The sequence below is a fragment of the Pristis pectinata genome, chromosome 4 (genome assembly GCF_009764475.1).
Source record: "Pristis pectinata isolate sPriPec2 chromosome 4, sPriPec2.1.pri, whole genome shotgun sequence".
NCBI lineage: Eukaryota > Metazoa > Chordata > Chondrichthyes > Rhinopristiformes > Pristidae > Pristis > Pristis pectinata.
In genome coordinates this window covers 81,599,747-81,743,925 of record NC_067408.1, presented here as the reverse complement: position 1 = coordinate 81,743,925, position 144,179 = coordinate 81,599,747, and the positions used below count along the sequence as shown (strand labels likewise).

Here is a 144,179-nt window from a genome sequence, read left to right as displayed (position 1 = left end):
TGGAATCCAATAGGAGAGGGCAGTGGACCGTGGAATAAAAGAAAGGAGGTGGGGAATAGACGGGCAGGTCATAAGGGCGGGGGAAGGGATGGGCAGGTCATGAGGGTGGGAGAAAGGGAAAGAGGAGGGGGAGGGGGCCACGGGAATGAGGGAAGACAAAGAAGGGGGGATAAAAAAGAGGGGGGGGGGGGTTACCGGAAGTTAGAGAAATCGGTGTTGAGGCTGTCAGGTTGGAGACTACCAAGGCAAAATATGAGGACAGAGCAAAGGTGTTTGACGAAGCGGTCACCCGATCTGCATTGGGTCTCACTGATGTAGAGGAGGCCAAACTGGAGGTATCAGATGCAACAAATGATACCCTCGGATTCATAGGTGAAGTGCTGCCTCATCTGGAAGGACTGCCTTGAATAGTGGTGAGGGAGGAGGTTTAGGAACAGGTATAGCACTTAGTGCGGTTGCAGGGATAAGTGCTGGGAGGACCATCTGTGGGGAGAAATGAGTGGACAAGGGAGTTGTGGAGAGAGCGATCCCTATGGAAAGTGGAAGGGGGGGAGAAGAAGATGTGCCTAGTGGTGGGATCCTGTTGGAGGTGGTGGAAGTTGCGGAGAATGATGTGTTGGATGCGGAGGCTCGTGGGGTGGTAGGTGAGGACGAGGGGAACCCTGTCCCTGTTATGTCGGGGGGGGAGGTGGGGGTGAGGGTAGACATGCGGGAAATGGAGGAGATGCAGGTGAGAGCAGCATTGATGGTGGTGGAAGGGAAACCCTGTTTACTGAAAAAGGAGGACACCTCATCAGGAGAACAGATGCGGTGGAGGCAGAGGAACTGGGAGAAGGGGATGGCATCCTTACAAGTGACAGGGTGGGAAGAGGTGTAGTCAAGGTAACTGTGGGAGTGAGTGGGTTTGTAAAAAATGTCTGCGGTTAATGCGTCTCCAGAGATGGAGACAGAGAGATCCAGAAAGGGGAGAGAGGTGTCAGAGATGGGTCAGTAAATTTGAGGGCAGGATAGAAGTTGGAGACAAAGTTGATGAAATTGACGAGCTCAGCATGGGTGCAGGAAGCAGCACCAATGTAGTTGTCAGTGTAGTGGCCCTGACTGATGAAGGCTGGTGTGCCAAACGCCTTCTTCACCGCCCTATCTACCTGTGACACCACTTTCAGCAAACTATGCACTTGCACTCCTAGGTCCCTCTGTTCCATGACACTCTCCAGGGCCCTACCCTGATTTGATCTCCCAAAATGCAATACCTCACATTTATCTGGATTGAAAGCCATTTAGTAATCCTCTGCCCACAAACCTAGCTGATAAAGATCCCCCTGTAATTTTTCATAACCTTCTACACTATCTACAACACCACCTATTTTAGTATCATCCGCAAACTTACTAACCATGCTTTGTACATTCACATCCAAATCGTTATATAAATTACAAACAACGAAGGTCCCAGCACCAACCCCTGTGGCACACCACTAGACACAGACCTTCAGTCTGAGGAACAACCCTCAACTATCACCCTCCACTTCCTACCACTGAGCCAATTATGAATCCAATCCGCTATCTCCCCTGGATCCCATGCAATCTAACCTTCCAGACTAGCTGACCATGAGGGACCTTGTCAAAGGCCTTGATAAAGTCCATATAGACAACATCCCTACCCTCATCTACCCTCTTGGTTACCTCCTCGAAGACTCCAAGAGATTTGTTAGCCATGACTTCCTGTGCACAAAGCCATGCTGACTGTCCTGAATCAAATGCTGTCTCTCCAAATGTTGCTAGATCCTGTCCCTTAGAATCCTCTCCAGCAATTTACCCAGCACCAATGTCAGACTCACTGGCCTGTAGCTTCCTGGCTTCTTTTTGCTACCCTTTTTAAACAATGGTACCACATTAGTTACCTCCAGTCCTCCAGAACCTCACCTGTGGCCAGATATGAACAAAAAATCTCTGCAAGGGCCTCCACAATTTCTTCTTTAACTTTCCAGAAGGTCCAGGAATGCACCAGGTCAGGCCCCGGGGATTTATCCACCTTAGTGCCCTTTATGGCCTCCAAATACCTCCTTCCTGTTAATCCATATGTGGTCCAAGACAACATCACTCATTTCCCCCATTCCCTTAACTTCCGTTATTTTCTCCACAGTAAAAACTGGAGTGAAAAATTTGTTAAAAATCTCACCCGTTTCCTTTGGTTCCACACACAGACTCATCTTTAAAGGGACCTATTTTCTCCCTAGCCACCCTTTTACTCTTAATATACCGATAGAATCTCTTGGGATTTTGCTTCACCTTGCCTGCCAATTCCTTCTCCTATTCTCTTTTTACCCTCCTAACTTCTCTCTCAAGTGAACTCCTACACTTCTTGTAGTCATCAAGAGATTCACCAGAGATTCCAACATATTGTTGGCCACTGACATCTTCATAATCTCTTAGGCCTTGTAGGCCTCTGTGTTCATATCTCTCAACACCCTGAAATAAATACCATCTATTTATTTCTTCAGCTATTTCACTTGTTAACTCGCATACGGAAGTTAGAATTATGGTGCTCATTCTCTTCCTGCGTTTAAATTACTTTGTTTGATATTTGGCCAATAAACAAAAATACAGGTTTGGCCTGTGATTTGAGGTAAAGAGAATTTTAAAATTATTCTCCACTGCTTTTAAGGCAAGCCTACACTACTTCATTAATATGTTCTCACATTATATTTTCTAAGATGCAAATTATCTAAATCTGGCAATCCAACAAATAAGACTGTGCAGTTTGGAAACAACTTTGTCAAGCAGAACGCCTACAACAGGAGAAGTGGACAAATGTGTTCATATATCTTCAAAAACAAAATAGAGTATATTTGAAATTTGAAATTTCATGCTTAATGAAAGATGGCAAAGTTTTTTTTCAAAAAATAGGCTTTTGCATTATACATTATTACTTCTGTGACCGTGTTGACAGATAAATAAATAGCAGTTATTTGGGCACATCAGACCTTCATAGTAAATAAGTATTCCACATCAAATAGTGCTGTAAAGTCCTCCACATAGCTACAACAGTTTCTAAACTACAAATTTATGCAGATGATTTTTAAATGGGCATGTTATTTTTGTATTCATTCCCTTTTGTTCTGTAAATAAAACTGTGCTGGCAGGTTGATGTTTTATGCATGAAGCTATTATGTGTGTCAGAGAGGCGCTGAACCCATCCTTCGAGAGAATTATGATGAAGTTTTCGTGAAACTCATGGCATGTCCTAGTGTAACCCTTTTGTTAGGATAATGAGGTAGCTATGTGAAGAAAATCTTAAAATACAATCAGCTTAAGAAGTCCAAATAATTTACTTTTCAAGTTCAAACTTCAGGGATGAAAAATATGTGATTTAGTGATAGTAGTTTATCAGTTATTTAATCTAGCAATAACATCCTGCTCCATCTTTAATCTCTGGATATTCTGAGAAGTAATTTTAGATATTTTTTAGATGTTCTATGCTTTTTTGGAATAATGTGCAGAAGATGCTTTGTATTTTGGTCACATTAGCTGAGAGAACCCTTGTGACCAATCTGAAGTATTAGCTGGACTATACTGTGTGTTCACTGATGAAACTTATTTTCCCTATCAGTCATTGTGATCGGTACTGGGAATTGAAACATTTTCCTTTATTTTCAGAATTATACATGTGAATTAGGCGCAGAGAAAAACTGCCAAAATAACATCTATTAACTTGAATTTTAATTAAGAACTTTTTATAAAAACATCTCTGCACCATTGTGACATTATATTTTTCATAACATTTGCCGATGGACTTTCTGTCTAAAGCTTACCAACTTAATAACAATTAATCACTAATTTTCTACTGTGAACTCATGAGGCTAAAATTTCTGCAATTCTGCTGACAGCAGCTGTCGAATGAAAGTGGGGCAGTGGAGGGCAAGGTAACTAGCTCACTCACGTTGATCCTCACTGGGGAGTTCCTTCTGAAAATCTTATATTAGTTATGGGGCCATGTAATACAGAGTATTTCTCATTAATGATGGCTTAGCTAAGCAATGCTGTACATTAGCAATCCTTGTTGAGGCTCACTTAGGCAGTGGAGAATTTCTATTTGGCAAATTTAAGGGGAACTTTTCAGACAAAAATCAAGCATAGAGCCATCAATCGCAGAAGGCAAAACATTTTCTTTTCTCAGCTAGGTCGGCTGGCTTCTGTATAAGTCAAAGCCTCAAAATTGATAGAAGCAGTTTGTGTAACCAGAAGGAGCAGAAGACCCAGATGTTGTGAAGTTTGAACTTCCAGATTTCCACTAAGTGAGTAGCAGCAGGGAAGACCACAGGAGCAGATGGGCTTCGGTTGCCAACTCTGAAGAAGGCAGTGTCTGTTTCCAGGGGAAAGTAGTAAGGATAAGGGATAGGGAAGTGCTCCTGCTCTTCTTTGCCTGCAGGTAATGCTGTAAAAATACCTACCTCCTGTCTGATGTACTCTGTAGCTCACTTCATCTGCTTGGCTTCACTGTTAAACCTGCCAAGCCTCATTATGATATTTAAATTGCCAACTCACCTCTTGTGAGTGGGTTGCTTGCTTGCTCCCAGCCCTGTCTCCATTAATACAGCAAATTGACTGGGGTAGGGGTCACACATGAGTTTCTTAGAATCTCCCAGGCATTGGCCCATCCATTTGTGTGGGTGGGTGAGATAAAGTTTATTCCCACATTCACTCTTCTCACTTCTTTATGTTCCCTCACCCTCAAATCTCCTGAAACCTAACCTAAAACAGGAGACCTGGTGCGAGGAAAACTATCACAATGAGCCCTGCGGCAAGATTTAAGGTTATTTGATTTGGGACAAAAAGTCACCGAGCTGTACGGGCGCAATCCCACCTTGGAGCACAATTCCCACCAGTTCAGAAAAACCAACCCACAGTCACCAGGAGCTGTACTGAGACTCCCGGTTCTCATTTAACTTTGCTGCTGTATTATTTATACAAAGAGGAGACTGCTTCTGATATTTTGGAACAGGTTCAAAGGAAAGTCGTGGAAGTGACAGATAATGATTACATTATCACCTTCCACTCCTGAAACACTATAAGAGACTACATTGAAGAACAAGTCACTGGCAACATTTGGTTGTCTCTTTATGGTTTATCTATGGTCTAATGCAAGCTATATTGAATGTTTTCAGATTGTTGTCCCTTTAACTAGCAAAACCAACTAATAGACACAATTTTTGACATTGCTTCTTAGAATCAGCATTGCTTACTGGTCATCATTAAAGCAACTGTCTTCCGGAGCTTAATGATTAATTAAGTCTTCCTTATCACCTTATGCAGCAGTACTTCAGAATAACAAGAGCACAGGGTTAATCCGAAATCTCCAACATTTTAGGAAAAAGACTCCAATTGCACCAGTTATTATTTGACCTCTCAACCTGAGCCTCGCCACAGTTGATTATGAAAAATCATTGCTGGGATTTCAGTCTGTTTGTTGACTCACGTTACTGATCATTACAATGCAGAATAAGACTGCTTGAGCTCAAATTGCCAGCTTTGCTTGAAGGCACTTCTAATTCCTATTTTTATAGGCTTTCTTGGATTTTGAAGAAAAACATCCTGCACAAAAGTATAAGTAAAATGAGGTCAGCTACAAATCCATAAGGAAATGAAGCTTTGATTTTCTATTAATAGTACATCAACAGACTGCAGTCATTTTAATACTCAGTCATTACAAGCTGTGTCACACAAAATTGGCAGGAAATAACTATCCTTCATGTGGATATAACCACATGATTTATCACAAAACTCATAATTTTCAAAGCATGGAACCACTGTGGAAGCAGCAATTGAAATTTAATACGAAGAATGTCTTAACCAGGTGTAACTGCTGTCAAAAGTGATGGCGTGCCCAGGTAGTCCATTCACGACATGAAGATGGAAGAGGGGTTGAAAATACTTCTGCTAATATTATGTGTACTTCATATGATAACATAAAAATCATCTTGATTTTCTAATGGAAGCATTTTTTTAATTTAAAGAATGATAGTATTTGGTCAGAAGAATTTGCACATTGAGCATTCACATGATTATATTACACCAGGAATTTCAAACCATCCATTAATATGTTTGAACTGATGCAGGATGCGCTATTACCTTTGTTGGCTCCTCAATGCTGCATATGTATCATAAATGTTAAATGTTAAATATATTTGAGCCACCCATTGCTAAAGATCATCTGCCTCGAATTTCCTCGTAGCCCGAAGAGGCATGTGAAATGGTCACTGCGCAAAGAACTTACAACCAATTTGATCATGAGCTGACTGCTTAGAAATTCAGTGGCACATGAAGTGCAATGCTCCAGGCAATACTGAATTATACACAATGAGGGAAGACAGAAATCAGGCACTGGGCGATCAATGATTGAAGGGTTCAGGTCAGCTGCTCTATCAGTGGGGTTGTGGATGTGGTCAGGTCAGGAAGTAGATGGGGATCGCTACCATGTGGGAAGTTGGGCGGTATGGTGGGTGGGAATTATGATGACACAGGTCAAAAAATTAACCTAATACTGCGGTGGTTTCAGCAAATTCACAAGTTAGCTTGGACTTTAGTTGTGCTTTATTTGTACCTGTGGTGCATCTCACAGTTGTACCAGAACTTAAATAAACAGATATGATTATGCTTGTTCAGTCATGCTGTACTATTGTTAAAATGTAAATGAAGTGGGCACAGAAAACTAAATACCTGACAATGTTTAAGAAGACCTTTTCTGTTGACCAGTCCTGAGTGTTGCTTTTCTTTCTTTTAAGGTCCAAAGTGTTCACAAAGAATTGCATTACCTCCATTGAAAACTATGATTGACACAAAGTATTAACTGCATCATTGAAGGGGTGTTCAAACCTTCTTCATCTTCTTCTTAGGTAATCCTTCAGGATCAAGCGTCACTTACTTTAACTCTTGTTTTATGTGGTCTGAGGTGGCTAATGAGGACAATCTGGGAACCACAATTACTTCCACAAATGGGTCAGGTGGTGGCTCGGGGAGGAGTGGGGGACGGATGGTGGGGGGGGGGGGGGGTATTTTGTGAGGTGATGCTCTTGTGCAGGACTTCTGTGTGCTCCTGGTGCATGGTCTCAAGATTCTCAATGCAATCCCAAATGCTCCTTCTCCACTTTGAGTGGTGAATGGCCAGCAATTCCAAGGAGTCAGTGAGGATACTCTATTTCTTCAAGGAGAGTTTGAGCACATCCTTGAATCGTTTCCTCTCTTTGCCTGATAGTCTCTTCCCATGACAGAGCACGACAGAGCTGTCAGTGCAGTTCATAAAACCCTGTTGTGTTTTTACCTGATTCATACTTGTTGGCTTGTTCTGTCTGAATTTGAGAGCAGAGCAGAGAGCTATTCTTAATGCACTCGCTTTACTGTTGGGCAAAACCTATATGCACATTAAAATCAATGTTCGTAGCTTGAAGCACATGCAAATTAATGAGAACATTGATTTGAGCTTTATTTGCAGTTCACTTGGAGTATTTCTAATCATCCCATGAAAAGAAAATGCTTGGAGACATCCAGCACATTTTGCCATAAAAATCATTTGCTTGCATTAAAATGGATGCATATGGTCTCTCAGTTATGTTGGAGTACCTCTCACCCATTTTTATAGACATGTATCATACCCATAAAGTACAGGCTACAATTAAAATTCATATAATTTTGTGCAGTTGCCATCTAAGGTGAGTACAAATCATAACCTTCAGCTTGTTAGCTCTGTACATTTAGTTCAGACAGCCTTCCTAGGCTATTGGTATGCCGATGTTTGTTTCTGCTTTTCACTGTCTCAGCTGCTCGGCCCAGTTTGGAAACTGTAACCATTTGCAGAAATAATGACAAATATTCATCTCATTCCTTTTGAGTTGTTCCTTGCTTTAAATATTAAATGCTTTTGTTACTGGCAGAACATGTACAATAAAATGAATAGTTTGTCACTCAGATTAAATTTTCACTTTATTTTTCTGCAGCAATCTCTTTTATAATCACACATCATGTGCATTTAATATGCTTTGTTGCTATGAATCTTTGACATCACAGTCATAACTAAAATAATTTATTGACTAAATAAAATTGTTTTCATCATAATACATAATGCAATGTATTATGATAACCGAAAATAATATACGTTTTTGGAAATAAAGCAGTGTAAATCTGACTGCCAAAAATTTAAAAAAATGCAGATGTTGGAAATCTGAAATAAGAACAGAGATAAATGGAAATACTCAGAAGATTGGGAATCACATATAAAGAAAGAAACAGAGTTAATGTTTCAGATTGATGAGTTTACATCAGAAATGAAGAAGTTTAAAAATTAAACATGTATTAAGATGCAAAGCAGGGGGAAGGATGGAGAGAACAAAGTGAATGTCTACGGTCGAGTAGAGATCAGGAGAGACTGAATGCACAAGTGGTGGTGGTGTCAGCTGAGAGAGGGTGGCAAAGAATTGATAATTGCAGATAAACTCCCTGAAGGAGATGTAAATAGCAGGATTGCAGATACTGAAAATCTAAAATAAACACACAAGTTATGGAAACACTCACCAGGTCAGGCAGCATCCTTAGCAGTAAAACAGACATAATGTTTCAGGTGGATGAATTTTCTGGTGATTCTGATCGAAGGTCATTGACCCACAATGTTGATGATGTTTCCCCCTCCACAAATGCTACCTAAATTTGACCATCTGTGATTCTAGTGACAAGAATAAATACAAAATTATATTTCCAACATGTGCATGTACAAATAACAAAGTCAAACTTTGTTTCATGTTACCAGGAAATCAGCACCAAATGTTCTTTAGTAACAGAATTGTTCTTTTCTGTTTGGAGGTAGTTTGATTTTAGTGTTTATAATTGGACAGCTTATGAAAATGGTCAGGGAGTTGAATGAAATTGGTGCCAAGGGAACAGAGTTTGTTGTAGGAACTGAAGATAATATAGTCATGTGCAGACTTTTATGGCACCGTCTACAAATGGAATGATCTGTTGCAAATGCACACTGAAACCCTGCGTGCACAGGCAATCCTGTCAGACGGCCTGCATGCAAGATGGACTCAGGCATCAGACCTGTAAGCTCAGAAGAAGCCGACACAAAATAGCTCATGAATGAAACTACTTTGACGTCCACTGACAATGTGGTTTGCAATTATTGCAGGTGGCATATTTCAATGAGTTCACTGAAGCATGTTCCTCAATGAAGCACAGACAATTCAGACACACAAGCTTGCTTCAGTTCAGATAAGCAAATTGCTCCCTCTAGTCTATGACCCAACGACATGAATATTGATTTCTCCAGCTTCAGGTAACACTGTTCCCCCTCCATCCCTTTACTCTCTCCTCCTGATCTACTTAGTTCCTCCTTCACTCACCCCACCCCACCCTCCCCAGTCCCCTATCCCCTGCTTCTTTCCCCTCCTCCACCCACTCCATCTGCCCATTCCCCCCCCCCCCCACTACATACCTCTCACTGGGTCCCCTCCACTTACTGTTCCCATCTGCCCACCCCACCACTAGAGTTTGGTTCCATGCTCCACCTTTGTCTCCTATCAGATTCCATCAGCAACCCTTTGTTGCCTCCACCTATCACCTCCCAGCCTTTGTCACTATTCCCTCTCTTCCGTCCTCCATCTGTCTATCACCCCTCCTCACTTGGATCCATCTATTGCTTGCCAGCTCTTGCTCCACCCCTTCCCCTCACCTCTTTAAACTATCTTTCAGATGAAGGGTCTCGACCCGAAATGTTGACTGTCCATTTCCCTCCATAGATGCTGCCTGACTTGCTAAGTTCCTCCAGTGGTTTGTTTTTTTGTATTGGTAGGAAATACACCTCATCTGATCCAAACCTGACACATATACTCAGGTCCCATCAGGCTGGGATTACCTAGACAGACTCTAATTCAAAGATAAGCAGCAAGAGCACTCAACTCCAAAATGACAACCCTGCCATCAAACTGGCAATGCATGTAAATACAGATACAATTTTTTTCATTTGCCTTCTTCTGGCAGTCATTTGCTAAGCTTAGTAGTTGAACTTAGCAGTGGTCATTAATTCTTGAGAGGGGAACTGTTTTGTTTGTGTCCTCTCATCACTCCTTGTGGCCATTTCCAACACTGAGGGCACAGTTATTCAAGCCTTCATGATAAGAATTAAATGTAATGCCTTCAATGCCCAACTATACTGTCAGAAAAGTCCCTTAGACTAAGATTAGTGAGACATCTCTGATCAAGGAATGCTAATGTGAACTTCTCTATTGCTTCATCTGAACTGAGAAATTCGTTGTTTGATAGCTCAATATTGCCTCTAAACTCATTCCATTTGAATCAAATTTTTATTGTGTTTTATTGCATGTTACATAATATGGTTCAAAAGTGACAAGTGTTTTGGTTAAATTCTGCAAAATAATGTGTTATAGATATTGGGGATTTGCATTGTTCGAAAGGTTAATCAATAATCCAGTTAGCCTTATGCATTTGAGCAACAGTTTTCCATCATGTGCTAACACAGCAAATGTACTTCAGAAAAAGTTCTGAGAAAAACACATTTTTTAATTTAGCTGCATCATTTGACTCTGACAGTCTTTTGTATTGTAATGCAGCATTCAAGAGACAGACAGAGTGGTCTCAAATATCATTAAACATCCAGTGAAAAGAATTTACAACATGAAGCAGGTTGCATTCTGCTGTTTTAAGAGGCTTATCCTACATTACTTCATCTTATTTTGCCAAACAGCCAAAGACTAACTGAGAGTTGAGTCTAATCCCTCTGCTCTGACATCTCACCCCATGAGACATATCACTTTGGGGCTGCAAGACAGGCCTTCAACCAACTTCCAACAGAAAGGAATTGGATGTTTATGGGTAAACCAATTGCCAGACTGAGTAGTTACAGTGAGTACTTACGTTCTTCCAAACCCTGTCAGGTTTTCACAACATCTAATGTTTATCATTTGCTGGCAGCCACTGGAGAACCCTGTGTCTGTCCAACACATCACTAATTTTCATTATAAAGAGATCCTAACACAGGCAGCTGAAACTTTATTAGTATATTTAAGAGCCCTATTATCTATGTTAGCATCTTAGTGGACTCCATTGGTTGCAAGAAAGATTTAAGATATTTATTTATTAGTCACAAGTACATCGAAACACACAGTGAAATGCGTCTTTTTGCATTATTGAGAATGTGCTGGGGGCAGCCCACGAGTGTCGCCATTCTTCCGGTGCCAACGTAGCATGGGTGCAGGTTTAAACACAGCCATTTTTCTAACCCTGTCCCACTGTTCATCCAAGAAACTATGTCATTGCCTCAAAACAAGATATCTTGGAATCTCTATTAACAAAACAGGGATTTAATCAGGCATCTTAAATCAAGCAGCATAAGTAAATGGATTGAATTACATAATGCAAATGTTAAAATCCCATTTAATATGTTTGGATTTTGAGTTATATTAATTCAGCTCTTTTTTCATTCAATCGTAAAAAGATTAATCTTTTGTTTTGCACTTTATTGCAAAAAATCTTTTAACCAACTCATGGAGAGCAGAGAAGATTCCTCAACACCTGATTGATCAAAAAATGTAAATTGACCTTTGGAAGCAATTACTGTTTTAACTGCAATGACGCATGTTGTAAGCTTTATAGAATAAACAAATATATATACATTACAGAATCAATGATGAAATAGTGAAGATAGTTGTATATATCTCTTATATATAATGCACATGAAAATCATTAATGGTTCACATCTGTTTAGGCAAATTTGATATAAAACAAATAGTCACATAAACAAATGCCATTAGTACTTCTCTGATTTTTTTGTAATTGTCATTTTTTTCCATCCTTTTCTAACTTAGCATGTGGCCTTGGTTGATTTATTCTGTGCATTTCTCGCCTTCCTTATTTGTAAGGCCCATGTATTTGCTTGGCTCCTGTACTGGTGGATTGATAGCGATCAGGAAATGATCAAGAGGAAGTTTGGCAGAAAACTCCATTAACTGATGATACACATGCTTCACTAACCTGTCTATTTAACCATTGATTATTTTCATAATTTATCTAACTTTTGTCAGACTTTAGCTGAAGCATCACAGCTTTACACAATTACCTAGAAATTTGATTTCACCCTTTTTTGGAGCACTAAGTATGTGTTGCATAAATCCTGGCAGAAGGTGGCTCCAGCTGTTTCCCTCAGGTGTGAAAATCCCCACTCATTCGAGCAATGCATAAATAAATTACAGCCTTAGAAAACGTGAGCCTACATTGACATTGTTAACCTAACAAGTCATGGTAGGATGCAACATCTCTGAAGATTCTGAGGGGCTTGGCTCACTACAAATAGGCATGAGTTTGCCCATTTCCTTACCATTCCTGACCCAACCTGTGTGACCAGTCTTTGCCATGTCAAGATCTCCAGTAATGGGTTGTGGTGCTGGTGTTACCACTGAGGCACACATGAGCATCTCAGCAGCTAAATACTGGAAACAAAAATGCTCACTGTTAGTTTAAGCACAGTCTGTGGGGCTTGGGTGATGTTTGACAATCCTAAAGTGAATTCTAAAGCTGCCTGGTCAAGTTTTCAATGTCAGTGAATTGTCCCTTTAAATAGACACAATTACAACAAAGTAACCCAATGTGCTCCTCTTTGTACAGTGACTGTTCAAAGAAGGTCATAGATTGCATGAAAAAGGGAGGAAACATGCAGTACACAAATAGTGATGTTGTTAGATGTGTGCCTGATACAAGAAAAGTGTCAAATGCACTGAAGTGACTACAGTTGCCCAGTCCAATTTTGTAATGAGCACAACTTCACTGGAAAGATTTGCTGGAACAATTCAACCAAGTAAAATAGTTTTTCTTGTAATTTGCACATGCAAATAAATGCCAATGGATCCAATTTCTAGGCATACATCTTTCAGTTGGAATAGTAAAGTGATCCATATAGTTGTGAGTGAAGATACGTATTCTACTATATCACGAGTCACTGTTCTAATGGCTTGCTACCTCAGGTCAGACCTAATGAGAGTATTGTTATTGGACGCTTATAATGAATAAACGCTGAAGGAACATGTTTTGACCCATTATCTGTGGAAAACAGATCTGGGCAGCTAATACTTGAAACAGGATTTGTATATGTATTCAATTATTGTAAACAAATCAATTGTAGGCAATGTCTCAGAACTAACACATTGTGAGATAGATAAGAGAGTAATAATAACAAGTCATACTTTTTTTTTGAAAATGTTTGACATGGAAAATATCCTGAATTAGTGAATAAAATTTACAGAATACAGTGACTGGGACAAATTGGTCAAGATAGGCAGTAAATTAGATGAATGCAAAAGAACTGAAATGTTAATTTTGAGGAAATGTGATTGTTAAGTGATATTCAGCAACTGGAAGGTGCATTTTAGGATGTAAGAAAGATAGAAAGTGCTGGGGAGCAAAGATCTCAAGAGGAGATGGTTATCAGAAAAGCAAAGCTAAATTGGTTGTTAATCAGCTTGACACAGTCACAGAGATCAGAGGCAGGCACAGTAGTGTAGTGGATAGTGTAACGCTATTACAGTGCCAGCGAGCTGGGTTCAATTCCGGCCGCAGTCTGTAAGGAGTTTGTATGTTCTCCCCGTGTCTGCATGGGTTTCCTCCGGGTGCCCTGGTTTCCTCCCACATTCCAAAGATGTACAGATTAGGAAGTTGTGGGCATGCTATGTTGGCGCCGGAGGTATGGCGACACTTGCGGGCTGCCCCCAGAACACTCTACGCAAAAGATGCATTTCACTGTGTGTTTCGATGTACATGTGACTAATAAAGAAATCTTAAATCTTATCTTAAATCTTAATTTAATACGATTGAAAAGTAGGGAAGCATGAAACAAAACGAAAGGACTAATGCACTCCATGAGGATGAGATGCATTATAAACATTTTAAACAGCACTCTTCGGCACTTATTTGTACTTTTTTGTACAGGCATTGGAGTTTGGAAATAGGGAAATTTTGTTACAATTGTACAGGATGTTGCTGAGAAAACATCTGCAGTACAGTGGGCAGTTCTGGTCCCTTTACCTAAGAAAGGATATAGTAGCATTGGAGACAGTCCACAGGAGGTTCACCAGGCTAATTCATGAGATGAGAGGATTGTCCTATCAAAAGAGGCTGATCAGGTTGGGTCTATATTCTTTGGAGTTTAGAAGAATGAGGGGTGATTTGAATAAAACTTAAGGTCCTAAGGAGGCATGATAGGGTAGATATTGAAATGTTCTCACTGGTGGGTGAGTTTCAAATGAGACGGCATAGTTTCAAATTAAGGGGATGGTCATTTAACAGGAACATAGAAATTTCTTCTCACAGGGCAAAGTAAATTTCTGGAACTGTCTGCCCTAGAGAGTTCTGGAGACTAGATCATTAGATATATTTAAAATGGAGATAGATAATTTTTTGAAAGATCAGGGAATTGAGGACTAACGTGATCTGGCACAGAGGAGGAGCTGAGGCCTGGGGTAGATCAGCCATGATCATGTTGGATGGTGGGTCCTGTGCAAGAGGACATGTGGCCTAATCCTGCTCCTATTTTCTTATATTCTTGTGTTCTTGTTCCACTAGGCCTATGATGGGAAGTACTACACAGGCATGAAACAATGGAGTTTAGTTTCACATTAAGCCTGGAATGTCATTTTGTTGGCATGGCTCTAATCATTTTGAGAACATCAGGAGGTTTTGTCTAAATACGTTTAAAGGACCGATTAAACTTATAGTTGGTATAATTGACACCTTCACCTACCAAACTGTGTATAAACCAGGGGTCAAAGTGGATGATTTCCAGAGCTTCTGGTAAGAAGTGCAACAAATACACTTGTTGATTTGCTTGCTAAGTTTGGGATGTGATTCTAATATGTCAAGAGAAAGCTAGCTTGTGCTGTGTGTAAAGAAGGTCAGAATGAGAGAAGGAGCTAACAGTAAGAGTGTAGCTGAAGCCCATTTCTGGAGTCAGTATGATGAGATTTGCTGTTTTCCATACCATGAGGAGATTCACTGAATTAAGTTGCAATGAAGTAACATTTACTGTGTCACTATAAATTCACCTAACCACAGTAGAATAAATCAACTCTATGATTTGTTTCTAGTCTCATCTAACTAAAGTGGCAATTTGGTTCATGTTTCAGAAGGCTGGAGAAGTGCACCTTAAGGTAAATATGAGATTTCATTCTATCCAGTTCATATAACAGCAGATTTCATTGTTATGGCCACGGGCATAGCTATCATATGACTTGATATGGGGCAATAAAGGTTTGCTTATGGGAGAGACTAAAGATGCTGAACATCAGAGGATATTTACAGAAGCACTGAAAGGGCTAAATTCAATGTCTTCTGAAGGGATTGCAATGCAGGATTAACCTGTACTGTTGCATCTAATCTGTGGTGTAAGAGAGGCTTACCATTTGCTATGTGTTTTTTCATGCAATCTGTAAGAAACAATTTCACCCCTGTAATTCTATGGAGTATTTTTTTAACTTGCTGCACAGTGTAACGCTGGTTTGCAGATTAGCCATCATTATAGGATCTTCCCAATATTCGTATCTAAGGTACTTGCAACTCCAATAGCTCATTGTCAAGTAGCATGTTGAAAATGTAGCTTTTGGTTCCAGATGTAAAATCTTGAGATAATGATGAAATTCTGGGAGGACACTTGATGTGTGGAATGCATGACTTAGAAACTGAATTGCATAATGTATTGTTTCTGTGTGAAACACAATACAATTTTGTAAAGCGCTCCTGGGCTGCACTTTAATACTTTGTGGAGAAATGGCAGCGGTTAGTGCACAACCTTAATTCCCCATTGGTAGCTGAACTAGTGCAGTCTGTGTGATGAAGTTACTCCTGCAGCGCTGCTGAGTATCAATGATGTCAAAAAAGTGACACATTTTCAAGTCTGGATGGTATGTGACTTGGAGAGGGTTTTGTAAGTGTACCTGCAGCCCTTATTCTCCTTAGTGACAGAGGACATAGGCTTTTGAGGTGCTATGTAAGTAATCTAGGCAAGATGCTGCAACTCATTTTGTAGATAGTACACAGTGCAGCCATAGTGCCCCACTGTGCAGGGAGTAAATGATTAGGTGAAGGATTTGCCTCTGTCACGTAAGCCAGACTTGGACCATTAGCTTCTCCTTTGCACTGTCTCCAACACATAATTATGAGATTTAGATAGAATCTATAAGGTTGATCCATCCAGGGCATGAAGGAATGTCAGCATGACTTTCTTTGACTTATAATTCTTGTGCTTTGGTTCAACACTATATTGATTTCATTGAATGTTGCTCTGCACTCGTTGGACACATTGAGAATCATGTATACCAAACCTTTTAGCCTCTTACATTGTCCCCATTCATTCACATCATTAGTAGGTGTCATCCATTTCTGAAATGTGGTTCTTTACCTTAGACCCTCACGCTTGCTTGTGGCATTTCATAATTAGATAGTACATTTATATATCTTATAAAAGGCATTGCATTTTGATCAAATATTTTAAAACAATAAAGGTTAGAATCATAAATCTATTTCTGTAATCAAACCAGAGCTGTTTTGAAATATAGTTTGTGATCTTTTGTGCAATCACACTGTCCATTAACAAAAGGATGCACTGATTTAAATATCTTACATAGGAATATGCTCCATATTATTTATATTTAAATTTTCCACAGGATCCATTCTTTTTTTGCAAGTATACATGTTTCTTACTGAATACAATGCCTGTGGTATAATACCCTAACTCCTGTTCTTAATCATTAGTAAAATGAATAACCATGTGACATAATGTGTACGTTTTGAACATAAAAAGAGAAAACACTTGAAATGCAAAGTTTATGAGCTCTGACTGTACATGTTGGATTCCAACTAAATGAAAACTCTTCATGGTTCATGGCTTCCTATCAAAGTGAAAACAAATTATAGCAGTAAAACTATTAGATAATCATTTAAAGGGGTCAATTTCTTTATATTTGAAAATGCAAATGAAACAAAGTACATTTACTCTAATGGGAACTTTAAGACCTAATCCTATGTGATTTCTTTTGGCTGAATTCAACAAAAATCTAGATTGGTTCATTTTTGCATGTTACCATAATGGACAGATTGAATTAGGGATACATTTTCTTATGCTGACCTACCTAGTGATGCAATAATTTTAACCATCACAGATTGAAATTACATGACAGATTATTGTCCTCTTGTGGTATCTTTTCAATCACATAAAACACCTGCACCCTAGACTGAAGAAATAAATACCTGCCATATGGTGCCATGTAATTTAAATCGCTCTGCTCATTTAACCGTCAACCACTTGAAGATGGTGAAATCAAAGATACACTCTGACCTATTGAGGAGATTTAGGTTTATTTTTCAGTTTTGCAAGTATCAATCTTTTAACTAGCTTTCACTCTGAGGCATATATATATAAGTATATACATACCTTGCACTGCACAGTGTTATTCACAGAAGAGTCAGTCTTTTTTTGATTCAAGCATCAACAGCTGGTGGAAGAAAAGCAAGGATTGTAGCTTGCCTCTGATCATGAGCACTAAATGGATACAAGAGTGTTGGCTGCTATTTATACTCCCGTCCCAACGCTCAGTTTATTGGAGTCAGAAGCAATGAAAGCAATGGAACAAAATGTCAGGGACAGATACAATGGAAAGACATTCACACAAACTTTTAACACTAACGACTAAGATGAGTTTCTACTCAAGAGACTGAGTTATTCAGCCATGCAGCACTTACTTATAGGCACTAAACAGTCTCTGAAGCCTTTAATACAGTGCTCAGATCTACATCCACTGTAGGTCCAAAGTGAGGTGGCTGCCTTCTTGGAATTAGTTCTTTTTGCCAGTCTTGCAGCCCACTAGTAGATAAATGCTACTGAGTAGGCTTATAGAATTGCTAAGGTGACATTGTCAGCTGTGGAAGGAGCTGATCTTAACTCTGACAATGGCCCAATGTGCTTACTGGTAGCTCCCCAAAGGGAACTGGCAGCACTCATATCGTGAAAGGCTGAGGTCCGAGATCCACTAGTGCTCAGATGCTGGTGGATGCCAGACTCTCCTTTCAGCCCATCAGTGGAGCAATGATACATTGAACAGAAGATCCAGAGACACAAGACATTCTGCAGATGCTGGATGTATCTGGAGCAATACACAAAAAGTGTTGGAGGAACTCAGCAGGTCAGGCAGCATCCATGGAAGGAAATAAACAGTCAGTGTTTTGGGCCGAGACCCTTCATCAGGACTGGAAAGGAAGAGGGCAGAAGCCAGAATAAGAAGGTGGGGGGAGGGGGAGGAGCACACGCAGGCAGGGTATAGGCGAGTTCAGGTGATAGGCGCGTCCAGGTGATAGGGGGAAGGTAGGTGGGTGGTGGAGGGGGAGAAGATGTAATAAGCTGAGAGGTGATAGGTAGAAGAGGCCGAGGGCTGAAGAAGGAGGAATCCAGTAGGAGAGGGCAGTGGACCATGAAATAAAGGATGGGGGAGGGGAGGAGAGGAAATGGTCAGGTCATCAAGGCAGGGGAAGGGAGCCATGGGAATAAGGGAAGACAAAGGAGTTGGGGGGGGAGAAAAAAGAAAAAGAAGGGGGGGTTACCGGAAGTTAGAGAAATCGATGTTAAGGCCATCAGGTTGGACAGTCCCAAGGCGGAATATGAGGTATTGTTCCTTCAAACTGCGCCTGGCCTCAACGTGGCAATAGAAGGGATCCAGAGGATCCAGGTGCTTAGCGCCAGAAATGGCTGGTATGCAAACAGCGACCCCATTCATTTGAACTGAACTAGATTACAGACCATGAGAATAAATTTTCAGTGCTTTATTTATTTTATTTTAATGTTTTTTTTATTCTAGAATTGTTTTTTTTAACTTTTTATGTTTTTTAGACCTATTTGAACAGCTTTTAAATATCCTTAACCTTCATAGACTTTAAAAAAACTCTCAAAACCCCTGTGGTAGCTGGCAAGATGTCAACAGGTGTCAGGGTGATCAACAGGGGGCAAGGCCTCAGGAGATAATGCCCGACACCTACTCACCACTCAGAGACTGCTCTGACATTTGTGTACAGCAGGTCAGCTTGTACAGCCCTCTGCCTTTGAAGAAAGTATGTTTGGCAGGGCAGGGGCCAGGCAGTTAGCCAAGTGCAAAACAAATTGGCCCACTTTGGCAGATAAGGCTCCCCAAGCGTTTAACAGAAACTGTGAATTAGCCCTTGTGTGACTGAGCAGGGTGCAGTATTAAAATAGGTGATAGAGCTGGGATGTCTGGCATTTCCGCATTTCTAACCTCCTCCAGCTTCTTGTTTGTGAAGTCTGTTAACAAAATCAGTCAGTCCCTGTGTTTGGGGGTGGGGTGGGAGAAGAGCCCAAAGCACAAGAGGCAGAGTTTCCCCAGAGTGGCTGCAGATCAATTGGCCAGAAGGAGGGTGGGGCGTTCTCTGCTGCCTGGCTTGTCAGCGGGCTCAGGCTAGACTCCATGATGGCCATTCACGCTGACTGCACCAGACCTGTTCCAGCTTCTTTGTACTGAACAGTTTTCTCCCAGTTATCAGTGGGAATGCTGAACTTGTTGGGAATTTTTGCAAGCTTGACCTTGTTGCTTCATCCGAGACCTTGCCTTCATCTGCATGGCATCTGGTCCTTGAGATGGCCATAGGGCACAGCCCTTTGCAGTTAATCTTGAGGGCTGTGCTCCCCATAACCCAGCTGGTGAAGCCTGCAAGCATCCAGCATGGTCTGTGTTAACTGTAGGTCCTGCATATAAAAGAATCAATCCTCAAACAGGCTCATCTCATGCAATGCCCATTCTTATCATATATTTATCCTGTTGTGCTCTGCCTTCTCCTGCCAGTAGGGAAGCATTGACTGCTTTCCACTTAATATGCAGTGTATTGTGAATGGAATTGATGGCATTGTGCATGGTTTGGTGGCTATTTATCTCAGTATTATAATCTGTATCAGTTCATAAAGGGACAGATACATTTGAACTATCTTGTACTTTCACATAACTTTTTCTCCTTTGCAGCATGGTTCCTTTGAAGTATTGCAGTCATTAAAAGTTTGGATCACCACAGAACTATGTTCCTCAGCACATTTTTTAGTCACCTCATGGAAATTGTGACATCCACAAATAAGAGCATGAGGGAAGTTTCTTAAATGAGTGCAGTAACAACACTCAGAATGCTCAGCACCATCCAGGACAAAGCAGACCTGCTTGATTGACACCAAACACCACCCTAAACATTCATTCCCTCCACCACTGGCGCACTATAGCTGCCTGTGTGTACTGTGTACAAAATGCACTGCAGTTACTCGTCTAGGCTACTCTGACAGCACTTTCCAAACCTGCAACCCCTACCACCAAGAGGTACAGGGGTACCAGGCATATGGGAACACCACCACCAGAATGTTTCTTTCCAAATTATACATGTACTGACTTGGAAATACAGTACTGTTCATTCATTCTCGGATCTTCCTACCCTACAGCATTGTGAATGTACTTTCACCAGAAGGAATGCTGCAATTCCATCAGGTTGGCTCATCACCACCCACTCAAAGGCAACGAGGGAATGGGCATTAAATGCTGGTCTTGCCAGCAACTCCCACATCACCAACATATTAATAAATTAAACCTCTCTGCTTCCTGCAGCAATTAGTCAGTGTTCTTGTTATGAAAACTGAGGGATCTGATTCTTTTTGAAAACTGGTAATAAGCTTCTGGTGAAATATAAAAAAAATGAGGATGACAAGAAAAAGTTACTAGAGCACAAATTGGTTATGAGACTATGGGGGAGGAAAGTGATATAACAACAATTTTGAATGTATTATTTTGCAAGTTTTCTCTATTTAAAATGAAGCCACGCACTTACTAGTAGTTGAAGAGATGTGAGGTGCATCTGACTTCACAGGGAAATCAGATGCACCTCAAAAGAGAAAGATTGTTAATGAAATGCTTATTAAAAAATATGTGGTGCTTCGAGTTCATAGAGGCAAGCTCAAAAAGAATATAAACAGAAAAAGTAATTCAGGATTGAAATAGGCATGGTGCAATGCATTTCTTACTAAAGAAAGGGATGGACCAGAAGATTAGGAAATAGTTAGTTATTCCAATTGTTAAAATGATCAGATACGTAACTCCATGAATCAGAGGATGATTAGTTTGATATCTATTGTGAGAAAAGATGCAAGTCAATATCAAAGCAGCTGTATATACATTATAAACAAAAGTTAAAGCAATAATTGGAGACATAAGGGACTCCAGATGCTGGAGCACTAACAATCTGCTCGAAGCACTCAGTGGGTAGCCAGTATAAGGAGGAGAGGAGGAGTGGTGAGACAGGGGTAATTAGGTGATTGGTGGACCCAGGAGGGGTGAAGGATGACAGGCAGGTAGAGCCAGGGAGGGGTGGAGTTGGGAGACTCCCAACTGTGACTGTGTGGGTTTTCTCTGAATTTTCCAGTTTCTTCCCATGTCCTAAAGATCTGTAGGTTGGTGGATTAATTGACCACTGTAAATTGTCCCAATTGTGTGGTGAGTGGTAGACCTGGGAAAGTTGACAGGAATACAGGGAGAGTAAAACAAATGATAAGATATCTTTATTAGTCACATGTACATTGAAACACACAGTGAAATGCATCTTTTGCTTAGAGTGTTCTGGGGGCAGCCCGCAAGTGTCGCCACGCTTCTGGCGCCAACATAGCATGCCCACAGCTTCCTAACCTGTATGTCTTTGGAATGTGGGAGGAAACTGGAGCACCCGGAGGAAACCCACGTAAACACAGGGAGAACGTACAAACTCCTTACAGGCAACAGCCAGAACTGAACCTGTGTCGCTGGTGCTGTAATAGCATTATGCTAACCGCTATACTACCGTGATATTAGTGTAAATGGATGTTTGATAGTCAACACAGATCTGGTGGGCCAAAGAGCCTGTTTCTATGCTGTCTGACCCTGTGATTCTTTAATACTCAACCCTCTTTACAAATTAGCACTGTCATTGCAGACCTACATTCGTTTTCCATAAGACATTAATATTGTTAACTAGCTTTAAACTGGACTTATATTTGTTGCTCTGTGACAGCCATACAGGAAAATTTAATTTAGTTGACACCCTTGACCTCCATCTGCCCACTACCTCAATGATCCAGCATTTTTTTTGAAGGTTTATTACTGGAGGATACCAGTGGACATACCCCAACATTTACACGATGACTGGTGGCCCAGGTAATTTCAGGGTTAGTATTTATAAATGACCATGATAAAGTCATTTACATCTTATGTGTGGAATGAGCCAGCTTGATAAGGTGCAAAGAAATCTGAAGTTGATAAATGTATATTATTAACAAGCCACCAAAAGCATTTTCAAAATGAACAGCATATCTGAAGATAAAGTGCAAAAGTGGATTAAATGTAGTAAGTTTCATTATAGTCAAGGGCAGCCATTGCAGTGGATTGTAAGATGTTGCTTGGTACAGAAAGCATCATGAAGTATTTAAATACAAATAAAATTGACAACCTTTAAATTATTATTAATAGTGAAAAGAAGTCAAACTAGATCCTGGATCATTGGTATCATGAAAGGATTTGTCCAGATTCAAGTCTGACCACTATTCAAGAAGCCAACTACCCCTCCCTTTAGCTGACTGGACCAAGGGGAACAGATTTAAAATTTGGAACAAAGGATGTAAGGTGGATGTGAGAAAATCTTTATGCAGGAAGTGGTTATGATCTGCCTGGAGGGTTTGTCGGAAAGGGAATCAAGTGCTGTCTTTAAAAGAGAATTGGATAGGCAGTTGAGAGAGATGAATTTGCAAAGCTATGGGGAAAGAATGGGTGAATAGGACTGAATGAGAATGGGGTTGTTCCCCATTAAACAGCAGACTAAAAGGTCTTCTGTCCTGTTGGCGTTGTTCTATGGTTCTTAATTTTAATGTAACTCTTGCATATGAGAAAAGAGAGCAAGGTACCAGGACTGCAACCTAAAGCACTGAGGTGGCAAATCGACAAATGGAGAACCACTTCACCAGCTTTTTTCTTTGCTGTATGAAAATAAAAAAAAGATTACTCAGTGTCAGGGCCTGAAGGTAAATTCAAATGGTGAATTTTCTGGAGGTCAAATGGCGGGTGAAATACTTGCCAAGGATGCTTTGAATGTTTTGGTGCAGAAAATGAAAGTGAGTGGATATCAAGACCAGTGCACAATGTTAAAGAATTTTAAATTATACCTCCCATAAAACACCAACTAATTGTGAAGAGAATCATTAGATCATCAAATTAACTTGTAAATTTCAACTTCTTGCAATTATAAGTGTCTGTGAGCTGAATGGACAACACTACTGCAGTCAGGCATGAATATTACCTGCATGTGACAGCCTTCACCTTAGTGATAGTCAGGCTAGGTCAGGCTGTCATTGTCAAGGATTGCCTGGGAACAACATTAGTCATTGATGAAGACAATGTCAGTGGCTGTTAGAGGTCAATATTAGCAGTTTGGAGAAGACCAAAGATAACAGCTCTCATGGGGTTAATGTCAAGTGACACAGGAATATACACGATAAAGGTTACCACCATACTTGAACTTGGCCACAGCTGCAAAATGTGGTAGGCCAAGCACTCATCTCAGCAAGTTCATCTTCATTTTAAATAATGGAATCCCCAGAGGATATCAAAATTCTGTTCACTCAGTTTTTAGATTTAATTCAGGTAGCAAGGCACTCATTTTGTTTCACTCAGCAGCCAGCCTAACATCCTTTAGTATTGCTTTTCCTTAGTTAAGTGGGAGTTGGGCCACTTAGGAAGTGCAAAACTGTCATGATAGAAATCAGTCTCTGGCTCCTTCCCAGCATTAAGTTCAACCATGAAAAGGAGAAATATTTTACACAGTGAAAGCAAGGTATTTCGCTTGAAAGGTTTTCACCATTAATGCACTCAAAATGTGGTTTATTAGTGCTGCCAAAACAAAAGAAGTATCTCAGTACAGATAGCCAGCTGCACTTACAGAAGTGCTGTCAAAACTGTCACTGAATATTTCTGAAGGTTTTTGCAACAATGCATCTAAATTCCTGGTACTGTGCTCTTTACATTAACTTCCATAGCTATCTCCTTCCGTCGATGTTTCATGGTTTGCATGAAGGTATTCCTAGCTCCCTGTGGATTGAGAAAATATCTCCTCCTCTCAAGCTTGTTGATCAAGACCTCCCATGATCAACAAAAAAGACCCCGCATTCTCATGTGTTGTGCTGTCTCTCAGAACAAGCTGCAATGAGTCTGTACCATATTCTACCACTGTCACAGCACATTGCATCTCTCCTTTAAAAGGTGCAGAGCAGGTTAAAGCAGTTTAACCTGCAGAACCATTCATGAAGTCAGCTTTCTGGTAAAGTGTTAAGGCAATCAATCAAGTGGTTAACATTGACTGATTGCTAAAGTGATGATAATGGCCAGAGAGCATGAAATTCATTTCCAGCTATTCTGGGTCATGCATCACAATCTCAATGCAGTCCAATTTAGCTCAGAGACTTTGGGGTGGGGCAGTGGATAATAACAAACCTCAGGCCAGAGTATAAATTCGAAACTTCAGTCTTTAATTATGATATAAAAGATGTATCAGATAGTTTTGTTAAAGCACTTTTGACGATACTGACCATAAAGCTAGATTTTGAAATTCCAATGAAACTACTGGAATTTAAAACCCTGACATCTATCCCTTACTGCAGCCACAGTAAGTCCTTCTGTCTGGTCACTGGAAATGCAACGGAAATTAGAGCCCATCTATATTTGGCAGAAATCAACTCAAAATCAATAAAATGTTAGACAGGCACATTGCAATTTTGTGTTCAATTAATTCAGAACAATTAAATCCATACACATAAATTAATATAAGTATTTTTATGATATATCAATTCCTCACTTTGTCATTTTAAGTGATGTTATATTGAAACAAATCCTATTATATAATGATAAAGATAAGCCAGCCAGAACTTTTGAATTCTCTTTGTGTATAATGTAAAAAAGAACCAACAAATTTTCAAATTCAGTTGAAAATAGCTTTTGAAAATCCAGTTAATTTTTAAAACTTTTTGTAATTTTACATTTGATTGCAATGATAAGGCAATTAACATCATAAGACTGCTGACAAGAATTCTTTACTAACCTCTTAAATAAGGGTATACTAACAAATTTTAAGTTCACATCATTCTGAACATAGAAAGTGTTGAATAATTTGTTCCCTTTCTATAATGTTTAATGCAGCTGTTCCTTCATTAGTAATTGGTCTACATCAAAGCTTTTGCCTTATATATTATGAAGTGATCCAACTCAATACATTTCATGCTGTGCTTGAGAAATTCTGTGAAACAAAAAAAAATTGAATCTTATCTGCTTCTGGGTCTTTTCACTTACACTGCTCACGGCATAAGATTTAATTTCTTTCCTTTTTATTTCTCCCTTCCAATGTCTTTTTCTCCCTTTCCTCACCTTAAGAAAGAAGAAATACACTTGAATGAAGTTTTGTATGGACAACATATTCTCTCTGGTAGTTTATCCAAGTGGCAATCCTTTATATCTACATATCAATAGTTGCTTCGCTACTCAATTTGGATGGAAGCTGTCACAGTTGAGTGCAAAGCCATCCGAACCCAATTTCCAAGAACAGTCCCGAGATGGTGTCTGGTGATAGAACCGAAGAGATAGTTTTCTCTGTTACCTCAGAATCTGATGCAGATCAGCACTCCAACCTTCTGTGTGACTCAGATCAACTAATTTACAGCACTTAGGGATTGAACCAATAATCCCTGATGCCTGTGGTTCAGTGATCTCCAACACATTTGGGAGAAGAACGTCAATGTTTTTTTCCGAGTAAAGTTCTCATACAGAAATCTTCACGATAACCCAAACAGTGTTTATTTCCCAAGATATCCAAGAATCTTTTTAAGACTTTTTCCAAGACTCTTGGTACCTCTTCACATCATACCCACTTGTACTCAGCATCTGAATAAATTCTTAGATTTCTGGACCTACTCTGTAAAGTCTCTGTCAACACTACATTTTTAATGTCTGCTATGTGGTATGCAGATGTTGTGCAGGCAGACTTTAAAAAAAAATCATTCCTGGGATATGGATGTGGCTGGCTCAGCCAGCATTTATTGTCCATCACTCATTGGCCTTGAACTGAATGCCTTGCTAAGCCAGTTAAGACATAGCAGGGCAGTTAAAAGTCAGTCAGTCCAGAGTCACACATAGTCCAAACTGGGTAAAGCCAGCAGACTCCTTTGCCTAAAGGACAGTAGTGAATTAGATGGGTTTTTACAAGAGTTACGTACTTTCGGAGTTGTCATTACTGATACTAGTTTATTTAATTTAATGCAGGCTTAATTGATTAAACTGTCATTGCCTTTGTGAGTTTCAAAATCACTTCTCCAGATCAATAATCTAGACCTCTGGATACTAATTTAATTACTTGACCACCATGCCATTAAAAATTGGTCTCAAACTTAACCTCATTTGTCTTGGAAAGTGCCTTTTCACTTAGTGGTGCCTCACAAACAGATTTAAAAAAAACTTACGGGGTGCACAATAGCGTGTTGTTACGCTCCATGGTCAGAAGTATTCTTGTAATACCAATTTATCTCCATTTAAGTCTTAATTATCCTACAAATCTTCCATTTTTGCCTCATTCAGGTAAATCTAAAGCTCCACTGAATTTCAGGATGGATTTCATCACTGTAAATACTGGAAATATGACATGTAAACTATAAATACTGGAAATATTCAGCAGGCCAGCCAGCATCTGTAGTGAGAAAAACAGCATTAACATTTTAGGTCATCAGAACTGACTTAATGTCAGTTCCTTTTCACAGTTTTGTTGGTCTTCTCCACTCATTGTGTGCATCTTGAGTCCAAAACAAACTAAGTGTCTTTCAGAATGAGCCAGAACTTTCAATGTATTTCGATATTGTAAAATAGCTGGCTGTTCCTGGGACTGTCACATGTGAAGAGATTAAGCAGACAAAGCCTATATTCGCTTGAGACTGAGCAGTGAGATGTACTGAATTCTTTGTTTGACAGGGTTGACGCATAATTTATGGTTCCTAGGTATTTAGAACCAATGGTCAGAGTCTGAAAATAAGGAGTCAGGGCAGAGTTTGAAAAGAAATTCCTTCACCCAAATGGTGGTGATCCTGGTATTTACAACTCAGGAGGGCTGTGGAGACTCAGTTCCTGAGTATATTAATTAGAGATTAAAATAGTTTTAAGTATTAAGGGAATTAAGGGATATGGGGTTAGTGAAGGAAAGCATGTTCAGGTAAGAGAACAGCTATGATCTTACTGAATGGCGGAGGAGGCATAAAGCCTTGAATGACCTCCTCCCACTTCTGTTTCTTATGTTCTTATGTAATTCCTTAGCCATTATTGGTGTCCATAATTTCAACTGCTTCAATGTCCTCTCAAATACTCTTCATCTTTATGAATCAGCATATTCGTACTGCACTTATGCCGTGACTAAAAAGAAATAAGCTCCAAGTGGTGTGATAAATATTTCCCCTTCATAACTATTTTACCCCTTTCTTGTGCACCTTTGAAGTCTTTGTGATGATGTCTAAAGTTCCAGACAGATTCATAATTTGAAGTGACAAACTTGTAAAATCTTCAAAACTATTAATGTAGTCAAGCAGAATTTACAAAATTGTTTTATTCAGAAACTATCATTCTTCAGAAGGTCACTAAAAATGTGAATATTCAGAAGGATTTGGGGGTCCTTGGCACGAATCATGGCCAGTTAAAATGCTGGGTAGGAAGGAATTGTAAATGTTAGTTTGCTTCACAAGAGAGATACTGTATAAACGCAATTATTTAGGGCTATGGTGATACTCTGCCTCTGGACTACTGGGTGTAGTTTTGGACTTGCCTTAAATGGGATACAACAGAAGTTGATTCCTGGGATGAGAGTTGTTTTTTAAGGGTATATAGCCCTTTACTCTGTAGATTCTAACAGAATAAAAATTGTTTTCATTCAAATAATATTATGACAGTTATAGGTAGTAAGTGAGAGACTGTTCCTTCTAACTGAACAATTTAGAGCAATCAGCAAAGGATAACAGGTCAGGCGAACAGAACAAGTGGTAATTTCTTCATGCAAAGTATTGTAAATCTTTCAAAGGCGCTACCCCATGAAGTTGTGGATGTCCAGTCAATTGGGATAGATTGTGAGATTGTTTCCCCTTATGGGGGAACCTAGAACCCAGAGAATATTTCAGAATGGGTGATACCTGCAAAAGGCGGAGATGAGGGAGAATTTCTTCTCTCAGAGACCAATGGATCTATGAAATTCTCTACCCCAGAGAGGCTGTGGACACTGTATATTCATGGATGAGGTCAATAAATTTATGGACAATGGGGGAATTCAAGGGATAGAAGAATCAGGCAGAAAAGATAAGCTCATACATGACAGAAAGTACATTTTGATGGCTCATTTGCAGCAGTCACAGCTTTCCATATAATTATGTGGTTTGGATTTTGCTCATATTGCTAATATTGCAATATAGAAGGGGGTAAACTTCCACGGGATGCAGACAGTAGGCACGCCAAGGGTTGCTTTTGGAGAGGCTCATGATTCTTCAGACTCTGGAAATTTTGAGACAAAGGGACAACTGGCATGCTTATTGCAAGATCCATACCCATGTCTAGAGGAGTTCCTGGTCCATGTCAGGAAGTCTGCCTATGATGCTGTGGGAAAACAAGTTGGATTTCCTGCCAGATGAGGATTCCATAAGCTGTCGTTAGGCACCAGTAAGGGATCAGAATGTATTAAGGCCACATTACTAGATCCTAGGGAGGATCGATTACTTTGTAAAAATATATTTTAGCTGACTTAGAAGCTGAAGATAAATGAATACAAGATTCTTCTACAGCTGCAGAAGACTGATGAGAGTCTCATAAAATCTGCTGTGAGGAGCTTTGAAATTTACTTACAGCTCACTGTAGGTGCACTAGAGGGGCAGTCTTGGAACAAAATTGGTGTCATGCTGCAGAGATGCTTGGATATTCTGCTATATTGTCCTTTCAACAGTGGAGCAAGGTTCCCAGTTTAAAAACCCCTGTAGCTAGAAAAAGCATAGATTTGAATATATTCTGATGTATTATGTGAGCAACAACTACAAAACGATACTTGACACAGAACCATTCCACCCCCAGATTATCTCTGGCAGAAAATCTGAACGAGATTTTGATCCTCTGTTCTACCGGCAGAAAGACGTCAGACATTGGGGACAATTAGCGACAGTCCCAAATAGAGCATTGATTATAAAGGACATGAGTAATTCATTTATATATCACCTTAAAATATTTGTCTATATTCAATGAGCCATAGAAATTGCATTTTATGTTGAGGGCGTGTTGTGTGAAAAGATTCTTTTGGAATCTTAAAGATGGAGGACTCTGGACACAGGCTTTGGATTTTAAAAGTAGTTTAATCACAAAGGCAAACGCGGGGACAGAATGAATGGTAACAGATGCACACTCACACACATACGCAGGAGACCGTGAATGTGAGGGGGGATCGCAACAAGGATGAGATATACACACACACTCACACACACAAACACACAATAAACAAGGTACAGCTTATCAAGGGATAAACACTTCAATGCCTGAATACCTTGACCCAAACAAGCATTGGCCCTAACACTCCTTGGAATCTGACTAAGATGCTCCCAAACCACGTGGTGATGCACACTCTTACCAGTGGTCTCTGCAGCATTGTCTCACTACTCTTGGGGCAGTCAAAAGAGAGAGGGCCAGGGGATTGCAACACTCTTTATAGTGCTGGGAGGCTGGGTGGAGCCTGGCCAGGTGATTTAGACAGGCCAATGGTTTGGAGGTCAAGGACAAAGGTGCCTGCCAAGGCCAATGGTCAGACAGGTTCAGGAACAAAGGTGGTCTCCGAGGCCAATCCCTATGCCCACACCTGATGGGTGGGGTGGAGCCACACCTTGACTGACAGTGGTGTCACTTCCGATCCGAGGAGCAAGGCTGTCCTCCGATCAGAGGGGTCAGTGTTGTTACTGTCACGTGACAGCCATGTGCTCTCCTACTACAGGGTGTCCTTACTTTTCAATTTTTGACTCAAATTTAAATTATTCAAGAAAAAAAATAACATGGTGAAACAATTAAAAATATTTTTTGATTGGTATAAAACTACTTACAACAGTTTTTATGAGTAATCTGGGAAGGTTTGAGATTTACTAATCAAGTGACAGAATTTCATGTGCATGTGTTTATAGTGTGTTTCCCACAGTTTGCAAACCCCTCCCCATGGCACAGAATAACAGACCATTTTTTCCAAGGCGTTCACTATAATTTAAATCTACTATGATGGGGAACATGGCATCATTATTTTGATATCATCCAATTAGTAAATCTTGAAGTGTAGACTTTGTAATGCAGGTATACCAGAAATTACTTTGTGTGTATTGAAAACAAAATAGAGAAACAAAGGACTGCAGATGCTGGAATCAAGGTGAAAAACACAATGTTGCTGGAGGAATTCAGCAGGCCAGGCACCATCCGTGGAGAAAAGCAGGCGGTCAACGTTTCGGGTCAGGACACTTCTTCAGGAGCTGTCCTGAAGAAGGGTCCTGGCCTGAAACGTTGACCGCCTGCTTTTCTCCACGGATGCTGCCTGGCCTGCTGAGTTCCTCCATGATCACCATGTTGAAAACGAAACAATCTGTTTGAGGAATAAATATTGACCTAATAATGATTTCCTGACTCATGGCTCACAATGTATAAAGTCAGTATAAACTCATAAACACATCTGTACGTAAAAATATTGAATAAATATTGTTTGTAATAGTGGCCCGGCACACATTGTTATAAAGCCAGTAGTACCTCCCATCATCTGCTTTTGTGCAGTCAAACAGGGAATTGGGATGGTACTGTGGCAGTTGCCCTACTCCTTCAGAGGCTTTTCTACTTTGAGACTTTACTGAGAGACGACATTTAAATACATTAAAAGGTGTGAAGTTATTGAAATTACATGTAAGATATCCACTAAACATACCAGAAAATATTAGGGGTTATCCATTGAAGTGTAAACTAATTTTTAATGGTATGATAACTCTTAATTATTGCCAAATGATCTCTCTGACACTGAAGATTAAGGTTTACGAGTTCAAGGTCTCAATACTTCAAATTTTAACTGTTGGCAATTTTAAAATATTAAACACTTTAAATTACTTTTGTTAACAATCTTTTCTGTCTCCTAATTCTTACTCTCTCATTCCACTCTTTCACTTTCTATACATGATTTTACATTGAACTACATACTCTTACTTATGCCTGTTCCATGGATCAAAATGTGGAACTATAGTACCTGTTGTTTCAGTGGTGTTAAGGAGATGGGTTTGCCTGTTCACTGCAGTCTGCATGGACAATGATTTTACATCAACTCAATTATGTTGCATCTCAACAGTCCACTAACTCCTCTTAACCATGCAAATCTGAGCACAGTCATCAGGTGGAAGGACTCCCACCAGCAGTATTTAAAGGAATCAGCAATCAGTTGCTGATTAATTCTTACTGGCTAATGCCACTGTTTTCTTGCTTTCTAGAATTCTTTAAAGCTCCCATCATCTGCAGGAAGTGATGTGCTAGGTGCTGAGGGATTTCCCCACCTCCCAGAACGCTGCAAAAACTAGTTATTCTCTGCGAAAGGTGCATTAGTCGGCATTCCACTTGAGGTGTAGCAAAACTGGGAGAATGGGCAATGCTACCTGAAAGGGAGTCAACTCCCTCAATTCCCAGCTGATGTGTGATCTCAGTAGATCATGCAGCTCAAACACGGCAGCCGAAGGGAATCAAATTACCATCATTCAACAGCATGCATAGCACCACAACTGGTGTCAAGGGAGTTCCATCGGTCATACAGCTAATGACTGCAGTGTGCTACACACAAACAAGTGGACAGCTTATCCACAATGAAACTCATGCTTACACATGGAATTTGATAGAGGAGACCAATGGCCTCCTGAAATATTGGTTCCCAGAGCAACCCTGGAGAACCTGACAGGGTAGCAAGAACATAACATATCTGGCACATGTAGTCATGGGTACTAGCCATGTAAGAATTGCAGTTTGTGACCAATGGATCTCTGCATGTTGCTCTAAATCTTTCAGTTTAGAACTTGTCAGATGCTGAGGTAAAGTTTCCTTGGTGGTCTGCCAGCCTATCACACAATTTTACTGTCATGAGACCACAGGTTTTTTTTCTCATTCATTTGTGGGTTAAGAGCCGGCACAAAAGAATGCAGATGCTGTAGACTGGAGCAAACAACAAACTGCTGGAGGAGCTCAGTGAGTCAAGCAGCACCTCTAGAGGTAAAGATATGGTTGACGTTTCGGGTCTCAACCTGAAATGCCGACCATGCTTTTGTCTCCACAGATGCTGTTATACCAGCAGTATTTAAAGGAATCAGCAACTAGCAATTAGCTCCTCCAGCGGTTTGTTTTTGCCGTGGGATTAGGACACCCCGGTAAGGCCAGCGTTCATTTCCCATCTCAAGTTGCCTTTGAGAAGGCGGTGGAGATACCTGCTTAAAGCTCTGCAGTCCTTCCAGTCAAATTACTGCTATAGTCCTTTGGATCAGGAGTCCTAGGACTTAGACTCAGTGATTATGAAAGAAAGGCTATCTATTTCCCATGTGTGTGTGTTGCTCTTGTCATTCTTGGTGGCAGAGATTGCAGATTTAGGCAATGCCGTAGACAGTCTGAGTAACTAGAATGCTTTTTGTAGCTGGTACACACTGCAGTCAGGCTGTCCTGGAGCTGAAGAAAATGAATGTTTAGGGAAGTGAAAAGGATGCCAGTCAAGAGAGCAGCTGTGTCAAGGATGGTGTCGAGCTTCTTGAGTGTTATTGGAGTTAAACTCAAGTGGAGGCTATTCCATTGTGCTACTGACTTGTGCATTGTAGATGGTGGAATGGCTCTGGCATGTCAGAATGTGAATCATCCACCACAAGCTACCCAGTCTCTACCTGCTCTTATAGACACTATATTTCTATATAGTGTCTGCTTGAGTTTCTGATCAATGGTGACTCGCAGGATATTGATGATGGGGTCTTTGGTGACGATAATGCCATTAAGTGTAAAGAGTACGTGGCTGGATTTTCTCTCTCTTGTTGGAGACGGTGATTTGCCACTGGTATCACATCAAGCAGCAGAAGGAAAGGAGGAAGAGTAAAAAGAGGAAGAAAATAGAGATGAGGAAGAGGAAACAAAGGAAGGGAGGAGGCAACCTAGATCGCCCCACTCATATAATTGTGATTTCAGTAGTCACAACTTTAATTATTCATTTACCAACTCTCACACACCTTACAGTATATTTAGCAATCAATGCACTTGTTTGGCAACAATGCAAAAATATGAGTCGGCAAAAAATCCTTCCAAACCAAATTTATATATCAGATCATGCCTTACTGCATAAAATCATCATCTATTCAACCATGTGCATTGGCTTAGTGCCTGTCCTCTGTTTGCCTATTCCTGTCATAGTGCTCCTATCTGGTGTCCCCGGGTGACTACAGTATGGCTGGCGGAAGGCGGTCGACCTTCCATGGAGGAGATGACAAGTAGCCTTTAAGCCTGGACCTGGAATAGCTGGCTGCAGATTGTAACTTCTCAGAATGAGTGGCAGCAATCTGGACTGGCTGGCCACCAGCCAGTAGCAAGGGCACTGGCAGAGTAAGAGTAGTGGGAGGACAAATGCTGTCAACCTGAGAGAGGGCAGCAAGGTCATGCTCTATGGAGCCGCCACCGCTCCCCCCACGGCAGCCCTTCAGCAACCCTGGTGCAATCTGGGGGAGGCAGTAGTCAGACCTATCATGGCAGTAAACCAAGCTTTCACTGAATTATGCAGACATTGGATGATTTCAGCCTGAGCTGCAACAGATCTGAGACATTTGCCATCAAATGCTGCAATATACCACAGTCCACAGGTGTACTGATAGACTTCTCCAACACTTCCAAACTGTAATAAATAGGCTGCTGGGTTAGTGAAAAGACATACTTCATATCAGTGCACAGAAGCTTTCTGCCCAGCCTGCCAACACATAAGGCATTTTATTATGTATAGTAAACAGCTTGCTTCATTAGCCAGATCCATCAAAGTCTGCTTCCAAGCCTTCTTCAGCAGAGCTGGTGTGTGACATTACCCTCTGCCAACCTGGCACCTCTGCTACCTTTCCTCCCGGTCCTGTCAAAAGGCCTCACCAAATGCAGATCCCGGTTAGAAACTGTCTGATATATTGTGCATGGTACTTGAGCTGCTGCTCAAAATGTTATCAATTGGCAATATTTCTTCAGCTTCACGGCCTTCAGTCTCTTCTGTTACTCTGTGGTCAGTTTCTGGGAAAAACCAAAAGTGCAGATGTTCCCCTGCGGGTGCTTACTAGGTCTTGGCTACATGAGAGGTGAAATACACAAGGATAAGGTTGTGCTGAGAGGAAGGGGAGAAAGGAAGAGACACACGCTGACACCATCTGTGGCTTGTAAAACAAAAGGGAGAGTGTTGGCCAAGAGGTGGGTGAAGACTGAAAGCAATGATGTAGCATAGTAGTTAAGTTTCTGGGCTGGTATCCAAATGCCTGGACCATTGATCTGAAGGCCTTGGTTTAGATTCCACCTTGGCAGCTGGGAAACAGAAGTTCAGTTAATTAAATAAATTTGGAATAAAAAGCCAGTCTCAGTTATGGTAACCGCAAAACAACCAGATTGTTGTAAAAACCTATATGGTTCATTTTTGTTCTTTAGGGAAGAAAATCTATGCTCCTTGCTTGGTCTGGCAGACTCCAGACCCACCAAAATGAGACTGAGTCTTAACTGCCCTACAAAATGGCCCAGCTATACACTGGGTTCAAGGCACCGAGAGATGGACAATAAATGCTTGTCCTGCCAATGATGCTCACATTCTGTAAACAATTAAAATAAGAATAGAGGATATTGTCATCTTCTATTGCTCACCCCTGCCGCTAGCCATTCAATCAGCTTTGGTTGCCCCAATGATGCCAAACACAGTTTACTGAGGTATGGTCATGGAACTACCACTAGTTATACACCATCTGGTCCAATAAATGTGTCACTGAGTGCTGTGCAATGTTTTTGAGTGATGTGGCTGTCAGGACAATTTGTACATTCTGTGATATATAGTTTGTAACAGGCCTAAAGGTATGAAGATGTCTTCAAGCACATGTGATGGTAATGTGATACATTGAGCAAGACCTGAGATTGCTACCCATTAGTGCGAGACTATTCTTGGTCATATGTGCATGATTATTAAATCTCTTCAATTCTGCATTGAGGTCCTTGGGTAGCACTCCTGTCATTGATCTAAGTGAATAGTGGGCCCCATTGCCTTCATAGACTGAGTCTGGGGACCCTCCTGAGCTCCTGTGGATGTAGAATAACTCTCCTCCTTTCCACTTGATCTATCCAGTGCGGACCTCAGGAATTATAGAGTCCATTCTCTACTGTAGCGACAAGCAATCTACTGGAGGAAATCAGTGGGTCGAGCAGCATCTGTGGTTGGGGGGGGGGGGGGGGGGGGGTGAGGAATTGTCGACATGTCAGGTCAAAATGTGTATCCGTTCTCTACAGTGTTGTGCACATGTCTTTGGGTGAATTGTAATTGTCTCCACAATCACTAGTTCCAGTAGATGCAGCCATAATATGCCTTCCATTTAAGAGATGCAGACTTGTTTTAATTTGTAGAAATTAGCTTTTCACGATATGGGATCTGCTGATGAGATGTGTGGTTAGTGCAAGCTGAACATTGCAGTAATTTAAATTAGCAAGCAGCATGAGGTTTCCATGTGACCTGAACTGCAACCGATGGATACAAGTTAAATACACATCACAATCCCGACATCCTTTTTTCAGCGGCTAATGCATTTTGGTGCGTGCTTTGGCCTGATTTGCTGAGAAGAATCACAGTGGCTCCATCTGTATTTCAACACATTTCTAATTCCCTCTCAGGATGCCCCATTGTTTTTGACTTCTGTTAATCATGCCTTCAAGTAAAAAAAAGCTAAGTGTAAAACATATGGTCCTGACCATAAAAATCCTGGCTGTTGCATTTAAAATAATTTATTCTGAATGTAGTTATTTACATCCATCCATGTTTCAAAGATGTGCCTCTGGTTGCCTCTTCCTATGCATTTATTTTGCCTTAACTATATCTCAATGTATCATTTCACACATTCATCTATAATGGATGCCAAATGCCTTTCTAAGTTCTTTGTTTATCCTGCATGTTGAAGGCTGGATTCTAACCATGACCTGATAAACATTGGACTCAATTCCACCATTCAAGTGTTGTTAAATCAATTGTTTAATTTTTCCCATTTGAATTTGAGTTCTCATTGGTTAAATGTCAAGAGCTATTAATACAGTCAGCAGTGTCCAATCTATTTTTTTGTAATTTTCTCAATGTTATTTCATTTGATTTAGCTGCTTTGGGGGCTCATGTAGTATTTTTTACAGATCCATATCTGGCAGGTTAGAGCAAAATTCAGTGGTACATAATCCAAAGGAAATAATGGGCAAGAGCTATTGCCTGTCCCATGCTATTTCATGCTCTTGGAAATGTCAACTGTAATGGTATTAATTTAAAATGGAGCATTCACACATTTTGACCTTCTGAGAAATAGCCCAGTTAAATACTCAAGCTTTTCGGAAACTAACTTCCAGTTTCTATATTTCCTTACAGTGTAGAAGGTGACCATTCAGTCTATCTACTCAATGCTGACTCGCAGAGTGATCCTATTCTCACAATAATTTCCCCTGTAACCTATTTTCCCCACATTCCCAATCAGCCCCCAGAATCTTCCACTCACCTATATTATGACCAATTAAGCTGCCAACCCGCACATCTTTCTGATGTGGGAGGAAACTGGAGTACCTGGAGGAAACCCAGGCAATCACAAGGCCAGCATGCAAACTCCACTTAGACACCACTGCAGGTCAGAATTAAAAACCCCAGGCCACTGGTGCTGTGAGGCAGCAGGTCCATCAGCTCTGCCACTGTGCCACCCAAACTGTGGCTAAAATGGGTCAGTGGGGGAAACTGTCATCTTGGAGTACTGGGAAATCTTCAAAAAAATGTTAGTTACACATTTGTTTTGTTTTCCATTGGTAATACAAAAAAACTAAGCACAGTAAACTTTCTAGCAAGTGAAACTTGTTTGTATAGGCTCAATGTTGGAGTGATTTATATATCCTGTAATATATTACAATGTAAAATAATTTTATAAAATTGCATTTATTCACAGGATTTGTCCTGTGGAGTGTATTTTGCAAAATGGAAAATATAGTGCTGTGAATGGTGAGCCATATCTAAAAGCTCAACAACTTTGTATTTTAAAACTGCTAAAATTCATTCACCCAGGTAGAATGTACTGACCCTGCTGTCCTGCATTATTCGCCAATGGATACGCTTAATGTACCAGCCATGAGGTTTTAAAATCTACCTATTACCTTCATGTCAGTTGATGCACATTATCACCATTAGATGTCATTTTGCTTATAACCATGAGTTAGTCTGCTGGATTCATCACTGATTCAGACAATGGGAACTAGACTGAGACTGTAAAGCTTCAGGATGTTCATCTTTGTGCACGGGCTTGAGGATTGTTATATTTAACAGCATTAAGTGCATTTATTTGGAACATGTTGAGAAATGTGATTTGCTTATAACTCAAGGACAGTGCTACAATGCTTTAATCCATCATTAGAATTTTAGCTGCTGTTATTTTGAATTGATTTAAAAGGTTTCTGTCCCTTTTTTTCCTCCAGCAGTCCTCCCACACAGATATTCAAAGGTACAGGTGACTGATTTTTATTAGTTACATATAAATGGCGTCTGAAGACTGAGCTAAAAAATATCAAAAAGAGAAACAGTCTTCTGGTGCAATAAAATTCCCAGCTAATTATAGTCCTTGGATGATAGCTATCAAAGGCAAGTCATTATAAGACGAGGGATTTATGGATCATGCCCGTGCTGCTGCTCTCATTCAAAGGCACATTGAGATTCTGTTTACAGAGCGTGGAATGGAACTTAAATGTGTTACTTAATATGAATGCTAGGGTCAGGAAAGGCGGTATTTCTGCACCCATCTTGCTTACTTCAGACATCCTATTTCCATCTAATCTGCATTAGGTAATGCAGAGCTCATTCCAAGCATGCTGATCAAAGAGCAGCAAGTTATGGAAAGGTTGAAATCAATTTGCATTAATTTCAGGATCAAATAAAGGTCTGATCCCACAGAATTTAAGTAGGTTCAGTGTTTGCACCCATCCTCAAATATATGCTTTTGGTTTCCCTTGGTGAAACTGTGGTGTGCATATAGATCACAAGTGATAATAAACTTTGCAATGGTATTAACCCTTGCCACCAAAAGCAATTTGTTAATTTGTATTAAGGCCAAAGCTGGATTCTGACCCCTTGAAATAGATGAGTGTTTATGGTCGGTTAATACCCTTCCTCTTTAGAAGACAATGTCTCCTGCTGTATTATTGTTCAGGATCTCCTGCTTCCATTATTGGGAATCAATTTTCCAACCAGTTTGGATTGTACTAGAAGTTCTGCAGCAGTGAACAGAATGGGAAGTTGTCCACCCATGATCTGAGTGAGTGAACATGGAAGAAATGAGTGTAAGTTTCCGATATAAACATTTGACAGAAACCACATACTTAAATACTCTGTGCTGGGGCTGATTAACTTTGTGGATTCAGGTCAAGTTTCAGATGGAGAACCTTTCTTTGGAGCTTTTCCTGCATCTGTTTTAAAATCTCTGCTTTGACCCATCAATCACAGACATTCAAATCTTTCCCTCTCCTTTCAAAGACATTGGAGAAAAAACTGACAGAATGCCATTAGTCTGTTTACACAAGGATCCCTGGTGGATCGATGTACAGATAATGTAACAGGAACAAGTATATCATCTCACACATGTAGAAATATTTGCATTGAATGTCACTCATTAGTTTCTTACTCATAGTATGGCTTTTCAAATGATAACTCTTTATAATCTTTAAGATGTGGCAAAGCAGACATCTTAAAGATTATAGGTTAGAAAGGAGAGTAGAGGGTATCTTAGTTGGCTCAACTGCATTTACTTTAATGCAAGGAGTCTCATGGGTAAGTCAAATGAGCCCAGGGCATGGATTAGCATATTCAATTACAATATTACTGAAATCACGGAAATGTAATTGAGTGAAGGGCAGGATTGGCAACTTAATGTTTTGGGGTAGAGGTTTCAGGCTTACAGAAGGGGACGAAAAAGAGGAATGGGAGTTGCACTTCTGATCACGAAGAACATTGCAGCAGTATGTAGAAAGGATATCCTGGAGGGATTGTCCAATGAGGCCATCTGGATAGAATTTAGGAAAAAGAAGAGGGGTGATCACTTTGCTGGGGTTACACTATTGTCAGCGAGAATTAGAGGAACGGATAATCTAAGCAAATTGCAGAAAGCTGTAAAAGTAATAAGGATTTTGACCTTTCCAATATTGACTGGGATTTCCTTCGTGGAAGGGGCTTAGGTGGGACAGAATTTGTAAAGTGTGTCCAGGATAGTTTTTGAGACAATATGTAGATAGTCCTAACAGAAATGAGGCTGAACTAGACTGTATCTTAGAAAATTAAACTGGGCAGGTGGTGTAAGTGTCAGCTGGGGAAAACCTTGGAAACATTGACTGTAATTCTGGAAGTTTGAAGGTAGTTATGGAAAGAAATAAGGTTGTTCCTCAAGTTAAGGTCCTAAATTGGGGGAAAGCTTATTTCAATTGTGCAAGAGTAGACTGGGAGCAGATGCTTGCTCAGCACGTGAGATTTTCTTAAAGAGAGTTAGCAAGAATTCAAGGTCAGCATGTTCCTGAAAGGGTGCAAAGCAAAGATGGCAAGATTTGGGACTTTCAATGACAAAGGTTATTCAAGGCTTGATCAGGAAAAAAAAGGGAGCATATGACAGGAATAGGCAATTACAATCAAGTGAGCCCTTTGAAGAATATAGAAGGAACTGACAAAAACCAATAGTCACAGACTTCCAATCAGAAAACATCTTTTCAGCACTACCCTCTGCCACAGGCCAATTTTGGAGATTGCTGCTGGGATCTTTGTTGTTTGTGATATAAACAACTTTGATGTGAATGTAGGAGCTATGATTGATAAGTTTGCAGATGACACAAAAATTGGTGGTGTTGTGGATAGCAAGTAAGGTTGTCTAAGGCTAAAGTAGGACATAGATCAAATGATGCAAAGTTGGGCAGAGCATAGGTGAATGGAATTTAATCCTGACAAATGCAAGGTGATGCATCTTGGGAAGTCAAATGGAGTTTGGACATATAAAGTAAATGATAGAGCACTAAGGAATCTTGATGAACAGAGATACATAGAGGTCAAAGTCCATAGCTCCCGGATGATGAAGAAGGCATGTGGCATGCTCGCATAGGTTGGGGCATAGAAAGCAAGTATTGTGATGTTATGTTGCAAATTTACAAAACACTGGTTAGGCCACACTTGAAGTATTATGTGTAGTTCTGGTCACTGCACAGTGGGAAGGATGTGGTTGCACTGGAAAGAGTGCAGAGGAGATTCCCCAGAATGTTGCCTGGATTGGAGGACTTTAATTATGGGGATAAAATGGATAAACTGGGCCTATTTTCCCTGGAGAAAAGGAGGCTGAGGGGTGTCTTGATAGAAGGATATAAGATTATGAGAAGCGTAGATAGGGTAAATAGTCTAAAATCTTTCCCCTATGGTAGGGATATCAAAAACAAGAGGGCATAGGTTTATGGTGAGAGGAAGGAGTTTTAAAGGAGATTTGAGGGATAAGAGGGGTATCTGGATCATGCTGCCATAGGAGATGGTGGAATCAGACACAATCACTACATTTAAGAGACATTTGGACAGGCACTTAAACAGGCAAGGTATGGAGGGATGTGGTCCTAATGCAGGCAAATGGGATTAGTGTTGATGGGCAAGAAGGTCAGCGTGGTTGTGCTGGAGTGAAGAGCCCACTCTGTGCTGTACAACTTTATGACTCAAAGTTGGTATTGGTATTGGTTTATTATTGTCACTTGTACCGAGGTACAGTGGAATATTTTATAAATCACCTTTAAGAGATAATGATAATTGAAAGGGTGTGGTCTCTTGCTCTATCCAGTGCCAATTGGGACAGACACACTCTTCCAACCCACTAATTTACTCAGTGGGAATCTTCAACCTGGAACCGTATGGAGCAGTTGAGATGATTAGCACTGTTACATTTCAGAGCAAGCTGGACAAGTATGCATGAGTGAAAGAGATAACAGAATATGTGGTAGGTTAGATGAAGTAGAATGGGAGAAGGCTCACATGGACCATGAACACTAGTATGGACCTGTTGGGCTGAATGGTATGACTCTGTGCTATGTAACTCCACTCCATCAATAAATCTTTGTTCATTTTATGCTTCACAGATGGTGTTTTTCTCCTCATGACACTGACACTGAAACTCATTCCAAGTGCAACATATTTCCAAATCCGATGTTCGAATACCTCAGTGGGATTAAGTTTTCCGAACTGTTTTCTCCCATTCCTGAGAACTGAGCTTCCATGACACCTGCAGCCGAGTCTCTGGAATACAGTAGGCATGATGAAGATGAGTGAAGTTAAATGAATGGTAAATTGTATGTACTAGTGCCAGAGCCTACAGGCCATTGGACCACTTTCACCACAATGTGGCAGTACTTGTGATGGTACTGTCCCAGCTGGGCCTCTTCAGATAAGCCTGTTCTGCTCTCTCACAAAAGCACTCCTACCCATAGTGGCCATGATACACTCCATTCTTTCATTCACTTTTGCTTGCAGCACCTTCCCTGAGTACCTGGAGGCCATCCTAGCTCTTGACTCCCTGACCTGTTGCAGCTGAAAGGTGATACTGTCCTATTCAAAGGCTACATTCTATTTCCCACAGCCCCTTATTACTAATGGCCAAGACTCCCTGCATGACTAAGTGAGGATTCTGGAAGGCAATTGCAGCAGGTCTGCGGCAGTTTCACATCAGCAGGTGTTTGAGCCATTCAAGGTCAGTGGATTTTGGTTTGGCCAACAGATCCCTTGCCTAGCACCAGAGTTTCTTCTAGCTGTGAGGACAAGCTGTATCAGGAAATGAGGCAGAGCTGGTGGAATAATGTCAATATGATATCACTTACTAATCCCATAAGTCTTGCGCCCGTGGTGAATGTGCCACAAGAATCTGGTGCACTGTAAAGGTTGGGTTAACTCTGTATTAAATTTTGCAATTTTGCAAATTCTGTTTGCAAGCCACTTTACTCACAGTGGTTATTCACAAAGCAATTAGTTGCCAGTCAGAACCGGCCCTTATGGGAAAAGGACAGTTTTTCTCTTCATGGAGTATCTATTTCAGGCTGCGTTGGCAGTTCCCACCCCCCCCCCCCCCCACAACCACTATCGGCAGCTGTCCCTCCAATGGGTTGCTTCCACTTTCATCAAATGGGAACCCAATTCAAATGAATGAACCTTACCTGAGAGCTTGGGATGGTTCAGAGTTGTTTGGGTTCTGAACATACAATGAATCAGAACTCCTGGATACTTAAGCCCAGTGGTTCCCTTATAACCCAACAGCCGTCCAAACTGTTTCTTTCCTTTCAATTAGGTCGATGCTTAAATACTTAGTCCCAGATTCTGTGACTAACCCGAACCATGTTCATTATCTTCATTCAGACACTTACCACTCTACACTTACAGGAATGGCAGATGTCCTTAACTCTAGAAATGCCAAATTCAAAATTGTGATTATTCCACACAATTCTTCAAAAGGCCATGAAATATTTTATTTATGTCTAAACAAGTAGTTCTCCCCATTATTATGGTCCCATAGCCTTTTATGTCAGCACTTCACTGGTTCCCCACAAAGTGGTTTATTATAAATACTTGGAAGAGGTGCTCTTAAATTAAGAAAGGCCAGCCTGCTTTCTTTCCTGGACATATCCCAACAGTCCTGGTTCCTATCACAAAATCAGCATGTGGTACCTACCATTTTAAACAGCCTGCTGAGTGAAAACACAAGAGCCAAAAGAATATTTTGGTCTCCAACTGCCCACAGTATGCTCAAGAGAGACCTTCCAATTTGGCCTCCTGCCTGTCTTGGCATATATCACAAATGGTTTAAATGCAGTGGGAGCACTAACAAGAAAAAAGTCTCTCAAAGAATAAATTAAATGTAAAGAAACCTTCTTTGTACTTTTGAATGTTGCTGTACAATATCAGGAGGACTTTGAGATTATCCAGTGTGTTATGATGTAAAGGTTAGACTAATAGAGGACTGATATGAACTAATATCCTTAGCCATCAAGTATTTGTTGTTCTCAGGCATGAAAATTTCAGCACATCCAGTAATGAGGTATTCCAAATTTTATGAGATTTTGAATTCAAGAAAAATTTTCTGCTTTCACTCTTAAATGATCTACTGTTAAGATTATGCTGTCCTGTTGAAGATTCTTCCACCAAATGAAGTAGCTTCACTTTATCAAACCAATCAAATATTTTCATGATTTTGAACACTTCAATAAGACTTCAATCATCTCAATGAAATAGAAACTAAACTGTTGCAACTTCATCCCCTAAGCCCTGATATAATCCAAAATTTGTTCTGCATGTCTTCAGAAGCACAATAATCTTTCTATGGGTACAAAGCAAGCATTATCCTTCAAATTAAAAACTAACATACTGCTGACTTTTGCGATGACAATAACTGTTGAATAACAGTACTTATTTGCCAATAACATTTGCTAGAATTGGTAAACTATTCTGGTACCTATAATAATGTACTGCATTTCATTCAGACTTGAAAATGAATAATAAAATATGAACCAGAAGACTTCTGAAAATCTCTCAAGATCTGGGGTAGATGTGGAGACTGGATGTGGCAATGAGAATTAGTACAGTGGGTATGGATTGGGTGGTGCAATGGGTTAAGACCCTTTCAATGAAAAGAATGCAATATTTGGATGAGATAACAGTAACATCGGAACTTACTATCTTTGATAAAATCAGGTATAATAATTCTCACAACTGCAAACTTCAAGGATAAGGCAGAAAATGAATTACAGCAGTCAATTTTATCAAAGTATTAATCAAGGGTTGAAATTATTAAAAGCAAAAAATAAAAATCAGAAAACTTCCTTCATGATAGTGCTCAACCCAAAAATTGGACAATTTAACCAATCACTCAAATAGTAATAACATGATTGCAAACAATAAATGAAATATAAATCTACAATGATGAGAATTATTCATAGGAATCACTGATTATAATCAGGTTCTGAGGTTCAGTAGCAGACAAAAATGGAAGCAAAGAACATAAGAATATGAAGAGTAGGTGTGAGCCTATCAGTTCCTCTGGCCTGCTGTATGTTCAATAAGATCATGTGACACTTTCCTACACCAGCTCATCTTCAGTGATTTCCTTAATATCCAAAAATCTGTCAATCTCTGTCTTGAATACTCTCAGTGATTGAGCCTCCACAGCTTCTTGGGTAAAGAATTCCAAAGGCTGACTAGCTTCTGAGTGATGAAATTTCTTCTCAGCTTAATTTGAGACTGTGACCCCTGGGTTCTAGAAACCACAATATCGAGATACATCATCCCATAAAAATTTGGTAGGCTTCAAAGAGATCATTTACATTTAAGGGTGATTAGGCCTTACCCTCTCTTCTAATGACAAACCTCTCAGCCCACGAATCAATCGGATAAATTCTGTGAATGCATTCCTGTTATTGCATTTGTATTCTTCCTTATATAAGAAGAGGAGCCCTGTATATAATATTCCAGGTGTGGTCTCAACAGGGTCTTAAATAATTCCACTCATACATCTTCATTCTTGCCTTCAAATCCTTTTACAATAAAAGCCAAGATACCATTTGCTTTCTTAATTGTTTGCTGTACCTGCACATTAACATTCAGTGATTTGTGCACATGGACACCTAAGTCCTTCTGAACAACAACACCTTTCAATGTCTCAACATGCAAAAAAATGCCCCTGCTTTTATATCATCAGCAAACTTGGATATATTACCCTTGCTCCACTTAGTGAAATTACTAATAAGGATTGTGATTAGCTGGGACCTCAGCACCGATCCTTGTATCACCACAAGAGGTACAATTTCCCACTCTAAAAGTGATTAGTTTATTCTTTTTTTCTGTTTTCAGTCCTTTAAGCCATACTCAATCCAGTAATTACCCCGATCCCCAATGCTTTAATTTTATTTAATAACCTCTTACATGATACTGTATGGAAAGCCTTCCTAAAGTCCAAATATACCATATTTGATGCACCCTCTTATCTAGTTTGCTAATTGTAACCTCAAAAATCTTTAACAGATTTATCTAACATGATCTTGTTTTCATAAATCCATGACAACTCTTCCCGGTATGATTTTTATTTTCTAAATCAAGAAATTTCAGGGTCAAAGTCAAAGTCGAGTGTATTGTCATGTGCACATACATGCATGGTTAGGTGCAATGAAAAACTTACTTGCAGCAACATCACAGGCACATAGCGTCAGGTAAGCAGCATTCACAAGAAAAACATAAATTAAACATAAATTATACATAAATTTTACACAATTAGAATAAAAAAGCCAAAATCCATTGTAGTGCAAAATGGTCACAGTGTTGCTATACTGAGGTAGTGATTAGGGTTTTGCAGGTTGGTTCAAGAACCGAATGGTTGAAGAGAAGTAGCAATTCTTGAACCTGGTGGTATGGGACTTTAGGCTTCTGTACCTTCTCCCCAATGGTAGCTGCAAGAAGATGGCATGGCCTAGATGGTGGGGATCTTTGACGATAGATGTCGCCTTCTTGAGGCATGTAGATACTACCATTTGTAGTAGCTACATGATTCTTCAACCTGATATATTAACTCTGTTTCTCTTTCCACAGATGCTGCCTGGACTAGTTTTGTTGCAGTTTTCCAGCATCTGCAGTTTTGTTTTGTTTTCACTGCTTTCTAGGTGTCATTTTACCACTTCTTTAAGGATCAATTGGGCATTGGCTTTACTGCTGATGTCAGGGAAACTAATCCATAGTCTGCCATTTTCTCTCCCCCTCCCTCTTAAACAATGAAGTTACATTTGCTACCTTCCAATCTGTGGAAACTACTCTAAAACATATGGAATTTTGGAAGATGATACCTGTGCGTCCACTATATCTTCTTTCAAAACCTTGGGTTGAAAAGATGGAGTACAGGGAGGAGATAGACAGCCTAGTGGCATGGTGTCAAGACAACAACCTTTTCCCCAATGTCAACAAAACAAAAGAGCTGGTCATTGATTTCAGGAAGTGGGGCAGTGTACATGCTCTTGTAAGTAGCAACGGTGCTGAGGTGGAGATAGATGAGAACTTCAAGTTCTTAGTGTAAATGTCATCAATAGCTTGTCCTGGTCCAATTACGTAGACGCTATGGCCAAGAAAGCACACTAGCATCTCTACTTCCTCAGAAGGCTAAGGCAATTTGGCATGTCCCCATTGACCCTCACCAATTTTGATAGATGCACCATAGAAAGCATCCTGTATGGATGCATCACAGCAACTGCTCTGCCCAAGACTGCAAGAAATTGCAGAGAGTTGTAGGAAGCAGCCAACATCATCAAAGACCCCTCCCACTCTGGTCATTCTATCTTCTTCCCCCTTCCATCAGGCAGAAGATACAAAAGCTTGAAAACATGCACCACCAGTCTCAATGACAGCTTCTATCTCACTGTTATAAGACTCTTGAACGGATCTCTTGTATGATAAAGATGAACTCTTGACCTCACAATCTACCTCATATTTTCTACCTGCACTGTATTTTCTCTGTAATTGTAACACTGAATTCTGTTATTGTGTTTCCCTTTGTACTGCCTCAAATGTACTTATATTTGGAATGATCTGTTTGGATGAAATGCAAAAAAAAGTTTTTCACTGTATCTCGGTACATGTGACAATAAGAAACCAATTACAAGTCACCAGCCCATTAATTTCTCCAATACTTTTTCTTAACTAAAGCTAATTTCTTTCACCTCCTTATTTTCTCTAGACTTATTGACCTTCATTATTTTGGGGAGGTTTTCTGTGAAGACAGACATATTTTTTTAAAATTTCTCTGCCATATCCCTTATCCCCAATATAATTTATCCTGTCTCACTACGTTTAGGACCCATATTAACTAAAAGCCAAGTGATAAATTTATTATAATAAACTGACCTCAAATTATCATGCATGATCGAGAGGATAATTCTCAGGCAAAACTGTGGAGCCTTATACTAAGTTATTTACTCTAATGAACGATGAGGGCCTTCACATTACAAAGAGGTTTAACTAATTTTCTGTGTGAAACAAAATAAAATTATTTTATTAGGACTTTTCATTTTAATGCTGCTAAATTTCCTCTCAGTTTACAATTTGTATTCATTTCAATGTTTTGTGGTATATCATGCAAAGGATGATTTTCATTTTTATTCTTTGCAGTCAGAGAGCATGAATAAATTATTTCTATCATGCATTGTGTACAAAAACTGGATTGCAAGAGATGGGTTGTGGAATATCCTCACCAGCCAGTGACACACAATATCTTACTGCCTCCTTATTATAATCATTCATAGATAAGTCAGTGGCATGTTCCAGGTGAAAAGGCCAATTTTCCTCACGTGGGATGTCTTGTTAAGTGTGCCAGTGTCTTTCATTCCATCTAAGGAGCCTATGGAATTACTTGAGGATGTCTCACCTCTGCCTACACCTTGTTGTCCAATGCACCATCAGAAAACTTGATGACCACTTGATCCCTCCTTCGAATATTTCTTAGTTAAGTTGCTAACCAGTCTTTGCAGGCAGCATGCACCTCCCTTTCAAGAAATAGGCACTCTTGACTCCCAATATTGTACCATCCCCCACCACTACATCTCATCCCATCTACCGCCAGCCAATAAACGTTTAGCACAGTAATCCACCAGGCCATTGGGGATACTGTCTAACCCCACGTAACTGGTTAGTCAGTGCCCCATCATTACAGCGCTCCTGCTTTGGTATACAATCCAATTTCTACTCTATCTGAGTCATCTTCCAAGACAGATTAGAATTTTCAGTATAGTCAGTGGATAAATAGGTCTAAGTATTTGAGATTGTGGATAAAAGAGTTAGGAACCACACTCGTTTAAAACTGAGCATACTGTGTACAGATAAAAGTACTCACTGGTGTCGTGGATTAAGATAGTGGATACAATTTATGGGCAGGTGCTGCACTGCGTTAAGAGTCTGTGCGATTTGCACAGTGCGTAAAATGTCGGTGGAGTGCGAGGATAGAAGAACGAGACTCTGCAGTGCGTTAAGATTGTCAGCACGCTGCATGGATGAAGGAGACGAAACACTACAGAAGGTTTGATTTGTCTGTGTGGAATAGAGATAGGGGATTCGAGACTGAATTCTCTCGTTCTTGTGATTTTCTGATCTTCATGCAACCAGCCTACTGCTTGGTTTTAATTTACCCTCCAACAGCAGTCTGCCGCAGAATGTTTTCCCTGAATGAGTTGCGTAATCTAAAGGCAGTAGTTTTTCAACTGCAAAACGTCACTGCGCAACTAGCCTGCCAAGGAATCATTGAAGTCTATCTCAGTGGATGATAGTGGCGTGGCGGTTTGAGCGTGTTTGCCAAGTGGTTCTTGTGAGGAATCAAGTCTTGTACTGCTGGGCTAGAAGCCCAGCCCGCAAATGGGATTTTAAATCAGAATGCTGTACACGGTGCTTTGCTGTTCTTCCGCTTAAATTGCTTCTTAAGCTGCTGTTATTTCTAGGAAGCAACAAGAAAAATATAGAGGTCATAGGCAATGGAGAGAAAAAGAACTGAAAGTGGTAGGGAGGTCCACGATGAAAAAAGAGAATGTTGCAGTTCAGAATACTTTGCCAAACATTGAACTGAACAAAGTAAATGTAGGTAACATATAAGAAGCTTGGCATTGTATAAATGCAGTAAATAGATCTAAGATGTATGTTCTGATACGTGGCATTTGCAACCTGAAGCTTTTCTGGCAATCAGGAATCCAAAAGTCTAATGCCACCTATCAGGAAAGATGACACAACAGCAGCTTCGAATTTGTTGTTGCAATGTGGAATTATCAGTGTTCTCCGCAATTATTGCATTAAAACAACATCTGCATCTAGAAATGTCTCACTACTGGGGAATGCTGCATGCTTCATATAAGAGAGTTGGCATGTTGAATTGTGATTCAAAAATGTATTCAATTTAAGACATAGGAATGTATTTTTGAAGCAAAGTTTAAACTGGGGATGCTATTGGTATAGCCAATATGGCACCAAGGTCCACAATGAAGTTCCAGACTAAAATATAAACAGAAGATGTTGGAAATACTCAGCCCATCAGGCAGCATCTGTAAGGAGAGAAAAAGGGCCAATGTTTCTGATAGAGGACCAGACTTCAGAATCAGATTTCAGAATCAGATTTATTATCACTGACATCCAGACTTACAGAATCTGTATTATCTTGCTCATGGATTTCTTGATGCTGGTGCCTGTGCAAGGGCAGTTAAACATCAGAAGCTGGACACTGCTGTCAGTGGTGACTCTACTGGACAGGGTGTTTGCTGCCGCAGTACTCACTGACAAATACATTCAACATGGAATCGGTAATATGATGTGAACTTCAACTACGTACAATATGCTCACTGTAAAAAAAAACAATGAAAATGTTAAGCCTTTGTTGAATGAAGCTTAACAGAATTTAAGGCATATCAGGGCACATTTATTGCTGCAAAATATTTTGGCCCTGAAACTAATATTAATAAATGTGATGTTCGTTCCCTCAAACTAACATTTGTGAACTCCATCCTTTTAAAAATAATTAGAAGTAATTTTTGGATTGTTTAATTACCTTATTTCTTTGTTGACCTACCCAAATGTACACCCCAATCTTTATTTAATTCACAGTGAAATAGTTTAAAAATAAAGTTGTGCTTTTATGTCTCTGTCTGTAAAAAAAGTAAATTCAATCTTACTTGCTGCTCAGCTGGATGATGACTTCGCTGTTGTTGGAAACTATAAATCCCCAATAGATAGTGTTATACTGAATCATTAAAGATAATGACATAACTGTACGGCAATATACCCTTAGCTCATAAATTACTGTTTAGTATTAGCAGAATTTGTTTGATTGAGAATGTCAGGAAATTTGCAATGCATCAGCTGCAGAATGTAAGCGAACTAAGAAGGTGTAGAAAGCATTAATCTGATCAAGGGGATTAGATAATCATAGATCATTAGAACACAACTTGGTTATTACTCTTAAATCATCCCCTGATGTCTATTCCCTTAATATTTATTTCCTATGCAGTATTTCAGAGAACCAGAATGCAATTGTTCCATGGAATAACTGAATTATGGACTGTAGTGATTATAAAAGAAAAATCAGCTACCCTGTCTCAAACTCTACACAGCATATATTCTTTCCCTTAGGGCTAAGTCTCAATTGCAGCAAGAATTGGATAACCTACTGCAAATAATGTCCAGCCTTATTAAAAATGGGAAAGAAGAGTTTAAAAGCAACTTCTACTTTGGTTTTACTGTGACTAAATGTGAAACTAATTTTTGGTGGCAGAGGTGAATTGAAAGGCTAATGTCCATTTTCTGATGCCTCCCTGGAGCTCCTTATTGTTGAAGCCAGTCTAAGGAAGGAGATTCTCCATGAGAATATAAGGACATTAGAACTAAGAGCAGGAGCAGCTCATCTGGCCCCTTGAGCCTGCAGCAACATTCAGCAAGATCATGATGACCCCTGAAGGCGGGGAGTTCTGTTGGAGCTCTTTCCTGATAAGCACAGGAAAATCCCCAAGGGCACCATGAAGCAGACCTTGATAGAGCAAGCTGATGGGGGGGGGGGGGGGGCACAGTGTATTTGGCATGTCACAGAGGCCTGTGTTGGATGTGGGAAGGAAGACAATAACTTGACAAGAATAGCCATGAGGGGCAGTGTGATCCATTACACCTGATATCCTCAGTAGCAGGCAGAAACAAGACTGGCAAGAGGAGTGGCATGGTGGCATGGCAATTAGTGCTGTTGTCTCTCAGCTCCAGGGATCAAGCTTCAATCCTGAGCTCAGGCACAGCCTGTGTGGAATTTGCAGACAAACCCTGTAACTGCATGGGTTTCCATTGAGTGAAGCAGTTTCCTCCCACATCCCAAAAAAAAGGTTAATTGACTACTGCAAATGATGCCATGGTGTAGATAAGTGGCTGTGTGAGATTGAATAGTTTGCAGGGCTGTAGAGAAACAAGGCAGAACAGGATTGACTGGAATTGATCTGCTGGCATAGACGCAATGGACAAAAATATCTTCCTTCTGTGTCATAATAAGCAACTATCTTGAGACATTGGTCATCCGGTCCTGGAGGCAACAAGTAGTTCTAGTGCTGGATATTCAGTGAGTCAGGTATGCAGCCTCTCCTCACCTGCAATCTTCTGAAGGTGCTGCTGTCTCTTGTTGCCAAGGCTGCGGCATCTCTTCCGCCATGTGTTCCTCCATCCAGTGGAAAGGAGCAATAATTACATCTGTAATAATGCACCGAGCATGAACACAAAATGTGAAACAGCCAGTGGCTGTGTCATGAATTTTTATGATGTTATGAATAAGAAAATGGACCTATTGAGGATGAAAGACTGGAAATGTGCAAAAGAAGTGATCTGGAAGTTGGAAAATCTCCTGGAAAACCAAATAGCAAAGAGATCACGAGCTGCCTCAGATGTACAGCATCGGTGACTTTGAGACACCAAATTGCTGGATTCTATTAGTGGCCCCAGGAATGGATGTTATTTCTGTAATTTTGAGCTATAAAGACATCAAGGTCCTAACTGTGGCATGGGAACTCTGATTTAATAATATTTGTGAAGACCCATGTGCCTGTGGTGAAGAGTTCTCTGAAAACAAAAGAGCAGTTCAATTAAAGATGAGGCAGTGGCAATGTGTCAGAAAGTTCTGGAAAACACAGGGTTGCCATTGTAGTTGTTTGCCACTGCAACTAACCTCCTCCATCCTAACAGCTTAGTCTGACCAGGGGGCCAGTGTCAAAATTGGAATTTTAGATTCTGAAACAGGAACAAGTTGTTTTTGACCATCCAGAATTGGCATCATTAGATTAAAAATGTTCATTTCATGTAATATTCTTTTAAAAGTTGGTATGTTCAAACAAGATCATTCACCTAATGATTAATTTATTAATCAACATATGGTAAGGCAATATCGCCGAGTTAAACCCAATGTAAAAAAATTCAGTGTGGTAGTAACTGTTAAAACAAGCAACAGAAGTGCAAAAAAAAACATGCTAGATAGCAATGATAGCCAAGCATCACAAACAACATTGTAGAACATTCCAGGCTGCTTCATGGAAGTTTGATCCAAAATAATTTGACACAAAGCCTCACAAGTAGATTTTATGGCAGGTGACCAAAAGAAGAAAGGTGCAGAGAAAAATCAGGGGCATACCATATCATCAATGTACATTTCAAGATGAACACAGGTAATTTAACGTTATTGCATAATATGAGAGCAGCTGGGTTTTTATTTTTTGTTCATTCACAAGATGTATTACTCACCCCTAATTGACAATGAACTGACCAATGCTTGCTGGGTCACATCATTTAAGAATCAATTACATTGCTGTGGCTCTGCAGTCTCATATGGACCAGACAAGATAAACATAGTAAACTTTATTCCCTGAAGAACATCAGTAAAATACATTAATTTTTATGACAATCCAGTCCTGAATTTAAATTAATGATTTGAACTCATGTCTCCTTAGTTCAGATTCCAGGATTACGAGCCCAGTCACATAACCATTATTCCATGGAACCCAGTGTTCTGAGACATAATATCCTTCCTGGACAGTCTTGATATTTCTTCTGGAAATATCCAGAAGAAACTTCTGCTAAATAAATAGAGGGTTTTTTTCCAGAGAATACCTTTCTTTCTTTCGAGGCATGGTTGGAATCAAAACACGAGAATCATGTGAAAATTGGATTTATGAGAGGAGTATTGGTACAAAATGTCAACATTAAAGGAAGTTGTTACAAACTTTGCAAGAAAAAATGAACCAATTGCATCCTCTTCAAGTAGTGCCGTTATCTCTCACCATGAACAGGGTGCCATGGAAACAATTGTCACCATGCAACAAGCTAAATAAATTGAGCAGTTAACATTGTGACAATAGATTCATAAGTTGCCCTTACTTTTGCTTAACATATATATCAGAGTAACTTGAGCTCACACTGCCATATAGCATGGAGGTATTTTCACAGATGTAATTATACATAACTGAACCTTTCAAGACTTTTTTTTATCCAACGCTGCTCAGCAGTAAAATGCAGTCAGGAACAGTTATGACAAGACTTGTGTCTCACAAAGGTTATTGTAAAATTTGTAAGGAGCAAAGAGAAATTAGAAAAAGAGAAGTCACAGGTTTCTTAGAATGCATCAATACTTTCGAAAGTTGATTCTACATTTGAACATCTATGGAGAAGCACAGAGTTGCAAAAGACAACGCTCTCACAGGAGAATTGAAGCCTCACTCTGATCATTCCATTAAATTTTTGGGATGGAACATTATGATGTTCAGCAGCAACTGAATTTCTGAACTGATCGTGGCCAAGCAGAAATCCACTTGTGATGTTAATGCAATTGGACTGAAGGAGGCTGACAGACCATCTTCTCAGCAGGCAAGAAGGTGAACAGTGCCAGGAAGCAACAATATAAAAGCAAATTCAATCAAATACTAGAAATCTGAAATAAAAATATTGGAAATGCTTGGTAGCTCTGGTCAAAGAACTTTCCTTGGAACTGGGAAGAGTTGGGTACAAAATAATTTAGACCCTCTCCCTCACAACCTCCGTACTGGGAGAAGTTTATCCTGTTTTCCACTATAAATCCATATATTTTTGGAAAGTTTAGGTTGTCCAATGAAGGCAGATGGTTCATTAATTACAGGTCTCTTATAATCCTAGTTTTGATGGAAGTCATTCATCTGAAATGTTAACTCTGTTTCTCTCTCCATGCCTGTTGTCTGGCCTGCAGAATATTTCCAGCATTTTCTGATTGTATTTGTTCAAGGAATCAACACATCCATTAATCTCCATAGACTGAATACAGTCCATGCAAGTTTGAACCAGTTATAGTTGGTTCTTGTTTATTTTCGTTTCTGACCGATTACAATAGACCAATTTAGTAGGATGGCCAGCCTACATTTACATCACCACTACTGGACGTATGTATATTTAAAACTACTTACCATGGCCATTCACATGGATACTGAGATCCTCTCGCTCCACAAGTAAAAAACAAGTTGTAAAATCAAAATCAGGAAGTATCCATTACTCGTTGTGCAATGGAAAAATGTGGTTAAGTGGGCTACATTTTATTAACTAGTGCATGCCGATTAATTTTAGGTCATAACAGATTCAAAAATACTTCATCAGACTATTCAATCTTTAGACAGTACTATCTGCTGTCAAATATACAAACATTTGCCAAGCAATCAGGTACTCCTTTTATTTCTTTCAGCTTCCTAGTTTGTTTTAAATCATGTTGCCATTTATTTTTCTCCTATTCACTCAGTTCAAGAGCCATTCAGTCTCCCCACCTTCAATTCTACCTTCCTATCAATAGCATCAAAGTATATGCTTTAAAAGTAATTCTTGGACTGTTCTGCTTGAGGTTAATAAAATGAAGCACTTTCTGTTATTATCAACTGGGAGTTCTGTGAAAAAACAGTCTATGCTTTAATATATTAGGTGAAATGTCCATGGGATTCTCCAATATACTGCATTACATTTGTGACAGATCATCAGAAAATCAGTCTAACCGATTCACATAATTTCTTTTGGTGTTCTGGGAATCCCCTGCATTAAACACTGAAAGAAGTTCCAGGCAACTGTGTTAAGGTGAAGTTTTTTTTTGGGTGTTACAGTCAATATATTCAAGAATCTGTTTGGATTACAACAAAGAATATTCTATTTTAAGAAGTTTGCTGAAAAAGCAAAATGCACAGATGTACTTTTCCTATTTGAATGGGTTAATTATAGTGGCACCTTGGAATATAAGACCATGTGCCATTCTTCACAAATATTGTACAACAATTTTCATTCACAGTATGTCAAGCAGAGGATGTGAAATAACAACAGGTGTGCACAAATATTCACAAATACCTCCACCCATTTCTGGAGTCAGCTATTTTCATTGGAAAATCTGTACTCTCTTTACAAATACAGATTTACAGTGGCAGGCAGGTTCAGTTTCCCATGTGGAGGATGTTGGGCAGGAGGATTTAAATTATTTCCAGTCCAATTGCATATTAATTTCAACTGTCACATTGTATTTTCATTACGTTGTGATAACAACAGGATGGCAACGTTACAAGCAGCTTGTCATAAACGGGCTCACTGCATAAGCAAGTACTTGCTTATTGACTTAGCTTTGTACTTTTGTCTAAGTCATTAAACTCTTATCCGTCTTATTTCAAATCCAAGGGTAAGAATCACAAAAGAAGAGTTCATTCAGGCAATTTCATGACAAGTTGGTAATCACTGACATTTCCACAACCTGGTTCACTCAGATTCAGATTACTGTCTAAAGGTAGTAGAACCCGGCTTGCGACATTGTATCCCTTTTGACTTGCCCATCCCAAACTCTTTAGTTTGCACTTCCACTTACATTACATTTGCTAATCTACTGATATCTTTCTAACACCTTTCTGCAGCCTATGAATTACTTTCTTACCATCAACCACGTAGCCAATTTTTATTGCATCAGCAAGTTTCTTAATTGAACCCCCACATTTAACTCGGAGATATATAACATAAAAAGAAGGAACTGAGAAGGGAGCACTAGGGCATTGTACTGAAGTGCTGCTGGGCAGTATCCTCAGTCCATCCATATTCACCTTCTCCATGAATAACCTTCCATCTTAAAAGGAAAAAGTAGGTTTGCTCTCTGATGATCCACAATGCTCAGCTCCTTTTTTATCTCTTCAGTAATGAAGCAGACCATGTCTGTGTGCAACAAAAATCAAGCATTGGCTGAAAGGTGACAAGTAATAAGTGTCAAGTAATAATCATAGCCCAAGGGTCCCAAGCACTGACCATTCCCAACAGTATTGTATTGTCATTCAATAGCCTTACCATCATTAGCAACCCCAACTTATCCTGGAGGCCACCAATAACCATAAATCTAACTGGATGAGTCACAAAGATGGATAGCTGCAAGAGCAAAACAGGAGGTTGTATAATAGTGCAGAGAGCAATTAATTTCCTTAAATCCTTTCTATGTATAAGTGTCACAAACCAGCAACAAAAGAAACACACTGAGCATGATTTAGTGTTAAAAACTATTTTATTAATTACTACTTACGATAATACATAAAATAAAAGTAAAAATGTTAGTATGTTAGAATTCAAAAATGTTAAACCTCGAACGTTAACCCCAAAACTAAACTCTTCGCGTGTGTGTGTGTGACAAAGTCCAAAACTCCCAGTTCCGGAATGGTTCTTAAAGTTCAGTTCCGCAAGCCATAAGGTGAAACATGAGCAAGGGCTTCTTCAACAACCACCGTTGTCTGAAGATAAGGCGTAGATGTAGAGAACATAGGGAGAGTAAATACGAAATCCAAATGTTCCACAATGGAACCCCAAACGACACTTCAGTGTTTACTCAGTAGTGACTTCCTCACCCCGAAAAGCATCCGAACCGTGGTCGTCCACACACAAATACCTGTTTCCTTCTACAGGTCAGCAACAAAGTGAACTCCACTGGATTACTTCCAACTTCCATACATGGATTTCAGTGGCAAACACAGTTATTGTTTCTCATCCATCGATAGAGAAAACAAGCAGGCTGGTGTCTCTCTCCCTTCTCTCTCTCTCTCCTTCTTCTTCTGACTTCTTCAACAACGTCATTACATCCTTTATCTTCTATTGATGTAAGCACGCCCCACACACACATACACACACACTCTCTATCTTAAAGGGACTTTCACTGAGTCCGTAACAATAAGGCATAATTGGGAGTGGTTCACTAGCCTGGATAAGAGAAAGGCTGTAAACAGCAGCCCAATTGAACAGTACTCCATCCACCATATGTAGTGAGGCTAAAGCCTGTTTCATCTACAAGATGCAGCACAGCAATCCTGCAAAACTTTGAGAAAAAAAAATTCCCAAACCACCAACCACAACCTAAAAGCATAGGGCACCATGAGCATGGAAATACTACCGCCTTCAAGTCACAAATCATACTGCCTTGTAAAAATAACAGTTTCTTCGTTGTTGCTGTGGCAAAATCCTGGAACTCCCTTTTAACAGCATTGTGGGAGGACCTTCAACATGCAACTGCAGCAGTCCACTATCTTATCAAAAGCAGATAGGAATGGGGATTAAATGGAGTCTTGCCATTGATGCCAATGTCTAGTAAACGAATTTTTTTTAAAAAACTCCCTGCGATTAATTCAGTCCCCTTTCACCATCAATTTTCAGGAAGCCTGTGAATCCATAAATACAATGTTAAACTCAAAAGTTATGTGTAAACAGGATAATTGAGTGATTAACATGCAATTACCAATCCAGATCTCACAGGCTGGTTGCACACAAGCAGCCTAATGTGAGGAATGAAATGCTGATGTCAGTAATTTGGAGCTAAATTCCTGGCTTGCCTATTTTAAGATCCCACTAACCGCAGGTTAAAACACAGTCCAATGTGGACCTCATAATTGTGTCATCTGAATCTGTTAATCCCTTAAATAGTTTTAAGAACATCACAATTGTTATCCTCTTTAATTTCCTCAGCGTATCCTTTATGTAATTTCTTTGTATCTGGTTTTCTTTTCTCAGTGTAATTCAAGACAGCAGAATCTTAATTGCTATCCTTATTTGCGAAAATCAAAAGCAACTTAAAGTAATCTACAAAGTATGAGTTGTTCACAGCCTTCTGAAGCAAAAAAATAACTATAATATTTATGACTGTACCTATAGGAATCAGAATCAGAGAGGTAATAGGAGTACCAGGAATTTCCAATTCACTTTGCGAAGCCTCGTCATCATGAGGCCAGAAATGGAAGATGCTTTCTGATGATTTCACATTGTTCAATTTCATTCATCGCTCCTAGAACCATAGAACACTACAGCGCAGAAAACAAGCCGTTCAGCCCTTCTAGTCTGTGCCAAAACTTTATTCCGCTAGTCCCATTGACCTGCACCCAGTCCATAACCCTCTAGACCTCTCCCATCCATGTATCTATCCAATTCATTCTTAAAATTTAAGAGTGAGCCCGCATTTACCACGTCAGATGGCAGCTCGCTCCACACTCCCACCACTCTCTGAGTGAAGGAGTTCCCCTTAATGCTCCCCCTAAACCTTTCCCCTTTCACCCTGAAGCCATGTCCTCTCGTTCTTATCTCTCCTAATCTAGGTGGAAAGAGCCTACTTGCATTTACTCTGTCTATACCCCTCATAATTTTGTAAACCTCTATCAAATCTCCCCTCATTCTACGCTCCAAGGAATAAAGTCCTAACCTGTTCAATCTTTCCCTGTAACGCAACTCCTGAAGACCCAGCAACATTCTAGTAAATCTTCTCTGCACTCTTTCAATCTTACTGATATCCTTCCTATAGTTAGGTGACCAGAACTGCACACAATACTCCAAATTTGGCCTCACCAATGTCTTATACAACCTCACCATAACATCCCAACTCCTATACTCAATACTTTGGGTATAGGAGTTGGGATGATTTATGAAGGCCAGGATGCCAAAAGCCTTCTTTACAAAAGCCTCAGCAGATTAAGCAGTTCATGCCTACGTGCTGCAAGATTCGGACAACATTCAGTCATGGGCTGAAAAGTGGTAACATTTGCACCAGAAAAGTGCCATGCTATGATCATCTCCAGTAAGAAAGAGTCTTATCACCTATTCTTGACATTCAATGGCATTACCATCGCTGAGTCCTCCACCGTCAACATCCTGCGTGGAGGGGGTGTGGGTGGGGGTGTGTGGGGGTGTGGGGGGGGGGGGGGGGGGGGGGGGGCGGGGAGGGAAGTCACCATTGATCAGAGACTCACAAAACTGAAGAGTTGATAAAAATGCACGGATCCAGGACAAAGTAGCCCACATCATCGGGACTACATCAACCAATGTAAACATTCATTCCCTCCACCACCAGTGTATAGGGGCTGCAGTGTGTACAATCTACAAAGTATACTGCAGTTACTCACCTAAGATACTCCAGCAACCCCTGCCAAACCCGTATCTCTACCACCAAGGAGAAGGTCTGTAAATGGGAACTCTGGGAACTCCAGCACTTGCAGGTTCCTCTCCAAGTCACACGCCATCCTGATTTGGAAATTTACTGCCAGTTCTTCATCGTTGCAGGGTCTAAATCCCGAAGCTCTTCCCCAACAGCACCGTGGGTGTTCCTTCCCCAAAAGGAGTGAGTGGTTTGGAAAGGTGGCTCACCACCACTTTCTCAAGTCCACTAAGGGATAGGCAATAAACATTAGTCTTGATAGCATTGACCAGATGTCAAAAATGAATAAAAGTACATTAAACGTGCAAAATAAATTTTCTTCTGCTGCTTCAGCATAGCTGGTCTTCAATTTTCTGTGAACAATGAGGCCACATTCATCACTGACATTACTTTCAAAATTTCCTACAAATGTATTGCAAACAGTGAGGTAATTCATAGGGTATCAAGGTTGGAAATACAGCCCTCCGCTGACATCCCTGGAAATGGGGCTTGATGGCACAACCTCCTGAGTCAGAAAGCTACACCGGGTTAGAACTAGGTTATTGCTGACATCTTAAGTTAAAATTTTTATATTTTACATCTGCAGGTGTACTGAATTCCTGTCGTGCAAGAATGTTAGAGGTATTAGAAAATGCAAAATGGCAAAACTGATGCATTGATTGGACTCATCCAAAAGGAGGCTGGATTTGAGTTTTGGTGATCGCTACAGCATCTTGGGATTAACAAGATGTTGGTTACACTTTTTATTGTCTTAACACTTTTCATTCGAGGGAGGCAATAGAAAATTGTGAGGTTTCTTCATTTTCTGTTGACAACAAAACAAGTAAAGTATATAACTATTCAGCAGTTACATGAAGATAGAGAGAAAGCGTACGTACAAACATGAGATTAGACTTGCAGCTGACAAATCAAAGTTTAAACACCAATTTATTCCGAGATTCTAAATTGGGCTAAGAATCATTAAAATAATTTTTAAGAATGTCGCAGTGTGCCCTCCTCTTCAATTTTCCCTGTATATGTTTTCTTAATTCTTTGTGACAGTTTTTTCCTTGTCAGCATTATTTACAGCAGCCAAATCTTGGAGATTCAGTCTGCCTAATCTTGGCTTACTAACCAGCAGGGAAGTAATAAGATTTCTGCTCCCAAACATGTACTTCCTTTCACATTGCCTAATAGAGGAAGGAAATGAGAAATGTAAATTTAAGAAAATAAGAAAAATAACAGCTGAAGTTTGACAGAGTTGATATTCCTTTTGCAACCACTGTTGGATGCTTGACAGGTGCAGCATTCCCGTAATACCTCTGAAGAAACAAACCCACAAATGCCTTTCCTCAGCCCCTTCCCAGCCTTCTGCTTAGATCAGGGGGCTGAAATAGAAATACGCATGTGCTCTGGGCTGCCAGCCTGTTGATCCAATAGAATGATGAGCAGGTAAGAAAGTAATGTTAGCTGAACCTTTCCATCTCAGGTCCTTTCACAGAGACATCTGGCACAGACATGACCTCCTGCTTGTTGGGATATGTGTGCATTTGGTCTCCTCATGGTCAGATGCATAAGCAGGCATGGGTGCCACACCTGTGTTACCTGCCGATGCATGACATGTCCCTAACAAACTTTCTTAAGGAACTGAGGGATCCTGAGTCAGGTGCAGACCTGAAGTAACGGCTGCCATATTTGCTTTCACTGACAGAATATTTTTGCTGAATGTGGAGTACAGACCTGAGCCATGGTGGGATGCTTTGTAAATGGCTCATGGCTATTTTAATCCTGTTCGATATCAGTAAGGCAGCAAATTGCCTCAGCATTACACTCAAAAAGCATAACCTCAAAATACCTTTCACCTTGTACATATTTCAGTTAATAGAAATCAATTAGTTCTTGCTCATTTACGCAAGTTTCCATGTACTTCCAGCATAACCAAATTCAATTTGTCAAGGAAAAAAATGAAAGACTGGTTGCCAATTTAAGAAGTTTGTGATTTATTATAGCTTGGCATAAAGCTTTGAGTAACCTAAATGTATTTTATTGTGCATATGTTTCGTGTTTTTTTTAAATCAGAATATGTTATCTTTCATTTACTGCGTCAGTAAAGCTTTGGTTTATATTCCTAGTGCCAATTATTGTCTCACTGAATAAATAATTAAGGCAAAGCACCACGTACTGTAAGCTTTCTCATTCACTTCTAAACATAATTTTTATTTTATAAATATAATAGCTAGGAATCAGGTGAAGGTGGTAATATAATCTCAAGTTCAGAGGACTGGGTAGACCTCTCGAGCTTACAGTTTAAAAGTACTCTGCTTTGAATGTGTAACTGCCTAGAAAGCCTCTGCCTTCTTCTTATTTAAAGCTGATGCATTAGCTGTAGCCTTGAACATATTTAAATACATTGACAATTGGAGTGGCCAAGCTTCTGCATCAGATATGCTACGCGTACATCAAAATTCAATTGTCTGGAAATCTGTTTCTTTCTGTATCACTAAATACACTGTGCAGTAATAACAGTACATTTGCCTAGACATTGGATCAATTATTCTCCATTCCTTAGACATTAAGTGTGCAAAATCAATTTTACCTGGAATAGATCATGCTCGCAATCATTTCTGGGTTAAAATGTACCTGTTGCAAAATTGAACTAGCCACTTTAAGCCAGGATCCATACTATTGTGTCTGAGTTTTATGCAGACACTCATGCATTGGCATCACAGGTCCGCCATTGCATCATTCACCCTCGTCAGCTAAAACTGAATCTCCCACATCAAGAGAATGACTGTCATATCACATTCACAAAAATAAACAAGAATTGATATGTGCTGAAGACCGCCAATGATATGCAAGTTCAACGGTCTGATTCTAACAATGATCTCTGCCAGTCCCTTGCTGCAATGCTCAAGCTATTTACAAATTACTATTGTTTGGTCTATCGATGATTAAAGCCTTTCCCTTTAATGCACCCAAGTCAAACATGCTACAATCTCTGACTTAATGATTCTCCTGCACCTCACAATAGTGCGGGGTCATTCAAAGAGCTCGGCTTCTTTCGAACATGATCACATGGAGGATTGATTCATACATAGAAGATAATCCTTTCTCCCTTCCTTCCTTTTCCCTCACATCCATGGCAGTCTTTTATGTGACAGAGCTGTGACTGCCATGGGCAGAGGTCATTTTATGATCTAATGAACCTTCCCTTTGACCAATCTGCCAATGAACTGTCAATTGCAAGCTTCTTGGGAAGCTTTGGTCAGGAATCTATCTGGGTCTTTCAAGCTAGAAAGTGCACTTTCAAACACTTTTTTGTCCAATCTAGCAAACTTTTAGAAGAAACCCTGAACTTGTGGTAGCATTGCATGCAACACATCTTGGCATACTAAAATGGGTGCAGTTCTAATTCACAAGCTATTGTATCATGTCTCTAAAATTCATTCAATTGGCACCATAATATGATGTGTCTGAAACTACTGACCATGGATGAATATCCAGGCAAATCACTCCATTAATTTTGTTATTGTGAAAAAATTGACTACAATCCATGGACATTTTATTGGCTGTAAATTAGTTAAAATACTATGAGAAGGTGAAAGGCATTATATAAATACAAGTCTGTCTTTCTGTTTGTGGTTTTGTTAGCAGACCTGGAATCAAGAAACACAGAGTAATAATTCAGAGAAAATGTCGAAATTCTGCCATGGCAGTTTGAAAAATAAAACTAGGTTTTTAAATCATCATCACCATAAGTGACCTTTAAATCCAAACTTATTCCATGATGTTCTTCAAGGGAGAAATTCTAGTGTCCTTCTGTGGTTTGACCTATGAGCAACTGCCTCATGGTTGATTGTTAAACACACTCTGTGGCATCAAAGAACTACAAAGCATTGCAAAGTCCACTGAGGAACCTTGCCAGCATCTTCTCAATACAACTGGGAGTGAGCAATGGTTGCAACCTTGTAAATGATTCCCATATTCCAAGATTGATAAAAAAGTATTTCAGCTACCACTAGAATTCATTTAGTTCTTCTTCACTGTGACTTTCTGCTGATTTGTGGGAAAAAAACATCAGATGATTGAAACAAATAGCAAAATACTGCAGTGGCTAGATGTCTGAAGTAATTTTTATTTGAATGATTACTAATTTGCTATTATTTAATAAACTGAAACAAAAGCAGCACTTTTTCTAATTATGATATGGATATGAGTGATATATATGCTTGAAGCCAATTCATTTTAATATAAATTGTATCCTTATGACATCTATAATGCAGTGTACATTAACAAATGTGAACTTTGCTAATGCAAATATTTAATTTGTAGAACAATTGTTCTGGCAAATAAATTCTGCTGATAAAATTCCCATTGAAATAAACAACTTAGCTGGGGGTTATTATTATAGATACAAGTCTCGAGATTGTATTAGCTTAAGTTTTAAATGTGTTGGAGTGAATTTCTCTACTGTTTCAATAGAATGTTAACCCTTTAAGCAACTTGATTAAACCAGCAAAAGAGATTGTAAAACATTTTATGATAAAATTGTTCATTATTATTTTCAGGGGATAATTTTAATCCAACACTGCAACTGGGCACATCAGCAAATTTAAATACTTTGAATAAAAGCAACACTTAGGGTAATCTTCATGCAGTTAATCAAGTGTAGTGATACTTCGAGGAGCATGCTGTGTGTTTTTTTCACAAGGTGATGACATATAGTTACCATGAATATTTATACTGAATTTGCTTAACCTGGTATAGTTACACATCTGAGTAAATCCAATGCATTTCATCAGAGCTCCACAAATACTTCTAATACTGAATCTGTTGTTAGAAATGTTTAATTACTTTAGTTCTTGGGCACACAACTGCTAATCAGAGTCATTAAAAACATTGTAATAATTTACGCACAGATTACAGAAACAGCTTTCACCCTCGATTGCACCATGATCATGGCAGATTCCACTGTCAAATGTAAACCAGGCCAAGTTAGAGAGTTACCAACATCAGTTCACTAATGAAGAACTGACTGAAAATAGACTTGAGGGGAGACATTTGGCTTTGATCACCAACCTCAGACACATATGTGAGTATCAACAGCAGTTGTGTCACCAATGCCACATTTAGTTTCATTGGAGTCAGTATTTTAATATGGGAAATACAGCAGCCAATTTCTGTTCAGACAGAAACAACAAACAGCAATGATCATAAAATATACTATAATGATGTTTGTTGAGGAGTAAACATTGGTCAGAGTAAAGAGATCTGTAAAGCATTAAGGTCAATTAGTTCAAATCATGAGCTGGAGTTTGTTAGTAAATGCCAGAAGTTCCATAGTGAACTGCTGATGTCTACCTACTGTCTGTGTCAGGAAAAAGAAAATCCCAGATTTGCTGCCCAGGTTCTGCTGGTGTTTTCAAGTTGCATTCTACATTGAACTCTTTAAGGAGTCCAACTGCAGTATGCAATCTTACTGCAATTCCCAGGACTTCTTTCTTTGGAACCTGTATCAGGTTGAAAGGAAGAAAAATATATTTCACTTCTTAATACAATCTTTTGCTTAAATATTTTGCATTGTTTACAAATGTCTTTAATTGTTTATGGACTTCAAAGTAAGTTAGGCAAGTTTTTAAAATTGTATCATTGATTTTTTAATAGATTTTGAATGTATTTGAATGTCCTGGAAGTTAAGAACATTTCAAGATCTTTGACAGTCATTAAAGCTGGGGGCATGGCCTAGCTGGCAGCCAATGTTTCTTTGTCCATTGGTAGAACCTGTTCTGGCCTCCTTGCATCAGGTGGTTAATCCACAAAATGGTGGATCCGCAAATACAATGTCTATATTTATCACGTGCATCAGCAACAAGCCTGGGTGACTCAATGCTTTCAGCAAGTTCTGGTGCATTTTAAGTCCACGCTCTTTGAAAGAAAATTCAAATCAGTTACATGGTAATATTTTGGACAACAGCATTGGCTATTTTGAACTAGGAAATCTGAATGAGGAATATTTAATATTTAAATGAATGCTGTCATAGATCCTATATATAAATGATATGTAGGAGCATAATTAATTAAGTAGAAAACACTTATTCTTCCACTGGCTGTCTATGGCAGTTAATGTGTTTTATTTTTGTCTTCAAGGTGAATGAAATTTGCAGTTGTTATTTCTGTTTACTGAAGGATAAAAAAAAACACATAACAGCAACTGAGTAGTTGAATCTGGAGACCCAGAACAAGCCTAGGCTAGACTATTCTCTGAGGCATGAAGTGGCATATTTTAGTTAATACTCTTGAGGCACTCAAGTCAATCAGTGACAGATGAAAGGTGGCAGTGAACCTGACAGCATATCAGAAGGCCTGTGAAGCTGTAGTTGTGAAACTCTTAGGTCAAAGCCATTCCTAATTTTACTAAATTTATCCAATGGTAGGGATTCCTACTTTTTCTGCTGTGTTGCAATAAACCCTTGTTAGACCATTCATTGCCTCAAATTACTTTTATTAATTGCTCCTCCTGGGAACTAAATTTGCCAGATGCAACGTTAAAGCAAGTTTTGCTGCAGGAGGGCATCCAATAGCAATTGCCATTAGTGTGTCTGCATATTTAGTATTTTTCAATTTTTGCTTAACAAATTGCTGAAAGTGCAAGCTCATTATATTGCAATAAGGGAAAACTGGGCGTTGTTGCCATGAGCAATATCAATAATGTAGTTTAAAGTTGTAGATCTGGTAAATCTAAGATTAGCCATTATCTGAAAATTCCAATGTTGCAACTTCACTGCCCTAATGATGTCCTGTCAAGGTTTTTCACCCAGAGGGTGGATGGTAGATGGAATGCGCTGCCTGGGGCGGTGGTGGAGGCAGGTATGTTGGTCGAGTTCAAGAGATTGTTAGATAAGCATATGGAGGAATTTAAAATAGGGGGATATGTGGGAGGAAGGGGTTAGATAGTCTTAGGCGTGATTTAAAGGTTGGCACAACATGGTGGGCCAAAGGGCCTGTATTGTGCTGTATTGTTCTATGGTAGAGCTGAGTGTTATCCACATATATGAAGAAATTGATGCCACGTTTTCAGAAGATGTTGCCACGGGCAGCATGTATGTATTCCCCATACAGGACAGAGATAGATTCTTGAGGGACATTAGACAAAATGTAACTGCCAGGAGAAGAGACACCTTTGCTGGTGAATCTTTTTGGCTTTGGATAGTTAAGAATGAAACTAGGTGGTCCCACTTAAATACATAACAGTTAAGGAGGGGTTTTGGTGGAGAATAATAGTGTCAAAGGCTGGAGATGGTTTGAGAAGGACAGGAGAGAATAGATTAACTCTGCATTGATCACATTAGTGATTTTTAACAAAGCTGTTGTATTACGCAGTAGGAGCAGAAAGGTAATTGGAAGATCTTATACAATGATTTCTGAGTAAAATGCAACAAATGTGGGAGGCTAGATCACATTTGAGAACATTGCAGAAGAAAAGGAGGTTGGGGGACGATGATCTTTCTTATGAAGTGAGTATTCAATAATGTTTAAATCAACCATACTAAAACAGAAATTTAATCCTTGTCTGTGCATTCCCACAAAATGCTATTTCGGCAAAGCTAACAGCAGAGCAATGCAGGTTTTATTTCTACTTTTCAGTGTTCAATTTCAACATTGCATCTGCCCTTTGCCTGATGTTGCATAAATAGTAATGAACAGCAATAGTCCCCAGATTTTTTTGACAACAAATCCTGCCCAGTGTCATATGTATATTTTTTTTACCACACATGTGGACTAAGTATTGGTAGTTTACTTGTAGGAGCTATCTGTAAAGTCAAGTTTCTATACAGAGGTAATCAACAATATCCAATCAAAATCAACCTCTCGCAACCGGACAACAGAGAATAATGTATCACACTTAACAACACTAAATGAAAAGGTTTAGAATATAATGTATCTATCAAATGCAACAAAATTTCTCAAGCTCAATATGTCAAATTTCAAAAAAAAAAACAGCTTTTTGACAAAACTGGATGTGACAACTTGGGTAAGTTAAACTAAACCCAGCTTTGTGCATTGATGGTTTCATTCTGCTCAATCCTTAGATGAGAAATTTTTCAGAAGCTGTCTCTGCCTTTATATCAGTGCCATAAAACCAGACTTTGATTCTGTGAAGGCATTCATTTTGATTGCCCTTGATGGGCAATATGGTGCCAGGGACTAAGTGCTTTTCTTTTGTGATATTGCTGTTGAAGTTAAAACAAAAGTTATCATATTATGTTACTTAAGACATTTTAATCTCGTCCTCCTCGATGGTCCTGATGACTCTCGATTTCAGGCCTGCCTTTGAAAAATGAACTATGTGATAACATCCAATTTGGATTTTTATACCATTGAGTATTGAATACCACTAGTCTGAAGCAATACTGACGCTGTCCAATATCACGGCTATGTTCTAGACCGCCTCTGAGATTCATGCCTTTGAAATCTTAGAATCAATTTCAGAGACAGACTACTAACATGTTGACTCAATTATACAATTGGAAAATGGCTGAATTTCTGGACATTTGTTTGCTACACGGATATCAGCAAAAAACACATAACGTTGGGCTTTTAGGGGATTTGACCTTGAGTGTACAGGCAAAATTTTCAAATCTGCAGATGACACAAAACTTGAACATAATGAACTATGATGGGGATAATAAATCCATATCAAGGAGGTAGGCAATAGGTGGCAGATAAAATCTAATGCTGAGAAAAGTGGAGTGCTGTATTTTGATAAAAAGAAATGAGAAGAAGTTATATGGAGGATACAATTCTAAAACAAATGCAGAAAATTCTGGAAACATTGAGCAGGTCAGGCATTATCCATGGAGAGAGAAGCAGTGTTAACATTCAGGTTGATGATTTTTCATCAGAACTAGGGAAAGTTGTAAATTGAACATGTTTTAGGGTAAAGTGAAGGGGAAGGGTGGAGAAAGCAAAAGGACCATCTGTAATAGGATGGAGACCAAGAGAGACTAAATGACAAAAATGGTGATGGTGTGGCTGGGTGGGGTGGGTTTTTTTAATCACAACTGAACAGCGTGGCAAAGATATAATTGAAGAGCAATGAAAGAAAATAGTAAAGTCAAAACAATCCTGGAGCTATGAATTACCAAACACACCAGTTACAGGAAATCTGAAATAAACGATAATACCGGAAACATTTAATAGGTTGCTTCTACATAAAAAAGGAAAGGTTGGTTGTCTGATATTGTTGAATTCAGTGTTCATTCCTGGGGACTCTAATGCATTTTGTCAGAAGAAGAGATATTGTCCCTTGAGTTAACATTCGATTTGTTGGAATAGTCTTAGAAGTCAAAGACCACAGGTTCTGAGTGAGAGTAGGATGGAGACTTTAAAGAGGCAACTGAATGCTCAGGTTCACTCTGTGAACTGAAATGTTCTGCAGATCTGGGGTTATATGTGCATTGTTTGAGAAAGTGGCAGGGCAAGTTGTGAAAGCGGATAAAAAAGCGTAGAAGATCTTGGGCTTTATATATAAAGACATAGAGTCAAAGAACAAGATAGTCATATGACAAATTACTAGTTTAACCACAAATAGAGCTTTGTGTCCAGTTCTTGGTGCCACAGTTTAGGAGGCTGTGAAGACTTCAAAGATTTATTAAGTTTATTACTAGGATAAAGGAGTTTAGTTATGTGGGTAGATTGGAGAAGGTGGGGTTGCTTTCCTTGAAACAGAGGATGTTGCTAGGGAACTGACTGGAATAATTACAATTATGAAGGGTATAGACAGTGCAGTTAGAGAGGAACAGCTCCCACTGGCGGAGAGGTCAAGAACCAAGGAGGCATAGGATCAAGGTGATTGACAAAAGAACCAAAAATGATAAGAAGAAAGTTGTTTTTACACATCAAGTGATTAGGGTTTGGAGTGTACTGCTGGGGGAGTAGTGGAGATGGATTCAATTGTAGCATTATGTATCTGAAAGGAAAGAATTGGCAGGGCCATTGTGAGGAAAGTTAGGGGAATGGGACTAGCTGAATTGCTCTTACATTGAACCTGAACAGACTTGATGGACTGAATGATCTTCTTCCATGTTGTAACTATCCTGTGATTCTGTGAAGGATGGGTCACCTTGGAGTTGAAATGGACAGAATAAAGATATCCAAGTTTTCTGTGAAATGGAACTTTCTGAGAGAGCACTGAAATAATCAAATGCAGAGGTGATATAGCCATGATTAGGATCTCAGCGGTGCTTGGAAAGGCAAGTGTAGAGTGGCTCTAGGCAATCAGAGTGATAGGAAGGTGATGTGTTTGGAAATCTGAAGTGTAGGATCATGCAGGTCTTCAAACAACTAAAAATCTGCTTGCTTTTGGTTAGTTATGGTGTCCTTAACTTCATACGTCTGTATCATTTGCAATATCAGAGAGAAAATTGAAAATAACTTGTAAATGTTCTTTCCCATTACATAGAACTATAAATATATTGGTGTTACATCAATATTCAAGGGAAATATTAAATTGCTCATGTTTTACAATTCTCTCAAATGTTCTTAATTTCAATGCTAGCAACTTTTTGGGAGTTGTATAAAGGACAGATGATTTAATAGGAGCAATTTTACAATAATGGCAAAAATTATATTTTCCCCCTATATTTTCCCCCTATATTTTCTCGCATAGTAGAATGTGAACATACAATTGTATAGTTTGAATGAGGACCCGAGGCAATCCCAGGGTTGCTTTACTGATAGAATTGTGCTGTTAGTCAGACAGGTACTGAAAATGGGATCTATGGTTATTGATCTTCTGACATACACAGTCCTACAAGATTATTCTGTACAGAGATGTTTTATCTGATTGATACCTCATGAACTCGTCCCTAATTGCTTTCAAATTATCCATGAGCCTCTTATTAATATTCGTGACCAATTCTCATTGGTTCTGTTTATTCATAAGTTTAAGGCTTTACAAGTGATACATTCACCCGATGTTCATCCTTCAGTGAAAAAAAATCTAGTTCTCTTTTAATGTTTAGCTGAGTATGCTGTAGTCAATATCCAAGAACAAAATGTGACTTTAGCAAAAAAGGGAACAAAGGATCCTTAATAGTGCTGGTCAAAATAAAAAGGGCAGAAATATTGGAAAAGTAAAATTCAGGAGTTAATGACTGACTATCAATAGAATGAAGAGCTTAATCAATAGGCCGGTTTGGAGCTTTCTGGGTGATGCTGGCAGTTACGTGCTGAAATGTTAACACTTAACCCTGTCACCACCTCCACCCCACCCCAGCCTATAAATGTCAGGAAGTTTAGGATTCGAATGCAAAGTCAGAAGTTGTAAAATTGCTCCCAGTCTGTTGATTTCCAGGCTGCAAACCAATATAGGACCAGTGGCGAGCCTCAAGCAATCACACTGGAGAGTGTGCCTCCTGAAGCTGGGGCAGATTAATCCTGGCACAGGAACAGCAAACCTATGTATTTGAATGGTGAGGAATAGCAGCCAGGGGGAGGGTATGTAACAGACAGTTTATATTTTTTTAATTGTTTAGAACTCTTTTTATGTGTTTGGGAGTGACTTAAAGGGCAAGAGTAATTATTTCTTAACATATTTTGAAATTCAATTGATTTTTGGTAGTATTAAGTGTTTCTGAATGTCAGGAATATCCGGAAACATGCAAAGTACTTGACAAGTTTGACAGCTAGCTAAGCCTTTGGATGTGATTTTGATTACAGTCAAGGTTTTTTTTGAGCCATTTCATGAACCGGGCTTAATCTAGCCCACTCGTGTGATAGCATTTTGTCACGTGAGGCAAGCTGCCAGAGAGTGCCCCACCACTTTGAATTGAGGCAGGGCTGCCATTAAAGAATATGCAAAAGGTGTGTCCGTTATTGCTCCATGTGTCAGCAGCAGCTGCGAGAAGCTGCAAGAAAGTCCTGCTCTATTTTTTAATAAAGCTAACCATGAAAGAGTTGAAACTTACTGTGATAATTGTGCTGACTGATACCTCAGAATGGGTAAGGACATTGGGAAAACAGGAAATGAATAAAGCAGCAATACATAGAGTGAAACAACTACTCCACTACTACTAAAATACTGAGGTAGTGCAGTGGTTAAATTATTGCTCCAGTAGTCCTGAGATGTAGACAAACTATCTGGAGACCTGAGTTTAAACTCCTCCTTCAGGAATTTAAATTCAGTAGTGATTTAGAATTTGAAACAACCAACCAGTTTTAGTAATGATGACCACAAAAAATATTGGATTATCATTTGGTTTTCTTATGCCTTTCAGAGGAGGAAATTGGTTATCCTTACTTGGTTAAGTTTATACTGTATGTGAATCCAGACCCAACCTATGTTTTAAAAAAAGTCCCCGACATGGTCCTCAGCTTTTCAATGGGAAATTAGGGATTGCCAATAATTGCTGGCCTCGCCAGTGACATCCAGATCATGAAAAATGAATACAAAACACAGTTGGAAGCATTCTCTGTTGGTTTCATTCCTGCCGGCAAGTCAACTGTCCTGTCAGCAGGAATTTCAACCACAAGGACCTTTTATTCACAGTGCTTATCTCACTCACAAAAACCATCTGCACAAAAGTCATCGAGTCATACTGCACAGAAACAGGCCCTTCAGCCCATCATGTCCATGCCGCCCTTGTACTATCTACAATAACCCTATTTACATGGATTGTTTCTGCTTCACCCTGCTGGGACCGCACCATCTTCACATTCCGTGGGATACTTCCATTCACCCTGCACTCGCCCAATTACTGTTGCGCATTTCTTGGTCCGTTGCCCCTTCGCTCTGGCCATCCTTACTCCTGGTTCACCCTACATGGTCCACTGGGTCATCGCCCTTTCAGGTCCACTTGAGAGCCATCCTGCCAGAATGAGTCCAAATACTGCCCCCACTAAACTGCTGGAAACCTCATGCTACTATTTCAAAGCAGCCGGCTGAGACAAAACTAAAGCAATGTGAAACAGGAAAAATCGGAAAGTGAAAGTCAATGTTTCACAAGCCTGTTGAAGGGAAAGCCAAAGAAAAACTCTCATTAAAAAGATTCATGCAGGATTGCTGAACCTGTTTAAGCCAACAGCACTGTCCTACCCCTCAATCACTTTCTACTAAAGATTCTCACAACCCTTTTTCTCTGAGCAGTCTCATGTCATATCTAGGATCCCATCCCACCAGTTCCCAATTAGAGAAATCTGCTATCTTCAGCATTTCCAACACTGAAGCTCTGATCCCACTCAATCAACTTTGATGTCACAGTGTTAGGATAAGGGATAAGTCATTTAATACTGAGATGAGGAGAATTTTCTTCTCCCAGAGAGTGTGAACCTGTGGAATTCTCAACCACAGGAAGCAGTTGAAGCCAGATCATTAAATATATTTAAGAAGGAGCTTGATATTTTTCTTCGAGCTCAAGGGATCAAAAGTTACATGGAGAAAGCAGAAACAAGGTATTGAATTTGGATGATAAGCCATGATCATATTGAATGTCAGAACAGGTTCAAAGGGTTGAATGACCTCCTGTTGCTATTATCTTTGTTTCTTTGAGCACACAGTCATCAGACTCTCAAAACTCTATTCCCTGCTCTGTCACGGCAAACTCAGTCCACGAGGGCTGAGAAAATGCTTCAAGGATACCCTCAAAGCTTCCTTGAAAAATTATCGCATCTTCAACTCAAGGAAATGCGGCAGAGAAGCACCTGGGAGGGCATTGAGTAGTTTTAAACTCTCCGAAAGGTCATGGAAGCCAAGCACAAACCTTCTGTTCCTTCTCTTATTTGGCAGTCTCTCGGGATCAAGGGTGACTTGCCTCCACTCTGATTTTGTGCATTTTGAGGTGGCCAATGTGGGAATTGCAGATTCTTCCTTTGATGGGGAGGGGGTGCAGTGCAAGAAACAAATGCAATATCTAAACCCACACTCAGCTGCCTATCATATTCTACCTGTGACGGGGTCTATGGATTCCACATGGAGCTCATTGGTCATCATGGAACATTCTGGTGGAAACAAAGTGTCCACGACCCCAAGGCCTCAGTTTTTCACTGTACCTCGCTACATATGACAACAATAATCCAATTTACCAACTAAGAAGAAAAAAATGTCTCCAGCCTGAATCCCAAGACTGCCCCCACTAACCTGCGGGAAGCCTGATGCTCCTGTTTCAAAGCAGCCTGCTGATACAAAACTAAAGTAAGACAATGTGTAACAGGAAAAATCGGAAAGTGAAAGCAAAGATAAAGAGGGGGAAAAGGAAAAATTAAAGTAGTAAGCAAAGTGAAAAATGGAACTGCATACAAAAATCAAAAATGGGACAAAAGTAAAGAGAGAAAGAGATTTAAGGAAGGAAAGGGAGAAGACAGAACAGAGAGTGATAGGGACCTGACTGAAAGAAAAGGAAGAAACTGACATGAAAGAGAGAGCAGTGGATTTGCCCCACAATTCAGACAGACGCAACATAGATGGAGTAGACTGAATGTCTAAACATTATTTTGGTTGATAACTAATGCTTTAAATATACATTGTTGTAGAGTTGTACAACACAGAAACTGGCCCTTCTGCCCAACACGTCCATTCTGACCTTTTTGTCTCACTCCACAGTTGAGGTAACTGGTCCAGGCTATTCCTCTGAAAAGTTAGGCACCACCGGCACTGATAACCAATGCTTCTTTCTTGGCTTTCATTTCTTTTTCTTTTGTTATAAGAGCTGTTTACTACTGCTTTCAAAACTGCTTAGAGCACCTTTCATTGATTAGCAGCTTGCTTCTTAAAAATCTTAGCATTGTTTTCATAAAGTATAGTTTAGATATATATTTTTTCAAAATATGTTTTTGCTTCAAAACAGTGTGTGCAGTCAAAAGAATAGACAGAAAAGCAACTCAAGGACATGCAGAGTGGTAGGTTGATAGGTCACTATAAATTGCCCATACTGTGTTGTTGAATAGTAGAATCCAGGGGGAGTTGATGGGAATGTGGGGATAATAAAATGGGATTATTATATGGTCTTTGATGATCAGCATGGACTTGATAGATTGTACGATCTGCTTCCATGCCATATGACTCTATGGCTTTATAACTGCAGACTTTAGCAATCTGGAATAAAAGCAGAAAATGCCAGAAATTGTCAGCAATTCAGACAGCATATGTGGAGAGCCAAAAACAGTGCTAGTGCTTCAGGTCAGTTGGTTTACATTAAAATTGGGAAAATTAGAAACAAATCAGGTTTTTGAGATAGAGGGGAAGCAGGGGTAGGGGCAGATCCATGAAGATTGGAGGCAGGAGAGATTACATGACAAAAAGGTTGATGGTGTAAGGTGAAAGAGCCTAGTAATGGGAGAAGTAAAGGATCAAAAAACAGTTTGGGGGAGAAAGCAGAATAATTACTTAAAGCTACCAAAAGAAAAAAAAATATGAATGCTGGAATCTGAAATAAAAATGCTGGAAATACTAATCTTTAAAGTTGTTGAACTTGATATGGTCTAGAATGTAACTAATGAGAAGGCACATGTGCTTACGTTGGGCTTCTTTGGAACAGTTTAAGATAGGAGCTCAAGGACAGGCAGGACAGAGTGAAGCTGGACAGAGAATTAAAGTGGCAGGTGACTGGAAGCTCTAATCATGTTGCACAATGAGAGGAGGTGTCCTGCCAAATGATTACCCGGGGTCTGCTCTTGCAAATGTGTTTTGCCTCTCACTTTTCCCAGTTCCAAGAATATGTGCAAAAGACAATGAATCTCATAAACTCTCCTAGATGTTGCTGAACTTCAAGACCTCTTGGAAAGTAAGTCTCAATCAAAAAGGAAGCAAGTGCATTTTATGGAAATATAAAATAAAAGCAGAAAATGCTGGGCATACTCAGCATGGCAGGCAGTATCTGTGGAGAGAGAAACAAGAATTATCTCTCAACAATTCTGATTTAAGACCACAGATGTTGCTTGGCCTGTTGTGTATTCCTGCATATTATGTTTTTATTCTATAAAGCCTTCTGTCCACAATGTTTGCAAAGCTTCGATCTGTTCTGCACATTGAAAGTGTGTATGATGTGGAGATTAGACAAGGCAATGTACCATACCCGCCCTAAGAGATCAGCAGATGGTTTGATCCGCACCTGCAAAATTCAGCAATAGGGAAATTTAACAAGCACACACAAGTTGATAAATTCACAGTCTCCTCCAAGGTTAAACCTCTTAAGACCAAAGATTAAAATGGGTACGAGTTTGATTTCAGAATTCCCTTACTGTAGTTTAGATTCCTTTTGAATACCACTGCAGTGACCATATCTATATCTACTGAGTGACAATGAAGTGGCATTCAGGAGTCCAGAGGGTGTCAATTGAAATCTGTTTCTGATGGAACATTGGCCATATAGTCGATTTAAAATTCATAAACTGGTATTTTTGTTCTGCAGTAGTTGGTGGACTTCAAAGAGACAAAAACAGGTTACCAAGTTATACACACTTCATAACACTCAACAAAACAATGCTGTTTTTCGTTATTCCTTAGATGAGGATTCAAAACTCCAATCAACAAATGATTCCACATGTGCTTCCAGCTTATTTTTACCTTATTTAATTCAAAACTGACATTGTTAAAAGCTTAAAAATTAAATACTAATTGCAAAGGTTGCAGTTGCAGCTTTTTGTGCCCTTTTTCTGTTTTATTTCCCCTTTGTATATAAAAATCAAATCCCAATATTTCATACAAGGTGCAAATTGCCCTGCTGCTCAATTAAATTTTAATAATTTCTGTGCTCCAATGGAACCTGTTGATTTCATTAACAGATTAATTGAATTAGTCTAGCACAATCTTGAAGTTAACAAATCCATAAATTATATTTCTATCACTCTTTCTATACTTTTTATAACAGATGCTTTACTACAAATGTAAAGTGGATTGAAGACGTTGTGTAGCTTAAAACAACACACAGTTTGAGGCTTGTGAACACACAAGTTGTCAAAATTTTTGCTTGTTGATGATAAGCCTGCAGCGCCTCAACTCTCAGCTTGCTTTAAGCATGCCGAGACTAGATCACTGTCTCTGCGGAATTAGACTTGCAAACAGATGGAATGTGTTCCTTTTGAGGACAAAATTCTCCATTTGATGAATCCAATGACAAAGAAGGTGTTCGTGAAGTGTGTTGGTATCTGGAGAGAAAGAGCAACTAAGCTGCTGTGGTGAGAGAGATTGAAGCTACTTTTTGCATTGTTTGCCTTTCAAAAATGCATTAATTGGCCAAGAAAAAGACTGAAAACATTCTTTCATTCACCTACTTGACGTACATGTTACTGGAATGTGTAAAATTTAATATCCATCCCTAAATAACCACAACAAAGGGGACTTAATAAATTATTTCACAGTCAACCACATATTCATGGATTTGGAGTTAGATTAGTTCTCAACCAGATACAAATGGTAGACTTCCATCCCTGACTTTACAATTGTTGTTACAAATACTAACTTTGTATTCCTGACTTATATAATTTATTCAATTAACTGGATTTAAATTCCCCAAGTGCTATGTTGGGATATGAACATGTCTCTGGGTTGCAGTCCATTGATAACCATAATGCCACTATAACCGTCAAAAGAGTAATTTTGCCTGTTAAAGATAAAACATAGGAGGAACACACAGAAAAATGATGTAACACAGGAAACCTCTCAGAAATTGAGAGAATAAATATCCACCTGGAAGGATTGTAACTAAATATCAACACTTTTGAAATGGATTTTCCCATTGACACAAGCTGATGCAGGAGGTTTCACAAATCAATGTTAACCAGTCAACAATTTAAAAGGTAATATTAAAGATCAATTAACTGAAAAAGGCCACTCTTCCATGATAATAATATGGAAATAGAATTGACTAGTTTTATTAAAAAATTGTTAGATCACAAGTATTTTGTCAGCTTTCATCCCTCAAGGTGATCATTATTGTGCCAAGAGGCAAGTTGGGTGCTAAGTGGTTCTATGAATGATTGCAGTTCTTATTCAGTTATTCCCCTTCTGTAGAAGAAAATGAAATAGTAAGAGTACATTTATCATACGTCTTTGGAGGCAGTGAAGAGACAACAAATGAATAATGCCAACAATGTAAGATGAATTACAGAGCGGTCCTTGAACTTAGTTGGCAGTGGTGGAGGCTGCCCACAGGTAGGAGAGTGAATATTTTTTGCAGCACATTTGTAGGAGTTCCTATAGCTCAGCCATTGCATTAACCTATCATTTATGTGTTTCCAAATCAGTTAGGTAAAGTGGACACAACGGTGGCATATACAACTCTGTTTCAGATCCAGAGTTTAGGCCATCATTGCCCAAGTTACTGTGATAAATTGCTCAAATATGCCGGTATCACTAAGAAAGTATGCTGGAGGTAGCCTCAAAAGTCAGAGTGTGGTTCCTCACTCTTGGATTCAGTGCTGCAAATGCTTTAATAATCTCATACAATCAGGAAAAGTGAGCACTGTGGCTTATCTGCTTACATCCTGATGTATGTATTACTCCTGGCCACCCCACCCAGTCTACCCTCTTAAATGTATTCCAGGCCATCACTCCTCACAACAATTTACGTTTCAAGTACCCTTTTTTCCCCTCCTCACAGCCATCTATCCAGCTACTGCTGACATGCAAAGTAATCTTTATGCAAAGTCCTGCCTCACCCTCACAGTGAGCATCAACAAATATTCTTCATCCATTTGTTCCATATGTGGCTTTACTTTCATTCCGAGGTCTCCTCCTTTTCTTCACACCGAAGAGAACTCAGAAGCCCAGAGAGAAGCAGAGAATTGACAGTGGCTCTTTTGGTACCTTGCAAGTCACTTCTGCAGAGGAAATAGCCCTGTGTATAACTGGCATGACAGAATGCCTGGTCTTCAGGGTCACAGAGATGAGGATCTCACAGCTACCTGGTGACAGAATTCTTTCTCATGCAGTCACATTCCACGCAACACTCATTTAACAGGACTTCAAGTCAGCAGCAAATGAAAAAATATCATTTGCATAATAATAATGTAAAAATCTTAATTTGACAGTTCTAACTCAGTTCCTTAACCTCCCAAGAGATTCACCTGTCCTATAGGACATGCAACAGGACAATGATGACTCTTCCTCAGAGGAGGTCATGAACCCTGAGGTGTACCAAGACAAAACTGATGACAACCATACACTAGCTTGAGCATACACACTTTGGTGGACCTCATTAGACAAGTAGTTGGCATTCACTCAATGACTCACACATCAGAAGTGAACAGAAGCAGGTGGTAGCGATGGAGTCACTGAGCTGTACAGCACAGAAACAGACACTTTGGCACGACTCGTCCATGCCAACCATGAGACCCGTCTATGCTAATCCCATCTGCCTTTATTAGACCCCCTCTACTCCTTTCTTCTCCAAGAACATTTCCAAATGCCTTTGAGATGTTGTATGTGTTGAAAGTAATTCATTAACAGCCAGAGAGAACAGCGCGATGAGAAGCCAATCGCTAGAAGAGAAATGCCAACAGGCAATTTGGGTGATGATGGTCGCAGGGAACATGGAAACTAAAACTTGATCAAAGCACTTCCCCTTGTCCTCCTTTCAATAGCTCCCCATATTTTGCTTCTTTCCTGATGTAATACTGTTATGTATCAGTTCTTTCAATACACATAAAAATATTTTTATGAACTTTTCTGGTCTGCGATATCATGGTAGCCGTACGGCAAGTGGCCTCTTACCTTGTTTGTGATGCTGAGAACAGGGATTGATGCTGAGCGATGGGGAACAGTCAACCATGGGTGTTCTTTGTCTTCAAACTGTCATATCCTCAGACAACATGCAAGTGTGACTCTGTCAGGAAAGGTGTTGTGCTCCAGGGTGTGTGCAGATAGTTGCACCCTGTACCTGTGGCAAGCCAATCAGAGCTGCAAACCCAATGTCCCACTGACCTTGAAAGTTCTCAGCAGTGGTATGGTTGATGTAAGCATCAGCCCTTAAAAACAGGACAACTCTCACCTCCTTAAGAGAATTATGAGCTGCTGGTTGTGTTATACTACTATATGCTTCTGACAGAGTCCTGGAAGGACCATGCAGTGTTAAAGTTGAGGGGAGTCATTACTCACTGCCATCAGTGGAAGCTGTCCGTCAGGGACAGCAGGCACCTGGTGTGCTAATAGGAGGCTGCAGAAATCTGCCACTACCTGTCACAATGAACTGAGGGTTTGCCAGTCACTGTCACTGCCTATGGATGCTGTATGTAGTATTTGGTTTCCCATGAGCTGCATCTCTCCATGATCTACTCTCCCAATGGGTGAAATGGCCAACAACTATTCCTGAGATTCTTGTGATTGTCCATGGAGAGCTTCATTTGGCTGTTACAGCATCACTGCAGAAGCACCAGCGATGGTGATGTTGTCCTGGAGCTTTGCAATGTCCATTGACCAGTGTATTGAGACTGAACTGAACAATTCACAAAGCTAGTTCAAATGCTTTACATGCTTGCCTCAAAGCTCCTAAGTAAAGAACCAGCACAACCCTTGTAATAGTTGCTCAGATCAACAGTTGGAGGCTGCAGTAATGACTGCCAGATTTGCTTGCAAGCTTCTCAACCCTTTGCAATGGCGATGCACTCTCTCACTGGTGCAATCCTGCATGCCCATGAAATCCATGTTAAATTCCAAAACAGCTGGTAACATTGTTCTTAATGAACACTTAACATATTTAAATTGTCAACTCAACTCTACAGAAGGATTATCTGATTGTCGCCTGATACACTAAGGTTAAATCCATAAATAAGCAGGTTCACAAATGTTTTCCAATGCACTGTCATTTTTTGTGGCCTTAACCTTTGCCCCCAACCTTCTGGCCACTCCCTACACTACACAGTTACAACATTAATATATAGTTTGTGAGAATCTTTAACCACCTGGTAAGTAGGAAACAGGAAGTGCTGTTGTGTTTGATGGCATTTTAATAATATGCAGCCCCTCTGCATGAAAGTCACCATGTTAACTTGTCATTGAGCGGTATGACAAAGCATTTCCAAAATGCACACATGGATTAATGAAGTTTAAGATGTTTAAATGGCTCATTAGCTACTTGAGAAGTATTAAATGATAACTCCAGGTGTTCTGCAATATCCATATATCCCTATATTTATGATAAACTGATCTTTTAATCTAGGGGTCTCACTTGAGCTTTGTCATCTTAATCTCATGTCCTCTAGTTCCTTGCTTATACTTCAAGTCAGGCAGATTGCTTCTATTGGCATCATCTATGCCCGTCATTGTTTAAGACCTGAATCTTGGCTTCTTTTCTCAAATTAAATCATGTTCAGCTCTTTAAGGATTATTATGTATGCACACTGCTTATGTACCTATGCTCTCGGGTTTCTTTACTGTTCTATTCAATTTAAAATCTTATCATTTCTTTGGCTTATTCATATTTCAAAATGATATTACCAACAGTGAATTAGTTATCAAGCTAGCCTGTCTAGCAGGAAAGCAAAATTGTAACAGATAAAGTTCAATCGGCTTGAAAATCATCCCAATTTGACTGTGCCAAGCACACCATATAGTGGCATCAATGTGATTTATTCTGCTTCAGAAATTAATTTTGTTACCAAGAGGACAATCCAGATGTTCCCAAACTGAAAATCATGAATAAACCAGGAGATCCACTCCATACTGAAGTCTAGGTGTGGTATTCAAATCAGGTAAAGCTGACCTTTACAAGAAATCAACATACAACATCCATAAAGCTATTGGAGATGCCAAGAGACAATACCAATCCAAAATCAAGTCCCAGACCAGACGTCAGGGCTTATGTGATACAACGGGCTACAAAACGAAGTCGGGCAGCATTGCTGACAACAGCGCATCCCTTCCCAATGAGCTTCACGCATTCTATGCACATTTTGAACAGAAGGGGATTAGAATGTCACCACCCACCCTGTCAGCCACCAATGCACCTGAACCCACAGTCACCATTGAGGACTTAAATCAGTCTTCCGGAGAGTGAACCTGTGGAAAGCATCTGGCCCAGATGGTGTTCCTGGCTGTGTCCTCAGATATTGTTCTGATCAGCTGGCGGGGATATTTGCAGACATTTTTAACCTCTCCCTGCTTCAATCTGAGGTTCCTACCTTCTTTAAGAAGACCACTATTATCCCAGACACCTATGTTAGACTATTGTTTATTGACTCCAGTCCCACCTTAATTCCAAGCAAACTCATCATCAAACTCTGAGACCTGGGACTCAAAATCTCCCTTTAGAACTGGATCCTTGACTTTCTGACCAACAGACCTCAATCAGTAAGGATAGACAGCAACACCTCCGGCACGATTATTCTCAACCCTGGTGCCCCACAATACTGTGTCCTCAGCCCCCTACTGTACTCCCTATACATTCATGACTGTGTGGCCAGATTCTGCTCTAACTCCGTCTATAAGTTTGCAGATGATACCACCATAGTGGGCCACATCTCAAATAATGATGAGTCAGAGTACAGGAAGGAGATAGATTAGTAACATGGTGTCATGACAACAACCTTTCCCTCAATGTCAGCAAGACAAAAGAGCTGGTCATTGTCTTCAGGAAGGGGGGGGGGGCAGTGCACACGCTCCTGTCTACATCAACTGTGCTGAGGTTGAGAAGGTTGAGAGCTTCAAGTTCCTTGGAGTGAACATCACCAGTAGCCTGTCCTGGTCCAACTACATTGATGCCATGGCCAAGAAAGCTCACCAGTGCCTCTGCTTCCTCAGGAGGCTAAAGAAATTTGGCATGTCCCCTTTGGCACTCACCAATTTTTATCGATGCACCATAGAAAGCATCCTATCTGGATGCATCACAGCTTGGTATGGCAACTGTTCTGTCCGAGATTGCAAGAAACTGCAGAGTTGAGAACACAGCTCAGCACATCATGGAAACCAGCCTCCCTCCATGGACTCTTGTCTATACTTTTCACTGCCTCGGGAAAGCAGCCAGCATAATCAAAGACCCCAATCACCTCGAACATTCTCTTATTTTTCCCTCTCCCATCGGGCAGAAGATACAAAAGCCTGAAAGCACGTACCACTAGGCTCAAGGATAGCTTCTATCCTGCTGTAATAAGACTATTAAACAGTTCCCTAGTATGATAAGATGGACTCTTGACCTCACAATTTTCCTCGTTGTGACCTTGTACCTTATTGTCTCCCTGAACTGTACTTTCTCTGTAGCTCTGACACTTTATTCTGCATTCTGTATCGTTTTTACATCGTACTACCTCAATGCATTGTGCAATGAATTGATCTGTATGAATGGAGTGTAAGACAAGTTTTTCACTGTACCTCAGTACAAGTGACAATAATAAACCAATTCCAATTCTTAACTTCAATGGATTGCGCTCTGGAAGTAGGGTGCAGTGTGTTGATGTGGGCATGCTGAGTGATGATTAATTTCTTGCCAAATATTACAGATCATCATCATAGTTGTTAACTACGTCAGTTTAGTATCACCTACAATTCAAATATATTTGCCCGAAAATTTTTGCATGAACTTAAAAGAGCATCTGGAATACATGTCCCTGTGAAGCACATCTCACGGCACAATTTCGGGGTAAAAAAAAATCTTTCATCCCCCTCCTTTTTCTATGTCCATCTTTCTATCCAGCCACATTCAATGAATTATTTACAATATATTGGTCAGAAAAAGGCCAAAGATCACCAATGTTTTTACTGAATGGCACAGCAGGCACAAGGGGCTGAATAGCCTACTCCTGCTTCTACTTTTTAAGCTTGAGATCATTTGGTTCAATTCTGTCCTCTAGGAAAAGAACCCAAGCTCTTGACTTGCTTATTGATTCCCCCATTAACCTACGTCACTATGTCTAGTGCTTTGTGTTTTTGAGCGCTTTGATCCCTTCCCCCTTTATCACATTTAGCTTCTCATTTTCCAGGCATTATCTTTACTTTTCTTAGCAAAATGTAATACCTTGCACTTATCCATGCTGAAATCCATTCCCCTGGATTTCACATCCCATTATTTTTGCCATTAATTCCATATCAAATGTATTTTAAGTAAACATGACCCACTGCAGTTCCATTATCTGCAATTTCTTCAAATACTTCCATGAGGTTGGTTGGTAAAGCATGGATATCCCCAAAATGTAGACCTGCCTTCACCATGAATGGGAGCACAGAAAATGAAACAGATCACTTAGCCTTTTGAGCTTGTCCCATCATTCAGTGAGATCATGGCCGATCTGCGAACCAACTCCATCTACCCGTTGTTGCACTGTATCATCTAATACTCTAGGTAACAAAAAACAATTATATGTAAATTTATAATCAATAGCTATTTGTCCATTTGTTCCACATTTCTGGCAGCCTTTGCATGAGTGTTTCCTAACTTCCATCCTAAAAGAACTAGTTCTACTGTTTCGAAAATGTCTCTACCCATCAGTTCCTCTTGATACCTTGTAAACTTGACATGACCCCTTAAACAGATGAATAATCTTTCCTTGTAATTCATCTCTTGGGGTCCACTATGCATTATTGCTAATCCATGATTTACAAAAGGAAAATGTTCCTGGAAAACATTTCATCAAGTGAACTTTCATAAATCAGAAAGGTTGGGTGAAATGCATGATAGTGTATTCTTGTGACCAGAGAGTGGCGCTCTACACATTATTGCAAGAAATAGATTTGTAGTTCAAAGACATGTACCCCAAAAAGTCAATTGCATAGCAGCAAAAGTTTATAAATTGAGCAATATCTGTAATTTCATCATTCCCTTTTCTTATTTTAAAAGTTTACGTGAGTCCTGATTGAGTCAAATTTCTGATAAAGCTGAATAATTTCATCCTGCACTTTAAACTGCAGTGGTTTACAAAGCTTGTACTTAAATTGTGATTTTGACAGAGTAAGAGGTAGAAAGGCATTTTGCAGAGCTATGAAACAAAGAGATGCCTGTCAAAGAAAGAACAATTAGGAAATGAGACCAACACCTTGGTCAAAGTTAAAGCAGGAAGCTAGAAGGATTTAGAGAATACAGTCTACTAGGGCAAAGAGTAGGGAGTCTGGGCCTTGGCTGTCAAAAGTTTATCTAAGGGAGAGTCAGAATACAAAGGATTGCTTGTGGTTAAAGCATGAACCGAAGTTACAGGAACAGAGGCAAGTGAATCCAGGTGTGAATTTGATCATGAGAATAATTATTTTAAATTTGAAACCTTGAGGGAAACAAAGGGCAAGGCAAGCCACAGAAGACAGAGATGAGAGGGGAGAAAATGATGTAGGATAAAATAAATATAGCAGTTTTTGATAAACTGAGGCTTATGGAGAATAGAATACCGACAAGATGATCATAGAATAGATGAAACTTCAGGCAAAGATAATATGAACAAGTTCAGTGACTAGGCTAAGATTGGGGCAGAGACAGACAATGTTGCAAAGGTGGAAATAGACATAGTAAAGAAAGAAAGAACTTGAAATATATGACATCTTTCATGACCTCACAATTTCTTCAGGTGATTCACAGCCAACATAGTACTGCAAAAGTACAGTCACTGTTGTTCTGTTGGAAACAAATGGAAGGATAGGAATTTTTTGATGGGAGGCAATTGCAACTTAGAACTGTATGCCTTGTAGAGGAATAGAAATCTAATAGTGAATTCAGACAGGATCTTACAGGAGGAATGGGGAAGGATTTGGGTGGCTGCAACACAGGCAAGATTTTATTGATGAAAAGGAGTTTGAAAAAAAAAGGGTGATATTTTCAAGAGATAATAATGACACTGAGTTTGAAAAGGGGAGGATCGTTGCATGATCAAAGGGAACCACTTATAATGTCAGCTCATATCAAGGCTGGGAAGGCAGGAAGTGGATAGGAATCACCAGAGGAAGTTGGAAGAAACAAAGGGTTAGGACTTAAGAAGTGGAACAAGTGAGAAATTCTGACCTGACAAGAAATCAATTGCATGCTCTTTACAGCTGTTGTTGGAGGTGAGGGAGTAGGAGCAGAGGTTTCAAGGTGGTGGCTGACTATGGAAAAAGAAGCTGGAGCTGACCTTTGCTTTTCAGAACAGGCCTGGAGTGGTGTAATTCCATTGGGGAAGAAATGAGACCCAGGGGAGTTTAAGTTGCCCAACAAGATATGATGATATGCAGTCGAAGATTTTACGAGGTCTTTTGCACAAAAATTATTATGAACTTATTTGGCTTATTTTTTGCAAATTATGCAGGAAAAACTTAGCTTAATCTCACCAAAATTTAAAGCCTCTGTCCCTACTGTTATGTAATGCCTGAACGTTTATATCATTAGGGAATTTTGAGAAGCATTGAAACAAAGTTGGTTGAATCACAGAACTTTCTCTGTGGTCCAGTCTGAGCAATTGGAGACCAAGCACATAACTCACTCAAAATGTAGGGTCTCGACCCAAAATGTTGACTGTCACTCTACCTCCACAGGTTCTGTCTGACCCACCAAGTTCCTTCAACAGTTTGTTTTTTTGCAGCATGTACATGCCAGTACTCTTCATACATTTATATTACAGTGCTGCACATCCTCATATTAGTGTCCTTGTGTAATTCCATGAGCATTTATGAAATATGAATTTCCTGTTTTCTTTGCAATTCTTTTTACGAACATTCTGACACATAAAACAATTCTACATTTCTATTAGAATATGTCAATAGTCAGTAGACTTTGTTGTCCAAAGGTACATACCAAGATATTTGGATGGAGTGTAATCTCAATCTGTTTAATATTTTAAGTCTTTTTAACCATGATTGCTGTTACAAGTTTATATTAGCTGCAAGTACAAAGATTCTTATCAAATTGCATTAGCAGGTGATATCAATAAATCATTGTACTTTTATAAATCACAGTTCTATAAGTTACATCCATCGAATGTTATAGAACAAAAAAAGCTGAAGCATTTCTGCTACTTAAGCTGGAGATAAATCCCATTTCAAATGCACCTTAAATGCCACTTAATTTTAATACTGAAAAAGGCTGTACAAAATCAATGCAAATTAGTCTATTCTCTCACATAATTAATAAATTAACTACTGTCCTCTGCTCACACAGTAATATTTAATACCTGTGATTAATTCACATTGCAAATTGCAATTTAATGGTAATAATTTACTTAATCAGGATTTGTGTCAAAGGCTTAATTTCTCAGTGAATGTTAAGAACACAGTAACACCTATTTTGTTTTCCTATTCTTTCCAGTCTTCTCATGAATCTTGAGCCTGGGATTTTCTGTTTTGGAGGTCAGCATTTATTTTGAAAGGACATGAATCACATTTGGAGCACAGAATTCGAAAAAAACTATGACTCTTATGGACTTCCACTGTCACCATCTCACCCATGTGAATATATTCACATATTAGATGAACAGTGAGTAGAACCAAAATTTCCAACTGGCTTTCTCTCTTTCTTTCCCTAATAACAGATCCAGCATAATTCCCAACCAGATCCTTATTTGAAATATATTTACACAGCACAGATCAGGAGTCAATCTGGAACCTTTTGTTAATTTGGTTTACATTCATCAATGTATCTGTGCAGTAAAGTCATTATCGTAAAAACTAGCAACATTACAGAAGAGCATCAAATGGTGCCCCCGATCTATAAAAAAAGCTCATTAAATTGCATTTCATCACTCAATAAGCCGTCCAAGTGTACTGAAGAGAATCAAAAACAGCTAGTTCATAATTTAAATATCTTCACACAACTCACCAATAACCCCATGTCAGTTATCCATTCAGCCTACCTTATGGAGATCTTGATTATGAATGTAACCTGACAATTCAGATTCCTGATGTGGAGCTAAATCCAAGAAATGTGGATACAAGGGTCGATGGACTCAGCAGAAGCCTTGTGCATTAAAAATAATTCTGATGGGTCTACTGACTTCTACCACCCAGCTTGTGATATGTGCTCGTGCTAGGCGTCATTGTTTATCCATAGGCAATTTTTCTGGTGTATCTGCTGTATATTGAAATGGTCTGTGGCCAACATATTACACATGTATTGTGCCTGCAGGCAACACAACCAGCACAACATTAAGTAATATAATATGATACGACAGAGTCAACGGAAGCCAAATTATTTGAAGTAAATATTATTTTGCTCACTTCTCTCTCCTTATTCTCTACTTGTCCTTCCCACTTCATCTCCCATAATCCCCTTCTTTTCATAGCCTGTCCTGCTCCCCTTTTTCCACCCTCCAAACTGATCCAATTATCTCCCAACCTTCTAACACCACTTGACCTGGAAATTCAACTTAGCCTTCAGTACCCATGTTCAAAGCCATAGGAGATTAATTAGTGCAATTAACATTATGGAAATTCACTCAATTATATTAAGTATAAATTATAATTCAAAAAAGTATAGAACATAACCCATTTTAAAATTAAAATCCATATATATGATTTTACAACTTCAGTGACATAAATTTTCTATGTGTGAACAATGGAATTTATCACCAGACCAAATTAACTACTGTCATTATAAACTGCAGTTACTTCTGGCAGTAATGGATGATTTACATAATTTAATTGTATATAACTGGGATTGAGCCATTATCTCTAAATTCTTGATATTGCTGGTTAAACAGGTCAACACTAAGTGCTGATCAGAATCTTGAAAATTACCAAGAATTTCAGAAATTAATCTTTTTGTTTCTACCATTAAAAGAGCTGAGCTCCAGTCAAGTCCAAGGTTGAAAAACTAATATTAGTCATAGAGTTAGACGGCATGGAAACACACACTCTGTCCTCCCAAATCCATGCCACCCATATACATTAATCTTGCACTAATCCTGTCTTTATTCTCCACACATTCCCATCAACCTTTCCAGATTCTACCAATCACCTGCACAGGAAGGGCAATTTGCAGTAGCCAGCTAACTTACTAACCTGCATGTCATTGGGATGTGGGAGGAAACCAGAGAACCTGGAGAAAATTCACGCATTCAGAAGGAGAACATGCAAACTCCACATAGACAAGCACCAGAGGTCAAGATTGAACCTGGGTCACTGGAGGTGCAGGGCAACAGCTCTCTCAGCTGCACCATCATACCACCCTTCCAAACCAAATGATGACAGCTCTTATGGTTTAGCTTTTATCGCAACACCCATACTGAAATTTTAAAAAAACAAATTTCATATTGTGGCACTTCATCATCAACTGACCTTCATTCAGCCACTACCAGGAAACAAGCATCACAGTCTTGAATAGTTCAGATTTTCCTGGGTTTTGTTGGTAGTTCTGCATGCAAATGTGCTATTTACCTTTGTAGCCATTGGCAAACTTGGAGAGTGTAAAGTTCTGATTTTGCCAGTTGACAACTTCTGACAACATCTCGCTGGGTTGCGCAGCTAGAATCCTCATGGAGTCTAAAGGTGGAGAAAGGGGTTATAGGAATTCATGAACATTTCTGCAGGGGAACCTGTTTTAAATACCATGCCACACATGAGTGGTAATTGTACAGCTGTGGGGCAGGAAAGTAAGTTGCATGGATTTTAATTTCTTATGTCACTTTCCAATTTTCTTGGAGATCCATCAAAAGGCTGCTTTCTTTTCTCTCTGTGTATTTCCACCTTCAGATTCTAAGATCAGAGAGTGCACTTCTTGTCACTTATCAGTTGTGCTTTTTTATGGTCACATCTTTACCAAATGCCCCTTCCTTTTTGAAATTGTCTTGAGCCTACACTATAAAATGGGTTTGTATCCTCTTATTTTCTTCTTAATTCTACTTTTCAATATTTTGTGTTGTGTTTTAATTGTTTAAAGGTGTTTTAAGTGCCTTTAGGTGATTTGTTTTAAAAAAATTTTTAAATGTTTTAATTACTTATTTCATTCTATCTTTTATGTGCTTCTGAGGAAACAGCAAAGCTTGGCCAGTCTGTCGATGGCTTTTCAGAGGTGTGTTGTGGCCGGGGCTTGCTCCAGCCCATCCATGAGTCTCTTCTATAGTTAGAGCATTACAGTACAGGCCCTTCGGCCCTCGATGAAACGGAGATTTCAGAATGTTTCTGCCTGGTGTCAAACCAGAGGCCTGTCATATGCTAACTGACCATGATAACCATTACACTATGGAAATTTAGAACATAGAACATTACAGCACAGTACAGGCCCTTCGGCCCACAACGTTGTGTCAACATTTTATTCTGCTCTAAGATCTATCTAACCCCTTCCACATAGCCTTCCATTTTTCTGTCATTCATGTGGCAATCTAAGAGTCTCTTAAATGTCCCTAATGTATCTGCCTCCACCACTTCTGCAGGCAGTGCATTCCACGCACCCACCACCCTCTGTGTAAAAAACTTAGCTCTGACATCCCCCTATATCTTCCACCAATCACCTTAAAATTATGCCCCCTCATGTTAGCCATTTTCGCCCTGGGAAAAAGTCTCTGACTGTCCACTTGATCTATGCCTCCTATCATCTTGTACACCTCTATCAAGTCACCTCTCATCCTCCTTCTCTCCAAAGAGAAATACCCTAGCTCATTCAACCTCTCTTCATAAGACATGCTCTCCATTCCAGGCAGCATCCTGGTAAATCTCCTCTGCACCCCCTCTAAAGCTTCCACTTACTGAGGTTCTGGCAGTGGCTGAAGGTTTTTTTGCTCACCCAACAAGGTGAACCATTACTTATATTAAGTAAGATAAGGACTATTGAGGAACACAAGCAGTGAGCTGGTCACAAGCTGCAAATATACACCAATGTTTTAATCTTTAACTAATTCAGAAATTGTAATCTGTTCTCCAGATTCTACTTTAAATCCTTTTTTTTCCTTGTTTACATCTTGCACTTGCTGAAAACTCTAATTTTCACATGACACCTGGTGTGGAATCACTTAAGAAATTTAACTGTATTGGCATCTTTTTTTGCATTAGCACCTGTTACAGATAATGAATGAATTGTTTCATTAAGTGTAGAAATGTGCTTTTCAAGTGTGATCAGATTGTAATTTTAAATGTATGAGCACTATACGCCTGCGAAGATCAAGTTGCCCCGACACAGAATATTATTCCTGGCAAACATAGATTGTGAATGTTTATAGTGATGGGATATTTGAAGATTATTCACAGTAAATGCACATCTTTATACATTTTTGATCACATCTCACAATTACACATGTGCTGGATGATATTGCTCAGAGGTGGCTCCATTTATTCCATATCCAACTAACTATGCAGCTGGCCCATTTAACAGTCACAGTAATTTTCCACAAGGGCCCAGCTATCTGCTACTAATTATTCATTGTTGTTACAAATCCTTTTCATTAAAGTAGGAAAGTAATATATAAATAAGTTAACAAGATTACTAACTTTATTTGAGATAATTTCTCTTGAAAATAAGTTTTGTGATTTTTGTGTTCCACAGGAGAGCTTCTTGCAAGAAAATTCTGACAGGAAGATCAGTATACACTCCTGTGACTCAAACGCTCTTTCTGAAGTGTTAAATCATAAAATCTTTGAGCTTGGCAATGAGAACGTAATTATTATAAGCTATAATTAAAATGCATTGCTTTTTTATACATTGGTTAATGTTAACTAAGCTATTATCTATACATATAAATGTAGTCATCTGACTGCAACAGATGTTTGTTTCATCTGCATTTAATGATTTATTTATTTCAGGTCATGTGATTCTGATTCTGACCAATAAAGTCAGTGAGATGCTCATCCTATGTTTCATTTTCTGTGTCTATTATGTATTTACTCTTAGCATTCAAAATTTACTGAGTTGGATTTCAATAATATACATTAGTACTTCTGTTTGCATTTAAATCTATCTTTTATTTTGGAGATCTATCAAGATATTCCCTTTCTCTGTGAAATTGCCTTCTCTCATTCTAAGTCAGGGAATGTACTTCTTGGCACATATCGGTTGTTGCAATCTCCATCTTACGATCACATCCTTACAATAGCACCTTCCTTTACCTGCGGAAATTGTCTTCACCCTACACTGTAAAATGTGCTTGTCTCCAATTTTCTTTCAGCTTTTGGCAACACCTTCCACAATTTGCTTCGCTCTAGAAGATTTGCTAGGATGGAAAATAAAACATGTTCCATTATAGAAGAGCCAAATCCTGCTCCACCATTTCTCCGTCCTTCTCAAAATAGCTTTTTTCTTATCATCCACTCCTCCAATTGTATATATTCACTCAGTGGAACATCAGAAAATTCAAGAGTGACAAAAGGCCGTTCAACCCATCAGTTCTTAATGTTTCACTACCATTAGCCTGCCAGTGCAGAATCCAACTGCAATTTGAAGTGATTGGCTCAATTATTTTACCCGGCGGTTGCTCCAAACACATTTTATGCTTTCAGTGAAAAATCTCCTCCCACTCTTTCCCTAAGATGTTCTCAGGATTTCATTTTTTTTCCGGTACTATTCTCTGGGCTTTTTAAAGATATTTTTTTGATATTCTTTGACAACTAAGCAAATTAACATTGTCCCTTCACAGCCCATTTGATTTTAAATTATCGATCAGAGCACCAAAGAAGGTCATTTCATCCACTGTGCATCAGGTGACCTTTGACAGAGCTTTCGGAGTCATCCCACTGCCTCATTCTTTCACATAATTCCGTGTGTTTTATTTTGCCTTGCAGTGTTTGTCCAATTCCATTTTGAAAGTTACTGTTGAATTTACTTTTGCCACATTTCAGGTAGTTAATGTAAGAATAGAACAACACATATGTGACTTTATGCATATTAAATATCATTTGCAATTTATCATTGGCTTTTTCATCTGGTCCTAAGTTTATTTTTTTTCTCTGCCTCTTTTGCCTTGCAGTTGGTACTTTAGTCACGGCTGGCAAAAGCCATTGCATCGCTGTCAGTATGTTCTTTTCATCCTCGTTGTGTCTCATGTCAATATGTACTGCACAGAAACATATTAAGAGTCGTGTGACAATGTGAACAACTGCAAGCCTTTCTTCGTCTCTATAACATATATGTCACATGTGATATTGGTCCATGGGCAATCAATGTTCCTTTCATTGTTCCTTTAAGAATTGTGTCTAAATGTCCTCTGGTGTTGCAGTGGGATTTGAAGAAGAAACTTGTGGTAGAAGAAGGTTTGAAAAAAGCAATCGTAAGGACACTGGCTGGCACCATAACTGTTTCATAAATGACATATCTTTGCTGATAGTTCAAATTACCACTGACTTCCCGTGTCTTAGTGAGCGATTAAGGGAGGTACTGAGACAAACTGTAACGACCCACCTTCGACGCAAGCGAACTGGCTCCGAAGTCGGGGCGCGTGTCGGCAGACAGGCCAGCCACAAAATGGTGCTGGGCCTTCTTCTTCAACAGCGAGGGGAGAAAGCCCGCGCATGGGAAGAGGTTCGGTCGGCGCACCTCTGATGTCATCGCTGCGCATCGAGCGCGGGAACTTAACTGCTTAAAAGCCAGCGCGGCATAATTCGAATAAACCAGTCTTGAGTTCAACCCACTGACTACGTGTCATTATTCTTAGCTCAGTGCATAGCCCATCGCTATATTGGTGACCCCGACGGTCCAAACGGGATTTGGACCGAAGATGATCGACTCTTCATCCGTCCACGCAGTTTCGCTGAAACTGCCACCCTTCTGGACGCTGCGACCACGCCTGTGGTTTGACCAAGCAGAGGCCCAGTTCCAGATTCGGCAGATGTCTTCTGATTCCAAGCGTTACTATTACGTGGTGAGCTCCCTTGACCAGGAGACAGCTGCCCAGGTTGAGGATTTCATACAGTCGCCCCCGGAGGAAGGCAAGTATGCAGCATTCAAAGCGCTGCTCAAACGGACCTTCGGCCTTTCACAACGGGAGCATGGTGCCCACTTGCTGCACCTGGACGGTTTGGGGGACCAGCTGCTGTCAGCAGTAATGAACGAGATGCTGACCCTGGCTGACGGAAACAAGCCCTGCCTCATGTTCGAGCAGGCGTTCCTAGAGCGACTGCCCAAGGACATACATCAGCTACTGGCCGACGCAGATTTCAGTGACCCCCGGAAGGTAGCGGCCTGGACAGACGTACTGTGGAAGGCCCAGAAGGAAAGCGGGCATCCATCGGCCAGATTACCAATCCACGTGCCCAACGCCAGGACAGACCAGGCCCGGCAACGGAGTGCACACAACCCAGAGGCAGGAGTGAGGAGGCCACTGTACAGTGGTGTTACTACCACCAGCGGTGGGGTGCAGAAGCCCGCCGGTGTCGCCCGCCCTGTGAGTTCTTGGAAAACTCCAAGGCCAGCCGCCGCTAGTGGCTACGGCGGCTGGCTACGAGGACAGCCTCTTGTACGTCTGAGACAAACAGCTGGGATGCCGCTTCTTGGTCAACACCAGAGCGGAAATCAGCGTCTTACCCCCGACGGGGTACGACACCCGCAACAGGGAGCCGGTACCCACCCTGAGGACTGCAAACAGCAGCACGACACGCACCTATGGCACCCGCACAGTGCAGCTGCAGTTCGGCATCAGCCGGTTCACGTGGGACTTCACACTGGCCGCCGTGGCCCAACCACTCCTGGGGGAGGACTTCTTGCGAGCTCACAGCCTACCGGTCGACTTGCACGGGAGAAGGCTGGTCCATGCCAAGACCTTCCAGACGTTCTCTTTGGGCGAAGCCAAGTTGCCGGCCCCACACCTGGACTCCATCACGCTGTCGGACAACAAATTCACCAGAATCCTGGCGGACTTCCCATCGGTTCTGGCACCGCAGTTCACGGCAGCCATACCCAGACACGGAGTACAGCACCACATTCCAACCAAGGGACCACCCCTCCACGCCCACGCATGACGGCTTCCCCTGGACAAGCTCTGCCTGGCGAAGGAGGAGTTCAAGAGGATGGAGGAATTGGGGATCGTACGGAGGTCAGACAGCCCATGGGCCTCCCCCCTACACATAGTGCCCAAAGCAGCCGGGGGCTGGAGACCATGCAGCGACTAATGTTGACTGAACGAGGCTACAACCCCAGACCGCTACCCTGTGCCACACATACACAACTTTGCAGAAAACCTGCACGGGGCAAGTGTCTTTTCCAAGGTGGACCTCGTCCGGGGATACCATCAAATCCCGGTACACCCTGAAGACATCCCCAAGACAGCACTCATTACCCCATTCGGCCTGTTCGAGTTCCTCCAAATGCTGTTTGGCCTGAAGAATGCCGCACAGACGTTTCAGCGGCTAAGGAATGCAGTGGGACATGACCTGGACTTTGCGTTCATCTATTTGGACGACATCCTCATAGCCAGCAGAAATCGTCAGGAGCATCTGTCTCACCTCTGCCAGCTCTACTCCCACCTGAGTGATTTTGGCATCACGATCAACCCGGCCAAATGCCAGTTTGGACTCGACACCATTGACTTCCTGGGCCACAGGATTACCAAAAGACGGGGCAACGCCCCTACCTGCCAAGGTAGACGCGATCCGCCACTTCACCCTGCCCAACACAGTCAAAGACTTGCAGGAGTTCGTGGGCATGGTCAACTTCTACCGTCGTTTCCTCCCCTCAGCAGCCCGTGTCATGCACCCTTTGTTCACCCTGATGTCGGGTAAAGGCAAGGACATTACTTGGGACGAAGAGGCCACAGCTGCTTTCGTCAAAGCCAAGGAAGCCTTGGCAGACGCCGCGATGCTGGTGCACCCCAGAACAGACGTTCCAACCGCCCTTACAGTGGACGCATCAAACACAGCAGTTAGTGGGGTGCTGGAGCAACTCATCGAGGGGCGCTGGCAACCCCTGGTGTTCTTCAGCAGGCACCTGCGGCAACCCGAACTCAAGTACAGTGTTTTTGACCGGGAGCTGTTAGCACTATATCTGGCCATCCGACATTTCAGGTATTTCTTAGAGGGCAGGCCATTAACCACGTTCACGGACCACAAACCATTGACCTTCGCATTCATGAAGGTGTCCGATCCCTGGTCGGCCCACCAGCAGCAACATCTGTCCTACATCTCCGAGTACACGATGGACATCCAGCATGTCTCAGGAAAGGACAATGTCGTGGTGGACGCAATCTCCAGACCAGCTATCCAGGCCCTGTCCCAGGGGGTGGACTATGCAGCGCTAGAGGAGGCGCAGCAGGCAGACGACGAGTTGCTCAACTACAGGACCGCAGTCTCGGGTTTGCAGCTGCAGGACTTCCTAGTAGACCCAGGAGGGAGGACCCTCCTGCGTGACATGGCTACCAGCCAACCTCACCCCATCGTCCCGGCAGCCTGGCGGCGGCGAGTTTTCAACTCCATACATGGTTTGGCGCACCCATCAATCAGGACAACCGTCCAGATGGTCTCCAGCAGGTTTGTGTGGCCTGGCCTTTGCAGACAGGTCAGTGAATGGGCCAAAACGTGTGTGCGGTGTCAAGCAGCCAAGGTGCAGTGGCACACTAAAGCCCTGCCGCAGCAGTTCGAACCTACCCACCGGAGGTTTGACCACATTCATGTGGATATTGTGGGGCCCCTGCCAGTGTTGAGAGGAGCACGGTACCTCCTAACTGTGGTAGACCAGTTCACGAGATGGCCAGAGGCGGCCCCGCTCACTGTCACCTCCGCCGATTCCTGTGCCCGAGCGCTGATCACAACCTGGGTAGCACGCTTCGGGGTACCGGCCCACATTACCTCCGATAGAGGCGCCCAGTTCACTTCCAGCCTGTGGTCGGCCGCGGCCAGCCTGTTGGGAGCACGGTTACACCACACTACTGCCTACCACACACTTAACTGCTTAAAAGCCAGCGCAGCAAGATTCGAATAAACCAGTCTCGAGTTCAACCCACCGACTATGTTTCATTATTCTTAGCTCAGTGCATAGCCCATCGCTACAAAACTTCCTTTCCTGTAATTATCCGTATCCCAGGCACCTTAGTTTAAGCTTCTTCTGGTTCTGTTCTGAATCTTAAATTGGAAATTACGCATTTATGAACAATGGTAACCTTTGGCTTTTTCAGTCAATAACTTTTAGTGCTTCATATACCATATAATGATGTCTCTTAGTCATGGCACACTCAGTAGCTATTTATTGCTCAATAGCTATTTCCAAGTAATCATTCAAATAATAACTGCTGTCTAAAGCTCTATTGACATAAAATCGCATTATAAAATTAGTAACTAATGCATTAGGGGGAACATTAACTCCCTCCACTCAGCTTAAACCATGAGGAACAGAAGGTAAAATTCAATGGTATACTGACCATTCTTCTACAGCCTCAATAATTAATTTATTCTAAAATGAATTCCATCCAAAATCTCAGTCCATTGGTGTCAAATCATTTCAATTCAGATCTAATCCAAATGCAATGACAGTGCAATCCTCATACTGATGAACAAACCTCTAATGAGACCACAAGAAGTAACTAATATCTCGATCTTTTACAGGACTTCTTTCTTTTATATTGACTTCTTTCTTTTTTCACTTTAATAAGACGTGTGTACTCAAAAAGAGACCAATGCTTCCAACATCACTGTTGATCACTAAGGTATCAATCACATGTTTATGCTGTGATATTGGCATGTCATCTTAAGTCAAATGCAACAGCAGTAGATGAAGAGTGAGCATTGTATATCAGCTGTAGCTCAGCTTGTAGTCCTGTGGTCTCCATGCCAAAAGGTTATGCATTCAAGTCCATTCCGGAGACTTCAGCATTAAGATCTAGATCAATGCTCCAGTCCTTTATTGTGAGACCGCTTCATTGTCAGAGATGCCATCTTTCAAGTGAGATTTTAAACCAAACCCCTATCAAGGTGTTGCACATGAACATAAAGAATCCCACAAAAATTCAGTGAAGAATACAAGAGTTAATCATGGTGTTCTGGGTGTTATTAATCCCTCAGTCATTATCTACAAAGATATTATCTTGCTGGTAATAAGTTGCTGTTTGTGGGAGCTTGTTTTGTGCAAACCAGTTGCTTCTGGGTTTCTGAGAATGCAATAGTGACAATACTCAAAAGCATTTTGGGATGACTTGAAAGATGCTTTGTAAATGTGTCTTCATTACTGATATTAGTGCTGCTTTAAATTGGATTCCACTGAGATTTGCCTCACTACACACCGAATCATATAAAATGGGGACATGGTTCTCTGGTCTGGTTTACCATAATTATTAAAGTAGACTACTGTCAATTATCAGACACATATGAAATACATTAGACAATAATAAAAACAGGCATTGTTTTGAGGGTTTCTGGTGTTTGCCTTCTCTGAGGATGTTACACGCATCATTTATGATGCGCATTACCAGAGAAAAAGAGTATTTACATAAGCATTTTTCATAATCTGAGGAGGTCATAAAGAGTTTGCAGTTAAAGAGATCATTTGAAGTGAACACCTTCATAATGAATGAAATCAACTTGCAATTAAGTAAATGAACAGATCATCTGATTTAGGTGTTGGTTGTGGAATTAAATGTTAGCCAGCCATTAAATGGACTCCCCTGAACTTCCTTGAATACTGCCATAGGAGCTGATACTTCCCTTGCTTCAATGCTACATCTCATCAGAAATGCATTCGACTAACAACAAAATACTGTACTGAAGTGTGAGTCTGTAGTTGTCCTTGAGTCCTCTGGAGTGGGATTTAAATTAACAAACCTTCTAATTCATGGAAAAAGAGAGCTGGTAATTTAGCCACATGTGATATCAATAACATGAATGAGGCATTATGGGGGCACCATGCATTGTGTTGGTGCTTTAGCCATGGGAGAAGCAGGGAACAATGACCTGGTTTAATATTAATCTTTATGTCAGAAGCACACAGGCAGGTAATAATTTTACATGATAGTCTTTTAGTCATCTTACTTACCCATTTGACTTAAAAGGAACTATTTTCTCTCATTAATTTCCATTTTTTGAAAAGTTAATCATATTTTTATTAAAGTTATCAGGAATGTGTGTAGTCCAATGGATGTACCTAGAGTCATTGCTGCAGATTGCACTGTTCCATTCATTTGGTCTGTGTCATGCCACCTGTCCTTTCAGTAAAGATTGCACATTAAGACAATGGTCTATGTGTGATGTCCTCAAGCCCCTATGGAGAAAAAGTATGATGATATGGTAACTTTTGGTAAATGGCAAAATATACCAAGACATTTTAAAGGACCCTGAGCTATTTGATACTGAGCTACTTCAGGAGAATTTTATGGCAGATATTCAAAAGCTTGCTCAATTAGGAAGGTTTCAATGAGCATCTTAAAGGTTGGAGGAGCAGGGTGTTTTCCAGTGAGAGTTTATGAGTTTTGGGTCTTGGGCACTGGCTTCAGTGACTCTGTAAGTAAAAGTGGGAATACTCAAGAGATTAGAACTCAAGAGGTGCTGACATTTCAGGGAGCCATAGAGGTGGAGAAGAGTAGAGAGAAAGAGAGAGGCATAACCATGGAAGGATTTGAAAAAAAGGGATGATCATTTTAAAATCAAACCTTTGCTGAATCAGGAACCAGCATTATTCAGTAAATTATGTGTGGTGTGAATTAGATTTGGTGTGAATGAGGAAATGGACAGCAGAATTGGATAGCTTCAAATTTGCGCAGGACAGAACAAGAGAGACAAGCTAGCAATGTACTATATTCATATGTTTATATTTTTTCATGCAAAGTGGAAGGAGGCCATTCAGCCTATCTTGTCTATGCCAGTCCTCAAAGCAATCCCATCAATCCTGTTCCCCACTTATTTCCCACAATCCATTTGTTCTAATACTAGAATAGGCAAGTCTAGAGGTAACAAAGGAGTGGATAAGAATTTCAGCATCAGATAAGCTGAGGTGGAGATGGAGTTGAGTAATGTTACAGAGGTGAAAAGTAGCGATGGTGACAGGTGGATATGAGCCTAAAGCTCATCACTTGGCCAAGTAAGATACCAGGTTTGGGAAATGTCTGATTCAGCCGCAGAGGTCTGCTTGGTAGAGTAATAGAAACAGTAGCTGGGTAAAGGATGGCAGAGACTGAAAATGAAGACTTTGGTCTTCATCATACTTAGCTGAAGAAAATTTCTGTTCATCTGGTACCAGATGCTGGATAAGTGATTTGACAATTTAGTTGCAGTGGAGATATAGGTGGTGGTGAAATAGAGCTGAAATGTGGAAATGAATGCCTTGTTTTATAATGGCATTGCCAAGAGGCAGCATATGGATGGCCAGGAGGAAAAGTCAATTCAGGTGATTTTTGGTTAACTATGACTGGGTAGACATGTGAATTCTGTTTTTCTCTCCATTGAAGTGCCATACCTGCTGAATTTTTCCAGCATTCTCTCCTTACTTCAGGACCCTCAACCTTTGTTTTTGCAGGCGAGAATGAAAACAGGAAGGCATGGTCTTCTCCAGCCAAAAGGCAGTGGAAAATCTTTGGAAAAAGATAATGAGTCAACAATAGGATGTTATTTGTGATTTTTGCCGAGAGGTATTTGGATCCTTTATCAAGGCTGCAAATCTAATTGGAGGGATTCACTCATGGGATCAGGAGGGATGAGCACAGACTTGGGATGCAGCAGTAGGTTCAATGGATTGGAAAGCAGGGGCTGAGGCAGGTCGCTGCAGCTCACCAATAGGTTTTATGAATTAGTATTAAATATGAATGATTTGGATCATGAATTATTGTTGTCTTTATTATACAAAATTACAATGAATTTGTCTATATCTACATTATACAGATGAATATTCATTCTTACTGATTGGATGCTGTTAATTACTTCATGGCAATGAATTCAAAAAATGCCCGACTGCTAATTGGATGATGTAGCGACAAATGCAAATTTGTGGAGCCGTTTTTCAAGCCTTTGTTGATCTGTGCAAAGGAAATTAAATCTGACCTGGACACGAATAAAAGTCTTAATTTGTATAATTATGCTAAAATATTCAAAAATGTAAGACAGTAATAAATATAAATGTATCTTATAATATAGAATAAGTAAAATATACTGGTAGTTCAATCATGCACTAATTTGTTACACTGCAAACTTATAAGATAAGGGTAATTGGGGAGAGAAGAAAAAGATGAAGACATTGTTAAAAAGTGGCCCAGCAATAAAATATAAAGTGAATATGCATATTGAATATGCATGTTTTATAACTAGGCAAATGTCTTTAAAGTAATAACTATGCTAAATCTTCCCCTTAGGAATATGGTCATATTCACTACATCTGCTTAAGTGAACAGCAGTTTTTCTTCACTATATGACCAAGATGAAAGTTTAAAACCCATAAGTATTGTAAGAAACCACCTTGGTTTAAAGTATGAAAAAAGAGAAAAAAAATTATACATGAATTCATCAGATCTCTGAAAATCATCTCAAAGTGTTTCACTATCTGATAAAATATAATCACAGTGGCTTTTGTTGTTTAGGCAAAAATACTGCTATTTTGCAAACACAGGGTTCCCACAAGATCCAGGGAGATAAGTAGTAAATTGATCTTGATAGCTCAAAGTCATAGTTTCATACAGCACAGAAACAGGCCCTTTTTCCCACAATTTCCATACTGACCATCAAGACTATCTTGAAAATACTTTGCAGTTCTCATGTGGAGAGAGAAAAGACTCAGTGTTTCAGATTTGCAACATTTTTGAAGATCGCAAAGCTGAAGTAAGTGAGTTCAGGAATGTCATAGGTTAGGCAGCATAGAAACAGAACTGGAGGGAGACTGAATGGGAGCAGTTGAGATTAAATTGCTTCTCAAGCTTAATCATATGCTCAAAAATAAAATGTGACAGCACTGATGTTCTACCCCATTGTGTTGAGTCTTGATTTCTAACATAATTACAGGGAAGAAGAACTGTATGCATTGTAGGAACAAGAGATCATATCTCAGAATAGTTAAACCATTGGAAAGAAGTCACTGGGTCCCTCAAGTCCATGCCAGCTTTATGTAAAATCAAACCAGCTACTTCCATTCCCCTGACCTTTCCACATACCTCTGAAAATACTTTCCTTTCAAATACTTATTCAGCTCTCTTCCCAGGTGATAAGGTGGGCTTGGTGTGGACAGAACTGTATGAAAGAGGAGAAAGAAGATTTTTCTTGTAGTGGTATAAGGGAGCCTTTTTGGAGTGTTTTTTAGCTGAGGAGCTCATTCAAATTTGGGCAGTCTCAGTGTTTCATTATAAAATTTTCAGCTTCAGAACTAAGATTTTACTGATCTTATCACTGAAGAATATGACTTCTTCAATGAGAAATGCTTCATAGTTTTTTTCTCATTTTTTTTGATTGCATGCATTCTTCCAGCTGATGTGCATAGTTACCATCTTAAATAATCACTGCCATAAACATATTAAAAATTGGTGATGTCCCCTTTTTACATGGCTCTGCCAATCCTCTGATGAAGTTATAGAAACTGAATGAGATAATAACTGAGAAAATTAGTGGAACCACTATTAGTAACAAACACTAGGTTAGGTGTTTACAAATCCCTGGACTCAAGAACATGCCTTAACCTCATCCTCAGAACATAGTTACTGCTACCCCATCTCAGATATTTCTCCCCACTAATCAAAATTAGTTCTGGTAATGGCTAAATAATGCATACTTTTCACAATGGAAGTGCAGCTGGTTTGAATTGTGGTAGCACTGTTCACGGGTCTCTATAGTCAGCAGATGGGGAACCTTCCAGCTGCTCAGTTTGGACTGTGTTGTACTTCAGATCTTCACACAAAAAGACTGCTTGTTAATCTAATGTGTCACCCAAAAGCAAAATGACATGGGTGCTGACAATCTGAGACAAAATATAAAATTGCTCAGCTATCACAAAGCAACATTAGTGGGGAAAGAAACAGGGATAATGGTGCATGTCACTGGCCTTTGAGACGAAACCAATAACCAGTTTAGGGTGCAGAGAAAGTGGGAAGGGGAGAATAGAGCAAAGGGGAAGGTCAATGGTAGGGGGAAGGTCTATGTTAGGGTGGAAGCCAGGAAAGATAAAACAATAAGGCAAAGGAGGCTGGTAACTGGTCAAGAAAACAAGCAAAAGGTGGAAACAGAAAAGACATACAGGTAAATTGGAGTAGTTGAATCATCTGAAAAGGTGGAAACAAAAGAGATATAAATAGAAATGTTTGAATCATCTGATATTATTGTACTCTGTTGAATCCAGACAACTGGAATGTGCCCAGTCAAAGGATTCGGTGCAGTTCCTCAAGTTAATATATGAGCTTCGTTGAAACGGTGTAGGAGGCTAAGAACAGAAAGGCAAAGTGTGAGTGGCAGTGGGATGGAGAATTAAGGTGACAGATAACTGGTTCTCACGCTGAGCAATATGTCATCCATTTCTCCAGCTTTGGAAATTCTGCTTGCCTACATTTTTTGTACTGTGAATGGTCGGCCACAAATTCATTTCTTGCATATGGCAATCGTTAACAAGATTTGTTACAATACTGCATCAAGAAGTTCTTAAATATCACTAAATTCAATAGATCCATAGGACAATAAAACAAAAAGGATTTAATTAATAGATAGCTGTTATCAGTTACAGAAATCCATAATTACTGCAAGTCTAATGAACATCTTCAATGTCAGGCAAAGGCAATCAGTGAACCATAGTCCTTTGCACATAGAACTTCGATCCACGAGAAGATCTGCTTTAGTAAAACTTTACAAAGTCAATACTTCATGCATAATTCAGTACTATCTTTATTTTTCAGTTGTCTCCATCTCAGAGAGTAAACAGCATGTAAACTTTCCAAGGACTTCCGAGCTCTACATCTGGACCTTTCAAACTGAAATGATTTTTATTTGGTAAATGCTGATGAAAGTACTTATGAATAATATTTATTGCAAAAGACAATTATAAAGAGAATGAAAATAGAAATGGAAATATTCATCAGGTCAGCTAGCATCTGTGGAGAATGAAACTAATTAATGTTCCAGATTGATGAACATTAGAATAGGAAAAAAATAGATATATCACATCCTAGAAATTTATTTTATCTGGTGCCAATCATGCAATAAAGTAGCTTCAGTGCATTGTATTCTGCCTCCAATATCCATTTCATTGACTTCAGAATAAAAAATCTGGCACACACAAAATGCTGGAGGAACTCAGCAGGTCAGGCAGCATCTATGGAGGGATTCTGCCTGACCTGCTGAGTTCCTCCAGCATTTTATGTGTGTTGCTCCAGATTCCAGCATCCGCAGAATCTCTTGTGTCTCCGACAAAACTCTGACACTATTTTAAGCCATAAATATATCACTACCAAACTGGGAAAAATGCCTAAGTTTTGAAATATAGGATATACAACATATAGGTATTGCTCTAATAAAGGATCTTTCACTTGAAATGTTAACTCTGTTTCTCTTTCCATAGATGCTTCCCAATCTGCCGAATGTTTCCAGCATATTCTGTTTTATTTTGAGATATGAGGATAACTTAAAGAGAAAGAATGAGGAAGAAAGAATTTTTTGTTAGGGCAGAGGCCGAGAGAGATTAAATAACACAAAGGTTAATGGTGGAGGCAAAAGCAGATGGTAATGGACATAAAAAAACAAAAGGAGAATCTGGGAGAGGTAGAACTTTCAGAATCATTGTCTGAACACATCATCTGCCATCTCCAGCATGATGCCATCACCAAATATATCTTCCCCTTCCTTCTCCTTTCACTATACCAAAGAAACCCTTCCATCCACAACACCCTGGCCCACTCTTTAGTAACACCAGCACCTGTTTCTCCTTCTGGAGCACCTTCTCATCAGAAGCACAGGAGATACATCTCTTCTGCATTTACCTCCCTCGCTTCCTACGTATTCAATTTCAAAAATGATGTAAATGATTGCATCATTTTAAAAAAACACGTTTTTATTTAGAGTTCTTTCTTCACATTTACCCTATATGTTACATAGATTAAACCAATGTAAGCTTGCAGAGGAATACAATGCAAGGTTTTGCTTCAAGCTCTGCACAAGCCAGCTGACACTTCATCTTGTGGATTTTTCAAGGCTGTGCCATTTATACTGTACTGATAACATCCCTGATATGTACACAAACATATAGAAAATGATGGACAGAGAAAGACTAACTGGCCTAGCTAGCCCAACCCGCCACAATCCTGCCAAAACAAAAACAAGCAAAAGCAATCCTGTAGGCATTGAAATCAGCCCTTCTCATTAGTTGTAACAGCCCTCAATGAGCACAGATAACATTGCTGTTTTCTCAGTTTGGAAGATATCTGATGAAACAGCAGCTCTTAAAGGATTACTGTTTTCCTTTGAACAGGAAGACAATTTTGACAGGAAAGAAAATATTCAAGTCAAATTATTAGTCCCTTACCCAACTGATGTTGTACCTGAGGAAATTCTATTACAGGTGGTGCAGTAAAAGGAAAAGCATAAGTCAGAACTAAATAACATCCACCGGCAAAAACAGAAGGATAAGAACATGTAGATGTTGACCACAGATGACCCAAAGATATTTAGACATAAGAAGGAATGCATTGGGAAACCATCTCAAGTTTGATAAGCTATGTAATCATTCATATTTCAAGTGTTTCAAATGATTGTGGCATATATCAGGAATTCAAATCAAAGTTAAGCCAAGGCTCAGAATTTACCCTTCATTCAATTTCTTGACAGAAAATCATAGGGAGCCAGTCAAACCCTTTCTTGCATTCCAATTTACACTCTCATTATCTATAAGTTTGCATTAGGAAATTTGATATAAAATCTCATCTGAAAAATAAATGTCCACTTGGCCAGGTGGTGCCTAGAGGCATGCTTCTGTGTTTAACACATGTATAAAATTATTGCTATAAATACTAGCCAAGGAAAACAGTGTTTTGAATCAAGAATATTATCAATGAGATGAAGCATTGGCACAAACTTTTCCATTCTCATATTTTCTGACGGCATAGAAGAAGGCCATTCAGCCCATCGTCAATGCTGGCTCTCAGAGCAATCCCATTAAACCCATTCCCCCATTTATTTCCATGTAACCTATTCTCTTTCACATGCTCATCAACTCCACTCTGATTCTCCTACCACCCACTGAAATTAAAGGTCATCTACAGTAGCCAACTAACCTACCAACCAGCAAATCTTTGGGATGTGGAAGGAAACTGGAGAATGTGGTGACAGAACGTGCAGACTCTTCACTAACAGCACTGGAGGTCAAGATTGAATTTGGGTCACCGGAGCTGTAAAGCAGCAGCACCACCCCCTATCCCACTGCTGCCCACATTCCTTATGTTTATGCAACTGGGATACATTTTGTTTGTGGTACTGAACTATCCACTTCATGTATAAACCCTCTCTGATGTGACGCAAACTCATGCTGTGACAAGAACATGTGTCCATGTTATGTTGTAATGAACTCATCAGGGGAAGCATGTAGACTGAGCTATCTTTCTGTTATTTTGTGTGTTTTGACTGTGGTTTCAAGAGAATGCAGCTCATAATGCAGAAAACAAAGATCAGTCTTTGAGTTTTTGACTCTAGATCTGCTGTGAGTGTAAGGACAACTACAGCACACTTTGTCCATCTGCAATTGATGTCCCAGGCTATATGCCTTAAGGCCAGTTTCTCTCATGAAGGCAGTGACTGAGGTGGTCAAACTCCAAGTTTCAGGTTTCTGAGCGTCAGATCATATCAGCTGTGGTGTGGTTTGTAAAGGCATTGGACATGTGTTTCACGCTACCCAGTCATGCTCCATCATCAGTTTCCATGCCAATCGATACTTGTCTCAATGGGACAATGCAGCAGCTGGGCCATGGCAGGAGGAGCCAAAGATCAGGCAGACTCCTCCTTTTCCCAGCACATCCATCCAACAATGTCAGTTTTACAAGAGGCTGAAGATCAGTTTCTGACAGATCCAAAATTAGAAATGGAAGCAGCTGCTACGGGGTTATCTTATGACCTCACACCATAAGGTACAAGGCTTTTTCCATCCCAAGAGAACTCCACTGAACCAATGCAGCTTGGCACAGTACTTCCTTATCACACAAAGATAGTATTTCAACCTACCACAACAATGGTACTTCCTTTAGTTTATCCTCTCTAAAGTTCTTCAGAAACATTACAGAGGATGAAGAAGAGGAAGTGCTGTGGTTATTAATAATTTACCATTCACATTCAAACTGTATTTAAATAAGTTTGAAGCACTTTATTTCCCCTTGCATAGGAATTTTCTTGAAGGGGGTTATATTAAAATGGCAGCTAAGGAGAGAAAGGATAAGCACAATACATAAGATACTGAGAACAAATATTGTAGTATTTACTTGCCTCCTGGACATTGAGAAATTGGTTGGTAATAATTTTGAGCAAAAGGTTCGATTACAACAGTTTTCCATGTACCATTCATCCCAGTTGTTCCTCTCCTTCTCATTTTTCTTCTTCTTCCTCTTGCAGTTTTCTATCTGGACTTCTTTTTCATTCAGTTATGCCAAACTCTACTTAGCAGAGTAATGAAGCACAACATAAAGTAGGCAATGGTAATTTTTTGCATGTTTACTGGGACATGCAGCAGGCTCCTCTCTCCTTTTTATTATTTATTTTCAATTTCTTAGTTTCTCTTCCAGATGCATCAGTTTCTTTAAACGATTTGAACATATTTCTCCCAAAATCAAACCAAAAATCAGTACAGATTTAAAATTAAATGAGATTATTACCCTGCGAGCAGCATTTCTTGATGTTGCGGTTTTGCTTGAGAATACTGTATATACAAACATAGGTGCAATTCCTTTTTAGGAATCAACTCCTTCTCACAATGTTATACCATCTCTATCTTCTGTGGAACTTAAATTTACAATCATGCAACTGCAAATACTGCACCTCCAGCAAATCTGAATTGCAGCAGAAAGAGCTGAAATATTTGCTCATGATTTCCCCCCACATTTGCTGTCTGACTTGCTGAATGTTTCCAGCATTTTCTATTTTATTCCAAATCTGCAGTATCAAAAATCATCTTGGTTGTTCAATTCCATGGCTTCTGAAGGACAGAACAATTCTTCTTATAATTAGGTGATCAGAGCTGCACACAATACCCCAGAGTGAGAGTTTGATCAGCCTCTATTGAACAAAGATAAAACCTTGTTTGATTGTGTTGTATTTCTGTGTTAATGCAACCAATATTTAACTGGACTTTTTTCCTACTTTGGTTCAAACTACGCTGACTGTTTTACAACAATAATTCTTTTTCTTGATCACCACACTTATCATTGTTGTATCTGATGTGAATTGTTTCTCATGATTCCTGGTTTCCCTACTAAATATTATAAATGTATATAGATTGAATTACATCTGCTGGTTGGTTTAATTGCCTGAAAAGTTACAAATACTTGTGAATCTTGACTCCAGTACTTGTCACAATTGATTCTGTTTCTTAAGTTACCATCATCTGTAAATTTGAAAATTCTGCTTACCAGGAAAATAGCAAAATAGCTATAAATCAAGTCTTGGATATGTCTTTAAGCAATCTGCTTCCAGTTTGAAAAGGTCCTATACTTTTTATTGTGACCTGCTAAGCATTGTGCAATGAATTGCAATTCCAGTCTGAGCCATTTCGTGCCATGGCTTACAACCTCACAGGTTGGTTTATTAAAACATTTCATTTTGCTTTTGCTCTAATGCCATCCAGTGAGATTATGTCATTATCTCAAAAACAAGTAACGGTGATTATACACCCAATGAAGACAATGCAATAAAAACAGTAAATGCCAGAAATACTCAGCAGATCAGGCTGCATCTGTGGGAAGAGATACAGAGTCAATGTTTCAGGTCAAAGAACCTCTTTCAGAACTGGGAAGGAGAGAAAAGAAACTTGTTAAGCTGCAGGGAGGGTGGAGGAGAGGAGATGTCTCTGATGGGGTAAAACCAGGGTGACCATGGGGAGGAGCTGTGAACAAGCTTATCTGGTTAATGAGTGAACGGGAGCAGTTAGAGAGTGAAAACATAGACAAAAGAACATAAAAAAACAAGAATGGAGGAGTAAAATACAAAGAAGAAACTATGCTTGGCAGGCCACGCTGGGTATGTCCTCTACTCTCAGATAAAATATAAAAAAGGGGGAGACAGAAAAAAACAAAGACAAGCTCAGCCAATATCAGAGATGGATGACTGATACAGACAGAAATCAAGTTATCTCAAGTTGTAGAATTCAATATTAAGTCCAGAAGGCTGCAATGTGACCAGACGGAAGATGAAGTGCTGTTCCTCATCCTTTTATCTATTGCTTTTTGTCCATCTTCTTTCGTCTCTGTTTTCATTCTCTAATGACTCTCATTCACTCATTAACCAGATAACCTTGTTTATAGCTATCCCCATGGTCACCCCGGTTTTACCCTGTTAGAGACATCCCCCTTCCTTACCTTCCCTACAGCTTAACAAACTTTCTTTTGTCTTCTTACCAGTTCTGATATCCTGAAACTTATTGGAGGGCAGATTACTAAACGATGCTGATGTCTTTCTTCAACTGAAACATTCTCTGTTTCTTTCCCATAGATGCAACCTGACCTGCTGAGTATTTCCAGCATTTTCTGTTTAATTTAGATTTCCAGCATCTACAGTTTTGATTTTCAAAGACATCAATTGCCTCTGTTTTGAAGAACCAGTTCTCTTACTTGACAGACATGAAATGTTGAAGTGCTGCAGAAAAGAAAAAAAAGATGAAGAGTAGCTGAATATGAATGGCTCCTCCGTATCAAAGCTCTCTTCTGTAAGTGGGATGATCCTTGCCATTGAATATCTCTGGAGCCCATTTCAAATAAATATTATTGAAGGAATGCTACAGATTTATTATAAAACAACAAAACATAACTTTTTCAGCTGTTTGTTGGTTTGCATGAAGCTCTCATAATCATTGTGAAGGCAAATAACATTTTCCCTTTTTTTTCTTGAATATTCGAGCTTCTTCTGTAAGATCATAGAGATGAGAAAAGTTTTACATGCCCCTGACACTTCTTGCTCTGGTATCATTTCATGTCATCTAAGTTTATGGAAAGAAAACAAAATAGTAATGTTTGTCCCACCATTTTTTTCTTTGTGTTTCATGAATTATCTTTGATGTGTCTTTGAAAGCAGAAGAGAATTATATGGAGACACAAGAAACTGCAGATGCTGGAAACTGGAGCTACAAACAAAATATTAGAGGAACTCAGCAGGTCAGACAACATCTGTAGAGGGAAATGAACAGTTGTTATTTGGGGTTGAGACCCTTTATCTGGACTGAAAGGTAGAGAGAATTGTTTTCATTGTAGGTATGCTTCCTATGTGGTTGCACATTGGAATGAGAAAGCATGTGTTCAACTGGCTATCTCCCCTCCTTCAATCTAGATGAAGGATCTTGACCCTAAGTGTTGACTGTCCATTTCCCTTGACAGATGCTGCCTGACCCATTGAGTTCCTCCAGCATTTTGTTTAGAGGTAATTATATGGATCTGGGTAGAATTCTACCTGCTGAATATTATTCCATAAATAATCCCTTAACGAAGCTTGGTTTGGGTCTCAGTAATGCCAGGTTGTACTGCAGATGAAGCACCATCTGTTTTACTCTTCTTCAAGATGTGAGATTGTTTTAGAAAAATTGAAACTACTGACTAGATACGACAGTATCATTTTAGTGATATTCTTCAATCTGCAGTGAACCTGTCACTAAGTGGCATAAAGTCAATGTTTAGTTCTGTCCATTAAGGAAGATATAACAGGCCAGAATTGCTGTGAGCGACAGACTCACCAGAACAAGGTTTACCCACAAAAACAACTGAAACAGACATTGGTAGCTAGCAAACCCAAGCCCCAGGCTTTACTAGCTGTCATAGCTGTCAAGGACTATGAATTCTTCCACAGTCCCTGACATTCAATAACATTCAAATACTAATAAAATCAGTTAAAACTTGAATGTACAGTAGAACTTCAGACTGCTGCTCTCATACATCTAGGAGTTGGTTTAGTAATCTGCCGTCTAATAGACTACAAGGATATCTGAGTTACTGCCCTGGGCAGTGGCACTGGCTCTGCAAAGAATTAATCTATTAGCAGTCACAGTCAAACACCTTCCCCATGGCACTCCACCAGAACTTTTCTCAGCTACCCAAACAGTCGGCATTGATTGTTTAAATTGTAGGTATGCTCCCCATATGGTTACATACTGGAATGGCAAAGCATTTGTTCAAGTTATCATCCTTGTTGCCCTGTCAGCATCCTTTGGTTTGCCTTGGAACTTAAAATATCAATGACACAACATTCGGCCACAAAATGCAAGCATCAGGACTGTTCCCTATTACTGTGCATTAACCAGCATTATACTGTATACTGTCATAGTTAGATGTAGATGAATTGGAATCCCATCCAGTCGATGTGTGTGCGTCAAAATATCAGCCCCATCCTGCACCATGGGGAAGCCTGATTCTGATGAATCATTGCTGCTCTTTTGTAATGGAGAAAAATGTATTCAGCTCTGAGTGTAGTGAGCATCTGTGCCCTTGAAACATCTACAAACAAAATGTAATCTATAAGCAAAATACAATAGAGAAATCTACAAATGAAATGTGTAACTATCTAATTCTGACATCCAGTCTAATTTGAAAGCATCTGTGAAGAAGCAGCTATCCATCCAGAAGAAATTGATATCCACCTTATCAGTCACTGACAATGCTGTCTTCATCAAATTACCAAATTTGTTCAAAAGTAAAGTATTAACCAAATGTTTTTTTCCCCCATGAGAATCAACTACGTTTACTTGGAGCAGTTGTTGTAAAACAATTGAGGAATCTATAGATAACCTTTCTTCAATCTAATTCTGATATCCAATTTGACTTGAAATGATCACTTTTCCAAGAAGGCCTCCTAAATGTGTGATTAAAGTTTTAACATTGATTTCCATAGTACATTCGGTTGCCATACACTGTAGTTTACATTTGAGTTACTGGATCAGCGGTCTGAAGCTGTGTACCATTGATCCAGAAACATGAGTTCAAATCCTGCCAAGTCAGATGGGGAATTAAAATTCAGGTAATTGAACAAATCTGGAATTAAAGTCTTAGTAATGGTAACCAGGAAACTACTGGATTGTGGCAAAAAACCCATTTGGTTCATTGAAGCCCTTCAGGGAAGGAAATCTTCCATCCTTATGTGATCTGGATACATGTGACACCAGATCCATCATTGTGGTTAACTCATAACTGCTTCCTCAATTCAGGGGCAATGAGTAAAAAGGAATAAAGTGCCAATGACTTCCACATCTCCTGAATGAATAAATAAATTAAAAATAATAAGGTCTTGTGAGTTGTAATTAAAAGAAGATAAAGGCAATTTTAAGACTTCCACAAAGAATTTATCTGTTGCTAGATTTCTAACAGGTATTCCCTGGATAGCTTCTGAGATTTTATTAATGGTGATCACACCAAAGCACTGGAAATATTCAGGAGTCAGTGACCTAAAAGGTTAATTCTGTTTCTTTCTCCATAGATGCTGCTTAAACTACAAAGTATTTCTAGCCCTTTTCTTATTTCATTAAGCTGTGGTTTCTTTCTTAAATTTTGTTTTGTTTTATTTGCCAAGGGATTCAGACATCAGTTGCACAGTTGGAAAATGTAATCCATCCATAATTGCCTCTCTGGCCATTTCAGAGAGCAGTTGAGAGTTATCCAGTCTGGTAGGACTCGAATCGCCCATGGGTCAGATCAAGAAAGGATAGCTGATTTTCTTCCCTGAAGTACATTAGAGAACCACGTAGCTTTTTGTGACAATCTACCAGTTTCATGGTCACCATTAATAAGATTTATTATATTTCTTAAAGTTAAATTTCCTGGCTCCCAAGATGTCATTCGAACTTGCATCTCTGGAACAATGATCTATGTCTCAGTGACTTAACCACTATGCTACTATGTAGGATTATTAAGCAAAGTGTTTAACTTCATTCTCACATTGAAACTGACTCCATAGGATGTGAAATCTCAATTAATCTTTCCATATTGATTTTAATTATGGAAATCAGCTTGTTATTACATCATCGTTAATGGCTGAAGCCACGTCGCTTTTGATCTGCTATGATGTTGCTCCCCAGGAGCTTTGCAGAACTGATGTGTAAACCATACAGCTGTCCTGTGGCAGATGTGTTTTTGCCATTATAGCAATTGACAGCACTGAAGCTAATGATAGTTGATTTATTACAGCCTGGTGGTGGAGAATCTCAACTATTGCAAGAGTCATGACAATGTACAGTGATTCACACCTCAAATGCCTTCTGACTGCTGATTAAGTTAATGGGTATTTATTTTATCATGGATATTTATCTTATGTCAGTAATCATTGACCCAGATTTGCATGCAACTGCTTGACTGGTTATGCACACTTTATATTTTGCTTTCTGGTGCACCAATCACACTGCAGATCATGTACGCCTTATGTTTCTGGTTTCCAAGAGTGCAAAACAGTAAACGTCACGACAAATCACAATAAGGGTAGATGATGTACGTTAAGTAACAACTTTCACAATTTGCCCACGCTGCTTTACACATACTCATTGTTAGTCACAAATATGAAATCTTAAGTAGGAGAGAGGAATACAAACATTACTTGAACAAAATCCTGTAAAAAAGGTTTCAAGAAATAAATTAAACCTCACACAGGCTAACAAAGGGAAACAATTTTTCATGTTTGGACACCAAGAACTGATCAACATACAAGTCCAGTAACTGTGAGCAAATATCATCGTGAATTTTCATTCATAAGTTACTTGAATTTATTACTTAAATTTAAATTCCCTGGCTACCAAAATGTGATTCAGACTTGCATCTCGGAAACAATAGTCTAGGCCTCAGTGACTCAACTACTATTCTACTATAGAGGATCCAGGCATTTGAGAAGAAAGTTGATGAACTAAGGGCAAGACTGACCTACCAAAGAGAACTGAGGGACTGTGGTGTGGTATGTCTCACCAAAATGTGGCTTACACCTGTTTTAGCTGACTGCGCCATACAACTTGAGGGCTTCTCAATTCACTGGATGGACTGAATGCCGTCCTTGGGCAAAGTCAAAGGCAAAGGGGTCTACTTCTTTGTCAACACCTCATGGTGCTCAGAGGTACAGTCCTGACGAGTTCCTGTTCACTCAGTTTGGAATATCTAACAGTGAAGTGCCGCTCATGCTACCTGCCGTGGGAGCTCACTTCAGCTATCTTGACGGCAGTCTACATCCCAAAACAGAGGGATGTGAAACCTGCACTCAATGAGTTATACTCTGTGATCAACAGCCTTGAAATGGGATACACTGAAGCCCTCTTCATCATTGCCAGCGACTTCAACCAGACCAACGAGTGTTACCAAAGTACTACCAGCACATGTCCTGTCCCACCAGGAGCCCAAACACCTTTGACTTTTGTTATACAACCATCAAAGGTGCCTACTGAGCCACCCCCTGCCCACACTTTGCTAAATCACATCACCAGGCTGTTCTCCTTCTCTCTGCATACAAACAGTAGCTGAAACGGGATGTTCCTGTACAGAAAGTCGTGCAGTGCTGGTATGAGGAAATAGATGAGCTTCTACATGACTGCTTTGAGTCAGTGGACTGGTCCATGTTCAAAGACTCAGCTGCCAGCCTCGATGTGTATGTCACCACCGTCACAGACTTTATCAGCAAGTGTGTTGAGGACTGTGTATCAAAGAGGACAATCCGGGTGTTTCTAAACCAGAAACCATGGATAAACCAGGAGATCCACTCCCTACTGAAGTCTAGAACTGTGGTGTTCAAATCAGGTGACCCTGTCCCGTACAAGAAATTGAGATACGACCTCCGTAAGACTATCAGAGATGCCAAGAGACAATACCGGTCCAAAATCCAGTCCCAGACCAGTCGTCAGTTGAGGCAGGGCTTACATGCTATAACGGGCTACAAAACAAAGTCGCCAACAACAGTGCATCCCTTCCTGATGAGCTTAATGCATTCTATGCATGTTTTGAACAGAAGGAGATTGGAATGTCACCACCCACCCTGACAGCCTCCAATACACCTGAACCCACAGTCACCGTTGCAGATGCAAGTTCAGTCTTCCGGAAAGTGAACCTGTGGAAAGCATCTGGCCCTGATGATGTCCCTGACCGTTTCTTTAGATCCTGCACAGATCAGCTGGTGGGGATATTTGCAGATATTTTTATCCTCTTCCTGTTTCAATCCTAGGTTCCCACCTGCTTTAAGAAGACCACTATCATCCTGGTACCTAAGAAAAACAAGGTAACGTGCCTTAAAGACTACTGTCCAGTGGCTCTGACATCCACCATCATGAAGTGCTTCGAGAGGCTGATCATGGCACACATTAGCACCAGCCTCCCAGAAAACCTCGAACCACTGCAATTCACCTACTACTGAAACAGGCCCATTTTTATTGATGCACCATAGAAAGTATCCTATCTGGATGCATCACAGCTTGATATGGGAACTGCTCTGCCTGTGACCTCCAGAAACTGCAGAGAGTTGTGGACACAGCTCAGCACATCACACCTCCCCTCCATGGACTCTGGCTGTACTTCTCACTGCCTCAGTAAAGCAGGCAGCGCAATCAAAGACAATAATAAACCAATTCCAATTCAAGTTATTCAGCAACATGTATGTTTTTACTGCACACATCGAAGCTGACTCCATAGGTTGCGAAATCTTGATTTATCTTTCCAGTTGTCCAGGATCCACTGAATGCATTGTGTGTTTGAGACCCTAAGATATTTTATTGCATGAGCCTTAACCACCATTTATAGGAATGACAAAGACAAAATTGAACAGAGGATAGAGTTCAGGTGTGCATCAGCCATGAAACTAGTTGAAAGGCAGAACACACTCGAGGTGCTGAAGGACCTACTCATGTTCTTAATGTCCCTTTGTGATTACAGGCACAGTGATGATATCAGACGAAGAGCTTTGTGAAATGTAACAGAATTGAAGCCTGCAATTTCAACAATTATTTTTTTACCCCTTGGGAACTGTGCAAAATTCACTCTAGGATTGTTTTATCTTATTTGTGAAAATTATGCAGGAAATAGATTCAATTTATTTTAAAAAGCACTTTTTGCATTAAACTGACAATACTGCTTGCTGCTTATCATTTATATTAAGTTATACCAATCCTTTTTAAAGTTCAAAATTTTTGACAATATCATTGCAGGATTTGCAAGATATTTTAAATCAAAATTTCTCAGTGCTGCCAAATCACCCACAAAGTAATTTTCCAATCTAAGGTGCAGCCATGAAAGAATATTCACACAGGAAATTAGTTATCATTCCCACCATTTAAAGCAACCTTATTTCAACCATACAATTCAAAAGACATTGATGTCAATGTTGTGTTTTATGGGCACCATGTACCTTCCATAAAACACATGTATTAAGCACAATTTATTAGAAAATAAAAACCAAAAGAGAGAAAGAAAGTTTATACAGTTTAGTAAATCTTTGATAATTCCTTCTCCTTGAGCATCCAGGCAAGCTCCAGAAGAAAATTCAACAAACATAACATGGATTAATCTCAGGCAATGAACATCATTGGACTTGTAAATGATCCATATACTGCATGCTTCCATGCACTTAGGATACTGGACTGCACAAATCCAGGAGCAGCTGTGACTCATAGCTCTTACTGGTGTCAATGGGTAAAGAAGAGCAAACAGCACATTTCAAGTGCTACATCTCTCAAGATCCTAAGTGACTTGGAGAGGAACCTGACTGATGGTGTTCCCATGTACCTTCAGCCTTTGTTGTTTCCAGTGAGAGAGGTTGTGGGTTTGAGAGGTACTGTTGAAGAAACTTGGCACAGATCTGTGGCCACAAGAATAATGCTTAGGGTGGTGGATAGGAGACTAATCAATAGTCCATTACAGACCTGATTTGTGCCTTGTAAGGCTCAAGGGAATCAGGAAGTGAATCACTTATTGAAGGATATACAGCCTCAGGTCTGCTCTTCTCACCGTTATACATAAATAGCTTCCCCATTTATGATTCTGGTCATTGATGACCCCAATAATATTAATAATAATGGGAGAGATCAGTGATGGCAATGCCATTGAATGTCACGGGAGGGTGGTCAACCTCTTGTTGGAGATGGTCATTGCCTGGTATTTAAGTGGTGTGAATTTTACTTGCTACTTAACATCTGATGCCTGAGTTGTTTAGGTCTTGCTGCATATGTGGGCTGTTTTATTTCCTGTGGAGTTGCGAATAGAATTGAATTTCAGGACATAAAATAATGGCTCCATTGATCTTTCTGCTAATTTCTCCAGGGGCTATTGCCTTCTTTGGCAAAGCTTCCAAAATAAATGAAGTAGGTTCTGGAACTGCTCAACCTCACCAGTGCTTTAGAGGATCACCATCTCCTGAGCAAGCCTCGTACCTAACTTTTCTTTGTGTTGACAGCTTTATGTTAATGGTTAGAATTCGATCACAGTGGAAAAGTTTGTTTAATATTTTCTGCAGCATGGTTGTGCACAGTGCAGTTTGTACAACCTCAATGGGTTCAGCCTGGAAGATATTGGGGAACATCTGGCTATGTAAGCTAAAGGCTATGAGAACGATAGAGTGGGTAAGGAGAATAACTGAAAGACTAGAAACAAAGCGTGGGAGTGGTAGAGGTTAGGAAACTGACAACTTGTCAGAGAAGAGGTACCATCTGTAGCATCAGATTGGAATAACTGAGCTGACAAATTAAACAGCAGATGCTTGTCATATCACTATTGAAATTAGCTCTTGTAAGTCACAGATTAGTTACTTTTTGAAAGGACTTTCCATAAAGGTATAATATATTAATTACATCACTGAACCAAGCACACAATTATGAATTCAAGTTGAAGGATACAAACCATTGTTATTGTCAATAAAATCAATAAGTTAGAGAGATAATGATTCTTGAAAGAACTAGATGGTGATATATCTCACAATGATGAATTACATTAGTCCAGTGTTAACAGAATTTATTGATATTTGTTAATAGTTTTCAGCTAAAATTGATCAGTTGCTTGTCAGTGAGTGCCAATTAATGCGGAGATTCTAATTTAGATTGGAATTCAGTTCAGTATTTGTTGAAGCTGGAACATTGTGTCTGTTTAATTGTGGGCTACTTAGTACTGGAGGAAATCTATAAACCTCATAAAAATATATTCGGACTTCTTTACATGAATTTGACTGAAACAGTTCCTTGATTTCAAATATTGTTTCAGCTGCTTCAAGCAATGTGTCATGCACGATGAAGCCTTGGAAGAGGAGATATTAAGTATAAATATAACCAGCACTGTCCCATAGTCATGCCTGGAATGCTGCAAAATGAATAACCCTAAATATATATGTCCGAAGTTAAGTCATTCTACTGTTAACTATATGAATAAATTATCTGTGGATACCATAATTAAATTACCCCATCCCAACTCATGCAATTTGACAGTATTTGTTAGCATCCCTTGTTTGTCAATTATCTGCTAATTAATATTTTACAACAGCTCCCTCTTTCACTAACCCACCTTCTATTGGCATAAAATTTCAAAGTATAGAAAAAGAAATAAAATGAGTTAAAAACAAAAAATGAAATTATGGAAAACATTAAACTAAAACAAAATAATTAAAAATATAAACTTATCTTCCCTTTAACTTATTTTCTCTAGTGCTAGAATCATACTGAAATCCATGGGGTCTTGCATTCAAAGAAGGATTCCCCAGCAGGACAAACTTAAAGCCTTGGTGCCCCAAATCTACTAGAAAGTCCAGGTGTGTGTGTGTGTGTGTGTGGTGAGTGAAATCCTTCCAAGCACTCTACCAGCATGTTTATCTTATCACAATTATTACAGGCAGTCAACACATAGACACATCTTTCAACCAATATCATTAATTAGACTTTGCTTTTGCAGGCAAAAAAACTGCACAACAAGTAGACAATGTGAATAGGAAGAAGGCTGCCAATCTTCTTGCCAGGAGAGAGAGCTACTAAAGCCTCACAGAATAACCGTGGAATCTTTCCTCTTGTAGGTGGAGCAAAGGTATTCGCCATCAACAGCCCTAGCCTTCTGAAAATTATTTCTTTGATGGAGTTCAATAGCCTCCTGCTCCAGCTTCTCCATGTTGATGCATTCTTGTTTTGAAAAGGAATGAGGCTGAATTCTGCTGGCTGTGGCCAGAGGTTTGAAAGGGAGCTTCTGGCAAATTCAGCATTGAAACTGAATTTGGTCCTGACCATCCAAACACACACATACACACATGTGCACACACACACGTGCACACACACACACACACACACACACACACACACACACACACACACACACACACACACACACACACACACACACACACACACACACACACACAGAGGAAATCCTCAACCGAATAATAGATGTTGTTTTCAGCCCATTTTATTTCTTTTTATATACTTCAAGATGTTATTGTAAACATCTTTGTATTTGTTTACTTCAGCTTTAAAACTTTTCAAATAGAGACATTTAAAAGCTGTTAAAGTTACCTGTTGGTTTTAGAGCTAGCAAAGCTCCACCCCAGATCTGCAGAATCTGAAGGTCCATCATGTGATGTTTCCTCGGAAGAGTCTCTACTCTTTGTCACCCAAAGCCCAAATGTCATTCTTTCTAACCACTGCACTCAAGGGAACAGACAGCCAGTGAGATCGGCACTCCACATCTGGTCCAGGTGCTTGTGACCATGCAGGAGCTACAGGTTGTGGTTCTGGACAGACTTGCTCTGGTACAATTCCGTCTACAGAATCTGCAACACCATGATGGTAGAAAACACTTCAGCTAGATTTTACAGAATGTCCTCATTTAACTAGAGATCAGAATATTAGCTTCACCAAGGCTATAATATGCTTGATGATGGTTCTTACGGATGCGTGAGCCTCATTAAAACTGTAAAAGGGTCATGATCCTAAGCTACAGTGAATATAATGGCTCACTGAAGATGTGTAGAAGGAGCTGCATGCCCTGATACTGGATGACTATTAAACAGCCTCTCAAACACAAATCTATGAATTTATGCCAGAACACTGACTTAATGAAACAAGGTATTCTTACTGTGTGCATATGTATATTTCTAATAATCCTTCAGGGTGATGGTACTGTAGGCAAGTTAGATATCACTGAGTTAGCCTGAATCTACCCAGAGTGAGTGGTGCAGAGGCAGATCTTCACAATTATTCAGATTAATGGAGGGAATCTATTCACATAAGCAAAAGGGTCAAGGAATAGAGAACACAAATTTAAAGTGTTTGCAAAAGATCCACAGATGACATGAGGAGGAACTTTCTTTTACGTAGAGAATAGAACTAAGATGCACAAGCTGAACTCATGGCTGATAGAGATGGGTAAGAGTTTGGGAATGGGACTAACTGATTGGTCCACAAAGTGCAAGTGTAGACTTGAGCCAAATCGTCTCTTGTGCTGTAAAATTCCATGATTCCAAGATTCATCCTCGGATGTGGCCACTATTTTGCATCTCATCAAAAAGATAGAATCCTGAAACATGCAGTGTCCTCTCAGTACTGTACAAGAGGATTCAGGTTTACCCCTACTAAATCTGGAGATGATACAGTTGCAGTTTCATGGTTTCCTGAAACCAACAGTGTTATACTGTGAGAATGACAGAATTTTCAAAATAAAGTGCTGATATATTTTAAGCATTGAAGTATTATAGTGGCTTATTTCTTTGTGAGGGTGCTTCCACAATTGTTTGGTAAATAGAGACCCAACACTATAATATTTCAAAAGACTGATCAATATTACGTAGCATGTATGTTAATGTCAAATGTTTCCTGTTTTGTAAATTGGGAAATGAATAATTAAATGGTACAAAGATTTGCAAATTAGTTATTTCTTTTATCTCCCGTTTACAGAAATCCTGATCCTGGCATAATATTTCTTGGCAAGGAAGATATGTGTTTATCTGGATTTGCTGAAATTCACTTCACCGTATTATCATTTTTAATTTTGCTATAGTAAATTATCAGGTCACTGGGCAGTGAAATTGTTGGCATCCAAAGAATAAATTAACCTTACTCACACAAAACCTGTGTGAGTTGAGGGGTAATCAAGTCTGACTGCAGCCAAACCAAAGAACGTTCATTCAAACCTGCAAGAGTGAGTGTCTGATTCTACCACAGGCAACTGTAACTTACTGCCATTCATCTTATTTTGCTCAATACTAAGTATAGACATCTGATGTTGAATTTCAATTTTGTCCTTTTTCTCAAATAGAAGTCTAATTTTGTTTCATTCTTTCACTTGATATTCCTTCAGGATAGTAATGTGGGTGACAATTTTTTAAAGTTAACAAATTACTTGTAACATTTTTCCATCGCTCAATGCCATCTGACATATGAGGAGTTTTTGAAACTGTCGTTTTAAGTATGCTGCAATGACTTCTGAATAGTTAGATCCCTGTGACTAATCCGCATAAATTTTGGATGTTAATTCCATGGGTGACACAGGAACAAACCATTTACACATAAACAGATGGATGGAGGAAAAAGTTATGGTGCAGTCATAAAATAATAATTAAAATATTTATCTCATTTGATAGCGTTTTTGAAGACTTTTGCAAAAGTTGTTTCATTAAGTCATTAGGCATCCAACAAATTATTTTTAAAACTTTGCATCTATTTTGTTTAAACAACCTCAACTAATTTAACATGTGAACTCTTATGCACCAAAGTCAAAACACTAAGGCGATTTCTTGGATAATGTTTGTGATGAATAAGTCATAATATTTGTATGCAAATAAAACAATTTGTGAATAGCAATTCCTCATAGCCAGTTCAAGGAAACGTATGTGTTTACTATTAGTATTTTGAAAAATTGCAGTAGTTGTACCTGGAAACATGCAAACAAGGAATATTGTCCCCATATCCAAAAAAAACATTGAGCTAACCCAGGAATTTACAGATCTGTTGACCTCTGATCAGTGGCACAATTAATTCCAGAAGCCCTTGCTGTTAATCTCTTTCATACTAATCACATGTCCAGTTAGGTTAATGTTATCAACAACTTTAATATTACACGTGATATCCTCATCAATATCATTTATTAGTAGGAAAATCAAGTTTCAGAAACAAAAATACTTTGGCTTAGATTTTTCAATCATAATGCCAACAATAACCTCCTAAAAAGAATGGGTTCACAGCCACATTACCCATAATTCCATGATGCTTTGAGTGTCTTTTTTTCAAACATACTCATAAGTCCAAGTATTTCATCTAAAGTGTTCATATCTCAAAATTATTCTGCTGTGTAAAGCTGCTAAAAAGTTAGTGGTAAATAACAACAGTCTTATTGCTGAAGTCCCTGAGGTTCTGGATGCCTACCACTTCAATTTGCCATCCCCTTACAGTCTGAGGCCCAATGAAAACTTGTTGAACAGCACCTCGTCATCCATCTGTGCAAGTTGCCCACTGCAGAACTCAATATCAAATTCTCCAGCTTTAGGTTGCTCACTCTTTCCTTCTGCCTTTATCAGAATTGGCCATTTCAGTCTGTATCATGGCGATTCAGTTTAATATTTCTCTCATCTTCGGCCACCTCTACTGCCAAAGTGAGGCTAAACACAAACTAGAGGAACAGCACCTCATATTCTGTCTGGGTAGTCTGCAACCTGGTGGCATGATCATTGAATTCTCCAACTTCCAGTAAACTGCTCCACCTCCATCCCTTTTCTCTCTCCTCCTGATCTATCCAGCCCCCATCAAGCTGTCTCTTTCCCCTCCCGCACTTTCTCCATCTGCCCAAAATGCACACTGGTTCCCCACCCCCAACACTCCCATCTGCCATCCCCACCTCCATCCCTTGATTCCATGCTCCACCTTCCTTTCCTATCAGATTCTATCATCTTCCAACTGTCACCTCCCAGTTTCTGGCACTATTCCCACTCTCCCCTCCCCCATCTGCCTGTTCCCCCCACCCCCCTCACATGGATGCACCTATTGCCTGCCAGCTTTTGCTCCACCCCTTCTCTCCACCTTTTTATATTGGCTATTTCCCCTCTAGCTTTCAGTCCAGATGAAGGTCTTGACCCAAAAAGGCAACCACTTATTTCCCTCCGTAGATGCTACCTGACCCACTGAGTTCCTCCAGCTTTTTGTGTGTTGCTCCAGATTCCAGCATCTGCAGTCTCTTGTGTCTCCAGAGAAATATCACTGCTTCATCAGCTTCGTTAATTGGCTGGTGGTAATAACTATTCTGGTCTTGATTACTTTTCAGATATTATGTCCTTTGTAATGATAGGCCCCCAAATTTTTAATAGCTATTGACTGTTTTCAATCCTCACATTAACGTTGCTGTCAGCAATCATGAAAGATGTCTGAAGTTCACACGTACAGTCTATATGGTGTTTGGGGGAGGTAGGACAGTGCAGAAGATCAGTAATCTGTGCTTTACTGATGACATCAAACTGATGATAAGGACATTCAAAGAGCTTCAGGAATTTAAGGACATTCTTGACAATCGCTACAGAATGGAAGTAAGAACTTAGAAAAGGGAAATCTAGACAATCTCCAGGATTTTTGGCAAACTGTATCATGGATATCAATCAATAACCAACTGCTTCCTTATCTCTCCCCTTTTCCCTATCTTTATTGAATTTTGCAAAGCTGAGATCATTGCTTACAGGCATGTGAACATACAACTTAGGAGCAAGAGCAAGCCACTCAACCCCTCACACCTGCTCTGCCACTTAATAAGATCATGCTGATCTGATTGCAACCTTACCTCAACTTTCCCATCTAACTGCAGAAATCTTTCATCCCCTTGCTCATCTATCTACCTCTTGCCTTAAAAATATTCATGGACGCTGCTTCTATTGCCCTTTGAAGAAGAGAGTGCAGGATGCTGTGAGGGGCTCGGTTCCTCTTGCAAATGCTGTTTCTGCTTCCTCCTGGGCTCGCAATAAGACATTCTTTCAAAGAAAGGTTTTCACCAGCTAAATTATAAAGAAATTTGTCAACAGTATATTTGTTCTTCAATTTTATTGACTAGAAAAGCATTTTGTTAAACTTTTCAGAAAACCATATAAATATAAACCTTCCAACAATGAATGATAGAAAAATAGGGGGCTATGTGGGAGGGAAGGGTTAGATACATCTCAGAGCAGGATAAAATGTTGGCTCTGTGGGCCGAAGGGCCTGTACTGTACTGTAATGTTCTATGTTCTATGTGCTAAAGAATAAAGCTCATTTGGACAGAAAAGCTCAGAATGCGGTTAAAACTAAATGTATTACATTGCAATGCATAAAATCTGAATAATTTACCATGGTTTCAATGTTTATTAGTTTACTTGAAGTATTCATTTAATAGGTATCCATTGAACTATAACTGTTTGACCACCTTCATTGGATCAAAGTCAAAAATATGAATGATTTTAGATTTCTTTTTGTCTGGGAACTATTTTCCTAACTAAACCTATGTGGGTCCAGCAATTATTAAACTTGTATTCTACAATTCAGATGGTATCATAGTCTGAAATTCAGCTGTTAGCACAGTGACAAAGTTGGCTGCTGGTCACTGGGACAAGCTCTCTTACACATTGTTTGAAAGCATGTCACTAGAGACGGAAGCCTTATTTTATGTGCCAGTTGACCATCTGAAGCGGCTGAGCCTTTTCCACCAAGAAACATCCCTTCCATAAGTACTGAAGCCAAAAATGATTTAATGAGCTCGCACAAAACTGTGACAAAACTAGCCTGACATTTTATAAACACAACAAATATTCTGATTGATAAGTACCCTCGGGGCTGTATATCTTTTCATAAGTAGGATGAAATATACCTTGCAATGGAACATACAAGTGCTTTTTATTTATCATAGCATACAGCAAAGCTGAATGCTAAGCATACATAGAAGCTCAGGCATAATTGGAAAAGTACCTGACAGTCAAGAGCTGAAGGATAAGGTAAATGATCTACCATGAAACAGAAAGCTATGATATGATAAAAACAAAAAAAAATCTAGTTATTAATGAAACCTCATGGTTGTATATTTATTTCTACTCTTAAAAGTTCAAAGCTTGTTCATGATTCTTAGAAATATTTGCAACACTTAATATAATGAAAGCTTTCTTCAAATACTTATCAGCTCCTCATTTCTAATATACTGATTGATATGTAATATGGTAATGTAAACAATAACCTTGCTTCTGAAAACAACAAAGTAAATTTCTTAAGATAAACGCTATTTAATTTCAAAAAGCAGTCTTGTTTTGAAATGACAGTAGATGTATAAACTAGTTAGTGCTTTAAGGATTCTCTGTTGAGGAGTAATTAAAAGGTTTACCAGCAAATGGCTAACATGGTCAAAATGTCTGCTTTGTATTTCCTTGTCATTGACACAACAGATTTTGCAAAAGGCCACAACAAGAGATGAAGAGAATGAACTGGACCAAAAATAATAGAGAAAGATGAAACAAATTATAGGGCAACATAAAATAGTTCCCAAAGCTAACCCAGTGAACAGAATGGAATATAATAGTAGTGTCATTTGTAGGGTTCATGTGGTGCCAGAGTGCTTTGAAGGTGAGTTATAATCCCAGCATGGGAAAGATAAAGATATAAAGAAATAAGGAACCAATGTGAATCAAATAAGCATAATGCAAGTTATAGGGGAAAACTATCACTGATGTGAGTATGAGCAAAAGTGATTGCCTCTGACACAGCAGGTCCAAGTATAGACAATTCAGTGCCTTGCATACATAAGCAGTTAGACAGAACAGTCAAGTAAAATCTTCCTAGCAGTAAAAGCCTTAGTACAAATACTAGAGAAGGAGCCTGGTAAGATTTAGACCTGGGCTATAACTTCCTGATACCTTAGAGTCAGGAATGGCATGTTGGGGAGGAAGAGGGAGGCCAGTGACCCAAAAGCAGCACCGCCAGATTCATTTTAACATAACCATAACTTAAACATATTGTTTATTGACTGCCTATCTGTTTATGCTGAGCAAACATGACGATGATGAGCACAATTCAACTTCAACGTCAGTATTTAAGGATATCCTGTAAGCTTGACATTGACTTGCTGAGTTGGATGAACCAGCAAATTAATTGGCAAAATAGGCTGTAAATAGGCAAAGGCTACCTCCAGATTTACAGACCCTTCACTGAAGCTCATGCTGGGGCTGTAAAGGCAGCTATGGATCTCCTATTTCCCAGTGAAGAGTGGAAGAAGCCAGCTCATTACCAAAGATGTTGCCACAGACATCAGCAGCCACCGTCTGATCCTCCACTCTTGGATTCAGTGACACCAGTGCTTTAATGACCTCATTTAATTGGGAACAATCAGCACAATGGTACATTCATCCACATCCTGAAGCACCAAATCTCCAAATCCCTCCACCTGCCCTTTTAGTCTACCCTAGAACACCCCTCAAACTAACTCACTTTGGTTATCCATCTATATATCTCTTCCTCCACCCTTCCACACAGCTACCTTCTGTTCATCTTCCATTGCTATTCAGCCTCGTCTTTCTGCAGTGTCGTACCTTTCCTTCATAGTCACAATCCATCCACATATGCTCGTATGCTCAAAGTGAATTCACAGAAAGCTCTGTTTTAAGTGTGGAATGGGTCAGGAGGACTCTTGCTCAGAAGTCTCTTCTTTCTCTCCTTGCAGGAGAGAATGGAAATCTGGGCAGAGAACTGGAGGTAACTCTGCAGGCTCCAGTCAGTTGACATCAGTGGAAGAAGCGGCTATGGAGATAACCAACATGACCAAATCTAAGGTCACCACAGATGGAGAGATACATGTCTCACAACTTCCTGATGACAGAATTATTTCTCTGCTTATGGGAACAATCATTGTAATGGATTCAAAGTCAGAAAAAATAGTAATGTATTATATTTTTACTCTTAAACACTTTTATTTCCATAAAATTCAGACATTTTATTCCACACAAAATGTTCACCAATCAATCAGAATGTGCAACAGACTGATGACCTCACAGGAGGTTACTCGCTGTCACAACCCTATGCCAACCTTTCACCTCGTATTCTGATACTCACACTTCATAGGTCTGTGAAGAGAGAGAGTCATTATGTCATTTGGTGAATCGAACATCACACAGGCAGGTGCAGACGAAGGATGAAGGGACAGCAATGGCCAAAAGTACTGAACGCTCTAAGCTCTGCACAGCCAGATGCAGCTGCTGCACGTCAGGGACTGTTCACAAACTCGATACCCCCAGAAAAGCAGAAAGGAATGTAGGATGTCCGGCAGATGTCCCAGGATCCTGAGCACACTTGCAAAGAACAAAATACAGAATGCTGGAAGAACTCAGCTGGTCAAGCTGCATCTGTGGAGGCAAAAGGTGTAAGTCAATGTTTTGGGTCAAGACCCTGCATCAGCCCTTTTGTTCCAGATTCCAGCATCTGCAATCGCTTTTGTCTTCATACACTTGCAAGGTGACTGGGAAACATTCTTCTCAAGCATGAATGGCACAAAGTCACTGCCCTTCATGGTCAGCTCTTCATTCAGGGAAAGAAAGGCCACCTGTATTGCAGAGACTTTTTTCTCTGGAGCGCACTTCAGCTTCTTGTGATTGCACATTGCAGTCCTCCTCTGGGCCTCACAGTGTATCTGCATGAGCAGACCTCATGATAATGAGGATGTGAAGGGTTACTGAGTGCAATAACCAGGTAGACAGATCCAGAATGTTGAAAGTGAATAGCAACATTCTCAAAGTTAGCACAAATCCACCAAAAAAAAATTTCAAACTTTCATAAACTAAGAACCAATGCAGCTCCGGTGAAGAACACATTTCAGAGTCACTGGAGACAATAACTGAGGCTGCAGAATTGATTGCTGGATTTACCTGTCAACTCTTTGGGCCCTGTGGTCTTATTTAAGTTCTATGGCAAGTTGCAGAAAGCTTGTAAAAACTGAGATGGCGTCCAGAGTTTCTGTTAATGATGTTCCGAATGAGGGATTAATATATTTACATTACCAAGCCACCTCATGCATATAGGTTGCAAAAACAAAACAAAGTGCTTTAGGAACTCAGCAGGTCAGGCAGCATCTGTGGAGGCAGAAGGATGGTTGACATTTCAGGCCACCCTACTTCAGATCCTTGACCTGAAACATCAACTAACCTTCCTGGGCTGCTGGGTTCCTCCAGCAGTTTGTTTTTAGCTCCAGATTCCAGCATCTGTGGTTTTTGGTGCCTTTTGCACAAGTTTCTTGATTACAATTTAACATACTTGAGTTAAATGTGGGAATTAGAAGGTTGGTGATGTGTTTCTGTTTTACCACCAATTTTAGTGTCTTTAACCCCACATCTATTTCCAAACCCACAGGGGTTAATTTCTTTTTCCTTCAGAGCCAAATGAATTTTTGAAGAGAATAATGGGGATTGGTTTCCCAGGCAATGAGTTGCATTGACTTAACACTAAGAAAATCATTTATTCATGCCGTGATGAAGGGATGCATTTGTGCAAGAGTGCCCTGAGTAAGCTCACTAGTATATCAGTGAAGTAACGATTGGCATAAGCACTGAGCAGAAATGATAAAAAGACCATTCTAGCTGCACCAACAGCCAAGAAATAAGCAGGTAGGAAATGGGGCATTCTTGCCTCAAGCATTTGACTCTTACTTAACTTCACTGCAGGCCCCATTAAATGTTGCAAGAAAATCTATGTCAGGGGCAGTCGATACACCCACCCAGCCAGCCAGTCAGTAGGACAAGATACACAGGCACTTCAGGGACTCTCATTTTCAAATTCTTCTGAAGTAAATGTGTACTGCAGGGTGTCAATAGCAGCAAACCTTTTAGAGAAGTTATTCGTGCAATCTACTAACTTCACCTCCCCTGGTTCTCCCATCTACTGTTGCAGGAGGTTCAATGACTTCACGGAGGCAGATAAGGGAACATGGAGTCAGGGGTCACACAGCATGGAAACAGGACCTTCATCTGGCTGAGTCAATGCCGACTATCAAGCAACCATTTACACTAATCTTTTTATTCAGGAGAACATGAAAACTGTGCACAGACTGCACCAGAGGTTAGGGTTAAACCCAGGTTACTGGACGTATGAGACAGCAGTTCTTCTAATAGTGTAGTTATGCAGCCTCATGACAGAACACCTCTCATGAACAGGACATTTCATTCTCTTCTTTAGTCTCTGTGATTGTCAATGCAACTTTCAACTTTGGTAACAATCCCATAATTAACTGTTCACAATATGCACTAACTGAAAGTGGCCACACATCAGCAGCTTGAATTATGACATCTTTACTCTTCTCATGGCACAAAAATACCTTCATCCAGCTAATTCTGCAATCTCTCAGGCTTCCCCTGACAAGCACCGTAATAATGACATGTGTAAGACAACTCAAGAGATCGGAGGAACAAGCTCCGCAGATGCAGCCAGAAATGGGTTATTCTCAGAAGCAAGTTCCCAAAAGGAAAGGCCTGCCTCAGTCTTATGATTCCTTCATAGAGGTGAGCAGTCAACCAGCTCTCATGAAATTGGTCCTTAACTTGCAATTAAGATCAGTGCATAGATATAGGAAGCAAAGAGGCAAGTTACCTCTTTTAAAAAAAATTACTTTCTCTTAATATTTTTAATTAAATATTTCAAGTGTTTTAGTTTAGTTTATCTATTTCTAAATTTTAAAAATACAAATATTAATAATTTTTGTTTGTCTCACAATGCTAGAGATATTTAAAAACTGTTAAGAACTACCTACAGCTTTGACAATTGGCGAAACCAGTCACTGACAAAGCTTTCATCTTTGAAGGTAGTGATGAATAATGTTGAAAGATTAATGAAATGTGATGGTTTTCTCACTACCTGGCATTGAAATGTCACAGCCTTTGCACATTATCACACATAAAGTGTACTTCAAGACTGTGGAAGCGCTAACCGTTGAGTAATTTGAGGAAATGTGCTGGGGAAGCTTGTAAAGCAATGTGGTGACCAATTACTTTGGTAAAATTGCAAAGGCCCTATTTCAACCCTGCTTTGCTACAATGTCAAAACTAATGAAATTCCTTGGTTTCCTGTAAAGTACATTGATTGCCTGACTTAAGCCTGGCGGACTCTGACTAGCATTATAGAGACCCACTCATGGCTCCCTTGATTAGCTTCTGTGATGATCACCTTCACAGCTGCAAAACAAGTAGTGTGGAATAATATAGAGTACAGGTGTTCATGCAGAACACGACAAAACTGCCTTATTGTGTCTCGGTAAAGCACACACTTCTTTTCCATATCTCCTCAGTAATGTCCTCATCATACTTGTATTGCCTACATATTCACTGGCGAGAGCTACTGCAACCTTTCTAAATGGTGTATAAGTCTTTTGTCTCCATCTGTACTCTTCCTTAACCCTAGTGGTGGTAACAAAAGTGTGAGAAGTGAGGGTTGTTGGGGAAGGGGTATTATGAAAATCTGTTCATGGTTGGAACTTGTTGAACCAGTAAGAAATAACTCTGGTAGAATCAAGAAAATAAAATTGTTGTCAGAAGTATTCTCCCACTATAGAAATGGTAATGAAATTCTTCCAACCCTTGAAGCTCAGAATCATTTCCCTTGCATCTGCCTCAACTGATGCTGGCATGCTGTGCTTTATAAATCTCAAGGTTACCCCGAACGCATTTCCAGTGTGAACAGATGAAACACCAGTATCTCTTGCCCTCATAATAATATATTTACACTTCCAGGGAGTTGAGGGAAGCACCAAAAGGCATAAGGGAACAAGATTGAGGAGCAGAAAGCTAGCAGAAATGAATTCTTCCTGCCACTAAAGTGTAGTTATTAAACTGTACGCTGGAACTATACAAGAAAGCTACAAAAAATGACCTCCTAGAGAGGTTATGTCATTCCTCAAAGTAAGAAACAATGTATCCTCAAAATAAGAAATAATCTGCAATATTCTTGAGCATGAAAATGAACCAAAATTCAGGATTGTTTTATCATAAAGGGATGGTGGGTAGGAGAAAGAAATACGGGAAATGAAAGTGATATTGGAAATTAGCTTCTTCATATACATCATAAGACCGTGGAACCAACACTTAAATGAACTCCAAATGGCCGATTCTGTTACTGACCCTGGTTGCTGCATTCATCAAGTAACTGCCAATCAATTTGGTTAAGCCAGCAGCTCAATTTCATATAAATGAGCTGACAGTTTTATTTAATTTAAAAGTAATAACATGAGAAGGACAGAGTTGTCCTGTGGGCTGTTGTAGGTTATTCTGCTAATCAGTTTGGTGATCAGTTGCATCTATACTGCTGTCTGCTTTATACGTTCTGTTAAAGAAACAGGAATATCTTTGTCAATCATGTTCTCCCCATGAGAATATTTAACACATTCATATGAGGGGAATGGAAATCAGAAAATATTTCTCCTAACAGATATATTTTTTAACATTGCACTTAAATTCCTATTTCCTTGTTCTTCCTGATCTGTTTATTTTGTTTTTGTGATGCTGCAATACTTCAAGATTATAATAGCAGGATTTATTATAATTTTGTTTCCTAACCCAAACCATTTTTTCTGCATACCTGTTCAACTTGAAGCAATGTCCTGTGAGCTCACTATACCAGTTTTTAGGAAAAGAGGCAGTTATGTGTGAGGGACATTAGGCCAGTGATGAATAGGGAATGGGATGAATACTGGTATTTGGGAAGGTTCAACACACCAGGGTTGTATGAAGTCTATAATAGTGTGACCGGCCATGAAGATCTTATTTGTCCCTTTTCTTGAAAATACAAATCTATATGGAAATTGGTTTGTTGCTGTTTTCCAAAATGTTCATATGAAAACTTGACACTCAGAAACCATTGCACATAAATCACAACCAAATTGATATTGTACTACTAACGATACCTTTGCACAGAAGTACTGTATATAAAATGTAAGGATTACATACAGTAAGTGTGAAAATGGAAAGTGACACTCGTGTATTTAAAGAGTGATCTGCCACATCATCAAGATTTTCATAAAGTAATTATTTCTAGAATAGTGTGAGAATACTTGACTTACTCTGCTGTGGATTTGTTGTTGACTAATTGACAAAACACTGGCGTGAACAAAAATAACTTAATGTTCTTGAAAAAATAGGCACATCCCACATGGGAAAGTGAGAATAATATTTAAAATGGCACACTTAATCTTAAAGGTCTTAGAAAAGAACAAAGTGTGCTAATACAGATATTTTTAATGAAAACAGAAAATTTATGAACTTCAAGTACACTAAGAGTATGAAAATATGTCACACTCTTTTGGAAACTTCAAATGTTTCTTCTTAGTAACTTTCCAGCAATGGTAACTTTCTGGTAAAAAAAACATTTGTAAGGGAATCTTTGCTTCACATTCAGCGTGCCTTTTGTAATCTTCAACAGTGATCATAGTGGCGTAAGTTGCTTTAGGCAGCATTGCAACTGCAACATAAATGAGATACCAACAAGGGGAATAACATGTAAAGCTATGTGTATGCATCTTGCAATATTCCAAAGACCAAACTTTTGAAGATCTTCAAACAGACACGACACAGTGAAAGATCTTCCAGCAGCAACAGATGATTATGATGGATACCTGCATAACTTAGGTTGTTGATCTCTTTGTGATGGTTTCAGCATACAGTGGCCAAAGACTGCTGGGTCTGCAGAGTATGAGCTTTGGTGAGTAAGGGACTTCGGTCTTCTTTTCAACTCAGTGAGCTAATCTCAGCAGAAGGTGGCACGGCAGGGCACCTTCGACCTGTGGGATGCACACCTTATACTGTGTGGGACATTTCCGTATCTTGGACAACCACAGATGCAGGAAATATCAACTGGAGGAGCTCAAGATCTGGATTTCAGAGTTAAAGCAACTGTTTATATCATAGCAGTGCAACCGCAAAGCTGAATATTTCATAGAAAGCACATTTCAGGCAGTAGTCACCCTGCAATTCAAGGGAGTGCAGGCAGAGAGCAACTGGGTGACTTCCAGACAGTCGAGAAATAGGAGGTTGGTAGGTCAGGGGAACCGTAAAGACATTTTTCTCTCTAACCAGTGTTTGGTTCTAAATACTGATGGGGGAGAGGGTTCCCCTGGAGAGTACGGCTAGTGCAAGAACAGAGCAGCTGTATGGGGGGGGGGGGGGGTGGGGAGGAGAGGGGAAATGTCAAGAGAGCAACAGTTATAGAGATTATATAGTTAGGGGAGCAGCCATGTGCTCCTGCAGTTACAGAAATGATCTAGATGATATGTGGCTCCCTGGTACCAGGGTCAAGGATATCACTGAGCAATTGAATGTTCCTGAGGGGGGTTGTGAACAGAAAAGCTTGTAGTACACAACAACATAAGCAGAAAAAGAGACTGGTCTTCATCTTGAAACATTAACCCTAATTTTCTTCCCACAATTGCTGCCTGACCTGCTTAGTATTTACAGCATATTCTGTTTTTATTTTAAATTTCCAGCATCTTTTTTGATTTTCAGAAAAAGTGATGAGATCCTGGAGGCAGACTTTATGGAGCTAGGAAAAAGGTCAAGAAGCAGCATCTCAAAGGTAGTAACCTCCCAATTACTCATGGTACCATATGCCAGTGAGAATAGAAGTTGAAGGAAAGTGCAGATGAATGTGTGGCTGGAGGGGTGTGCATCAAAGTATGATATGATAGCTGTTATTAAAATATGGCTTAAAGAGGGGCAAGATTTTTTTATTCCAAAATAAACTTTATTCATCATAAAAAAGAGGGACAAGATAGGAAGCTTAACAATCCTGATTATAGGAAAGGGGGATAGAAAAGGACAGATTGGCAGTAGTGTAGCGGTTAGCGTAACGCTTTACAGCACCAGCGACCCGGGTTCAATTCCGGCCACTGTCTGTAAGGAGTCTGTACGTTCTCCCCATGTCTGCGTGGGTTTCCTCCAGGTGCTCCGGTTTCCTCCCACATTCCAAAGATGTACGGGTTAGGAAGTTGTAGGCATGCTATGTTGGCGCCGGAAGCGTGGCAACACTTGTGGGCTGCCCCCAGAACACTCTACGCAAAAGGATGTATTTCACTGTGTGTTTTGATGTACATGTGACTAATAAAGATATCTTATCTTACCTTAAATAATCACAGGTGTAGGAAAGGCTAGCTTAGAAGGATCATCAACTAAACCTACGTGGGTTGATCTAAAGAACAAAATGAGTGAAATCACACTGTTGGAACTTCCCAACAATGCAAGGTGATAGGGGAGCAAATCAGACAGCAGATTTCTCACAAATTCCAAACAACTGGAGCAACATTTCTGTATGTTTGCTTGCAACAGAGAGGAAGGCCATTCGGTCTGTCTGGCGCACAGAGCAATCCCATTCCCCCACTAATTATCACTGTAACCTATTTTCCTTCCATTCCAATCAACTCTCCCAGATTCTGCCACATACCTACACACTTGGGGCAATTCACAGTGGCCAATGAACTTACCAATCTTGGGATGTGGGACAAAACTGAAGCCTCCAGAGGATATCCACAATGTCACAGAGGGAATGTGCAAACTGCACACAGACAGCAACGGAGGTCAGGACTGAACCATGGTCACTGGCACCATGAGGCAGAGGATCTACCAGTTGCGCCATTGTGCCAGCCCTTTTTCCAGGTGAACTGTCAACATGTGGAACAGTATGGTGAGAGCTTTCAATCACCCTGTAATGTTAACCAGAATACAGTCAGTGATAAAGGTGGAGAGGGCACATAATTCTTAGACTGCATTCAAGAGAACTTCTTTAGCCAGTATGTAGCAAGCCACAAAAGATTCTGGAAGACAAGGGGAAATGGTTGATGGGTGTGTTTGTGACTTTAAGCCTGTTACCAGTGGAGCTCCAAGAGCTCAGTGCTTGGTCCTCTATTTTTTGTAATATAAAATTAAATGTAGGGGCACAATAAAGAAGTTTACAGATGATACAGAATGTAGTCTAGTGATCTGCAGTGAAGAGGAAAATAATAAACTGCAGGAAGATATAGATCGCCTGGTCAGCTGAGCAGAAAAATGGCAAGTGGAATTTAATCCAGAGAAGTGTGAGGTAATCCATTCAGAGAAGTGCAACAAGGCTTGAAAAAATGCAATGAATGTCAGGATTTTGAGTGATATAGAGGAACAAGGACCTTGGACTGAATGTCCACAAACCTTTAAAGGTAGCAGTCCAGATTAAAAAGGCATATGGGATGAATTCCTTAATTAGCTAAAGCATAAACCATAAGAGCAGGAAGGTTATGCTAGAACTGTAGCTAACATGAATTTGTCCACAGCTTGAGTCCTGCATACAGTTCTGGACACCACATTACAGTGAAGATGTGATTGTACTGAGGGTGATGAAGAAGAGATTTACAAAGATGACATGAGGAATCTATGAGGAAAGATGGAATAGGATGGGGTTGCTTTCTTTGGAACAGGGGAGGCTGTGAGGACACATAATAAAGGTGCATAAAATAGAGTAAATGAGAATGAACTATTTCTGTTAACTGAGGGATCAAAAACCCACAGGGTATTGATTTAAAGTAAATGGTAAAAGGATCGGAAAGGAGATAAAAGAAAAAAATGCATCCAGAAGGTGGTAGGCATCACTGCCTGAAAGTGTGACAGAGGCAGAAACCCTCACCACATTTAAATACTACATGGTACAAATACTACATAGCTTGAAGAGCTGTGACCTACAGATGGGATCAGGCCAGGTAGTTCATTTTTATCTGGCACACTCATGATGGGCTGAATGGCCTCCTTCACTGGGTATTACCCACTGGGAAATCCTTTGAAATAAGCCCTATTTGTGTAGGGAAATGGCCATTGAAAGGAAAGTCTTTCTATAAGTGGGAAGAATGGAGATGCCACACCTGAACTATCTTACTTTAAATTCCTTCAAAGGTTTTGCTAAGATCAACATTTATTACCCAGCCAAAAATGCCCCAAGCTGTATGGTCTGTTGCGTCACTTCAATGGCAGTTGAGTTTACCACAATACTGTGGATCTGGACTATTCTAGGTTCGAGTATGAGACAACAGTCCAGCAGTTTAATGCTCACCATTATTGGTACGCACTCTTAATTTCACATCATTGTTTGACCTTGCCCCTTATTGCCTACCTGCAATGCACTTCCCATTAGCTGTGACACTTTACTCTGTATTCTGTTACTGTTTTTACCCTGCACTACCTCAACGCACTCTGTACTACCTCAATGTATCTGCACTATGTAATGAATTGATCTGTACGAATGGTATGCAAGGCAAGATTTTCACTGTGCCTTGGTACAAGTGACAATAATAAACCAATACCAATACTAATTTAATTATTTGAATTTAACTTTCCCTACTGCTGCAGTAGGATAAAATTCTCAACCAGACCTCTGGATATTAGTCCAGAAGATTATCTGCTATGCTATTGTACCTTAGCGACCCCATGCAGATATAAGCCTTACGACTCACAGCATCACCGCAGACCTTCATGCTGTCAGTAGCAAAGACAAGTTGCAAAGCAAAAAGAGATCCTTCAGAAGGTCTTGCTCAATTCCAGGCTGTAGACCATACAGTAAAACACCTCTGCCCTAATAAGCAGATAATGTTAAGAGATATCATCCTTTAGGTCATGAATTATTCTTAAATTAGAGGAAGATTGTGGGTTTGAATACAGATACACCTGTTGATAATGGGAGTGAAAAGAAAATTTAGGGGCTTTTGGCTTCCTTCAATATTTGGTCCCACAAATTACTGCTGTGGACTTCTGTTTTCCCTGGCACACAAAAGGATGTTATGTATATCCATAGCCTAGATGAGTGAATTGTATCCCACAAGATTACACTGTCATTCTTTTGTCCCTGAAAGTAAATTTATATTAGGTGGAGCTGTCTATTTTTTTAAGATGGTTGTCAGGTTTTCTAGTCTATTATGTATGTAAACCTATTCTGGGGAATAGGTGTTATTATTAACATTTTAAAGAATCTCAGCTCCTTAAATAAACCAGTGACGAGTGATGCACACAACTAAATTGGATCTGCTATGAGTCTACAGGGGCCTAATACATATCAGTAACATAAAAGGAAAGACCTATTGTCACTTTCAGTATTTCCAAAAGCATCATGCTCGCTGAGGTGCACATTCCTAGATTACCCCACATATTGAGACAGAGGACAAGCACACTGTGTTTTGACAAACAAAGCCCCCAGAGACATTCACTGCCTCTCTAGTCAAACACACTGAAATAGGAATAAAAATTGTTCACACGAAAACACATTTATCTCATCTGTGGCCTTTCTCTGCAATGTTTCCAAAGAGTGGATTTTTCATTCTTGTTTTTGTCAAGCCAGGTTTCTGCCCAGCAGACTCACACAACTGACTCTGAGACATCTTCTTGGATCAGACTTAATTAAATATTCATAGCAAGCTCCTGCAGTTGATGAAATGTTTGGCATGCCAGAGCACACTCTATAAAGGAGAGCGATGCTGAGTTTGTGAGAGAAGGTAGTAGGAAACTTTAATTATCAAGAGGTCTTTGGAGCAGATGAGAGAGAAATGTTCCAGCCTAAGAACAACTGTTGAGGCAAGCTTACCCTGTTAATCCCCCAGCCAATTGGATGGGCAAACAACACATGGCGCAAAATAAATCCTCTCAGCTTGTAACACTGTGACTGCTGCCACATGGAAAGCACTCATTCAACACTGCACCTCTTTCCTATTAACATGCAGGTTCAAATGGCAAATCTTCCAGCTGTAGCTATGTTGTATGTACCTCTGTAAAGGTTTTTCCAGTAAACAAACACCAGCTTGGTTCAGCCCTCAGTCTCATGTAATTTAAATGATTTGCTCCCAGTTTATTGAATGAAGGTACAGCAAAATTATTTAATTGATTGGTTTTACTCAATTGGTTTGAGATCTTCCAGCTGTACCTATGCCTTACATACCCCTGCAAAGATTTCTCCAGACAAACACTAGCTGCAAGTACACTTATTGTTGCAAGATTGATGATGTATGCACCCAACCTCTAATAACATGCACAGTTCAATTTTCACAACAAAGTCTGTTTAAAAATTAAAGATTCATGACTGTTTTCAAGAAAACAAAGGCATCCTGAGTTACTGATTATTCAATATATTGAGAACTTCTTAGTTAATGACCAGCTAAAAAGCTTATTTAAAAAATAAGACATTTGATTTTTAGAATTATATGAGACAATTGAGAAATATTTGGACGTTTTCAATTTACAGCATAAAATTTCATGCAAAGATATGCACGATGCAACAAGGATTTCAATTGTTAAACTTTACTGAATTGCTAAAATAATTGCATTTGCTCTCTTCCACTCATTAAAATTGCCACCATTCTAGCACTGTGCAGAAGATCACTAAGATTATTGTCATAGTGAATAATACTTCGGTTCAGAACACATAAGCAAAAATAGGGAGTTAAATTTAAGGAGTCACCATGCATTGGACTAATCTGGGAAATGCTATCAAGTCTAGGACTCCCACACAAACACTTTAGTCCAAAACATGTTGGTTGTTCTCTGATATTGTGCTCCAAGCCCATTGAGCCTAAAGTTTAATCTGGTGCAGCATTAATGTGTCAAAGGGTGTCAGCATTCTGAGGACAGGGCCTCAGCCCATTGCCTCCTGAAGTTACTTGCCACCTGGGCTTCACCATACTTTGTTACTCAACTCCCTGGTGAGGAGGGTCAGAAAAGTTAGCCCTCTATCTCCGGCACATTACATACAGGCAGGTGGATACCACAGATAGCAAGTCTGGGTGGGTGGCCAAGTCATGTAATTTTGCCATAGGACACCCTATTTTAATTAGAGCAAAAGATAATAATGTGTGAAAGAAAAGGAACCGACATTGGGTATTGTGCATAATTCCAGTGCCGGCATTGAAACAATTTCATTGTTCCCCATCTCAGATGACGTATGTGAGACTCCAGAGTGAATTTTCACAGGGAATGTACAAAGGTGAATATAGAATTAACAATGGAGCAAGTTGGCAGAAACTGATACCCAGTCTGCAGACAGGAAAACATAACATTTTTAATAGGATAATTGATCTTCCCTAGTTCTTAATCCTAAAACTAATGCCTTCATTCACAAATCTCATATCCAGAAACTGTCAGATTGATTGCAATATTTATTCTAAAAAGCTTGGAAACTAGTAATTAGATCTAAGAAGCTTTGAACAGGATGTGATATTTAAATGTATATGAGACACTCACAAAGCAGAAAATCAAAGACTTTTGTCCAAAACACAATATTGGCCAAATATTTGTGTCCCTATGTGAGTCGTTGCTCAGAGAAATTTCTGCAACCACAGCATGGACTAAATGAAGTTAATTCATCAGAATTCTGATATGTTTCCCTTTTCAACCATCTCCAAGAATATCATCAGTTAGGTTAGTTAGGATTGGTTAGGTTTTCTGATTGAATTCATTATAAACCATTGCCAGAAATTGTGGTGAATTGGATCATCTACTACAAATACAATCTTGTGTATCTTTTGGATTTGAAATCTATATTTACTTAATTAGGAATACAAGCTCTAATATCAGTTTTAAAGCTCATAGGCAATGACTTGTATGCAAACACTGAGCAAAATAGAAAATGATCATTCCTCTTATTTATTCCAGAATTTTAATCATATTTAATCACACATAGTTATATCTAAAAGAGACTCAGTTTTATCAGTATCCCAATAACTTGCAAAAAAATTGCAGGAGATTAGATGATCGAAAGCTAATACAGAATCATATCTGTTTTGGAATTCAAAATTATGATTATTTGATTAGTCAAACAAGCTTTAATATTTGTTTTAGATACAACATAATTGAAACATATTTCACTATTCCATGTAGAACAAGAAGACCCAAGAATTAATTGTAATAGGGTTGCTCAGCAAGTTTTGATGAGCTCTTCTCTCTTTCCATGGGGTATTGCCAGAGGAGATATACAGAAAAGTAAAATAAATAATCTCCTGGAAGTCACAGGTAGCAGGAGGATGAGGCACAAAAGTGTCTGGTATATATCATGTGGATGAGTGAACTATACTATAAAGTTTTTCTTCCAAGAATTCTTTTAGGTTCGGCAACAATTTCATTTCCAAAATATTAAAAAAGTCTACACAGGAGGTAATTATGTTATGTATAAATGGATTTTGATTACAAACTAAAAAAAAGGTCATAATGTAGTTGTTTTCCAAAGCAAATATGATCTCTGTATGTTAATGATAACTGAGTTTGCCTTGTCACAGTATGCAATAGCTGCCTTGCTATTAAGTACTAAGTGTTTCTGTACAAATGTTATTTTGAAAGGAGCTAAGTGAAGAGTCCTGCTGTCCGTTCTTATTACACCCACAGTTTAAGTGCTAGAGAAGAGAGCATGTTGTTTCCCACAGAGATGGTCATGAAGAAACATCGACAGCATATGCTAATGAGAGAGTTAATGGTCTGGAAAAGGAACTTAAAGGGCAATGTCAAAATATTGCTGTTTTAAATAAATTAACTTTGTGCTGATAGGAATTTTAACATCCCACTGTGAACTAAGTATTTTTCAATGTGTTCTGAGACCGTTAACTCTCCTTGAATGAGCCAATAGTCCTATATTGAACTTCTCTTCTTTTTAAGCAGTCTCAGGTTCAAGGATGACTTGCTTCCATTCCATTTCTGTGGGTTTAATCAGCTGAAGAATCTGGAGCCTGCAGCTGCAGAATGACACAGGTGAGGGAGGGGGGGGGTGGTGTAGATTGAAAGGAGCTGCTGAATATGTTATGCTCTCCTTTTGCTGTCAGCACAAGGCCTCCATGGAGTCCTGTCATAGAAACTCAAGGTGGTTGGTGTCTCCTTCTGCGCTTTCAGTAGTCATGGCCAGGGATTCTCATGAGTCAATGAGCATGTGACAATTTTTCAAGGAGACTTTCAGAATGTTCTTGGAAGGCAATCTCTGTCCTCAAACCTCCTGACATGCCAGAGCTCAGTGTAGAGTTCTTTTATCGAGGATTCTGGCTTTAGGCACATAGACAGTATGGCCCACCCACCAGAGCCGGTTGAGAACGATCAGAAGTTTGGCCTGGGAGAAGATGCTGATGCTGTTTCGCCCAACCTGCTGACAGATTTGGAACTGATTGTGGAACCAATATCAGTGTCATTTCTCTGTAGGTAGTTCATGTCTCCAAAGCATACAGGATGGCAGAGATTGGCGTTACTCAGTAAACCACGAGTTTGCTGCTGGGTTTGAGATCTTAGTCTATAAAACTCTTTTTCTCAGATAGCCAAAGGTTGTGTATATCCAGGATATAGAAGGTAATTCATGCTTTCCAGGAGCTTAATTGTTGGGGATCGGGTTGTGTGGCAGAGGCATGTTGGAAATGGACTTTTGTTGCATGGCAGGTTGCATGTAAGGCCATCCTTTCATACACTTCAGTGAAAGAGTCAACAATGGCTTCAAGCCTGGTCTGTGAATGTGCATGTACACTAGCATCATTGACATACCATCAATCAATCACTGAGGTCAGGGTGATCTTGATTCTACAGTTGGGTTAGTGCTGAGATTGTTGTGGTAATTGGTAAATGGTAATTGGTTTATTATTGTCACATGGACCAAGATGCAGTGAAAATCTTTGTTTTGCATGCCATTCATATACATCATTCCAAACATAAATACATCAAGATAGTATAAAGGGAAAAGCAAGAACAGAATGCAGGATATATTGTTACAGTTACAGAGAAAGTGCAGTGTGGGTAGACAATAAGATGCAAGGGCCACAATGAGGCAAATTGAGAGATCAAGAGTTCATCTTTCTCATACTAGAGATCCATTCAAGAGTCTTATAACAGCAGGATAGAAGTTGTCCTTGAGCCTGGTGGTGTGTCTTCTGTACCTTCTGCTTTTGTGTCTTTTGCCCAATGGAAGGGGGTAGAAGAGAGAATCACTGAGGTGGAAGGGTCTTCGATTATGTTGGCTGCTGTCCTGAGGCAGCAGGAAGTGTAGACAGAGTCATTGGAGGGGAGGCTGGTTTTTGTGATAGACAGGGCTGTGTGAATGGTGTCAAGGACACTCACATCAAACAAAGAGCCTCAGTAAGGAGATCCTTGTCCTGCTCCTTCCAACTGGTGTTGAGTGCCCCTCTGTCCTTCATATGCTGTTAGCTCTCAGCAGGATGAGTGTCTGATTCTTTAGATGTTTAGACTGTGGATAGATTTGACAGCACTGAATAATCCATCCATATCATGGATACTGGCTAATTACTGGATCTCCCACACTGTTTCTATCAACTATCTATTCTTTATGTTTTGTTTGGGATTCTGGTCTTCAAGTGCCTGGATTTTTTTTTGCTCGATCCTTGACAGTGCTTCCAGTCCAAGAAAGCTTTGGATCATTCTCATTAAACCAACCTCAATGTTTTCTGTTAGAGGAACCAAAAGTCTCTTCAAAAGGCAGGTCAGGCCTGCAGACATTCTTCAGCTCTTCGTCACTGGGAGTTGTCCATTTGCTTATGAAGTGCTGACTGAGCAGAACTTTCTTTGCAGGGTCTCTGAGTCCTTCAACACTCCACTTTGAACTAGGTTATTTTCAATTTAGTCTGAAACTGTAAACTCTCTTGAACCAACAATCAAAACGGGGCATACACACAGTATTACAACATGGCAGGGTAATACATGTAGCTAATGAGAGTGACCACTAAGTCTCCGGAGGTAGAACTTCAATTTTGATCACTTTCAATAAATAAGCACTATCTTATTTGCTGCCTGTTGACCTCATCTCTTGATATGCATTCCTAGAACTGAATACTCTGAGAGCTCTACATGTATACTTAATACTACAGCATCCATTTAGCACAATTGCCCAATGTACAAATTCTGTGGTTTGATATCTAAAAGTGTCGTGGTTTCTTCAAGTTTATAAATATGTTGTTTGGAACTTTAATCTCAAACTAATTTGTTTGTTCTGGTTAGTAGGATTTCAAATGTCAAACTTGATTCTCCTACTCAAGTGGAGAAGTGTTATATCACGGTTGTCTCTAATGTCCTTACAACACTGTTGTTGCCAAATCCCCCATTCTCCAGACAATCTTCAGCTGCCTTGTGATATCTCACTCCTAACACACACTATGCGATATCTCCTACTCTCAGTCTCCCACTCCTCCTCCCATTTTCCTACTATCCAGCAAGCATCTGTTTTTCCATCCAACAGGTTGGCTATTAAACGAGAACTCAGTTAATTTAAGCAGGATGGCAGGAAACTAATATATCCAGGTTTCCATTCCAGAGCTCGATAGATACATTTAAAGGAGAAACTGGATAACCAAATGGAAGAGAAAGGAATAGAAACTTCAGCTGAGATGAGACTCTGCTGAACATGAACACTGGCAAAATTGGATACCATACCCTTCAGGAAAGGGTACAGCTAACTCATTCCAGAACAGGATAGTATTGCTGTATTGTCCTTTGTGCCTTAATTGATATTTTGTCTCTGTAAAATTCTACCAAGGAATATAAGTTAAGGGAACTATGAACTTTTTGTTGTCCAAAGGACTAACTACTCTTTTACAGAAAAAAAAACAAAGCTAAATGCCAGCAGAATTTTATGCCTCTTTGTAATAAACAATATTAAATGTTTTATTAGAATGATGTAGTTTTACACTGCAGATTCTGTAATCTCTGGAGGTAAAGTGAGCAAGGCCGCACATCAACATCCATGTGAATGCCAGGTAAGTATGACTTACCATCACAGGATTATTCACAAAATTTCATTTAAAATAAGATTAGCTTTTTAAGTACTTTCTCAGGCAGCTGTAATAAAAAAAGACATTTAGTTACATTTTATTACACAGCCTAGTAGTTAATAATTTTATTCCATGATTTCCTTTTAGCTCTCTTCTCAGAGGGCTGAATAGAAGCTAATGAATAGAAATGCCACATCTTAAATTATTGTAACAAGGGAGGGTTGTGTCAGAGGGACCATGTGAGGTCTGAATTAGATCATAAAATATCATTCAGTTAAATGAGAGATTCCCAAATAAAATACTTCATCATTTTCCAGATAAAAAGACACTGGTCTGCAATTGAAAACATGAAATTATGTAACTAGTCAGCAGGTCAGGCAGCATCTGTGGAGAGAAAATCAGAGCCAATGTTTCAGGTCGATAATCTTCAATTTGTTGTGGTGAAAGGTCATCAACCTGAAACAATAATTTGGTTTCACTCTTGACAGATGCTGCCTGACTTCCTAAAATGAATTAGAATCAGAATCAGATTTATTTTCACTGACTTAAATTATGTGAAATTTATTGTTTTGCGGCAGCGGTCCATTGCAAAGACATAAAATTACTAAAAATTACAAAAATAAATAAATAGTGCGAAAAGAAGGAATATCAAGGTAGTGTTCATGAGTTCATGGGTCGTTCAGAAACCTGATAGCAGAGGGGAAGAAGCTGTTTCTGAATCATTGAGTGTGGGTCTTCAAGCTCCTGTACCTACTCCCCAATGGTGGTAAAGAGAAGAAGGGTCTTTAGTGATGGATGCTGTCTTCTTGAGGATGTCTTCAGTGGCAGTGACCATGATGTAGCTGGCTGAGTCTACAATCCACTGCAGCCTCTTGTGATCCTGCATATTGGAGCCTCCATACCAGGCTGTGATGCAACCAGTCAGAATGCTCTCCACTGTACATCCATAGAAATTTGTAAGTCTTTGGTGTCATACTCCTTTGATGGAATCTCCTCAAACTCTTAACGAAGTAGAGCCGCTGGCATGCCTTCTTCTTGATTGCATCAGTGTGTAGGGCCCAGGATAGATCGTCTGAGATGTTGATGCCCAGGAACTTGAAGCTACTCCCCCTTTCCACCAGCGACCCCTCAGTGAAGACTGGTGTGTGTTCTCCTGACTATTCCCTCTGGAAGTCCACAATCAGTTCCTTGGTCTTGCTGATGTTGAGTGCAAGGTTGTTGTTGCAACACCACTCAACCAGCCGATCTCTCTCAC

At 39.8% G+C, this 144,179-nt stretch overlaps 1 long non-coding RNA gene across 1 annotated transcript; it reads left to right on the top strand.

Annotated features, from left to right (window-relative positions):
• Positions 1–48,309: 48,309 nt before the first annotated feature.
• On the top strand, positions 48,310–91,012 carry LOC127569866 (uncharacterized). The gene is made up of 3 exons (XR_007956254.1): positions 48,310–48,505; positions 86,581–86,748; positions 90,748–91,012. It is a non-coding gene; the product is annotated as an uncharacterized LOC127569866 (long non-coding RNA).
• Positions 91,013–144,179: the final 53,167 nt, after the last annotated feature.